The sequence below is a fragment of the Pseudopipra pipra genome, chromosome 1 (assembly GCF_036250125.1).
Source record: "Pseudopipra pipra isolate bDixPip1 chromosome 1, bDixPip1.hap1, whole genome shotgun sequence".
Classification (NCBI taxonomy): domain Eukaryota; kingdom Metazoa; phylum Chordata; class Aves; order Passeriformes; family Pipridae; genus Pseudopipra; species Pseudopipra pipra.
Genome location: NC_087549.1, coordinates 28,443,327 through 28,587,505, shown reverse-complemented (window position 1 = coordinate 28,587,505; position 144,179 = coordinate 28,443,327). Strand labels below are relative to the sequence as shown.

The window sequence follows — 144,179 nt, the reverse complement described above, 5'->3', positions numbered from 1 at the left end:
CTGGCCTGAGGATGTACATGCTGCATGACAGTACACAGCACAGGCATATATCCTTAGTCAGTGTTTAAGCCTGGGACTAGTTGTTACTCTGAGTTGTCAGCTGGTTATTTCTTCGAGAAGCTGTCATGGGGATTGCATGCTGTGGAATTTACATTACTATCTTGAAATACTGTGTGATTTTTTTAGATTAAAGGACCCTGTCAGCTTAAATACACACCACATTTTGAATTTTATATCTTCCCTCTCTCCTTAATGTGTTTTGAATTAAAAATTTTGAATTTGTTTTCCATTTGAATTACTCTCTCTGCCACCACACTTTGCTTTTGTGTTAATCTCTGGTCCTTTGTTGGTAAAAATGTGATTTCTCTTTGTTTAAAATGACTGTGTTTTAAAATTCTGAACAAACAGTTAAACTAAAAACCTATTCAAAGTGTTTGACAGGAAGAATGTAAATTCACTTTAAAATCACTACTTCAGAAAGTCCCATCGCATTTTCTTTTTTCTTAGAAAATCTGACATTGCAACTCAACGTATCTGTAAAAATCCTATGGTCTATTGCTATTATTAATTGTTTTTGGTATGGTAAGAGAACCTGAGCTGCCAATCAGAACTGAGGCACCCATCATGCTACATGCAAGGACTTCGATAGCTTATTTCCAGCCCATGAAGAATACATGAAATGAGCTAGGTACTAAACATCAGATACATGCTAAAGGAGATGATTATTCAGACAGACTATATATGCCCATAAGCAATATCAAACCGTGAAGAGAGGAAAAAGTAACCTTCCTTATGTATGCACACACTTTCAGAGCACGATATGATACTAAAAACAAAGCTGTATTTTAAGGTTCTTTTACCTGAGCTGGGGATCTCATGGAATATGTATGTTTAAGGCACAGCACCATGCAAAGGTATCTGAGAGAGAGTTTGGCACGCTGTAATATCTCCTTGCACCCTGTAACTTGGTTCTAGAGGTGATACAGTCACGTCAGCATTACACCACGGCCAGGTGGATTGGCTGTGCTAGTGTAAAGCTCTTAGAGTCAACTTGGATAAATCCACATGCAGCTGCATTGCAGAGTATACCTAATGCAGACTGTTGTTGTACTTAGTAAAGAATTTAAGAAAATATTAAGGGGGAAATTCCATAATGTGTTTGCAGCAGAATAGAGATTATTTAAATTGCTTTATACTCCTTTTCTGTTGAATAACTCCAACATTTGAAGTTGTAACCAAGTGGAATCCAATGCCAATTGTAAACAAGTGAAATCCAATGCCTCTCTCTTTCCCTTTTAAAGAAACCATGGGATTTCTTTGGTCTATGGTAATTTAAAAATCATTGCTTGTCATCATACATCTGACACTACCTAGAAGTCCTATCCTAATTTTCCTTTGTCTCTAGTCTTTGAAGTTGCTAAACCCAGCCTCAGTGGAGGAATAATCTCTTTTTCATTGTTTCCAAAAGATGGTGTAACTGAAAAGTACTGGAACTCAAGGGGAGAAAAATTGATATCCTCAAAGAAAAAAAAAAGTGCAGCAAAGTCTAAAATTAAAATGTACTGAAGCAGATTTGATATAGTACATAGCAAGCTTGAGCTAAATGGACTGTTGCCAAAACTGGGTATTACTTTCCTTAGGAAAAGGAGAGTTTATTCTGAATTCTATGATCAAGCTGGCAAAAGCATAACTCATCATAATGTTAAAAATAATAACACCTTAGCGCAAGACAACAGTGCAGCAAGTGGTGATTCCTGTTCACATGTTCTCATTGGAGAGATGGTCTGTTTGGTAAACTGGGCATCGCGTAAGAACTTGCAAAACCTAAGATCTGTGGTGAATCCTGCTATTCATTGTCTTTGGGATCCTGAGTGTGTCATTTCTTGGCTGCTCTTCCTGCCTGTTTTTATGTCTTACATAGGTGGTAACAATGCCTATACTGGGAATAACACCCATCTCTTCCAGAAAGCTAAATGAGACACGTGGTTTGTCCTCTGTCAATTCAAATTTCAAAATCCCAGACTGACTTCCCGCTCAGCAAATCTGTTTGTTCTTTCCCTTTTCCAGTTCTTTGAGATTCTGCCTGTTCCTCTCCTCTGCTCTCCCCTGCTTCAAGAGCTGCAGGGATCTTAGAGGACCATGTTTCTGATCTCCAGGAACTAATCTGGCTTCTCTCATTGCAAAAGTACTTTGTTGTTTCAAGCACATATTTTGATGACTCTCTTTAATACATATTTGTTTACAGAGCTGGATAAGTCAGAGCTTTTCTCAGTCACATAAGTCAACAATCAATCAATGAAAGGAAAGTCTGTAAAGAGAACACTCAGGTCTGGCCAGTTTGCTTCTAGTTTTCCTAAAGTGAATATTTTGTAAATATTCACTAAATTGTAAAGCTGAACTGATTTTTGACAGGTCTGAAACAAGACAACCAATTTCCAAGGAACTTTGTAATTAAGGAAAGCTTAATGAAGTGCGGGGCATTCAAATATTTTTAAATTCAATCAGACTCTAATATTTCTATTGCATCACACTGTCACAGAAAGGCTAATGAGTTCTGCTAAATTCTGTAGGACTTTTACATGAAGGGAAGAGTAAATTTCCCATTCTGAGTAAACACCAACTGAAAAATGATGGTTTGTAAGAAGTACTTGGTTTCCTAATGGAAAAAAATCAATCTAATAATAAACTTATTTACAAGGATTTTACTGTCAAGCTTTGGTTTTTGAATTAATGTTAAAAAAATATTTTTTAAAAAACCTCAAAGATACTAGCTCTGCCTTTGGAAATAATGTATTTTTAGAAGGAAATTTGGGATTTAATAACATTTTAAATAAGGCTTATCATATCTTTACCATATCACATTCTATTTAAGTAGAATATAAGCTAGGGGGTTTTGTTTGTTTATTTGTTTGGGGAAAAATGTTATTTTCTGCTGGAATTAATGGTAGATTCTTGGTAAGAGTCGGGGAAGGATAGGGAAAGTATTTACATGAGACCTCTTTATAAGTGCTAGTACTAGAGACCTTATTGTAGGGGATTTATATTAATGGAATGTCATATGCAACAAGGAATAAAACACATACTTAATGTGGGTAAAAGGAGTGAAATAAAATGGAGAGAGGATTAGATCATGCTTGCAATTACTTTTGTCTGACAATAGCTAATTTTGCAAAGTACTTGAGGAAAACAAGATTGGATTGTAAGGATTTAGACTAGCTACTGTTAAATGCTTGCAAATGAACCTTCTCAGTTTCAGTAACTCTTAAGGACTGATTTATATTTAATTGACATATGCATACCTATGTATAAATGTACAGATGCATGCATGATTAAAAACTGAAAATACAGCCAAAAGAAAATGATGGGCCAGTTTGCTTAAATAATACAAACTAAATTCCTTTGAAAAGGGATCAAAACCCTGTTTTGTAAAAAACATTTAAAAAAAGTCTTCTGAGATAATTTAAGTGGGTTTATTTTTCCTGAGCAAATGTAACCAAGTATTTCTCAGTGAAGCTGAGAGGCAAAAAAAGCTTTAGCTAATAATGTCACCCACTGCAGAGAGCTCTTGAATTCTAGATGTGGTTTTAAAACAAAGGTTCAGAAGCTGATTAAGGACCAGAATCCCTGACGGAGTTTCTGATTAACATTTTGAACATGGAGTGAAATATTCAGTCTCTGCATAATTACAAAATATAGGCATCAAAGGAGAAAAATGCCTTTGAGCGATCTATTCTATCTCTTCCTTAGAGTAAGATAATATTTTTAAGCTGACAGTTACAAGGGTTTTTCTGAATGTAATTCTGCAGTTTCCCATTGATAGAATGCAAACTGTTTCTCTTGAAAAAATATTCTATGACCTAATAGAACTTTCTGAAAAATTTTGCTGTCCCATTGACTTCCACAAATCTCTCTTTCTCTCTCAAGTTCACTCTCTTTAAACATGTTTGCCTTTACATTCATATTAAAATATTAAGGTAACAGTGAAAAGAGAAATGACATAAAAACATAGCGAGTTTAAAAATATTTTAAAGGCCCAAACCTGCATACAAAGAAAAAGAAATGCATTCAAAAAGTTTTTGAACATTTGACTCATAGGAAGGGACATATTACACTAGAAGCTATGGTGGGTTAACCTTAGCTGGACGTCAGGTGCTCACCCAACCATCCTATTACTCTCCTTTCCAGATGGAGAGAGACTTCCTTTCCTTTCCTTTCCTTTCCTTTCCTTTCCTTTCCTTTCCTTTCCTTTCCTTTCCTTTCCTTTCCTTTCCTTTCCTTTCCTTTCCTTTCCTTTCCTTTCCTTTCCTTTCCTTTCCTTTCCTTTCCTTCTCTCTTTTTCTCTCTCTCTTTTTCTCTCTCTCTTTTTCTCTCTCTTTCTTTTCTGTCTTTTCTTTCTTTTCTTTTCTTTCTTCAAAGTTCCTACAGGGTTAAAGTTATGTATCCAAATAAAATCTGTGATTGAATTTAAATTATTTAAATTATTGTGAAAACTGTGTCCAATTGCGAAATTTTCTGCTCTGAAATATTTTCTTAAAATTCTGTTAATCAATTTTTTGATACTTCTTGAATTTAAATGTGTCACTTCTTACACAGTGAGTGAATAGTATTTTTGAATTATACAATACTTCACTTTCGTTTATGTAAAGAAAAATGTGTATTCTAACTTGAGCAATTGTATTTGGCCTATCTTTATTTCCTTTGAGTTTAGTAGGCACATTATTGTCTCCCAATTGCTTTAATGTAATGTATGAGGACACACAATATAAAAAGAAACCAAACATACATACACAGTAGCAGCATATTTTTTAACACAGCTGCTCAGTATATATTGCATTTTATTTTTGGGTTCTATAACATTGCAGCCATGATTAGATTGGTTTGTATATTTAGGTATAATAATCCATATATATACTCTCTGTGCATAGATTTCTATTTTTATTCTGGTCTGTCATAAAGGTTTGAGAGACCCCTTTTATCATGAGCTCATTGCTGGTTTGGTTCTTTGATTCGTTCCACTTTTCCGGTTGTCCCCTCAGTCTTCATTAAATTTTCTTTTTTTGGAAATTCAATAGAAAGTACTCTATGAGAACTTCATACTGTGCTATATTTGCAATGTGATGCTAAAGAGCATTAGACCTGCTGTTTGTGTCACAGAGAAGGTGTTGCAAATCTTGTTGTGGGGCTCCTGATGTGTCGACTCCCAGCTATTTTCTCAAACAAATAGTTTTCCTTCTTATTTTTGAGCTGCCAACTTCAAGAATTTCTCAATAGTCTTCTCAAACAGATAGATGAAGGTAAAAACATCACCTGTTTTCCCTGTGTTCTTTTGGCAGAGAGGTTTTGTAAAGTCTGACACTTGGCTATATTTTGTTTTTCGTTCTCTGTGTGTGGTTCTGTAAATTTGTTGACATAGACCAGGCAAAAGTGAGATCCTTTGAGTGCACCTTGAAGATATCAGTTGCTACCCAGTATTTCTGCTGCTTTCCAATGGTGCCAGTGTTCTCTGGGAACATGATGTAAAAACCAGCCCCAAATATAAAAGAGTAGGTGTATGTCATGTATACTTCTCCAAAATTTGAATTGTTTAGTCTTTAGGAAAGCTTACATACAATAAATATGCAAAATTTTTAATGCTTCTCAGGAAGTATTGATTATATTTTATAGGACAATGTGTTAATTAGACATGGGACTGGTGACAGTGCTATACAATGACCAGGCATGTAGACCTGCTCCACATGCAGTATTCTCAGTGCTGATACCAATACAGCATTTCTCCTGTCAAAAATGAGTTTGGAAGCTATATGCTTTACATAGACAAAATCACAGAAGCTCCTGTTTCCCTCTGCTGTACCTGGAGGTCATACAGATGTTAATTGACAGAAGGGAATTCTGCAGCATTAGGCATGAAAGGCTCCTTCAAGAGGAAAGAGACAAATACCAGTACATTTTTTTTCAGCTCCAAGCACAAGTGCAGTCACTTGAAGACACCATCTGCTCCCTGTATCAGTGACTAAAATGACACTTCATTTTCTAATAATTAATGTTATTTCTGTAGAATCGAGTCTAAATTCATCATAAGAACAGCTCCATCCTAAGCAGGTGATAGTCATCCATATTGACTGGAGAATTTTCAGTGATATGAGATTTTCTAAAACTTAAATGAGAGATGTCAAAGCTTTCAAATCAAGGGAAACAAATGCATGTCATCATGGTATAGATTGCTAAACTAATCACTCTAGAGAAAACTTATATCAGCTCCGGATGCTTATCTTCTTCTTGCTTGTATGGGAAAGAGTGATGATATTTTGGAAGCATGGGCAATAATTGTCCAAATTATGAAGCATATTTTTTATAGTCTTTGTTTTCCTAATGGTAATGACAGTAGGGTTCCCTTATTCTGCTCATTGGGGAGTAAATGGAAACAACAATCCAAATGACACTCAAACTTTTATCTTTCTTTGTTCCTCTCAAAATAATCTGTTATGGATATGAAACATAAAACCTGTTGATCTGACTGAGCTAATAGGCATTTTCCTAACAGAATAATTCATTTCTTGAAGCACTTAGATTTCATCCAGGAAAAGAATGCATATCTCAAAATGAAAAAAGCAAAATATTTCCTATACCAGTTTCAGCACCAAGGAATAGATAAGCTGCTTCTGCTACAACCAAATCTAATTTCTAAAAAGCAATGAAAAGAAATTGTCACAAGTAACATCATTGTTAGTATTTTCTAGAACCTTGATGTATTAAACTTCAGCTTTGCTGTGAGTATCTATGATTTGTTACAGAATTTTGGAAATTGGAGAAAAGCATTTGTCTGGACATAGAGGTTGAAGTAGTTCACTCATATAGTATGGAACAGTATTTTTCAGTAGGTATGCTTTGCATTGCTGTTTGTTTTGATTCGCTATGACAATGTGCAAAACAGTAAGGGGATCAAAATTGCTACCTGCCTTTCTAATATCTAAATGTGTATAAATATTTTGACACGAGGAGCTGAGATTTTGAAATGCTAAGCACTACAGCAAAATGGATTAGCCTTTAGTAAGGGGAGTTTCAAATTGCAAGTGCCAGGGGGTTAATAGAAAGCAGTGTGTCATATTTCCTGATTTACCCTTTCACTATCTTGTCCAAAACACCTGGGTAATATACTACTCATAAATTATAATTCAATAAGCATACTTTGAGTTTCAATCCTTATTCTTTTCAAAAGTTTCAAATAAACTGTACTGAAATTCTGGCTATGTGGAAAAGTGCTCTGCTTTGGTTAGTGCTATAGAAATACCCTATGGGCAGAATGAACATAAGGTAGAATTGATCAGCCATTTTGATAACTTCAGAGTAGCTGGAGATTTAGAGATACTCTAGCATTTTCCAGTGAACTCATGGGAACAAATGTAGTAATTTTAAATGAGTTTTTTATCTTTATATCTTTTTTTTTTTTTTTTTTTTTTTTTGCTGAGAACACCAAAACACTTTGTGTGAGACTGTAAGTTCAAAAAATATAGCAGGTTTATTATTTCCATAATCAGAGTTTACAAAAACATGTATGACATAATTCCTAGGTGATGTACATCTAACTTTTCACCTCCCTTCCTGACACTCTCTGACTGCAGTCTTCAGCTCTGACACCTGATGAGCCATGGAAGATGACCAGCTTACAGAGGATTTACCACACTTTTTGTCAGCTTTGCAGCTAACTGTGAATGCTGAACCACTTCAGCCACAACAGCACATTTGTAGCCTTGTGAAACTGGTATATGATGAGCTGGAATCAAAGGGTTTAAACATATACATCTTAAGAAATGTTTATTAGGTTCTACTATCCCTTGGAGAAAGGAAAACCTGTTTGAGAGAGAAGGGGTATTACGTACTGGCTGTGGTAGGTAGCTCTTTACATGGTAAGGCTTTGTCAGCCTTTGAGGGTTGTGTCTCCCTCTCTGTATACCTGAGTCTGACATAAATCAATATGCTAAATGCTGAGGATTCCTAAGGGCCTCATTATTTATAAGGGATAATCAGATGCTACTTTGTGTCAGCTAATGATCTACTCTCATGTCCTGGTTCCGGCCAGGGCAGGGTGAATTTTTTACAGTAGCTGAGAGGGGGCATGGCCAGGACATGGAGATTATGCTGTACCACCTTACATCATTGCTTGGGGTGGGGTTGGGATTCTCTTCCAGGAAGAAGCAGTTCCTTCCAGTTGAGAAAACATGGAGCTGTCCAGTGTCATCTATTATCAGGGAGTTTTTCTGTTTGAGCCATTTCTTTTCTTATACCTTTCATTATTAATATTGCTGCTGTTACTGTTCATTTTCTTGTCTCATTGCTGTTTTCACTAAATTGTTCTTGTTTTGACCCGTGATTTTTGTCTTTTGTGCCTCCAACTGGAGGGGTGAGGGGGAACAATACATGGTTTTAGTGGAAGTACTAAATTTGAGAATACCATTCCTAAACCATGACTCCCCATCTCGTTCCCTGGGAATTTTTCTTCCTCTGCACTCATCCTGTTTCCCTCACCCTTTGTCAAGGGTCATTGTCAATTGTCACTCAAGAGAGTGGTGTATTCTTTCCAGGTATAACACCAAAGAAGGACTAAGGAAATGGAGCAAGGATGTGTTTTGATCTAAGTCCTTAAGATGAGGTTCCCAGGAACGTTCTTATCAGAGAAAGAGATGGTGTTGCTACCACCAAGTGGAGTGTCTTGTATGTCACTGAACAGTTACTGTGACTGAAATCACTTGCATTTCCATCTTCACGTATTATGTTACTCATATCCTTTAATACTAGGTTTTCATCTGGCTATTTGGTACTAATATATATCACACAAAATTTATATATGATGTTTCTGACTGCTTTTTCACTTTGTTGTTTTTTGATAAGATTTTTAAAAGTCAGTCAATGTCGCTTCTTTCTAAAATGAATATCAGGATATTTTTCTTCGATGTTGGACTTTCTACCCTATCTCAATTTTCTTTGCTGGTCTACAAAAAAAAAAAAATCAAACTATTTTCCTGATGATGAATTCACTATATCTGCTCTGCTTCTTCAAAGAGCTTTGTAGTATTGAATGTATCTCTCAAAAGACACACCAAACAGGGTTTTCAGAAGTGAATTTAATAGTAGACATAAAGAATGCTGACAGTCTCAGTCCCCATGAAGTTAATGGGATTTTGGTCATTAATTTTCTGTGAGGACACTATTTTGCCCTGGTAAACAAGAAATTCTGATCCAATACCCATCAATGGACAAAGCTGCATTCAAAATGAAACAGCAGTTCAAGGTTTCAGTTGCTACAGACAAAAATGTCTAAATCCAAAGGTTTGTTTTACCATGAATTTTTTGTTTCACAATGCTCTTTATTTTTGTATTTTATTTTTGTACAAGGGCTATGTTGGTTATTTTTTCTGTTTGGTTTAGTGTTTTTTTTTGTTTCATTATTTTATATTTTTATATATACATATATATATTTGTATATTTTATTATATATGTTAGGAAACATCATGTTATTAATGCATTCCAACAGCATCTATGTCATAATATTAGCTCTTGAACAGTCCTATTTTACGTTTTAGTTCTCCTGTTGTAATGCTTCCTCTTGTACACATCAGTTTGAGAACTCTGCAGCTCAGTTATTCATGAAGATTGCTGAGCTGAGAGAAAAGGGTAAAACCTGGGAACATGGCAGCACGTGTTGAAGGGAAAACTAAAATGCCCTCAGGATCAGTGCCTCTGAACCTCTCCTGACCTGTAATATTTAATAATTTAAAATTTGCATAGTATGATAGCTTTAGTTAGTTTGTTAAATTTAAATGTGTCTTATGACTGGACGTTAATTCTTTCTCAGTATCTTGCAGCAAACCCTTCCCTGTGTATTTGTGTCATACGAATTTGGTGGCTACATGCCATAAGTTTCCACCATTAGGTATACAATAAGAACCCCTCATCAAAAAGCTTTCCCATATCAATTTTTCTGATTGATTTTAGAGATAAATCCTTTATCATTGTGGAAAGTGAGAACATATCACCTTCTTGAAAATAAAGGCTCAGTATACATGGTGAAGATATGTAACTGCACCAGGGAGTCAACCTTGATGATCAGGCAGATACCAGTATGTGCTCTAGACATTAAACACAACTAGACTGGATTTTGAATTATTTCTACTTTTAGTATAGATCTACCTTTTCTGGTATTTAGCTTACAGGAGTGCATAGATCTTATTCCATCTTAGCCTTTACTCTTTCTGTTATATTCATGTTACTGATACTGAAAGCATTATCAGAAACTGCATAAAATCTTTTTGTAGTGTTTCATATTTATTAAAACAGAGATGTTGTTTTTCTCAGGTATCGGAATTTTTGGTACAGCAATCAACTCTAGCATTTTTATTTTGTATTCTTTCTAACTTCAAATTTTATTTTTTCCTTTTCTTTCTTCTTTTTCTTCCTCTGGAAGACTTTGTTACATAAAATGTAAAATATGCACACTGTATTTACTGTACAGTATACATCAACTTTTATTGGGCTTCTTATACTTTACTATGGTTTTTTTGATCCTACATAGGAAATTCTTGTTTATGTTTTCTAAAGCACTTTTAAAGATTTTTCTGCCTCATGCTTCACAGAATTTTAAAGAACATTTTAAATAAAAACAGCAGACCTCATATTTCACTTTTTTCCCCCCTCCAGTTCTGGCCAGCCTGAGGATACTTTTTAGAGACTGGTGAATAGACTGAGGCTATGATTGAGAAGTTTTCATCCTTACTCTGCGGAGACACACAGAACTTCACCAGATCACTGTGATCTTTTTCTGAAGTATTGGAGAAAAGTAATTTTTTTGTAATACAGATATTTCTGATCCCACAGAGACTACGTAACTCAGTATACAGAGGAAAGAGCTGGCCACCACAGCTTTTTTTAGAGCTTCTCAGGAACAAGATATATACCAAGACAACTTTTTGAACTTCAGTGTTAAAAGCAAGAGTACATTATCCTTAAAAGTTTTTTATTTCTTTTCTTTTTGACAAACTGTACTTCCACATTCCTAATGAATAGTAGGTCACTGACTAGATGGAAACCCTTTGGTTTCTGAGGCCTCGTGGAATCCGTGAAGAAGCACGCCAGCCACCATCCCTCCAGATGGGACAGGGCTCTGCTCTGTCCTTGTTGTCTTCCTCAGGTACTTTGCAGTATTCGGGGAGGAAATCAATATTAGAAGAAACCATGACTTTAAGGCTGGAAGACAACATTTCATGTAGATGTTTCTCAGAGCTGAGGATTAGTATGTACTTTGTTTTATCCATTTTGATTAGGGCTTTTCAGAACCTCTGCCTTAGTTAGCTGAGGAAAGACACTTCCTGATCATCACAGTCATCTGAGGCTGGATTCAATGTTCAGCAACAATGAACCCTAAGGCTGATGTAACTAGCAAAGTTCAATAGGCTTAGGATAATATTAAAAATATTTTTAAGCAAAAGCTGATATTTTCAGGACACCATGTGAGACCTGTGTCAGCGTTTAAGGTAAAGTATAGTAGATATTGTGAATAAAGTAAAACAGAAATAGAAATGGAATTATGAAATGGTTTTCATTGTGCTCAGCATGGAGAAAATGATAACTTTTGTAACAGACAGAAAAAGTTATTGTAATTATCTGTCATGATGATGCAAATGGTCTATACTGACCACAGTATTCAGACTCTGAATAACAGTGAATATTCAGACAGGATAACTCAAGTTATTCTGTTCCTCACATTCATGTTCCAACATGATGAAAATCTACATTGTAGGCAGAAATTCAGAAAATGAGACTTTCATTATAACCCCATGGAGATTAAATTTATCCTGAAAAGTAATCACAGACCAGAACATTATTTATAGGTAGCCTGCATGTGACCTTAATAAAAGAAAATTACACTATAGGCAGAAAAAAATTTGCTTTAAATTAGAGCTCGAAAATCAGCATGATGTTCCAGTTTTAAATGGAGGAGATGGGAAACTGTTATCATAATAATTTTGAGGGTTTGAATTAAAGACAAATGAAACCAACACCTCAGGATTTTTACTGAGGCTACTAAATTGCCTTCTACAGTGACAAAGATTATCTAGGACTTGTTGTCTTTGACTTCAACAGTTTTGAGTAGCATTGGGACTGCAGCTGTAGTAATGAAAGACAGCTAAAAGTGAAGTTCAAAATTAGGATTTTTTATGGTAGGTAAGGTGTGTAGCATCTGTTGAGAAGAGTACAGTAAGTAACAAGGTTTTGTAAGTGTTTTAATTCCATGTGTCACCAGATATTACTGAGATTAGGTGGAAAAATCTCTTTTCACATAAATTCAGCATCTGGTCACTAGCAACATTGCTGTGTCTGTTAAGACTTTTTTCCTTATAAACACAGGGAAGCCCTGCTTTAGTCATTGTTATGTTAAATACAACATGCATTGGCTAGCAAAGCATGTAGCTACCTGTTTACCTTTCAAAATTCACAGCTCTATCATGCAGAATCAAGGCCTCAGTGCACATTTATTCAAAACTCCTCTGAAATTGTGTAACACTGGCATCTCGATTTGGGAAAAATTTATACATGTCAAAGCTTCAGAGCTTCAAGGCATAAGTGTATGGCTTTTAAGGTAAAGTCTGCATCACTCTAGCTGTTCACATGAAAAACCATTCTACTGCCATTGGCAAGTGCAAGGTATCAATCATTCTGCTTCACGTGAGGGCACAGGTAGGAATGGGTGTGCAAAGCTCAAATAACAATTCTGCTTTTGACAGCCCTAGTACAAGTACAGCTGGAATACTGTGTTGAGTTTTAACACATTTTTCCACGAGGCATGGGTCATTTAGAAGTCGCAAAAGAATGATCAAAGGTCTCAGAAACACTGTGTAAAGAAATATTAGAAGCAATGGGATTGCTCATTTCAGAGGAAAAATGAGGCAGACAGAGTAACCAATTTTGAAGTGTTGCTGCAGAATAAATTAAGGTGAAAAAAAGTACTTTTCATATGCAGGATGTTGGACATATAATACTCAATTAAAACAAAACAAAATATAGACTATAAACTAAGAAATTATAAAGACAGTTAAATACTAAAATAAATTGACTGGGAAGATTGTGAAATCTTCTGCCATTAAAGGTTTTAAAAGATGAACTGGATAGATGTCCCTCAGGTGTATATCTGGGGGAAGAATTATGAAATACTAATTCATTCCCCAAAAATTACATATAGGTTAAGAAGTAGACCTCGAGCTGAAAAACTGTGTGATTTTGTGCCAGGTCAAATTTCAACAGATGCAGCTTTGTCTGGTTGGGCTTTTAAGTGATCCTAAAGTTTGAAATTAAGTGATTCTGCAGTAATGTATGGGGAGAGAGAGGGAGCACAGAGAACATGATGACCTTAAGGGACAGGTAGAGACTGGCAGTGTGGTACAACAACGGAGATAGGCTTGAGCTAAGAAAAGGAAGCAGCAGAAGTGAGTTTTTGGCTACAGAAAACAAGTGGTACTGAACTAAATTGTGTCTCATGGTCATATCTAATTGTAAGATAACTGAATATTTTCCATTAAAAAAAGGAAAAACTTAGGAAAATTCGTCTGGAACTGTACTAGTAAAACATTGATATAGTAAAATATTGATATTGTGTTTCCTTTCATTTGGAATTGTCAAGAAATGCAACTTTATATAACACTGCTATTTACGATATTTTCTTAAAGTAAATATTTTAGAAGTAAAAAATGGGCTGTTAAGCCTGAAAAAAATACAGATAAAATTTACTAGATTTTCTAGGGTTTTTTTTTCATTCCATGATATCAGAAAATAAATTCTACCAAGAAATAGGCTTGCATAAATAAGGAATTTTGGCAAAAATTGGGTTTGCGTAATTTTAAAATCTAAGCTGTTGATCCCTATAGATATGTCCACAAATATTAATAGCAAGGGCAAAACACATTAAGTAGGTTGTTGGAGCAGTTTCTCAAAGTAATTTTACTGTAGTCTGGCCCAAATCCAAACAGAAATTTATCAAAGAGATTAAGTGGTAAAACTAATAGTAGCATTTCAAATCTCAGTCTTAAAAGGGAAATAAAGGTTCCACAGAAAATTGGAAAGTTCATCTATAAATGATGACTACTTAAACATGTAGTATGCCTACAGGAGCTCTTTAATTTAGCTATAATTAAGAAATGTGGAGGGAAATGTATATTCACTCTTTCAGAAATAATCAAAATAATATTCAGTTGACATTTGCAATAAGTATTATTGGTCAGCATCAAGGAATAAGCAGCAGACAGACCTCTTTAAAAATAAGATAATGTACCAGAAGGTTGTGAGATCAGATAAGCTCACCAAAGTTGATTCCACCCCTCATTTTAATTCACTACTCATTTCTTAACATCTGTCTTCTCAAGGATACCAGGTATTTATTTTCCTTCTGTTTCTGCTCTGCTCTCCATCCTTCTTAGGTGAAGCCATTTAATCAAGTTTGTTGTTTGCTTTGCAGCCACTTCTTTGACCATTAAAAGTTGCCAGCAGAAGGTCTTATTACCTGTGATCATGGACATCTTTTGGGAATTATGCACTTTATGAGTTACTCCCTGGAGCGTCCTTGGGCATAACTCTTCCTCCCTTCCAGATTTGTTTAGACTTTACTTTAGAAGCCCATACTTCCCAAATAGAGGACTCCAATCCTTGTTGGCCTCATATCATCTCCCCGATTGTCTTTTCTCATTCCCAGAACGCAGTGCTACGCTTTCAGCAGTGCTGAAAATCCTGTCAGGTTTCACTCCTGTAACACAAAGACTTAAGATTCATATTTTTTGCATATTCAGGTTCCAGATTTTATCTGCAAACTATCATCTTCATCTTTTTAGATTTCTTTTGCTCTCTACTTTTTTCTCCTTGTTTCTTTCTGATTCTTTATTTGAGCTAAAGTTTTGGCAGCTGATTTCCTTTTATTGCATCCTGTTAATACTCTGACTTTCCCAGCAAGTCTGGGACAGTAAGGATCTTCAAATGGCATCTGACCTTAACAAAGCAGGGAGAAAACAGAATTGATGAAGACAAATCTGGTTGATTGTAGAGATCTTAGTTCCAGGGTGCTGGAAATATAAAGAACTGGTGGAAAATGTTGGAACAATATACTAAAAATATGACTGAGTGATGATGATGTTTGTCAGAACTGTTTTTGGAGCCAAGTTAGCTAGTACTGAAACTAATTTTGCTCTAGTGGAAACCAGAATAGACCACTTTCAATCCTACCATAGAAAATTCATTGGAGGTTTGGCGGAAAACCACATATATTGCAACTCTTTCAGTGCTGATGATGGATTTACACTCATGTCCATTATCAGTTGGGCTATTTTCACAGTGAGGTCAGGAGGAAAAGCAAATCCACAGCTGATGTAACAACGAGCACTTTTCAGGTACCTCCATACTGTTGTGGAACTGTCCTTAGCCAAAACCTCAAAATGGTTATCAACCAAGTTCTAGATATTTCAATCTATGTAAAGATTTATCCTATTGTAATCTATTTCTGACATTAGTGCACCTTTTCCTGTAACCAAATATAAAAGAATATAAGATTTTCTATAAACGATCTCAAGATCAGTTTGTTAAAGAAAGGTTTACACTTAGTTCAGTATTTAGCTTCCAGCCATATTTTAAAGACATTCCCATTTCTATTTAAATTCATTCTAATTAAGTCAATTGAAAACCATAATTTAAAACTTCCTTAAAATGAAATGAAGTATTTAATCCCACACCACAAATACTGTATGTTCTGCTACTTCCTTGTTTTATGTTCAGTTTTTAGAGGCGTAATAAAGGAATTTATCTAAAGAAATGTCACTGTTATTATTATAGTTGCCAACACTCGCCTTTGGACAAGCTTTATCTTGCGTCTCATCTGCACTTGTGTAATAATGTATCATGGAATGTCTGTGATATATGGATATATACCTGTATTGTCTGCTGACAAATGCAATGCACTTGAAATATTTCTTCTCTGTCATAAAGGGGCTGATTTCAAAAACTATAAAAACCTCATCAACATTCCTATGGAATTATCTCTGGGAGACTGCTTTATTTTTATGTTCTGCCTCATATGAGGCAGAAGCTTAGATTTCCTTTGCTCTCTTCTGTTTGTATTGTAATCTGTCACTGCTATTCTGTTGTGAATTAGGATGTCTGCTATATAACACCAGTCAGAATGCAGTGTGTTAATAAAAGAAGTAAAATGCAAGTTTGCTGTTCAGAGGGCAGTACCTCTGAATCAGAGACAAAGGCAGTGAATTCTGAAGGTAAGTTTTGTGTGAAAGTATATGGAGAAATTGTAGGTAATTTGGACATGCTACAAATGCAGACAAATTGCTGCATGGATAGTACATAAAATAAGAGGATCACTAATTATTTGAAAGATGAAAGGTACTTTTATCCATACAAAAAAAGAAAAATGAAAAGAATTGAAATTTCAGTTACTGTGAAATGTCTTTTCTTTACTGATGTTGTTTGAAAGGGTTTCCTTTGAACAATGTGCACTTATAGTTCAGAGAGGTTTTAGTTTCATTCTTAAGGCTTTATGTTGCCATTGTGCATGTGCTTCTGGATCAATACTGGGAATATAAGCATTTGGGAGTGAATAAATGAAAAGTGTATAACCTAAAAGTGTGGAATATAAGAAGTACTGTACCCCATGCAATGGTGTCAGTCACCATGAGAATGCAATACATTTCATGGCAGTCCTGGTTGTCTTTGTATAAAGTGTGAAGATTTATTCAGGCATACTCCCATATTCAGGCATGTCTAGTAGGAGAGCAGTGATGAATAGTTGCAAGTGAGGCATTCAGAGGCTTCTTATCACGGCTGTTGTTTGAACAACATAACTCCACAAAGTTTTGCCACAGGTTGGAATGGAAGGTGCAACAATTGCTCTACCAGTGAAAAAGATCTGGCAATTAATCTGGCCTAGATAATATGATAGGAATAATTTAGATAGAACTTAATGCAGATCAAGATGAAGACAGGCTCAGAAAAGTTTAAACCCTTAGGATTTTTTTCAGGGGGAAAGAGACGTCACTTAGAGCACGTTTTCACGCTTTTGAGTAATACATTGTGTACCTACTGTGCTTGTGGGCAAGTATTAACAGACAGGTGAGGAGTTTTGGAGGATATGTCTAAATTAACATAAACTGAATAGGGAATTAAATACATGCAGAGGATCCAATTACAGTTTTTGATTCCCTAAATATACCATTGCTGTTGCAGAAATACAGAGGAATTGGCAAGGTTAATTGGTTCAGAGATTGAACAAAAAGTTTCTGCTTGAAATATGAGTCTCTGGATCAGATGACTGGATGGCCAGACTGTGAAGCCATAAATTTTAATTACTCTGGCTCCTATGGAGTTTGTGGAAGACGTAATCCCCATTTCTTTATGCATCAAAATATCTAATGACTTCTGTACAAGTAGGTGTGCAGAGAATGAACAATTAGGACCTGAAATGATCATACACTGTTGGATCTTGCTACTGTTTTCAGTGCTATGAACTGGCTGTTGATATAATTTAACCTGGAAAAATCATGCAGCTGCAAGGACTAGCTCTACAATTTTCTGGACTTATACATTGTGTTGTGCTCTTTCTGTTTCTTTCAGCTCTAATACTACAATGTAGTTTTGTCAATGTTTCTTTGGAATGACTTTTCTTGAGGACCAAGTTAATAAGTAATGATAGAAAAAAAAGAAGAGAAAAGAAGAATAACCAAAATTCTGGTCTTTTTACCATTTTTAGATTAAAGTTTTATGTTTTCCCTACACCATCAAAACATTTTATGTTGATGTGACTATGATTGCTTTCATGCTTGTGCTATCACTGCTCCTCCTTGGACTGCTTTATCTAGGAACTTTTGTAATTTATGCAGAAATTCTGTGCAGTTTCTAAGACTAGAACAGATATTGCAGATACACATAATGGAGAGCTGGAGTTAGTGAGCTGTTAGGCTGTGCATCACCACCTTGCATAAAGGGCATGACGTGGTTTTGCTGGACAGGTCATCGGCCAGATGGCAGACAGGACCCTGCCTATTGGTCCCTGAAATGTCTGTTTTGAGTCATCATCTACAATTCCCTGATTTTTGCTTTATTTTTTTTTTTTCATTTTCACATCTCTTTTTTACCTCTTGTTCCCTTGGGCTTGTCATGCTGTTGTGGGGGTCTCACAGCCCCAGTGAAGAGAAAGGCAGCTGTGGGGCTTCCAGGGCAGCCCCAGGCATCAGGTATCTCCACAGTTGTCCCTCACAACTTAGCAGTCTCCTCAGAGGGTAGAGCCAAGGCTGCATAGCAAGGCCACACCAAAACAGGCCTTGTATGACAGAGAGGTGAATGCTGGAAAGGGGGAAATTGCCATGCAAACCCCCAGGTCATCGGCAGGTGACAGTTCTGATCTTCCTTCCTGCCACCTGCCCTTGAAATTTGCTTGTGATAGAACCTATTATTGAAACTGGAGACGGTTTAGGGGGCATTATCTAGAGCTGGATATAGGGTGTCACAACTGACACCCATTGACCTGCAGGCTCCATGCCATCTGCATTAGAACGCACTCACTACAATCACAACAGGTGGGGCTTTTCTTTTGCATATCTGATATTTTAAAAGTGGCTTTTGCTTATTAATGTACAGCAGCTTCCCCTCTGCAATTGTATGACTTCATCCTTAGAATTTCTTGTTTGTCTTTTACATTTTTTTTCTTTTTTTGTCAGGACCATTTGTATTTCAGGCAAAACTAAGTACCATTGCCTGTTCCTGAGGTTGCCAAGCAATCTCGTTCATACATACCTTTTTTCAGTTACTTATAACTCAGCCAGACTCTAGCTGTTTGTGATGAATTTTTCCATGCCAATTTCTGCCTCCAGCTGAATCTTTGCATCATAATGTTTCAAGCTTTTCTGAGAATAATACTAGGGGAAAATAGGTTGTTTTGTCCATATGATTCAGAAGCTTTGCTTTAAAGTACTCAAATATCTTTTATTTGGAGAAATGGGAAGGGATGAGGAAGAAGCAGAAAGACTGCAAAATATAAGATATAACTTCTGCTTTCCAAAAATCCGCTGGACCAAAAATTAAGATAGAGACTCAGATTTTGCTAGGTAGAATCTTGATAAGGTATATAGGGCTGTCAGGAAAATGGCCAAGGAGTGAGTATGTGAATCCTGACCCAGGAATGAGAAGGGGTAAAATGTGACAGAGCAGGGAGAGACCTGGAGCAAATAGATCTGTTGCCCAAGGGAGTATTCGTAGCCAGACATCTGGGAGAAGTAGGGTGTTTAGGCAAGGACATTGAGATGTGAACAGCCTCTGGAGTCCTGGGAAACTCATTGTGGGGGTGGGATCATGGCAGCCAGGGTTCAGGACACACACTATTTTGTGGAGTTTCACTGCATGATCATCTACTACTTTTCCATGGCATCCCAGTGCCATTCATTGTGCAGAAAGCATCTCTCTATGCAATTTTACATTCTGTTAAGTTAAGGAGAGTCTTATTTGCAGGATGCTAATCTCCCTACTTTATTTATGAATTTATTTTGCATAAGCTGGAAATAGTCACAAATGCCACACAAACTGTGCAGAATCTTACAATCCAAATTTTCTACAGTATAAACAAGTTAATGTAACAAACAGTGAAAACAAACTCTGCCTCTCAATGTCATCCAGAGCCTGAGGTAGAATTATAACTGGTGTTCAAAATGAAGGTGGTGCTAGAAATCAATCTAAAGCAATTGTAAGATTCTGATTAGAATTCATTATGAACAACAAGAACGAAAAAGAAAATTTTTTTTCTTCACAATCCTCTCATGCTTCCTTTGCCTTCTCAGGGATGTTTTCTACTTTCCTATGTTGTTCTTTTGCCTCTTATTTAAATAAAGAGATTGATTTAACTAGCTAAGATTTCATCTTTTATAACAGTATTGTGACCCATGACCAGAAGGGCAGCTAACAGCACTGACTTAAAGAACTTGATTCTGGCTTCTGCCAGGTCTTGAAGGGGCTGATAAGAATGTGTGATGTGTTTGTCTTTCTTTAGCAGTGAGTTTGCAAGTAAGAATCTGCAGGTCCAATTAAAAACATTTTTTCCTCTCTTCTTTCCTCTTCAGTGTACATTTTTCTTGTCCTTCCTTCTAGAAATTACAGAATTATTTTAGTTTTGTTCCTCAATAAAGAATAATGTTTCTGTAAATTTATCAAGCAGAAAATTTTCTTTCTAAATACTCTTTACAGTGAAAATAAGGGAATAAAGATATTATTAAAAAGAAAACCCTTGGTAAACAAGTACTCCAAAGCCTCTGTATTCATTACTTGGGCATTATTCAGTAATCTAATGCTGTCCTGTCATATGGTCCTTTGACACCTTTGTCCTTTTAGGGCCATTTAGTCCTTCAAAGAAACACAGGAAGGAATAGCACTCACTTAAATCACTTTGGTGCTCTAAAAATTGAGGTTTTGTTCCTAGCTTTGTCAATTGACGCTTTAAATTAATCAACAGACTAAAAAAAACTTCATTTATTGTGTAGTCTTTGGTTTCTGAATGTGTGACTCTATATCCCAAGGGCTGATCTGCGCAAGGACTCAGTATCTCCAGTGCAATTGAAAGTAATATGAACTGCAGTTTGAACATTTAAACATCCTATGTAATATTAAATTGCTTTGAAAAATCATGACCTAGTTCACAGTTTGCATTCTCTTCTTCTGTTCTGTGTTTTTTCATTTGCGGGAATGAAGCCAATATTATTTCCTCTGTCTCAGATTCATTAATACTGGTAATGACCGGTAACGAAGACAGTAGTTATTCAGAGGCAATTGTAATCTTGTGCAGCAGGCGAGATGGATCAGTGGGCTCTGTCTTTTTCTCAGAGGATGTGTCCTTTTTTCAATAACAGTCATAAGTATCACCTTTCTTGATCATCCTGGCAGGCAAGTGACACGTTAAATTGGTCTACAGCAGATCTTTTATTTTCTGGATTTGCAGATACCCAATCATTTTCCAGCAGAAGTAGAGGTATGTGGACTGAACCAAAGCCTTTTGACAAGAGGAATCTCTCTTCTTTGCTTACCCTTCATGGACTCATTAAAAATAGTTCACAATCTTGCAGAGGTCTCTGGGCCACAAGTTAGAACAATTTTATAGACACCAAACTTTCTGACTCAGCTCTCTGCAGACACGAGGTTTTCACTGCTGTTATCTGCATTGTACAAGTTCTGGAGACAAAAAGGAGATTTATATGTAGAGCTCATCCTCCTGGACATTCAACCTGCTTAAATATCTCCATCTTTAAACCACATTTTCAGTAAGATGGATTACTTTTTACATTCATTTAGCGCATCTGGTTATCCCATTAGAAAGAGAAGCATGTAAAACGAATGGTAGGAATTCTACACAGTATAAAAAATCAACATGATAAATATAGCTTGACGGTGGAACAGCATTCATTCAGATATGGTCCCCAATGACTGTCCTTTGGATTACACATATCAAAAGATAGACTACTAAGAAGAGATCCTAATACCCTATAAGTTGAAATGGTAGTCCCATTTGGGCATCAACTGCAACCTACCTGGAAACCACAAATGTGCTTTAAATAATGCTAGAAGGAAAATAAAAAGAAATAAAAGAGCTATTGGTGCTGCTAATTTGAGTAAGAATTGAAAGGCTAGTTAAACAGCTCTATTTTGCAGTCTCATTTTAAATTATTCATTGTGCTGGACATGCAGAAAGAATGACAAAGCACAGGGGATATGGTTTAATTAGCCTCAAACTTTATTAACTTCATTCATCTGGGAGTTATCTGGCAGTCACTTGTGCGGTATAGGTTATTGTGCCCTTTTCACTCTTTATGACCTTTTTAAAGGGGATTGTCTTCAGCCTCATCCCCACTGGTACTGGCTGATTGCAATTGCAAGCAAGTTAAGTGGTCTCTTAGTTCACACCTTTTACTTTTGTCAGTCATCTCCCTCATCATGCTGTTTGCTGCAACCTTAAAAATTCAGTTTCAGATTCTTTGTTATGCTTTGGGGAAAGGCATAGGACTTTAAAATATGACAGTCACCTCAGTGTTATGCTAACCTGTTCCAAAGTCTCAGCCTAACAAGTTACACAAAATGCAGTGCATTGGACTGTCCTCAGGTGTCAGATTGTAGAAATGGAAAGGACAGTCTCCTGTGCCTCAACTGGAATTGTTCACCAAAATTTCTTATCTGTATCCAGTCACACTTCCACACGTGCCCTTACAATAGGCCCCAGCTGTCTGAAGATAATAAAATTAGTCACTCTGCTCTGTTCTCTTTCCTAATGGTGTCAAGAGTGGACAGGTTCGTATATGCCCTGTGCACACTTGTTTCTCTACTTTATACAGTGCAGCTTTGTCTCAGTCCTAAACCAGACTGCACAAGCAGTACTGTAAGACTGTTCAGAATTAGAATTAACCATAAGGAATGAGATGCCCATTTTCAGTCCTTTTCAGAAAAACATAATCCCCAAATGCCTCAGCTAGCACAAAAACCTGAATGGAAATCTCTTGTAGTATTCAGTCTGCTTTGTATTTCATATCTCAAAGTCAAAAGACCACTCCAATCCTGTACTTTAAGTCTCCAAACCTTCACACGTCCAGTCCTTGCCAAAATGGTTACTTTTTTTCTGTGGTAAGCAGTCCACAAATGTCACCTGGATTGTGATTGAGTGCAGCAAAAACATTGTTACACTGGCATACCTAAACTAACCAGGGACAACAGATGTTTTTTAAAGAATGCTAGGATAATTTTGACTTCACTAATTAACTGGCAATTTAAAATGGTTCTGTTTTCCATTTCCATTTCACTGTGCTCATATGCATTTCTGATTGAACCTTTGCTTCAACTGAAATTTTCTTCTGAGCAAATAATTTAAAGGATCTGCTTAGCCTAACATCTTTTAACAAGTTTTCCCCTGAAGTTCTGACACAGAATTGTGAAAACTTCTATAGCATGCAACAAAGCTCCTCTGGATAGTAAGTGCTGTCCTGAAGGAGGGTTGAGAAAATTCATATTCACTAGGGAGATAGAAAACATTCAAATTGCAGGCAACCTTAAAGCATTAGGCAGCCCAGAAATATTTTTAGTTTTATTCTTAGGTGATAGGTCTCAGATTTTCCTCCAACTCACTGAACTGAAACTCGCAGGCAAACCTGTTAAATATGAGGAAATTTAAACATTCAACTTGCCTCTCTGCCAGCTGTCAGGGAACTAACCATAAGTTGTCTGGATTTCCTCCAAACAGATATTTGCAATATATTGTGTTATTCTGGGCATGGAATGGAACACTTGAAGTGCTTGATACTTTACGTTTGAACTCCATGCTTTTTGCGTGACTATGATGGACTTACCATGAATATTAAGTGTTGTTTTTACTCAGTGTGCAAGCAAGAAAAAAAAAAAGATAAACTGAAGAGATGGCTTCTGACAAAATATTTTATGAATTGGTAGATTTTCACTAAGTATAATAGAATAGACTATGTCAGTTGGAAGGGACCTACAATGATCATCTCATCCAACTGCTAGATTAATTTAGGGCTGACTAAAAGTTCAAACATGTTGTTAAGGGTATTGTCCAAATGCCTGTTGAAAACTGACAAGCTTGGGACATCGACCACCTCTCTAGGAAGCATGTTCCAGTGTTTGACCAACCTCTTGGTAAAAAAATTCTTCCTACTGTTCAGAATAAGTCTCCCCTGGCACAGCTTTGAACCACTGCCATAAGTCCGGTCGCTGGATATCAGGGAGAAGAGCTCAGCGCTTCTGTCCCTATGTCCCCTCCTCAAGAAGTGGTAGAGAGGAATGAGGTCACCCCTCAGCCTCTCTTTCTCCAAACTAGAAAACCCAAAGTTCTTAGGTGCTCCTTATAGGACATTCCTTCCAACCCTATGACCAGCTTTGTTCTCATCTGGAAATATTCAAGGACCTTCACATCCTTCTTAAACTGCACAGAGTGCTCAAGGTGAGGCCGCACCAATAGTGAATACAGTGGGATGATCCCTGTTTGATGCACCCCAGGATGGGATTTGCCCTTTGGGCTGCTCAGGCACACACTGCTGACTTCTACTGAGCCTGCTATCAGCCAGGACCTCCAGATCACTCCAGCTGATCCTCTACGTGTGCCCAGTGTTACTCTGTCTTAGGTACAGGATCCGGCATTTTGTCTTGTTAAATTTTATCCCATTAATCATTGTCCAATGGTCTAGTCTATCTAGATCCCTCTGTATTGCCTCCTGTCCCTCAAGAGAGTCAACAGCCTCTCCAAGTTTGGCATTATCTAAGGACAAAAACATATCTGGTAGGTAAAATTTGAAGAGATAAACCTTGTTACTGCAATAGAACATAAAAAGAGAAGGTATAGGTTGCTTTGGGTATTTTTTGTCCCAGTCAGGAGAATATTAGCAATCCAAAGTTCCTAGGATAGTTGCAGAATCTCCATCTTAATATTGGAGATTCCTTTGAACTAATTGGTTCTAACTACATCAAAAAGTGGCTTGCATCAAATACAATGTTACTGCTCAGTATATCTCTCAATGTCAAAAAGCAAAAGAAGGCATTGTCTCTATATGATGCTTTATAGGAGTTAGCTTCTAGCAAATGAGTACTTTGATAGAGAGAGAATTTAGGGATTTTAGACATTTTCCTTCTTTGGAATAAACAGAATCAATCATCAGTTATACATAGCTGAGCGTTGTACTTTTTCTGGGCAATGGAGACCCTCAAGGGATTACCTGGATTTGTCCTCAAACGTGCACAATTCCATGAAATCTAATTAGAGTCTGGCTACCTTGTTCTGAAATACTGAACACAACTGAGATGAGGAAGCTGCAAAACTGGTGAATACAAAGAGGGAGCAACATTCTACCACCTACTGAGCCTTAAGCATTTGCCTTTAGGCGTTTCAGTATAGTCAATCTGTGTTTATGTAGCCTTTTTGAATACCACCAGGTTTGACTTACAGCTCACATGGACAACAAGTCTATCAAATCTGGTTTCAAAATGTGTTTGTTCTGAGTTTCAAAAAGATTATATGATGCTGAAAATCCAAAACCGTGACTTGGCTGCATAATACAGATGAGGATATGGGATGTCCGTGTCAGTCTCTTTGTTTAGAGCAGCAGAGCCTGATGAAAGTCCTGTTTATGAAATCCTCAGTGCACAGCCACCAGAAAACCAGGTCCTTGAATATATCAGAAGAATTCTGATATAGAAATCTGTGACTGACAGACACTCCCAAGAAGATGTCTTACTTCAAGCATTTGAAGGGAAAAAAAAGGGTAAAATAAAAAGGAAGGTTTAGCACTCAGTATTCATGAGTAGACTTCTGCAAATAATAGATATTTTGGTTCAGTGGCCTTTCAGAAATGTATATACATAACATTTCTTGAGGTCTACTGAACATACTCAATCCCTGTTTTCTTTTTAAAATGCACTTATATATTTCTGTTTGACAAAACTGAAATGAGGTATTTTGTTTTTTCCACTTCTAATCCCTCTATTTTCTGCCTGAGACTATTAATCAAATAAAATCAACCACAGTTTTATTGCTCCAAAACTATGTCATCAGCATTTTTTTCTTCAGAGTACACTTTGAACAGCTCTGCTTATGAATATTGTGTGCATAGGCAAAGAATGAATATTTAAAACTGCTTTAATAAAGAAATATAAACCCCTCAACAATACCTACAGATCCTACAATATATATCCAAACCAAATATGTGCTAAAGCATGGTCCAGATTTAAGCATTCTCTAGCATGTGTGAAAGTCCATAAGCTAGGACAGAATTAAGAGCAACTTTCCAATTAATTAATGGTGCTTGCCTTTGGAAAAAGGCAGGCATAGACTAATGAGGAATTACAAAGAAGTAAAATATTTTGTAATAATTGCTGCTATATGGACTGTAGGGAAGCAGATATAACACGAAAAGTAGATTTTGTAAGTGATTGCTGAAAAATTAGGGGATTTTTTTTCATGGAATACCCAAGATGTTTAGTAACGATAAAGGATGTTATTTATTTTGGCCAGTAAAAATGTGTAAATTCGTAGCATCTGCAGAATTTTAACATATCTCTGCCTTACTTTAACGAAAAGTCAATACTACCTGACACATCTATCAAAACGTTATTAAACAAAGGCTTGAACAGAAATTCTGGGCCATAGAAAAAGCTGACTAATATAGCTACTCATGTAGTAGGGCATATAGAGTCTGTTGTCTGCAACAAATACATGTTTGAAATTATTAACTGAAAAATGAATCAATGGTGGAAGTCATTATGGCAAAAATATAGAGTACTTGAAGCTATGATAATTCGGTCTAAAATTGTCTGAAATAATGATGTTAGAGGTCTTTTCCAATCTTAACAATTCTATCAGATTTGAAGAGAAAGGACATGCTTGCATAAAGTGAACAAAATCCTCTGAAAAACTATTTTTTTGCATAGTATGTTCATCCACACTGGTGACTCACAAACTGATAACATTGATATGGAAAATACACAGGTTCAAAAAGATTGTTTGGAAGGGATCTTTGGTGCATAGCTGTCCTCTAGTACAATCACCTTCTCAAAACAGGACCAGTTTCAATGGGGGATGAGGTTGTTCAGGGCCTTGTCCAGCTAAGTCTTGGATGGAGCATACAACCTTGTGTCATCTTGTTCCAGATAGGACATGAATTTCCCAAGGATGACAAAAGGAAATTACTCAGAATGAAATGACACAAAGTAGAAGAATGAAATTCCCTTTCTTACTCTGAGCATGACTCAGGTAGCTAAAGTGATTTGATTTCTTTTTTTGAGAGGCAAAGTATATCAGTGAGTGCTCTGGGATGGCATGTAAGCAAACAGGTCCCAGCAGGAATGCTGCTGAATGGATGTCTGAGGCTCAATAACAGCACTTGCAGAGCACTAAGAGGACCTCCCTCTAGGTATTTCATGGAACTTTTGTTAACAGTATTGTAGCTCAGGAAAACTGCATTGAATACTTTGGATTTATTAATCTGTAATTCTGTGTCACTGCAGTTACAGACATTTGCACAAAATAGATCATCACTGTAGCTGTAGCTGTTAATTGGACATCGAGATCTCTTGGACAATTGTATCTGTGATAGGGTTTTTGTATAACTAGTAGTTAGAAAAACTGTATTTAGTGGTTAAATTTATTTCATATATCTATACAAGATTTAGTACTTTGGTTGATATAAAGTTGGACTAGTACTGTTATTCTTTCCTTATTTGCCTAAATAATGGTCCTTTTTTGGCTTTAGTTGTATCAATCCACTAGCCTTATTTTGTGACTTTTTTATGTCTCCTACCATTTACATTCATGGTAAGAAGAATAATTAGAAAATTTGAATGAGAAACAGGACTATACAAAGTTTTCAATGGCTAAAAGTCCAGCACTAAAATGGGATATTCACATGGCACCTAAACTTATATACAGATATGAGAAAAAAGATAGAATCCTAAAATCCCTTAAAAAATGATGGGTGGCCATAGATGCATTATGGAAGGTGACTCAGAGCCTGTAAGTGAAATATTAGAGGTTATTCTTTACGCAGTGTTAGAGTATCTTCAAAAGGGAATAGTTGGGACACTTTTCCTGACATAAATCATACATTATCAGTTACTTCATTAACATCCACCGTCAGTTCCTTTGTTAGTATTAATTTGTTCCTATGCTTTAAACTGTACTAATATTTACTAAGGTCTTTTATCTTCCCAGTTCTCTTCACTGGATTCTGTTCTCAGTATCATCATCAGTGATATCAGTGTAGCTCAAACAGTAAGTGTACTTCTGGCCTTAAACATTATTCGTTATTTTTGTAGGCAATTGTTTTTTATTTAATGGCAATCTGAATCCTGTGCGTGTCCTCTTTCTGATTAGTACAGAATAAATGGCAAAGATAAGTGACAGCATTTGACTTTGCCTATTGAAAAAGTGACACAGGGTAGGACACAGGAATGGATAAACAGCTGTTTGAAATTAGACACTCTGCATGTGAAAATGGAGATATGTCAGCTAGGGAATAGAGCACAGTCAGGTCTCAGACCTCTGCTCCCTTTACTGGGGCCAATTTGCTTGTGGGAGGAAACTGGAGGAATATTAAGTGGCTCATGGAACAAATAAAAGTGTTTTGGATAACTGCTTTGAAAAATGAGTGCTCTCTGGCAAATGAAAGTATGCCTCAGTTGCATAATACTGCTATGTCTAGCAGGCTCAAAGCAACACAATAAGAGCAGCAATGGTATTGTACCAGGGACAGAAGATAAATGAAGTATTGATTTCAGAACCAGTAGAATGCCACAAAAGGGACATATAATATTTTCATGGGGCCAGATCCTCACTTGCTGTAATTTGGTATTGCTCCACTGAAGTCAAACTGATTCATGCCAGCTGTAGTTCTGGCCAGGTGTATTTATAACAAACAGGGAGGCATAAATAAAAGTTATGCTCATAGTGCTTGGTAGGAGTTGGTTTCCTAAAACAGAATGATGAATACACAGGCATTACAGTTTGTCTGTTCTTTCGACTTATTGTAGTGCTCATTTTCAGATAATTTCTGGCCTGTTTTTAGCCTTTCTGAATCCTTGTTTCCTGGAGTCCTCTCTCAGCCTGATGTTCTGCAACTGAAGAACTGATTTTTCTGCAGAGGCATAAAGACATTTGCTAACCTGTCCTTTGTAAGGTCTCCCACTTCATGCCAATCTTTTCGTTTAGCCTCATTGTGTTGGGCTCTGCTTTCCAGGGTTCCTTCATACCTGGTGGAAGGTGCCACCACTAGAAGAGTGGCAAGTGTTGCTTGGATCAATGTCTGCCAGCATTATAGGATGTATCAGACCTGTCTGATGCTCAGAAAGAGATGGATCTTGGAAATAAATCACTTCATTCTAGTGGTTTCAAGAAGGCTGTGCTGCAAATGCCAGCAGTGTGCCAACAGAACGTCCCACCACGCATTGCTGCCCCACTGAGACAACGCACTGTGGGATGCTCGTCAGAAACCTACATATTTGTACCACAAAAAAAGTCCATGCACGGTTTGGTCTGTGTGCAGTGTTTCATGTTTGCAGTCCATGGCTTTGCTGAGACAACCTAGACTGCCTGACAGTCTTCTTTGGTCTGAGTAACTTAAACAAGAACAGAGACAACATTCTCAAATACTTTTCTTTGAAATATTTCTATTAATTTTTCACAAAAATTTTGTACTATCAATTTGAGATTTTGGGTTTTTTGTAAGTGACACATAATGTAGTTTTCCATGTAATTTCATTCTGACTATTCTTGATTTTCTCTTCGCTCATCTGCTGTGAGATGAAAATCAAACATCAGCTTACTGAGGATTAAAATGCATTTGTGTCACTATTCAAAATATTCACACATGCTGTGTAGAATTCACTCTATCATATCTGTATAATAATCTTATGTAATTAGTGAATAAAATTTAAAAAAATATTCCCAGTAGATAGAATTACTTTAAAATGAATTACTGAAAGTCCACGAGTTTTGATTTGTTATAACAATTTGTGTTTAACTAATTTGGGCTTAGCTACAAACCAACTTGAATGATATGTTGACATGTTTTACTCAGTCTCTTGTTTAATGCTATTCGCAGTAGTCTTCAAATCAGAGCAGATCAAAGGAAACAAAATCATGAGTCTTTTTATCTATGTATCTGAAAAAACATCTGTCCTGCTGGTTGACTTTAATGTACAATATGGAGAACCAATAGAGGAATCTATGTAACCCAAAAATAAAGATTCTATTACTGTGTAAAACAGACTTATAAGTCCAAACACCTGTATTGATTGGTTAGCAAACATTTCCCCATAAAAACTGCAAGTCTTTTCAAGTGTTTATAATCCATGTAGATATATGTTAGCTATAGGGCCCACTAGGGCATACTGAGAAGAAAAGAGAAAAAAGCTCTCTCTGCTATTTTGAGGGACAAAAAGTCTCTCAACTCTATAGTGGGATTCAGAATAATATGATCAACAATCAGTTACTTGGGAATGGGAAATAAACTCTTGGACAAAACATTTTTTTCTTTTATTTTCCTGTCTATTTTGCACATCCAATGGAAATTTGGCCAGCTAGATTTCCTGATTTTATTCTGCTTAACCAGATAACTGTATGTGGAGGGCTTCTTTTGTCTTTTTTTTAGGGGTGCAAAATACTTACATTCTCACAGCTCCTTTTCATTTTGCTTACAGTATATTTGAAGAAGTTGTGTGGTGCAAGAAGACTGAATACATAAGAGACAACATTTTCCAGTGTTTCTCTAATTCCCTGAACTGTGGAAGAAGGCTCCATATTCACTTGGGCATGATACATATTTTTCTGGGGAAAATAGAAGAGGAAAGATGGATAATCATATATATATATATATATATAGCAAGGCTCAGACTACAGTCGCTCAAATGAAATCTCAGCTTTAAGGAGAGAGCAGGAAAAATAGGCTTGTTGTAGTCATTTACTCCAAATGGTAATGGTTCATTTACTGAAGGAGGAGAAATCCTTCTTGCAGGATGAACTTGTTTAACAACAGAGGTTGTGAATTTCAACAGAACAGAGCTGACCATGAGGAAGCAAAAAATTGGCTCAGCTGCTTTCTGACAAAATCTGTATCTGGCTTTTTGCCATAGTTTACCACTGTCAAAACAAAATCTGTTAAAATGAATCCTGAACTTTGTTGGAAAGTCAGTGACAACAGTTGTCCCTTAAATAATGGAAATATTAAAAACAAGACAAAGAGTTCACTCCTTCAATGAAGGAAAGGTTATTTTTCCATCTAGTTATTCAAAAAAAACCCCAAACCTGCATATATATGTGGAATAAAGAAATTAATTTGGGAGTAGTGTGCTTGTTTTTTTTTTTATTCTTTTTCCTATTAGAAAAATAGGTCCATTTTTAAGAAACATATCTCAGTACCATGAAAACCAGGAAATTTCAGCTTACTGCTTTTAATCATGCTGATAACTTTCTCAACTGAAAATTATTCCAGGTAATATTTTTATTTATTGATTTTCTGTACAATTGTGATTAAGTATTGTGGAATAGAGGTACTTTAAATATGACCTGAAGTGATAAAAAATTTAAACAGGTTGGTATTTTATTAGTATTTATAACTTATATGGCATCAAAGACGTCCATAAAGTTGTACAAACATGTGGAAGGATCTGTAGAAGCTAACAAACTAATTTAAGAAGACACAACAGTATAAGTGAACAAGTGTACAGGCAGGGCTTATGGAGAAGATGCTGTAATACTAGCTGATGGATGTGACATGAATCCTCAAATCAAAAAGCCTTTGTGGCCTATCCACATCCAATCTATCATTTTCTGGGCAGTACTGGGAGGTCAGCCCCTACCTTTCATTGACCTAGGATATAAGCTACTGTCATTGATTAGTTACATTTTCAGGCAAGTATTTTTCTGCTTCCTCTAGTTTACTTGCCATTTGAAAGAATTCCTTATAAACTTAGGTAAAGAAGTTCACTTTTAAATTTATCTTTAAATGTTAGCTGGCAGTGATGTCCAGGAAAACATTGCAAAAAAATATTCCTGCTTCTGTGCTGGGACTTTTGCTTGCAATGTTGACAGCAGATGTCTTGGCTTTTTGGTGTCTGTTGACTTTTTTTCTTTAAAACTCACAGAAGATGACAAGCTTCTGAAGATAGGCACTATAATTTTGTGATGCGTTTGTCCAGCAGTGTTTTGTTCCATGTGTAGTATTTGGTGAAAAGTATTTTGAATTAAAAAATAATATTAAAAAAAAAACCCAAAAAACAACAGTGAGTTTTGAGGATGGAGTAGGAAAAGAAAAAAGAGAGGGGAAAAAAAAGAAGTCAGAAGATACAACAGAGACAGATTTGTGGGCTACTTGGACTCAAGTTACCCAAAAGAGTAGGCAGAGGATGTAGAGGTGGTAAAATAAGGTAGTCAGTGTAAGAGAAAAATGAATGACAATGTTGTGATCCAAAAGACTGTGTGTTTATCTCACTTTAATTGTACTGAGGAGAGAATATTTTGGTACCAAAGAGTTGCTAAGTACTGAGTTACCTGTGAGACCTTTGTATTATATCTGCCCCTTTATAATACTACTTCTAAGAAGCAATCACAGCTAATCCTGGTGTGTGGCTTTTCTTCCAAGGTGCCTCTGAATGCACAAATTCCTGTGGTTGTGTTCCTGGGCCCTTGTCAGTGATGTGGGGATCATGGAATGATAACAGCAGGCAGTGGTGGAGCTCAGATAATGAGGTATTCAGCAAATGAAAAATTCGAAGTAAACTTCTACTTGTCTATACATGCATAATGCTGAACAATAAAAGTGCTTTCTTCTGTTCTAATAGAAAATCTATGAAATGTAATCCTTATGAAAAAGAACCCTTTCTCCTGGGTTACTGAGAGTCCAACTAGCTATTATGTCATTGTAAAATGGCTCGAGAGGTCAAGAAATACTTCGGTGAATCACCAGAACAGAAACTGTTGCAGGAGAAGGACTGAAATGGTAATGTGTTAATTCTTGAACGTGTTCCTGCCTGCAGCTTGCATCTGACATCCCTAAGGCAGTGCTCTGTGAGAGGGACTGCAGAACTGGCAGTGCTGCTTCTGCCTCTGTCAGAAATTTGCCTTCCTTAGTAACAATTATGTGGAAAGCTCATCTATTCTGCTCTGTGATCTTGCCTTTGGGAAAGGTTGTGGTACAGCATGAATCCTGGCCAATATTTAGGTTTGGAGTTAGACTAGGCTAGGCTAGAATGGCAGCACTTCCAGTATTTGTATCCATTCAATTGTGTCACTAGTCTGTCACTGACTCTGTCAGAGTCCAGCAGCATGAGAAGATAGAAGCTGCTTCAATGTTTTTGCAACTTACTATGGGAAAACACATCTTTTCATGTGTCTATTTAAAAATTTTAAAACATATGTATTTCTCTCCATAAGCACAGCTTGGAGTAATATGAGAATTTTTTTCATTTAACTTGCATATTTCTCTCTAATTATTTCTTGTTGATCTGCCAGTACTCTGGGCTTTCTATTGCTCTGGAGTCTCCAGCCTTCTGTCATCCTATATGCACACAACTTCAGTGTGTCATAAAGAAGCATCTCGTTGAGGTTTAAGAGCCTAGCAATCGTTTACCTATATCTTTGCAGCTTTATTCTCCACTGCTCTTTCTTTGTTTGTCATATTGATTTTGTATTTGCAGTCTCCCATTGGCCTTGAGCAGGATGAATGATTGTGTATTGTTTACATTGCAGTAATGCCTCATAGCAATGACAATTCAGTCAGAGAGCTGGACCCTCTACAAATGTCCAGCTGGATGGATAAACCCTGAAAGAACAGTCTGCCAGAAAAGCAACAGTCAGAACAGGTAAATAGGATGAACTATCCCACAGAAAAGAATTGCAGGATAAAGTCCCATTGGTTTTATTATAATAAAGACAAAGTCAGTGCTACCATAGTGAAGTGCCGAGAGGTTGAGAAGATGAGGATTTTAATGAATTTTAGGAAAGAAAATAAGCTAGATTTTAACTTCACCTCAATAAAGGAGCAAAGAACTACTGGCTGTATCACTGAGTCTTGTCCCTGTTAATGTCTTCCTGTTTCTCCAGTCAAGTGAACCATGGCACTGTAGCCCCTTTGACTATGTGAGGTACCTTTCTTTCACAGAATTACAGAATCTACTACCTTGGAAAAGACTTCTGAGATCATTGAGTCCAACCTATGACCTAATACTATCTTTTCAACTAGATCATGGCACTAAGTGCCACATCCAGTGTTTTCTTGCATACATCCACCATCTCCCTGGGCAGCCCATTCCAATGCCAAATCACCCTGGCTTCCTCTGTTGACCAAGTGCATTCCACATCACATCAGTGTGCCTGAAAGCCAGGGACTGTACTGAGATTCTGATGCCATAAATAGTGTTGCTGTGTGGATGTGCATGTGCTCACCAATAGAGAAATGCGTACGTGTATATATTTATTATAATGCCTCAATTCAGGGCACAGCCAAAGGACACATTTGCAGTCTCAGCTGATCAGAAGGATGAATAAACTGTCTAACTGGTCATGACAATTTTTATTGTTGCCCACTACAGCTCCCACAAGACAGCTCGAGAACATGAATAACAGCTAATGGAGGCAATAAGGCTACAGAATTAATTGAATCATAGAATCACTGAGGTTGGAAAAGATCTCTAAGATCATTGAGTCCAACTGCTACCCTGGCACTGTCAAGTCCAACACTAAACCATGCCCCTAAGTGCCATGTCTGCACATCTTTTAAATACCTTCAGGGATGGTAACTCATGGAGTTACCCGGGCAGCCTGTTCCAATGCTTGACAACCCTCATGGTGAAATTTTTTTCCTAATATGCAACCTAAACCTCCCATGTCACAACTTGAGGCCATTTTCCTTTGATCATCCCTTGTTACTTGGAAAAAGAAACTGACACTCACCTCACTACACCTCCTTGTCAGGTAGTTGTAGAGAATGATAAGGTCCCCCGTAAGCCTCCTTCACTCCAAACTAAACACCCCTAGTTCCCCCAGACACTCCTCATAAAGCTAGTGCTTTTGACCCTTCACCAGCTTCTTTGCCCTTCTCTGGACTCGCTCCATCTTCTCAATGTCCTTCTTGTAGTGAGAGGCCCCAAACTGAAAACAGGGTTTGAGGTGTGGCCTCACCAGTGTCAAGAGCAGAGGGCAGTCACTGCCCACCACACACTCAGACTTCAGACAGCCGAAAGAAGCTGTGTCTTGAAGAAACTGGCTCTGCTTTTGTGAGGGTGTTTGCCCTTGGAAGTTAATGGCACCCTGCATTTGGACACTTTCTTGAGGAGTCTTTCCTGATGATCAGAACTACAAGAAGGAAATTTCCTCATAGTGGATCAGTCAGCTTTTTAGGCTACTTTGTGGATGGAAAGCATGGCCTTAAAATGTACTCTGGAACTGCACTGTGTAACCTGCAGTATTTCATTTTTTAAATGTTTTTTGCTTTCTTCATGTGTCACTAATCTTTATCAAGCTGCCCTACTGCTTGTGGCTGAATCATCTGAGATGTAGTTATGAGGCAGAACCCTCATTGAATATTACACTGCATTTTCCCACCAGTTTTGTTAGATTCCAAACTTTAGGACTGCCAGCTGGGGAATCTCAATTTGCCATTTACTTCAGATGTGCCCTTCATAGTTAGTTTAGTTGATAAAGCAGCCAAGCTTGCCCTGGAGAATGAACACACCTAACGAGAAAACAACAGCTTAGAGGCTGCTGGTGATAGCAAACTTGCTGCTTCTTGAATGTTAGCTGTTAGTAACGTAATATTGATACATGTCTACATTTTTGGAGGATGGGAGTTAGTGAGTGAACTTTTGACTCTTTAAGTACAACTACATACATATTCAACAGTGTTATTTTCTAGTTTAGCTGGGCAAATTTTGTGTCTTAAATTGTCAGATTTTTTTATTCATTAGATCAGAGTGTTTTTTTCCAGTGCGAGGATTTCTGAATCTCATGTTCAGGAATCTACCTGAACACCACAACTTAGTGGAAAATCAGTCATCATGTTCAGATTGCTTTTCTGCAACTGTCATTGCAAAGCCATGTTAATTTCCCCAGCTGGTTGAAGTTAAAAAAATAATCTAGTTATTGAAAAGTGGTGGATTTAGAAAAACACGTACATGGTTTCTGTATATTCTGAAATATAAAATGCCTAGAGCTGCCCGGATTTCAAGCTCATGAGTCATCTAAGCTCAAGCTGTAGAAATTCCAGGGGGCATGTTGTTAAATAATTCATAAGTGATGTCATTTAACTGTGTATCTCATTAGCAAAATGCTGCAGGAAAGAATTAGGGAAAAGAACCTAAAGCAATCCTTGTCCTATCTCTCTACTCATTTTTCCCCCCCTAGATTTGTCATATCTAAAGAATTAATTTATAAGTGATAGCATAACGAGCTGGTGTTCAATTACAGCTTGACAATCACTCTGTCAAGTGATGAGAAAAATTATGAGAATCCTTTCTGCTTCAAGTCTCATACCCGAGTATGTCTTGCATGTTCTCCTTTTGTGTGGAGTGTAGTATGTATGTATGAATATGTATATTCACTTACTTTAAAACTATATATGTATAGAGAGACTGGGAGAGATCTCTTTTGCAAGAAACTATATAATGTGCCTTCCACAAAAAAAAAAAAAACAACCAAAAAACAAAAAACACCTCTTGGTCTCAAAGTTATTAAAGCCTTTTTATTAGCTCTAGCACTGTGTAATATTCAAGTAAGCAATCAGGTTATACAAATAATAATCTTCTTTTATCTAGAGGACTGCATCTGTAATTAAGAATGTCAGTCACCTTATCTTGTAAACAGTCTGTTCGTAGTACACAAATATGGGATCTGGTGCAGATGTGTCTGTGTATGCCAGAGCACCAATATATCATTTTTGTTGCATCTAAAGCCTGCAATTTCATGCTTAGCACTTGGCATTGTAACCATGGTTATCTCCAGTTAGATGCAGAATACAGAGGCTTCAGCAGATGGGTTTTACTTTGACCACTGGTAGTCAAAACACAGAAAAAAACCAGAAACCTAAATATATATGCATAGAATATGATAGATATAATAGTATTAATTACCTGACACATGAGGTTTAGACTTTATTGGAGGTGCTTTTCCCTGAAATTTCTTTGCAAGCCAAGCAGACTGCTGTCATATGTAAGAGAATAGACTTCTTTTGCTGTGTTTTCTCTATGCAAAGAATAGAAGCCAAAAGACCGATATTTCACTAAGTGTGAGGTTAAAGAAATGCATTGTCTGTAAGCATGTATATTTTCAAAGGCTTGGTTACTTTATTTTTAATTTTATCTTTAAAGAATCTAGCGTGCTATTTCTAAATTTTTGGAAAGGAATAGAGGTTCACAGCTTTGATATTAGCTTAAAATTTTCCATATTTTTATAGGCCTCCATATGGCATTGTTTGTTGAGTAGAAAGAATTTACAACAGAATAAATGAAGCAGATGACCAGTGCATCTTTACTGGTTGAAATATATTACACAGTTTCTGAGGAGTGTGCATGATTGTGGCTTTTTCTTTCTGAAGACTGAGTGGTTATAGGCATTGTCTTGAAGTTTTGACTTCTCAAATGCATAGAATTTTCTCTGTAAACTTAATGTTTTCTATGAAAAAGTGTAATAATATCAATCCTTATCCTAGAAGAATTTCCTCTAATTTGCAGAAAATTTGTACGGGCTTGAGTGGGTGAGAGTCACCATGTACCATGCTGTAGTTTGCTATGCAGCAGCTAGAGAACATTTCTTGTCAGAAACAGAAAGGAGAAATAGCATCCTTCCAAAGTAAAATTGGATTATACTCTTAAATGACAGTATCTACTGTAAAGAAGAAAGCTGGGGTGAGCATTAGCTCAACCTTTCAAAAAACCTCCATTTATTCTGTAACTGTTATTTTCATTCATTTGTTGGTGCCCTGACCTGGTAAATGGAGGTTACTCTAAAAACTATACTTAATAACTGCTGCCGTTATTCACCATACTCTGTACTGACTGAGTGACCTACTGTGACAGCATACTCAGACTTACATGTTAGAAACACGTCCCTGGAGCCAACAGTAAATTCCAGAAGCACTTGAGACCCTTGGCATCAGTCTGCCACTGAATTTGTGCAGGACGATTCAGAGCGTGTGCAGTTGTCAGTGTTCAAAACAGCTGGCAAAGTAGGATGCATTTAGTTGCTACAGGTCTGAGGAGACAGCATACAGCATGGGGAAGAGCAAAACAAGAGCTGCAGCACTGCAGAAGACATGGAAAGGCATTAGACTAGATGGAGCTGACCCACTTGCAATCATGCATGAAAAGAATCCATAAGTACTTTACGAGGGGACAAAGAGTAATTGTGGTGTCTGGAAGGGAAATGTGGCACTGAGTTAAAAATGCAGCTTAAAGAAATCAAGCAGAGTAATTTTGCTGTTTCAGGCTTTTCCTTAGGGTTGAATAGTGATGGACAGAGTTTGAATTTAATGCAGTGTCAGGAACAACAACTGGAAATGCCAACTACAGAAGAGAGAGAGACAAGTTCTCCCACATCTTAGGTAAGTGCAAAACTCTAGAGGGAAATGGAAAATTCTTTTTAGTTTTGACTACTTTCCTTCTGAATGTGGCACATTCAACATGTCCAACCCCACCAGGTATTTCTGTTGTTTGTGTTATGGTGCAAAAGCTAAAGGCTGCCTTCACATCAATTGCGTTATACTGAACAGATAAACTAGCAAAAATCTGGTCCCTTCTTTAAAAGCTTACAGATTGAAGACAAAATGTAACAATAGATCTGACAAAATAAGGAGAGAACAACAAGGGGAAAGGGAAGGTTTCCATATAGGAAATCTTCAGAATTCCCCAAGGATAACATTTTCATCATTCCTCGAATAAACTGAAAGAGATTTAGTTTAGATATTAGGAAGAAATTTGTTACTGTGACTATGGTGAGCCACTAGAACACGTTGCCTGGAAAAGTTGTGGATGTCCCATCCCTGGAAGTGTTCAAGGCCAGGTTGTAGTTCAAGACCAAGTGTGCTTCTTAGTATATGCTTAACCTTAAAAAGTGCAAACTTTGATGTGTTTCACTTAATTAAAAAAAAATAAATTATGTAGGATTTCCATTATAAAATTCAGTAAGTTTTAAAGCAAGCAAAAAATATTACACATTGTCTCTGAAGTCCAATGGTCAATATGTCCTAGGGCCAAACCCTCAAATTCTACTTTAGGCTAAGGTAACACTTGGTGAAATTTTGTAGTGAACCAGCTCTAGACTATGTTTTTCTGTTCAAATACTGAAATCAGTTACACCTACCTCTTTCATGTGACCTGTCTGCAATGGCAAGAGGGTATTGGCACTTTCAGATGAATTTTGCTTTGAATTTTTGAATTTATCTGAATGTAAATTTCAAAGCAAAACTCTGTGTGTGAGATCAAATAAATCAAAAGCCAAAAGACTGCATGAAACCCTGCAACATGAAATAACAGAGTTCTTGCACAGATCTGCTTACTATCTAAAAATAGTTTATTCTCATCTCTATTCAGAATGTCCTGTGATAGCAGAAGAAGTGATAAAAAACCAAGAGACACATGAGAAACTAAGCCAGTGGCTTGAAAGGAAGGTAAGGAAAAAGAGACACTGTAACTGTGATGTGAACTTTGTCCCTCCTTGAAATGGTGTTTAAGTGCAGTACTTCCTGTAAATCGATTGTCACACACCCTACTAAAGCTGTGTGAATGCCCTCTGTTAGTGATTGAGGTCTATGTGCCATACGGTAGCAGACTAGAGTTTTTTTCCTTTAAAAAAAAAAAAGAAAAAACAGAAAAAATATGTAAATATGGTTGAACAAAAAAGTGAAAGAGAAATGTTTACTAATTTTAATAATAATAACAGTCTTACGTAGACAGTTCAATACCGAAGATTTTTCTATTTGAAATAGCTTTATTTCCCTGTGAATCTGAGGAAACCACCATCAACTTATTTATCTTTTTCTCTGCTGGGTAATCCTTCAGCTGTTATTTACACAGCAACCTAAATTACATTTGTTGCCTTTCAAGTGAGAAGATAGGTCACCTGCCTGAAGGGCTGTGGCCTGAACCCACCATGGATCCAGGAGAGAAAACAGGGGGACAATACTAAAAAAAATAGACTTTGATAACCATGTCCTGATGTCCAAATGCAAGAAATGCTTCCAAGCTGGTTTCTTCCATTCCTTTTATTAGTTCTTTGAATATATTTTAGTTGTGCAAGTAGTCCCTTATTAATTTATTTTTGCTATTTTGCTCCAGATTTGACCAATAGTTAAGCACTTGTTGAACTTTCAACCAGCTGAATATTGTCCTGCTTAAAGCTGGGCTATGTGTAATTATTTGCAGAGCAAGGAACTTTTTACAGACATTCATCTTTTTCATTCTTCTTCTCCAGCCAGTTGAATTGATTTCTCAATAATTGTTGTAAAAAGTTTCTAATATTTTCTGTTTAGAACTATTGACTAATTCCCACTTCTGTTTTGATGGACTTGTCTCCTTAGTTTACAAAACTCCAACCTCTTCATTTATCTTTATTTTGCTATGAGTATACCCTACCGTTTAAAAATTTCTGTAAGTATTATTAAGTTTGTTCTTCTGGACAGACTTTCTGGTGTTTTCATTGTTTAGTTTTTTTAAATTAAAAACAAAATGCCACAAATCATACTCCAAATAAGGTATAAGCCAAATTTTTGTGTTACTTACTTTTGCTGTCTGTTGTGTTTTTAATCTCTCCCATTTCTGTTACTCAGGGAATTTTTTAGTGTTCTGCTACACCTGCAATTCATCAATGGCTTTACTAACTAGCTGGCAGTGACAGGAAAATCTCTGCCACTCAACAAGAGACTATATTTTTAGCTCTTCCACACAAAATTCTGTACAGTACAACCAGACTGTACATATACAATTACTGGTAACTCTAGGATGAGAAATTTGTCATTTATTATCAGTTTGTACATTCAGATGTAAAATATATCAGGGCTTAGGTCTTAACTTGCAATTTAGTTAATAAGATACCTGATTTTTTTGAGGATTCCAAACAGTTATTTAAATGTAGCAAAAATTTATTAAGACCATATGCAACTGTATAATCCCTTGGCAAACATGACAAACAGATTTTCATCCTTAGCTACACAGTCATCTCAAACAAAGTGAGGCAGTTTAATGCTTACCTTATGTTACAACCCATGAGAAATCAAAGCCACAAAGCAATGTGGCGGACAAAGTCTTCAGATAATTTTTTGTTTTACTCTTTGTATTGAAAATCAGCCAAAGACATTTCCTGTGGAAAAGAAGAAATCACAATTTAGGATTTATGGTCTTATAACCAGCTGGAATATTTAGTTAATGTAGCCAAACTTCTAATTACCCAGCAGTTATCTTAGATCCTGACCCTTATTGTTATGGTAATGTTTTAACTGTAATGTTAAATCAGGTTTTATTTTCCCCACACAATTATATTTCTATTAGATTACTAAGGATTTTCAAGGTATTGTTCTAATAACTGCATTTTTGTTTATATTTTAAGAATGCCTTAAATAGAAAATACTGGCCTTAAATACAAAAGACAGTGCCAATGAAACATTAAGGGTACATAATGAAATGCTGTTAACTGTTACAGGACAGGGGGGTTCATAACCCAATGAGCCGCAGCTCATGTGAGGGACAGGTCTGTCTTGGGCCAGGGGGCAGCACTACTGCACTGAGCAATACATCCCTGCAGTTCAGTGGTTCTAAATTTAGTACTCCAATGCTAATAGCAGCCAGCAGCTCTGGCTCCCAGAAAACCCCTTTTTTTTTCTTTTAATGAAAATGGAAAATTTATACCAATTGTTTTGTATTTCTTTTGTTGTTGTTTTGGTTTGGTTTTTTGTTTGTTTTTCTTTGTTTTGTTTGGTTTTGTTTTTTGTTTTTGTTTGTTTCTTTGTTTGTTTTTTTGGGTTTTGGTTTTTTTGCGTGTTTTTTGGGTTTTTTTGCCTTTTTTTTTGTTTTTTTTTTTTTTTTTTTTTTTTTTTTTTTTCTTTTTTGTTTTTTGTTTGTTTTGTTTATTTCTTGGTTCTTTTTGTTTGTTTGTTTGTTTTGGTTTTTTTTTGGTTTCTGTTGTTTTTTGTTTGTTGTTTTTTGTTTATTTTTGGTTTTTTTTTTGGTTTTTTTTGTTGTTGTTTTTTGGGGGTTTTGTTTTTTTCTTTTTTTTGTTTTTTTTGGGTTTCTGTTTTTTTTGTGTTTTTTTGTTGTTTTTGTGGTTTGTTGTTCTTGTTGTTTTTGGGGTTTTTTTGTGGGTTTTTTTGTGTTTTTTTGTGGTTTTTTTTTGGTTTTTTTTGTTTGTTTTTTTTGTTGTTGTTGTTTTTTTGGTTTTTTTTTTGTTTTTGTTTTTGTTTTTGGTTTTTTTTTTGTGTATTCTATGAAATAAAAAATGGAAAATGCTACACTGGTATTGTTCCATCATTATTTTTCTTGGAAAGCCTCACATGTCAAAGTCTGTACTTCCACCTTTAAATTTAAGCAGATTGAAGACCAATGAGTGGTCAATCCTGCACAATCAGATAAAAGAGTAACAGCAGATATAGTACTTATTTCTGTAAGTCTTGACTTGACTAGTCAGCAGTGGAGCGTAATCGGCTGGAGGATGAAAGCTAAATAGTCAGGGCTGAGCAGATTCATCTTGTTTCCCTAACTCAGAATACTTCACACATTAAAATTTTGATTTTTTTGCTCCATTTCTGGAAGCAGCAAAAAAGGCAAATGGGATTCTAGAAGAGGCGAGAGCTGAATAGCTCTGTTGCCTTAGTACAGACAATCCAAAGCTTGAAATCCCTTTGCAGGTGGGCACTCTGCATTTTACCAAATGTATTAACTAACACAAAACTAGTTACACTGAAAACTACGTGAAAATAAAAATTTGAAGCAATGTGATATATAGACAATTTTGACTCCCATTAGCTTGGATTAACTCTCATACCAGTACATTAATCGTTGAACTTGTCAACAGGGCCTAATGAAGGCAAGAAAGTGTTGGGAGAAAAAAGTATTTTTGTCCTATTTTATAGGTGGGAGATTAAACCAGTGGAAAATAACCATCACATCCCCCAGACAGAATAGGTAAAACAGGCCTTGAGGACTGAGATCCTTCCTGGCGACCAGCCTGACCTGTGATTAATCCCAGATGTCAAGAGGTTGGATGTGATGATCCTTGTAGGTCCCTTCCAGCTCAGGATATTCTGATTCTATGTGCGCAGTAGATGATTGAACCGTGTAACGAATGGGGACATAGTACTAAGGTTCACCACTAACCCACAAAATTGATCTGATGGTTTTCTGAAGGTTGTGGGAAACAAAAGAAACAAACTTGGAAACTGGTCTCCAATGTCTCAAGCCTCAGTGTGTCGAGATAAGACCATTTCTTCTTTTTCTTGAAATTTTCAGCTGAATTGACAATTTGATAATTATTTGTTCTTCTTTTTTTTTTTTCTGTGTCTCTATCAAATTTTACTGCTAATTATTAGTTAAGGGCACCTATGCATTTGATGTAGATAACTCTATACGAAATAAGTGCCTGTATGAAAATGAGACGTGGGGCAGCAGCAATGCCAGCACACCTTGAACAAAACAAATGGTGCAAACTAAGATGCTGAGCAGCATATTTGCCTATTGTTGACAGCAGCAAGGGAAGACCTGGAAATACCTATGAGTAAATGAACAACTTCGATAGCTTAGAGAAACAAATTGACTTAAAGATTCATAGATACATTTTTTTTTTTGCTATACTGGACAATGAAAATGAATGTCATATCAAATGATATTTTCTAGTTGAAATATATTTGTACCTATGAACATGTTTTGTATAATAGTAGCACTTTCTCAGTTCTGCAATAGTTAATAAGTTCAGATATTGATGCACAATTCATCGCAAAAAGATTGCACTCCTTAATTACATTCTTTTGGAGGTGTAGATACAAAGGGATAAAGGTCTTATCTTAGTGTATCTATTTCCCCACAGGGAAGAGGATTGTACTGTTCTCCAATACACGTACATTCACAGATGTATTAAAGCTGTATCACACTGAGAAAAGTGTAGCATAAATATTTCAGTAGAAAATTGCATTCATAACAGAAATAATGCCAGTACAACCACTGCATGTGTGCCAGACTCCACTGACAACAGCTTTTTCCTCATTCCCATGATAACCACATCAATAATCATGAAATCCTTTGGAACTAATGTATGAGTGTAATTCTGAAGGACAATCACCTCACTGGCTGAGTGTAGGGGTGGGCCAAAGGTGGCACAGAGGATGTGCCAGGTACAGAGCCCAAGGAGCATGCCCCAGAGTTAGTAAACTGGTTGGTTAAGAAAGTCACATGATCTGTAAAGATAAAAGGGCGCGCGAGTTCGAATAAAACCTCTTTGTCTCACCACCGCACGAGGAGCATCACTTATTCCTTGTTATACAAGGATCACATGCTACATATGGCGCTCGAACGGGACAATTTTAGCTTATATTAAGCGAGATATTTCATCCTGAATCAGGAGATTAGCCGGTGACTCCGGGATCGTCTCGATTTTTCGGAGATGGGAGTCTTTACCGCAAAAAACCTTGACGTCAGTAAACCCCGTGGTCTTAGTGGCATCTAAGAGACGGATAGTTAGTTAGCGAGCTCAAAAAAGATTAGGTAGTGCACGGAAGAAGAGAAGAAAGAGTTAAGGAAGAAGCCGAGAGGTCAGAGCAGGCAGCCGGAGAGAGCGGAGTGGGTCAACGCAACATCAAAGCCGGTGAGTCTGTCTGGAGCGAAACCGCACGTCTAAGACTGATCCCTGGGCGAGACGTGGCTGCAGCTCGGAGCCCCGAGCTGCGGAGCACCTTAAGATCGTCAGGGAAAAGCCTGTTGATTCCCTAAGTGTCGGTCGTTTGGTAAAAGCGGTATTCCGCTACCGACTGCTGCTGGATCACGTGCGAGAAGCTTTCGCTGCCGCCCGTACCATCCCAGCCCCACCGCGCGACCCCCGCATTGCCTTTCTGCCCAGCGGAAAGCGCAGAGCTCCGTGCCCGCTGCACCGCCGGCCGGCACCTAGTGCCTGTTGCCTAGCAACTGCTAAACCCGTAGTTTGAAAGTACCCAAGAAGCGGCCGAGCCAAGCACGTGTGCTGGCCGCCCCCTGCGCGTCTTGCGCACCGGAGGAGACTTGGCCAAACTCCTGCCGGCCCCTGCCTGTTAGTGACGATAGTGTAGACCCTTCAAGTTGAGGAAAAACCTTTCAGAAACCGCGGAAACCCCAAAAGAACTTTCCGCCGCTTTTCGCCGCCGGCCCGGCGCTAGGACCGCCGCGGCCCCGCGCCTCGCGGCGCCCGCCGAGCCGCGCGCGCCGGGGACGCCCCGCGTCTGCGGACGCCGCCCCGCGCGGCCCCGGCCCGGGCGCTAGGACCGCGCGGCCCCGAGCACGCCGCCGGAGCCGCCCGCGCGGATCCTGGCCCCGCCGCCGCCGCCGCCGCCGCTGTCCCGAGCTTGCAGTCTGCGCCGGGACACCAGCCACCAGCGCCGGAACCCCACGGCCTGCCATCGCCGAACCAGCATCTGCCGAGCCTGCCCCCGCGCCGGGACCTGCCCCGAGCTGCAGCCGCCTCCAGCCGTGCGCAGAACCGCCCACGCCGCCGGAGCAGCACCCCCCTCGCCGCAGCCGACACAACCCAGACCTCCCAAAAGCCGCAGAAAAAAGACTGCAGTTAACCCAATCTGCTACAAAGGGACTCAAAACGTGTGCTCCCAGCCCCTCGAAATAAGGTAACATAAGACACCTGTTTCCATAGAAACCTCTGATACATTGAAACAAAACTCAGACTCTAGAGTTTTGCTAAACTTTGCAACATAAAGCAGTTTTACTCTGATAAACTCTGCCTGCACGAGGCACACAGAGAAAGACAAACAACCCACACCACACCCCCCCCGCACACACTGCTGAAAGCAAGCACAGCACAACATGATAACACAAACTCAGGAATCATACCGGGAGACACGTGAGCCACGTAAAACAAGTCGCTGGGAAGAGACAGACACTGCCATGCGAACTTCTGACCCCCGGGTCCACACAAGGCAGTCCTGTTACAGTGATGGGGAGAGTAATTTAAAGTATTCATCCCCTTTCGCTGCAAATGATCAGCGACCGCGTGCACAGCCATGGCCGCAGCCATTTTCCTCCCCCACTCAAACTGTACTCCAACCTTTCTTTTCCGGCCGAGAGCCCAGCCCCGCCCCCCACTCGCCACCTGCACCGACCACCATCCCCCCACAAGGAACCGGTTTTGCCGAAACCGAAAGGGGGGAGGGATGGGAGGAATGGAGGGAGGGGGAGGGGGAGAGGGAGATGGAGGGGGAGAAGGAGGGAGAGGAAGAGCTAAACATAGTTCCAACGGGAGGGATCAATAGGGCACAGGAGGAGAATTCAGCTAACATGTGGGAACAATGTCTGGACGAGGCAATACGAAAGGAAAACCTGAATATTATTCAGGCTTGCCCAGGCGATATGAGCCTAAGCCAGCCCCCTCAGAGTCGAGCCTTCTATGAGGCCGCAGAAATCCTGAGGCAATTGGTAAGTGGTTCTGGTCTGTCCTTAACCAATATATTTAAATATTTGGAGGCATTGAGTTACACCTACCCACTCACTACATCTGACTGGAAAGAACTGATAAAACTAGTTCTCAGTAACACCCAATATACAGTCTGGTTAGCTGATTTCCAGAAAAATTGTTCTATTCATAGGAAATACCTACAGGCAGACACCACGGCACACCAGTCAAGCGGGAAAGCAAATTATAATTTAGATTCACAATCAAAATACCATAAAGAGATAGCCAGACAAGCCCTAAAGGCTATGAAAAACATTATCACTGCAGATCAAAATGATTATCTATCCAACAGTGAAGGGTTACAAAGTTATACTGAGTTGAATTTAAGATGTTTGGACCAGCTACAGTCGACTTTAAATAAGCAAATTGAATACAATGAAGCCAGAGAGATGCTGTACAAGCAATTGGCTTTTGAAAGAGAAAATGCAAAAGCTTTGCAGAGCTCTCCTGCAAGGGAGAACTGTGACTTTACTGAGCTAGTGCAACCCTATCAAAAAGCTAGCTCTGAGAAGCAGCTACCTGCCTCTCTAGCTGCAGCTTTAGATGCCCAGGTGAGAACACACAAGGAAGTCAGACACACAACTAGTTGTTTGAGTTGTGGAGAAATAAATCACTATCAGGAGAGTTGTCCCTGGAAACCCCTAATTACAACATTCCATAAACACCCTAGCAGCAGAGAAATGACTCAGTTGTACCAAGGGTGCCATACGCAAAACAAAAGATATGCTACAAGTATTGTATTGCTTGTAATAGCATTGCTAGCTGTACTCTTTTTTAGCACTACTGTTCATGTGCAAAAGAGAAAACTACTTAAGGCAAGCCACACACCAATAACCAGCCCCCAAAATAACCATGTACCCTGTACCCCAAAGAAGGGTGACAGGTGGAAAACATTACAGATGCTAACAGCAGAACACGCAGTCAAAACACATGCAGAAGCCTTGCAGATTGGACTGCCTCTATTTAAAGGGTTTCTAGCAAATTTGTCACAAGTGGTAACTGATTCAAAAAACAATTCCTTTACCATTCTCTGTCACCCTGAGGATGCCCAGAAACCCCTCTTTCCCATTATGGTTTTAAGCAGTGCACAAACTATTCAAACTCACTGCTGGGCTGTACCTCCTCAGGAGATGCAAAATACCTCGATGAAGTATCAAACAGCCATAATACATCATTATGCAAAAGACACATTAATAACCAGTGCCACAAGAAATGAACTGCTATTTGTTCCTGCTGTTTTAACCAAAACTGCCCAAGGTGCAGATCTTCAGTTTGTTTCAGGAAGGATCCAACGACCACAATTCTGGACTTGCCATGGAAAAGACAACACAGCAAAAAAGTTCTACACAAGTGACGCAGCTCGAGGTAAAAAACATTTGTATTTACAGGAGTTGCAGAAACCTCAAAGGACTACCAGTTGCTTAAAACCGGTTTTAGCCATAAACAGAGGGAACCTACAACCTCTCTTTGTGTTGCTAGGGGAGAACTCCAACTTAAAGTCTGACAAATTGTTGATTACAGAGGCAAACCAAAAATTAGAGAATCATACCAAGGTAACAAAGAACAAACAAAACAGGGGAGATCCTGAAAAGCAAATCTACCTAGTTTTTGTTTCCAGCAGGTATGAAGCATTGCAGCTTTGTTTCAGTGGGATCAAACTGAGAGAAGCCGCTGTTAGTTCTAAAACAGCTCTCTCAGTCATACCCCACCACCTAAATCTGTGTAAGTTGCTATTGAGTTTGTAAGCTTGTCATTTAGGGCAGAGCACAACTGAGGATCTGGACGGAAGAAATCCTGCCTTTACCAACATTCCAGCCTTGAAAGGACAATTTGGATAGGATGACAGCTGAGGACGCTGGATTTCAAGATGCCCTGGCAAGTTTTGGTGGTAATATTTTAATCCATCTCCTTAAGCACAGATTGTGGCAGAAATCAACAGTTTACCTTTAAAGGCCACACCAGATGCAAAACTGAACCAATGAAAGGCCTCAGGGCCTTCACATATGCATCTAAGAAAACACAATATGCTGCAATAGACTTAAAATAAATCCTGCCACGGAACAGTGAGAAAACTACAAGCCATGAACTAAGCTTCTGTATAGTTCTGGACTGATTGTCATTACCTTGGAAAATTTTAAAACAATCCTTTGATGTTATAATTGTGCTTATTATGCTATGAGGTTGATAATCTGTTTTGAAAGTTAATTTCCTTGAAATATTGTTAACCCTTACCTGTTTTTTGAAATGCGTTCTGATTGGTTCCTGTGAGTTACAAAAAATATGATTTGTATACAAATGCACGCAAAATCACATCCTGACCTGCCACAGCCAATGACTGACAGAAACTGAAAAGCTGCTAAAGCAGCAATGTTTAACACTATACCCAGAGTTTAAGGCAAGCAATTGCTTCATTCATTCTCCATCAAAATACAGGTTCTCTAAGAGACCATTCAAATAACAATCAATAAAGCTACATCATCAAAGTATGCCACACTGTCAGGAAACCACCCTAGAAAGTTAAATGCAAATGAGGCTTGGCAATCAGAGATATACATTTTGAATTAGACATATTGAAATTGTACATGCAAATAGATATACATTCACAAAACATAACTGCCACTACATTCACTAGACAAAACACAAAAGTGTAAAACACATGAGTTAGTTGCTTAGCAAACCTTTGGTACTCTAAAATGGATTAACATTTATAATAAGCTGTTATCTTCCTATGAAATAGGAAAATTCTCATGTCAAGCATTTCACACTGATCCATAAAACAGTAAAAACACATATTGAAAAACGTGCTAAGTTTAAACAAAAGGGGGGAGAACTGGTGTAACCTGTAAGAACATCTGGAAAAAGCTATGTATGTTATCAATTTTTGAGTTGTGACAGTGCTGAAAGAAGCAGGTCTGAAAAGCAGCACGCACCTCAGGCGTTTGTTTCTCCAAAGTTGCTAATCATAGTAAGATTTGATTTCAGGACGATGGATGAGATACCTAGGTTTGTGACATGGAGAGAAAGCTATGCCTAAAAGTTATAGAAAAGAACTCAAGCAAGTTTCTTCCAGGTGTGTAAAACCCTATTCAAATATGTGACCACAGCAACAGGAACCAGAGCAACGCAGAAGTTTGGAAAAGAGTTATGTTATGTTTTCAAGTTTACATTAGGAAATGACCAATGTGGTGAAAAGCAATCTCTGGAATGTGTGTGTGTGTGTGTTCATGTGTGTGTTCAGTGCGGTGGCCACCGATGTATGATATGAGTGTGTGAATGAAAATAGTTGTGTGATTGGTCAAATAATAAAAACCAAACACCTCACAAATAACACTACCTCAGCCACAGGTCGCTTTTGAGAAATTGTAGTTTGCTAAGATTACCCTGTTCTTAAATAAAGTTTGAAATCCCCAGTTATAAAAACCCTCAGATTAAAAAAGTTATAAGTTTATAGACAGTTAAGATAAGCCCCAAGTTAATAAAGTAATTATCCAAGTTGCACTACCCTATAGGAATATAAGAAGGTTTTAAAAAAGTTTACATTAGAATTAAGAAGCTGAGCAAAGCAATGTGCCGGATCACTGCGAAGCTTAGTAGTTTTATAATGTTTTGATTGTTAAAATTGTTGTTTGCATTGTTGTTTGCATTTTGTTCATACTGTTTTTGTGACTTCTTAATATAATTAAAAGAGGGGATGTGTAGGGGTGGGCCAAAGGTGGCACAGAGGATGTGCCAGGTACAGAGCCCAAGGAGCATGCCCCAGAGTTAGTAAACTGGTTGGTTAAGAAAGTCACATGATCTGTAAAGATAAAAGGGCGCGCGAGTTCGAATAAAACCTCTTTGTCTCACCACCGCACGAGGAGCATCACTTATTCCTTGTTATACAAGGATCACATGCTACAGCTGAGAATAATCTGCAACAAGGTGATCAGGGCAAATGGCTGCATTAACAGTTATGCAAGTAAATGCTGTGAATAAAAATGGATATATCATCCCAGCTTCTGATTATTATGTCACTCAGACATATACTGAAGTTCAGTATCAATGGGCTATTTCAAAGGTTATCAAAACTTCATCGTGAATGTAAGTGTTCTGCTGAATCCCTAATCTTTTTTAGAAAAAAGACATTATCTGTAAAGGCTTCCAAGTTTTCAATCGTGCTCTATTTCTTGTTCTGAAACTCCAGACAAATGGTCTAGAGTATATTTACTCTATTTTAGTGATGGGGAAAAGAATTAGAGACAGAGACCTTCCAACACGCTTTTACTATTTTAGGTATTTCTATTCATTACTTCTTATACTCCTATTTTCAAAGAATAAAAAATTCCAGTCTTTTCAATTCTTCTTCTGAGAAGTTGCTTATATGTTTTTGTGCTCATTACTATAATTCCTCTCTGAGTCCAGTTTTATTTCATATTATTCCATCTTTTTGGACAAGGTAAGAGCAAGGTGTTTCTGATAGTGCAACTCTGAAACACCTCCTGGTACTGTGACTTTGCCTGCAATGTTTTCTATCTACTCCATTTGTCTGAGAACTCACCTTTTTGAAATGTGATTACCTATTAAATGGACATCTCTAGTGGTCTAGAAACTGAGTCCATCATTTCCTAAACTGCTCCTGCTAATATAAAACAGTAAGTGCAAAAGTAATTCAAGTATCCTCTCCAACCGTCGAGAGTGTCTATGTCTCTGGAAATCACTCTTCTGAGAAGACTCCTTGAATTTGAAAGGATAGCAGATAGGCTGTTTATGACAATTGCATATTATCTTTTAAGGTACAGTAACCTTAAACTGTACTTACACTTTGGAGCAATTTCTGTTAACCACACTTTCTGTGTGCAAAATGCTCCACTGTGGTCAGAGAAGACCCTGGTGACACACACATCTCCTGACAAAAGTGTTTGGGATTGACTTGAGATTGAACAAATGTAAATTCTGTGTCATCAGAAGGATCCTTTGAATTTACACTGAGAGACAGGAAATGCCTCACGTATTCTATTGCTCAATTCTTTTGTATGTTGTTCCATGAATTACTTCCTCAGAGAGTAAATACTGGTAGGAATCTAACTCCAAATTCCCATTATTATTTGAATGATGGCTATGGGTCGTACATTGTTCTGTACAAGGCTAAGAAATTTCCCCAAAAGTTTCCTTTGTAGTATGTTTAGCTAAAAAGTGTGACACAGGTGGACATGAGTTATGTGCTGCAATCTTGACTAAGTCAAAATTAAGCAAAATGAATCGTTGTCCCTGGACTAAGAGAGAGAGACAGGAGGCTTGAAATATTGAGCCAAACTTGAGTTTGGTGGCAATATTAGTGAACCGCTATCCATACATGTTAGACATTTTGGTTGACTACAGAATAAGCCTAAGCAATGATTACATTAGTTTCTCTAGCTTTTAGGCAGATACTTTCAACAGAAATGGAAATCCATGGAAGCATATCTAACAATTTCTAAGTATATCACTGGAATTTAGGTCATACCTAAAGACAAATATTCAACAAGAAAAGGAATGGATGATAGTTCACTAACTTCTTCATTTGAAATTCCTGAAGTCATGGAGTTGTTCTCCAGATGAGATACAATGAAAACATGCCAAATTCCTGAAAAAAATTAATCTTTTTCATACTTGCTCTGCCAAAGCTGGAACTGAAAGATGACTGAAACTAAAAGCACACTGATATGTATTAGGAAGTGCAGCAGTTCAGCTTTACTGAGGTCATACTTAGTGCATATAGGACACATCCTAGAGGACTTCTTGCCATCCCAGTACTATAACTTACCTGCAAGGTGTCCTTGCTAAACACCACCAGTTTTTCGAGTATCAGAGAGTAAAGATGGGTAAGATGAGACAAGCTTTGCCCATTGTAGCTCAGGCAGATCAGCACACGCGTAGCAGCTGATGAACTGCAAAGAATCTTACCTGGCCTCGCCTGAGAACAGGGATGACTTCACTTACATTTTATTCTGAAGTGTACATATTATATTGAAGGGCAGAGTGGCATGGTTCATAAAGGAACAAATGGAAGGAGAACTAAATTGAAAGTTTTTGGGGGTTGGAGTTTGGATATAGATTTCAGTGGAGTTAGAAAATATCAAAGACGTGGGTACGTGGCTATTAGTGATGGTGGGAAGACAGTATTCCCTTTCCAATGACAGCTGTTGCATAGAAATATTCTTTCCATGGGAGTCTGATTCCTGGAAATGGGAAGAGAGAGGAAGATCCTGAAGAAGTTGGTAATGAGATGGGGAATCTTAAATCTAGTGCTGTAAAGCAACAGCCTGCCTTCCTTAGGCTCTACAGGTGGTGGGAAAATGGCATTGCAGCAAAACCATGGCAAGGAGGCAGAATATTAAGGACAATCCTTCAAGAGAAAGCAATTAAGGAAGGACTTGTGAGAAGGATTTTTCAAATAATCTATGATCTAAGTGTCTTAGGTTAGCAAAATCTGATTAAACTGGAAATCTTTCACTGTTGTATCACCCTGTATATCCAGAACATTTGTTATACTTTCCCTTGCTATCTCCTGTGAGTTTACAACTGCAGACACATATAAGAAAAATTGGAGAATATTAATTCCTTTATGTGTTTAGACCTGTAAAAACATTTGCTTACAGCCATTAGCCTTTCAGTTTGTCTTTTGTTCTTCCTCCCTTTTTTACAATTTCTCCCAGAAACATTGCCTGATTTTTACTGCTTTGCTGTGATCTCATAAATCTGATTGTTCTTTATTTTCTACGTTTCTGCTCTAGCAATAGCATATTTTTTCCTGATGTGAGGTGTGCAACAATGTTTCTTTTTTTTTTTTTCTCTGGCATTACTCCTTCTTTGGTAAATGGATTGTAAAAAACCTAACATTTTCATTTCAGATGCCAGGAGTGAGTTGACAAAGACTTTCTGCATACCCTGCTGCTCTGCCTGGAAGGTAAAGAAAAAATAATCTTTTTGTACACCACATGAAGCAGGTGAAAGTCTTTGCAATCAGAAGGATGTGAAAACTTTGTGAAAATGGTTCTGTTTAATACTTTCCCATGGCAAAGGTTAGCTCCCACATATGCGTGCTGGTTGAATTATACATTTTCCTATTAAAGTGATATGCTTCAGAATGATTTTGTAGCTGATGATACCCGAGGAAATGTACAGTTTGTCACTGAATTTATTAGTGACGCATGCCCTGGGCCTAGGCTGGGTGCTGCATATCACAAAGTACAGAAAGCCACGCAGAGTCTATTTGGAGGCTGTTTATTTCTAAGATGCAGGCATTTAAAAGAGTAGTAAAGGGCATATTATTATGCAGACTTTCAGGCATATTAAGTCTGGAGAAATATGATACAGATATATCGGTAGCAATCCACAAAGAGGCTATAGACAAGCCTTGTGCTAGACAATGTGGATTTTACAATATGGAAATAAAAATTGAATCTGTGAATGCTTAGAAGTAATATATGGAGTCTAGGAGGAAAGCTTGCTAAGTTGAAGTAAAAAAACAAAGAAATTGTTGCAACCATTTTGAATTTGGGGAGATAACGTGACCTTGTCATTCCTATACCTCTCTTACATCTGTCTGATAGGAACATGGAATTTCTCATTTAGTTCAGGAGCAGTCACTTATGTTTTCTTCCTGACAAAACTGAAATGGAAGAAACCTTTTACCCATGGGCACCTCATTCTTATTAATTCTTGCTGTTTTGTGTCGGCATCAGAAAATATATTGTCAACAATATCACCAAAAATAAATTCATGTAAAAGGTATTTAATTTCCCCCACCATATCGATGACTTCATGTGTGGTCTTTATGAATCAGAAAAGAAATCTAAATTCTTTATAAAGCAGAAGGGACCTCAGTTTTTTTTTTGTTTTGTTTGTTTGCTTTTTTGTTTGTTTTAGATCAAATATATTGGGGTTTGGGTTTTTTTTAAAGGGTTTTCATTGTGAGGCCCCCCAAGGGAATGGCATGAAGTTGTGTCAGGGGAGGTTTAGGTTGGATATTAGAAAAATGTTGTTCACCCAGGGGGTGGTTGGGCACTGGAACAGTTTCCCCAGGGAAATGGTCACAACAACAAGCCTAACAGAATTCAAGAAGCATTAGGACAATACTCTCAGGCACATGGTGATTTCTGGGCTGTCATGTGCAGGGCCAGGAGGTGGACTTTGATGATCTTAGTGGGTCCTTTCCAACTCAGAATGTTCTGTGATTCTGTGATATTCAAAATTACAGATTGGATAAGTTAATTAAAACAATTCTCAAAACCCATCACTTTAAAAATATTGTCAAAGCTGAGTTCTTTCATATGAAAAATAGTTTATATATTGATTAGCTACTTTCTCACTGACTTGGGTAATTTCACTGAAATAAAACTCAGAGTAGGAGGGTAATACCTGCCATGAAACAAATTTGTATGTGAGGTGAATGAAGGTGAGAACTGCCCTTAAATCACACACATACACACTCACACACACACACACATACACAAAAAAGGTGAGACAGAGTTGGCAAGAACCAAATGAGCTAGGAAATCAAAAGACAACATGAGCTTCACAAGGGCTCTTCAGATTTCACAGTGACCCAGGCTTTGAATGCCTCATAACCTATAAACAGAGGAATGTGAGAACAAGAAGAGTTATCTCCCTCCTTTAGTCTCCTACATAAACTACTTGAATTACATAAAAAATACCTAATATATTTATTGCATAATAAAAATACTTAATCTCACCATTTGAACAAAAGCTAATTGAACAAAAAAAAAATCTACTTGACAAAAACCAATACTACCTACTTAGCAACAAATGGAATAAAAACAAAGGAACTGAACATGAGAGTTACTGCCTCAGACCTGTTTCTTGAGATGGGGGTTGGATTATGACTGTTTCCTGGAACAGAACACATAGCAGGCTTGACTCAAAAGTGCCTTCCCAGCTCTGGAATGATTTCTGACATTTTGAAATAGCTATCACAGCGTATCATAAGCAACGGTTTATTGCTGTCAGAATCCACACTGGAAAAATAGATGCTTTATAGCTTCTGCTGCTCCATAAAGAGAAGCATCTGAGTAGGGATGTAATTAAATGTTTGGCATCTCAAGCGCTATGTGCAATGTTAATCTGAGCAGGTAAATCAGCTCAGCGTCAATAATAGTGTAGAGGGCATGCACTACAAGAATTTACACAAAAAACTACAAAAACAAGAAAGCGCATCCTTTTGCAAGCACTGAATAATAATCATCAAAATGGACTCTACAAGGACAGGTTACTGACACAAAATGAAAGCAACCGTAAAGCACACACTCCCCCAGAAAACCAGCAGAATGGAGATTAGAGAAATTGTTTCTACTTTCCTATTCCCAAACTTCTTAGGTATTAGTATTTCATAAAACAGTTCCTTAGCTCTTTCCACATGATTAAATTCCGGTTATCTCAGTGCAGCAGGATAATTGTATGCAGATCTGCAAGAATTTAACATTGTTATCTCCTTTTAAATCTTTAATACCGCTAAACTACTTTCCTTTAAAAAAACCAAAAAATTGTAATGAAATTGTTTAGTTGGGTCTTCATATTTAAGTTGTGTTATTGCTTGCTTTGGCAACAGAAATGAAATGTTTTGCTGGAAACATTGACAGATTACCAAAATAAAGGCCCTTATGGCTTTTAAAAATTTCCAGAGAGCTGAAAAATTCAATTAAAACTTTATGATATCATTTGTTTATACAATATATATGGCAGTATCAAAGCCTTAGATCTGGTCTTTCTAGTATAAGATTTAAACTTACATAAATGATTATTTAATATATTTTCTTCATATATCTATCTGATCTGTTGACTTGGTTTGTGCATTACCCGGGGGAGGAATAGGAAGTCAGGACATGAACTCCACATTTTAGGGTATCAGGAACTGTATCCAGGAACTATAATTGATTCTATGAGATCTCAATGAAACTAAAGCTGAGCTTCAGGTATTCCCCTCATATGTATCCAGATATTTATCCCTTTCCAGATATCTAGCTCACTCTGATTTCTACGACATCAAAAAGGAAAGGTGACAAGGATGTTGCATCATGACCTGCAACATCCCATGGGATGGGATGCCACATCTTATTTACTCACAAAGTATTCTGGGACCCACAAGGATCATCAAATCCAGCTCTTAAGTGAATGGCCTCTATGGGGATCAAACCCATAATCCTGGCATTATTAGCACCATTATTAGCTCTAACCAACTGAGCTAATCTCACTCTTTCCAGTCAGGAAGACATAGATGAGGCACCAACTCCTTTGGTATCATGTATTTAAGAACTTAAGGTCCTCACTCAACTAACACAGAAAGGTAGGTACCCCCTTCACTCACCTGCAGGTATGATCCAGAGGGTATCTACTTTAGAAACTCAGAGGAAAATCTCTGCACACAAGTGGAGATGCTGAGCTGAATCCATGGATGTACTCCATCTTGTGAAGTCAAGCCACAGAGATGCTCACGTTTACCTGCAGGATCTATTGCTTTAAGTAAATTTCCCTGTTGTCACAGCTGGGCAAGTCTTGAAGTGATGTTTCCTTGCAGTTTGATATTGGGTACAAAATCAAGAGAAAGAAACCTCAACTTCTCATTCCGAAGATCTGTACAACTGACTGCTTGTCAGATGACATTCTGGGTCCATTCAGCTTCTCAATTCTTCTGATCTGCCCCTTCTTCCAAGGCAGCAAAATATGCAATAATTTGTGCAAGTTTAATTTTTTTTCCTGATTATTTTTATGGTAAGATATTTCCCTAAGTTTTGTATTTTCTTAGCAAACATTCAATATTTTTAAGTAAAATTTACTGGGAAAAATGCTGTACTTTCTTTTCAGCTACATTTCTTACCTTTTCTTGTGCATTACTACTCTACAAGATTCTACTTCCTTGCACATAGAAACACAAATACTTGTGTAGTCTCGATGACAAAGTATTTGGAAGATGGCAAGGTGTTTAAAAAGTGAAATGTGAACACTTTGGGAAAAGAGTTTTCTGTTTTATCAACCTGAAAGTGAAGATTGCTGCTTGAATCATGAAGCTCTACAAAAACATGAAAAACAACCCCCCAAATCTTTACAGATAGTCAAGCATATGCACAAAGAGCAAGCATAGATTTCAAATTCACAACTTCTTTAGTATTTTTTACATTATTTTGACTAATAAAATAGCTCTCTCAAAAGAGATTGAAGCTTTCTGCCATATCTAATCCATGTTTTATCCAAGAAACCGCTATCCTAAGCATATTTGAGTAAAACTTTTTATACCTGTCACCTGCTTTTAAACTCACAAGTTTTTTTAAATTACATGAGCGCAATAATTACCTCAGTCCTTAGCCACAATCTGTTTCCACCCTCAAAAGGTCTTCTGATGGTGTATTTGTACTGCAGCTATAGTGTTGTCTTCAGCTATTTTGAGGTTTTATGTGACCACACATCACTTCTGTTGCTCAGCACATTTTCCCTAACATGGATAACCATCCATGGTAAAAAAGAATTATTTTGGCAGTGTTAATTTATAGGACTACCAATATTCTATGATCTAAGTTTTTCTGGAGCAGTAGGGCCCTACATGGCAGGAGTCTCTTTTATATATGATGAATAGACATGGTATAAGGAAAAGTATCAGCTTCTCGTGGTTAACACTAGGCACACTCACCTGTTTTCTACTATGATGCATTTTCCCTCTATGTGTTTTTAGCTTCCAAGTGTTCATTTTGCCTCACAGCTGAAAATTAGATACTGCAGGTCTCAGATGATGTACTAATTGATCACTAATTGGAAGTATGAAATTAATAATATTCACAATCGTAGTCAGAAAAGGGGACCAATTTTGGAATATACCTATTGTTTTTCAGATAGGATTTAGTTAGAATGACAGAAATTATCAATAATTATTTATACTCCATGATCATAGCAATTTAAATAAATAGGTTATGGTCTTCACATTTTTCCAGGCAGTATGTATGCATTTTGCAATATGACATTCTTGTACTGAATGGTAACCAAAGGGAGAAGTTTTTTTTCCCAGTGTATTCCTTGAAATGAAGAAAGGAGGACACTAAAGTAAATAATTTTCTGGCTGGTTTCACTCAAAAGCTCCTATGGAATCTGCTGATAGCTTGAAAATAGCTTAATAAAAAGTTGGAAAAGGAGAGATTGAATAGGATAAGTAATAAGAACCAAGGTGAAGAGAAACCCTGAAAGATCAATCTACTGAAGTACACTGAGTTTCAACAGAATCCTTTCAATTAGATGGCTCTCAAACCACTTCAGCTGAATGTGGACCCTGGAGTGCAATTTGCAGAGGTACCAAATTGATAGAAATTGTTTTTCTATAAAGCACCTTGGTGTGTTAGCTTTGATTAATCAGAGGCAATTATCACAGCTAACAGAGCATAGCTACACAGAGAAACTGCATTCACGGCAAAGTTCACAAACCTCTTGCATCTAGACACACGAAGTTCCACAGTAATGTTGCCCATATGCAGGCCAATTTGTGCATACTATTGCAAGTATCTTTTCTAAACACCACAGTTGTCATGTGTTGGCTTCAATACCAGATGAGCTCTGTCACAAACACCTCTGTACTTGGGAATTTTGAAATAACTAGACTATCAAAAATTGAAACAGGCTGCCCAGGGAAGTGGTTGAGTCACCATCTCTGGAGCTATATAAAAGATGTTTATATGTGACCTTAGTGACATAGTGTAGTGGCAGACTTGGCAGTGTTGTGTTAACGGTTGGATTTGATGACCTTAGAGGTCTTTTCCAACCTAAACAGTTCTGTGATTCTGTGATTTTTGTGACTAATTTTCTGTAAACATTCAAGCAACAAGATGTATAGGTTTCATAGTGCACTTGGACCATTGCTAGAGTCCTAATCTGGTTTATATGCTTGGGGTAAATCAGTGCCAAACTGAATTAAAAATGAAATCTTCTTTTGGATGTAATAGTTGCTAGTATTCCAGGGGCCAAACTTTCAATGACCTATTTAATCCTTTTGCTCATTTTGCTAATTTAAAGTATTTCAGGCTAAATACCACATAATATGGAGAAGTAGGTTGGATTTATAATCTCTACTGAGTTTACTTGCAATGCACTTCAGTTTTTGCTGTCCCCATCTCGGTGGGAAGTAATCCCTTCAACTGCGTCGTATAACTCCATCATGGAACTGTGAATCAAGGTCCTTCCCCCCCTGTGCTAAACTTAGAGGTGCTTGCAAACAAACTGAACTGCTTGATGGGCTCTATAAATACAGAAAGTTATGATTGTGGCAAGTCAGGGTTGAATAGGAGGTTTATTCAGCCAGCTCTGCAAAGGGAACTGTGATACCTGACAATAGGATCAGTGGTCAGATGGAGGCAGCAAATTCTTATAGTTCCTTGCTTGGTCTGACTGTGAGCCAAACTCTACATTAGCTGTCTCAGGGCCAGAAGGGTGACCTGAATTCTTATTGCCTGTGTTCAAGAGAACAATTACATCACTTGAAATGCAGGCTGACAAAGTTCCCCTGAGATGCGCTTGCAAAGACTCCCTGCATGTTCAAGACCAGTGGTTGAAATGAAGGATGTAATATAATCCCTGTTTTTGGAAGTATTATTGTCTGTATTTCATCTTTTCCCAGGTAACATCATAAACATTTAATTTCATGGGCAGTAGCAGTGGAGTTTCTTATAGAGTTTTACCATATATTACAGCTAGACCCTCCAAAAACAAATAAAAGAGTAATTATTTCCTTATAAATGCTATCACAGCAGCTCACCCAGAAGAACTATTTCTTTCTTTTCCTAAGTGCTGTTGGAAGTAATCCAAATATACTGGAAATTAAACTTTCAATTTTGCAGTGAGGAAATGGGGACTGGGGACATTAACACTGTAGCTCAGAAAATACTTTGAGAGCTGCAGAAATGGTCACTGGTTTACATGGCTGTCACACTGCAATCCAGAAACCTAGGCAAGGATCCTGTGTGCCCTGTGCTCATCACAGGGTGGTCTGAGCTCCTCCAAAGGGTGACACAATTACAGCAGCTACTTAGAGGACATACTTATCCTGGGGGTTGAATCTCAAACTCTGACACTGAGCATCAAGGTAACTTGCCGTCCGCTGCAGGAAGGAAGCCCCGCTCAATGATGAGCACATGTTTAAGAGCAACCAGTGTCATGTGGTGATGCCACTACTTGCCTTTTGCATAACAGAGACAGGGAAAGGAGGGGGCATAGCTTCACTTCCTCTCAGCCTGAGGATGTCCTTTGCCTCTTCAAATCTGCTTGTTTGTTTCCCCTCTCCCCCCCCCATCCTCCCCCACTGCTTCATCTCTGTAATTAGGATCTGGATTTAGATTAGAGACTGCAACCTTCTTGCCTGTGGTGCTGTCCTTCCATCTGTCCAGCAGCAAGCCATAAACCAGTCTGCACTGTCCCCTATGGAGAAGATTTCAAGAGAAAAGGAAAGCCTCATGCCTTCCAGCTCTGCTGGGGCAAACAGTGAGACAGGGGTTTTAAGGCAAAATGAGTAGGATGATTTTTTGTTTTGTTTTTCTGTGTGGTGGTAATGCTCTAAGGCTAATCTCTATTGTATTATGAATTGTACATACTTGTAGCAGTGATGGCCAAGACTGTCACAGCAAACTGTGCAAAATAAAGTAGTATGAAGCAACTGCTGAGCAAAAAGATGTAGAGGTTTCATTTCTTATTGAAAGGTATTGCCATTTCTGTAGAAAATTGATTCCTTCAACAGCAAAATCTACAAAAATGCATTAGGAATACATTATTTAAAAGTAAAAGCATCAAAATATAGTTATTTTGTCAGGTTTGCAAGTTTCATTTTTCTTTAAAAAGCAGTTGTAAATCAGTGTATTTTTAAAACTGCACAGAGGGCAAAAATGGGAAAAGTTTGGGATCCAAAAAAACCCTGGGGTCTCTAGCTCAGCCTGCCACATTAGCTATGGCTTAGTAGCGTGCATTATGCAAATATAGCAAAGAGCCTTTTAGAACACGATTAAAGACCTGACCTACAGATTAAGTAGGGCCATCTTAATATTGTGCATGAAAGGAATGTCCTGTGTTGCAGACTAAGATAGCGAGGAATAGGAGAAGCTACTCTGGGTTTAATTTTCCAATGCTAATTCCAAAAATAAATAGATTTGTGGGAAAAAATAAAGAAAAATGAAATTCAAGACTGATGACCTATACAGTCTTTGATTTAAACTACAATGGTCCCTTATCTGCTGTTCTCTAAATAGCATATTAAAATATTATATAATATGTTAATGAAAAATGACAGATTTTAAATTTTTTTTCTATCTTCCTTCTTTATACCAAAATTTTATCTACAAGGAAGCTTTAGTATTTCTTTCTAGATAGGGAGACAAAGCATTTTCTATTTTTTTAAATATTGCTTTTCATTCCATGTATCTTCTACAAGAGAAAGAATGAAGTACATTTATGGTATGATGAGATAAGAAAATGCAGACAATATGAAAATATATGTGCTCAATATTATAAGAATATTTTTACAGGTAACTTTTTCCTCTTTAGAAAACTTGCTGCTGCTATATTGCTCTGTTTGTGATGTAGGATGAGAATTGGTTGGGATGAAATGCTGCTTGCAGCTCAGGCTGTTGGGTTAGGTGCCCTAATTTAATTTGCTTGTATAAGCTTTCATATCTGAAACTAGGCTGCTGGCATAAACAGTTGATCAAATTAAAATGCCTTCTTGGACAATAGGGAAACAAGAAAAATAGCTTTATCTGCTTATTATTTTTAAAACATCCTTTTGCTAAAAGAAAAAACAACAGAAAAAAGACAGGAAAGATAAGAAAGGTGAAGGCACTCCTGAGAAGGGAATTTTCTCATCATAAAATTGTTGTCAGCTAATAGAAGAATAGGTCAGACGAACCAACTCTTTAAAAATCCCTGTGACACTGGTTACAGAGTGAAAGTGGATAAGCAATTTACAGAGTGTAATTTACTCTTTGAACATTAGTTTTACATTGAGGCAATATCCATGATCAGACTACAAATACTTTGGTTAGAGTTACTGCATTTGGAGATAGATCTTTTATAGGCTGATCACAAATAATCCTGCTGCAGTGTATGTATCTCCTAGCTTTGAAATAGGATCTTTAGTGCTTGGTTCACATCACAGCTTGTGAATATCCTAAGTATAGCGCCCCCCCCCAAAAAAAAAATAAGAACTCAAAGCCAAAAGAATCTTAATTCTGTGGTTTAAATCTGTTTAGGAATGGTACTCCACAAAAAGGATTAAAGATTTCTGTCAAATTTATATCTCTTTTCCTTTTCTGATCCCTCTTAACTTTTTCCTCTGTGGTACCATTAGCCAAAGTGTAACCCAAAAAGATTTAGGTTTGATTTACTTCTAGAGTTTTAGACAAGGTTTCTGTGCTATGTTTTAAAGGCTTGGAAGGTTAAAAAAAATTATAGAATGAGTTTCCAATAACAAGAGATTGGAAAGCGGCTAAGGCAAATTTGAGTAATGACAACAAAGTAACCCACTGAATATCCACTGTCAGGCACTGGCAGCTGATGCATGTTCAAAACATGTTGAGTGCTGCCAGTTCCATCAGACTATCTCCATAATGGCATTGCTCCTAATGCTATATGCTGTCATTTTGGTCTGAGGCATGAACAATATTTTTGTTCTACAAAAAACAAATATTCTCTCTGCTTTGTGTCTTCAGAATAACAGGAGACACAGGTCAAAATAAGGATGGTCTAAGTGAAAAGTGAAATAAATTGTCTATCATTTTATTTTGCTAAGCTTCAAGAAAAATAATGATTAGCCAATTCGTGTGTGGTCACCCCCTTCTTCCTACTGCTAATAATCATACTTGTGGCACTAAACTATTTATATAGCCAGTAATATATCATCCCAGTAAACAAATATGAATCAGTGAACCAGCTGAAAATTCTGTCTGAAATGCCCTTCCTCCACAAAGTCAGCAGAGCATAACATATCAAAATAAAGGTCAGCACAACCCCAATTTGAACATCAGTAGTCATCTTTGATTGGGTTTGACTCTGAGTCTCATTTATCAGTGTTAGCCACTGAAACAATCTCTGTATTTTCAAATTGTTTTTAATTTGTTCCACTGCAGTCCTTAAAAAGGAAGACCATAATTTCTTCCCTTCACTTTGTTCAAAATCTTTTGCTTCCTCCAAATACATTGACCAAATTTACTTTTCAGTTTTCCAAAAAACAGACAAAACTTCATTAGCATTACTACTACTACTATGGCTGTTATTATTTTTGATATTACTATTACTACTGTTTCTGAATTTTTAATTCACCAAATACACCAGCTTCATCAGATAAACCACAACAGAGGTGAGGAAAATAACAGGGAATCCAAAAGATCATTGCTCCCAAATACTAGGTTTTTCTTAACTGGAACCATCAGCAAAGGTTAGAATTGGAAAGTTTATAAAGTTTTTTTGCCATTTTCCTGGCAGGCAACTAAGGAAAATGAGACAGAACATCTACAGTATATGCTTTTAGCTTAAGGGCTAGTAAAACTGATGAAAAGGGTAAGAGTAGGAAATGACATGAGCTGAAGAGAAAGACAATAAAAAGAAATAGATTTGATAGGAAACTCCTTTTGCTAGTTCACAGAAAATGGAAGCTACCTTTAACTGAAGATCTTTCCTGAGTGGATGTCAGGGCACAAAGGTGTTCACTGTGGTCCAATTTGTTTGATTAAATATTCATAGCCCAGCTAAGGGCAATATTTTCCACTGGTTTAATCAATGGGAACATTGCCATTGTCTCCAATAGGAACACTTTTGCCTAAATGAATACAATGTATATTCCTCTATGCAACATGAATATTTTCAGGCTTGAAGCTCATTTGCAGCTCTGTTTTCCATCAATTTGATGATTCAATTGCCTACACATTGTCATCTAGTGACATTTAAAATCATGTGTGGTATCTGAGGCAACCAAACAAAGCTCATACATATGTTACAGGACTTAGTGGGAGCAGTGCCTCCTGAACTGGCAAAAGCTGGCCAGGTGTTTTGCCCTAGGGCAGCTCAAATGACACTGGATGGCTATATTTGGGCAAATGTTTCATCTCAGATTTTCTGACCAGGTACTTCCAGTCTTCTTCCTCTGCTAAGGTTGAGTGCTGCTTAAGTCACAGAAATTAGTGAGGAGTTAATTTTGTTCACAAGGAAATGTGCAAGGCAAAGTACTGCTCTAAGCACTTGATGGTGATGGATCCATCTGCTTTTACCATCACTCTGCCGAAGTGAGCAGATTCTAAAGCTCATGAGTCTGACTCTTCTAGTACTAAATGACAAGATGTTTGAACCACCTTATGGTGCAAACTCAGAGGGGATACACTTGCTCTCTTGACATTCATTCTCTAACCCAAATTACCTTTTCTTTCTCTTGCAGGGCCCACATAATGGTCATTCAGTTATGAATGCATTTTGGCAATAGTGTGAGAGCTCTTCCTTTGATGTCTGTCAAGGGACTGTGTCAGTAGCAAGAAGGACACATCCTTTGCTGGTGTAACTTGACATATACCCAAAGAAATCACCTAGTACATTAGCTCATCACTTTTACCAAAAGAAACAGAAAAAAAATGAATTTTTGCTTTTAGTGGGTAGCTGAAGCAGATAGTATCCTTGGAAAGGAAACATAAACCTCTGTTTTTGTGCTTCTTGGAATTCTGTTTTTTCCTTAGCATCTCAGATTAAAGAAAAGAGCATGTTAGTAAACATCACTTGCATAGTTTGGTAAGGTCAACAGCAATTAAAACATGAAGTCATAGATTACCAGAGAATTAGTGTGTCTTTCTTCCCACCTGAATTATAATGTGATTTGACAGTTAAAGACAGATTTGTTGTTAAGTCTGAAATTCATGGTTGAATAAAGATTGAATATAAAGACGGAACATGTTTTCAAGCATGTATAAAAGCAAACCTTTGAATTCCTACTCTGTGCTCTCAGATGCCTAACAAAGAGTAGGAGCTGGAAAGAATATAGAGAGGTAGAGTGATTGACTTAGAGGGATTTGTTCAAGGAGAATGTTGATAACTTAGCCTGACAACTTAGCAGGATAAAGTAACAGTCTTCGAATACTTGAACAAGATAGACATGAAAATATGCAAGGGATTATTAAGGCTGACAAAAAGGATATCAAAATCACCATGACAGACAGTAGACAATAGCACTGCATTTTGTACACAAACACCTTCATAATGAATTAAATCTTATGATATCAACACGAGAAGCAAAAATAGAAAGATGCCCCTCTTTCTGTGTGAGGGCAGCTTAAAAAGTTACATGCAATTCCATAATTATTTAAGATCATTCAGCATATCTTTAGACAATTCAGGTTGAATTTAGTTTTTGTTGTTGTTGTTGTTTGTTGGGTTTTTTCTTTTTTTTTTTTTTTTTAAGAGTACCATACCTGAAGTAACAGAAAGAAAACAGTCAAAAGAATTCCAGGAAATATTTTTCTAATATAACATCTATTATTCTGAGCAATAATCTTTACAGGGAAAGGGTATGAATCCCAGCATTGAAGGATATATTGCAGAAAGCCATCTTGTGCTGACATTGGCGTTGACTACCTGATTTACTGTAGGGCTTCTTTTTTTCTCCTATCTCAAATATCTATTATTTTAAATTAAACAATCTTACAAGATTCATGAAATTTACCTTGTAAAAAGAGAAACTTTGAGCAAGACTATAAATGTACCTTAGTTTTTACAACATCAAGATGCCTTGATTTACTGCAGCATCTCTGCAACCCTATACAGTTGTGCTTGTCATTCAAGTCTGTCCATTGTAATACATAAAAACCATTTTATTTTTCTTCCTTCGGTGTGTATGAAATGAATAATTTATAATAACCCAAGATGAATCCTGGAATTTTTTAATGTATATTTTGTTATTTTTGTTAAGCTTGGCTTAAGTCCTGTAGTGTCCAGTCTCAGGGCTGTGTAGAGAATTTTCCCAAAGTCTGGTTTGTCTGCATGAGTACTATGCATGAGTGCATTTGTGTGACAAAGTTCTGGTAGTGGGTGGGCTGCATGGGTGGCTTCTGTGAAAAGCTGCTAGAAGCTTCTCCCATGTTAGATTGGGGTGGTTCCAGGCATCTCTAAGATGGACCAGCCCCTGGCCAAGGCTGAGCCCATCACTGACAGTGGTAGCATCTCTGAGAAAGGGGGCAATACTTCTGCACAACAGCAGCTGGATGAGAGGAGTGAGAATATGTGAGAGAAGCAGCTCTGCAGATACCAAGGGTTGGACTAGATGACCTTTAAAAGGTCTCTTCCAACTCAAACTATTTTATGACTCTATGATTCTATGAGCTGCAGCTCAGGGGAAGGACTCCCATTGGAAAAATTAGTGGAGGACTGTCTCCTGTAGGTGGTACACCAAAGTGGAGCAGGGGAAGTGCATGAGGAGTAAGGAGCAGCAGAGACAACCTGTGATGAACTGACTGACCCCATTCTCCATCCTCTGTTGCCTGGGGGAGGAGGCAGAGAAATCTGGAGTGAAATTGAGCCCAGGAAGAAGGGAGAGGTCAGGGGAAGATGTTTTAGGGTTTCTTATCCTACTCTAATTTGATTGGCAACTGTTGACTGATCTCTCTATCCTAATCTTGACCTATGGGCTTTTTGTCATATTTTCTCCCCATGACTGATTGAGGAGTGGAGTGATAGAGTGGCTTGGTGGGGCACCTGTCAGCTGGGCAGGGTCAAACCAAACACCACAGCTTCCTTTAAGTATTGAAAAGCCACAGTAACTCTCAGTCTTTCTAGTCAGAGGGTGTTCCATCCCTCTGATCATTTTTGTGGCTTTTCCCTGGACCTGGTCTAACAGATCAATGTCTTTCTTGTGTTGGGGGCCCCAGAGCTGGATTCAGTACTCCAGCTGAGGTCTCATGAGGACAGAGTAGAGGGGCAGAATCACCCCCCTTGGCCTGCTATTTGTGTTTCTTTTTATGCAGCCCATGATCTGGTTGGCTTTCTAGGCTGCAAGTGCACATTGCTGGTTTGTATCTAGTATTTCATCCCCAGTATCTGGCAGACCTGGGCTGAAGATCTCCTGGGGGACCCCTGAAAGGGCCCAGCAGGGTGTTCATTCCTTGTTGAGGATTCCCACCTGCCATTGTTCCCCTGTGCTTGTCTTGGCTTGTTGAAATGGATTGTTTCTGGGTTGATGGCTCCTGTGGTGGACCTGGAAGTAGCTGGGGCAGGATATTGTTTAGGCTCTCCCCACCTTTCCCACTGCCTCTTTGTGCTCATTTGTGAATGTGCAGATGAGCTTTTATCACCTCACCATCTCATTTTACACCATGAGTATACCCATAAAAGTGTTTTTGTTTAGTCATTTGGATGGATAGCAGAAAGAAGAAGGAATTTAAGGACTGTCTGGACAAGCACAACCTAAGGTCTAATTCTGCTTTCCTCAGTGATCTTGGAATATTGAATCAGTCTTCAATAATCAGAGTTCTCAGTTTAAAAAAGAATTATGAGAAGACATACTGGAATCCCAGTTTGATTCTGAAGATAAGCACATACAAATCTGGATGATATTCAAATATCAGAACAATAGAGTCAAGGTAAGTTCCAACTGTCAAAGTACTGGTCAAGTCAAGATCGAGTTCCAACACCAAATACTCTGAAGATTGTTATTGATATTGTGATAGCCTTCAGAATTTCATATTTTCTGGTACTTGCTAGGGTTTTTTTTCCAGTATTTTTAGCTAACAAGGAGTTTTAGCTATGTCTCAGAAAACTATTCATAGCAATAGAGAAACACACTCAATAATAAAAAAACACTGTCTTTTCCCATAGCATGCCTTGCAACTATAAATATTCTCTCTTTCTTACAAATTTCTGCAAGCTAAAAGTGTGCAACACAAAGAGCCAAGGGACCTGCAAGATACTATTAATTGAGGTGTATAACCTCACTGTTCCTTTGTCCATTTATTTCCTTAAATAACAGGCTTGACTTACAAGGAAACGAAAAAAGATGCCACAGCTAACCCCAACAACACATCTTGTTCTGTAGCTAAGTTACTGAACATCAATCATTTAACAACCTACTGTAAAATTCAGTCTAGGTATAATTGTGTTTTTTCACTTGCTTTCAGTTAAAAAATATTCCATTGTTTGGTTAATGCATGACCACTCAAATAAAAAAAACCAAACAACTCTCCACTATTTAAATCTACTATGAAGCAACATAGTCTCTGGACATGAAATAACCATCCATAATGATTTACCCTTGAAGATACATTTCTCGGTAGATACCCTAATGCTTTTAAAATGTACTTTACCTATTAATAGTACAGAAGTATTTAAATGTACTTTACCTATTAATTGTACAGAAGTATTTTATTCCAAATGATCCTTTTGCTCTTCCTTGCCCCAGAGAAGGGACTGCTGTTAGTTTCAAACATGCTTTTCCCTCATGCAAAACATTCAAACAATTCTATAATTTATTATTAGTTTCAATTTTTTTTTTTTTAATTTCAGTTTAAATAGAATGTTGGTATCGAGTTTAAAGTTTTAGGTAAAAAAAAAAAATATATATAAAAAAAATATATATATTATTATATATTACACTTCCATCAGTCCCCTTGAAGCTTCTCCTTTTAACTTTAGACCAGGAAAAGCCTTTTTAGGCTGATAAATAACCAGTCTCTCTCTCTTGTGGGAGTTTTCGGGGCTCCTGAACACTCCCTACCAACCTTCAGCTGTTTGTGGAAGTCCTTCCTTCCTCACAAAGTCCGAGAAGGTAGCTCTGAGTCCCTTTCTCCTTTGTCCTGTGTCATTTCTGCTGTGTGATCTCTCCCTCTCGGTCTCATACCTTGGTTCTCTAGGCTGCTGTAGTATAGCTTATCAACGTACGTGTCCTCCAAGTCAGTTTTCGGCTGCCCCTGGTCATACCTTGGCAGGGCAACTCCTGAGCCCTTCTCTTGTGACCCGTCTCCAATTTCGCCTGGGATTCCTTTCCCTGGCTCCGAGCTGTTTTGTTACCAGCCTGTCCACTTGGCTTTGCTTCAATGCTGAGCCTTGCACCACTCACTCCCCCTAAACAGCGAGAGGGAAAAACAGCCCCCTTCTGCAGCCTGGCTGCAAAGGGGGGTGAAGAAGAGGGCCAGGCCACAAGGCCTGCCTCTCTCTCTCTCTCCCCCACTTACCAGTTGTTTGTGAGTCGTCCCTCACAAGCATACGCTCACTCCAAGGCTGTTTCTAACTCTGGCCTAGGCAGAGTTAGGGGGGCCGCAGGGCTCCCCTCTCCCCTCCAGACAGGGGAAGAAGGAGCCCAGCCACCCCCTGGCCTTCTCCACCTACACGCAGCAGACACCAACAGAAACTGCCAACAGCTTCTGGTGCTGTGTATATATGATTTTGAGCAGAAGTGAACAAGACGAGTGGTGACTGGCTCTCCAGGGAACACTGCCCTGGCACCCAATCACCTCTGAGCCCCCGACTCTCAGGGGGGGCCAATCTTAAACCATGACAACTCTCATCAAAGGCAACCTCCAGTCGAACTTCCTCCACCATTTTTTCAACAGTAGAACTCTAAAAATGCATTGTTAAAAAGAGAGGGGGAAAAAAGGAGAAAAATATTTCTTCTTTGTAGCTTACAGCTTTTAATGCTCTGTGTTTAGACTGCTGGCAAAAAAGACAGTGTTATAAGCTCTGGAGGATGTATTTGCTGTCCATGTGCACATTTGTTCATTAAAGATGAAACTGAAATAACATATCACGAGATGTACTTAATTTGATAGTGTAAACCAGTTGAGAAACCACTTTAAGATCTCCATTATACATATATCTCAATTGTAAAGTCTCTATCCAATCCCAACTCATCCTGGGAAATGCATATAATAAATGTTAATTATAACAGGATGGTTAAACTTCCACAGTGAGGAGATACCCGTTATTCCCAAAGTGACAATCAGCTGTAGTTATCTTTAATCACAAACAGGAGAGGTTTTTATCTGCTTCTTGTACAAATGTACCGGCTAGCTCTAGCAATGGGCCAAAGATTCTATTTCCTGTGTGCCCATCTCATTGTATTGGACACACCTCTTAAAATTACACAGTATTAAAAGCTGAAGGCCTCATTGAGGTCTTAGATCTAAACTGAGAGAGAGTAGGTTTTGATTATATATTAGGAAGAAATTCATTACTGTGAGAGTAGTGGGGCACTGGAACAGGATGCCAGAGAAGTTGTGGATGTCCTATCCCTGGAATCATTCAAGGCCAGGGTGGACAGGGCTTGGACCAACCTGGTCTAGTGGAAGGTGTCTGTGCCCATAGCAAGGGGTTGGAACTAGATGATATTTAAGGTCCCTTCCAATGTAAGACATTCTGTGATTCTATGATAATACAAGTTAAAGTGACATCAGATACCCAGATAAGAATTTTGTTATCTCTTAAATGTGCACAATCTTTCCAGAAGACATCTTTAGGTATTACTTGTGGAGACTCGTTTATGCCTTTCTCTTTCTGTGGTATAAAGGAGAGAATAGAGGAGATCAGGAACAGGTAAATCTAAAATCCTTTAGCTTGGTATATCAGCCCTCATTAATTAGAATACTGCTTTTATAAGCCGTTCTACTGAGACATTTTTTCACTTTGAAGCCAAATGAAACATTCCACACATTTTTTTGAACCAGCTAAGATAAAAGAAATATATTCTAAGTCTATCACTATCCAGCTCAGGACACCTCCATCTCAGCTAAACTTTGAATGTTATCACTGAAAAGCTTATTCTTCTAAGAGTTACATCTTTTTAATTGATTTTACTGTATTTCACATCTATGTATTTTTCAGTTCTTTTCAAGCTCCCTCATTTTCTTTTCCTATTATCCCTTCATTCTTTAGGTCTCTTTGTTACCCCACATATAGTTGAGAATAGTAAAGACACTTATCTCCAAATTTTTGCTCTTCCATTGGTATGTAATCAAATGGTACTGAGAGATCTTCTTATTACTATTTCATACTGCTCGTTGCTTTGAGACTAATTTCTTCTCTCATGGAACTTCAATCAATCCATCAGCAATCCCATCTCTTTAGATTTAGATCAAATGTTGAGGATTTGTTATAAACAAGAATTAAAATCTGGAAGTATTCATTACAAAGATCATTTTGTGAAAATTGTACTGGGACTTTTAGGTAGTATGTAACCTCAAATGACACAACAGACCACATTCAAAGCTGATCTTATTTTGGGTACAATTCTGCTAAACTAAATTTAGCTGAACCTGTTTATACAAGAACTCAATCTAATCTGAAGCTGAAATGTGAACATGAAAATGTATCGGATAAAGCACTGCTGTCCTGTTAACGAAGTTTGATGGCAACAATTCATTTAATGTTCTAGATACACACCACAGATGTTGCCAAAGGCAAATCTAATTAGCTATGTGAAGAATTCCTATAGATCTATTCTGTTACTGAAATGTAATAAATGAGAGTAGATCTATGTCAATTTGTTATATTAACTTTTAAGTTGGCTACAGAATGTTGCATTCAGAAGTAAAAAAAATCCAACAGCTGTGGATGTCTGTAGAATAATAAATGCCTCATTTTCTGTACCAGGTCATTACTGACATCTTTATTAGCTATTCTGTATATTTGAATTGAGTTATCTTCTGTGTATTTTATGCATATTTTAGTCTGAAAAATGCAAAAAAGAATAGAGACATATATAAGCTTTGTAGACACCACACAGTCATTTGACCATATCTGATTACCCCATGCAATTAATTAAAACTAAATACTGGCTCATATTTGTCACTTATCAGAAGTTCGTTTGAATAACAAAGGGGATGAAATACAAAACTGCATCATGACATAGAATGGGCATAGAATGGGCATTAGGGCCATATTAGGTCATGGCTGCTTGAAGGGTATTTAAAATGCAGAAGAATTTGAATGAATAATAAAGTATTTTTGGAAGCTGATGTTACAAATGAAGATAATTGTTCTAAAAAAGCAAACCCACAAATTCCATAGACATTAGTGTAAAACTCGAGCTTCAGAAAATTTGAATTTGTTTCTGGGGATAACATTTTTTAATGAATGAATACTTTCCAAATAGTTTTTAAGAAGCAGGCACACAACAAACAGTGGCAGACCTCCAACAAGGCATGAAATGTGTGTGTCTCTGTTGACTTAAAAAATGAATGGGCTTACAGCATTGCTTGAAGCATATTATGGACAAATTCAGCTTTTGAGGTCAAAACCTGAAGTATTCTGGCCAAAAAGAAAATCAATCTATTCTGTAGAAATGGCTCGTGACTACGTGTATACTGCAAAGATGTTTAGAAAAAGAGAAAAACAAGACATACAGCTTGTATGTCATTTTATCCTCTGCCTGTCTGAAAAAATGGTACCTCTCTGGTTGTAAATGTTGGGAATTTTGTGGAAGTAGAGAAATGATAACTGCACTATTTGAGCTTCTTGAATGTTCCTCTAAAGAAATACTAGATTTTTTATTTCATAGAATAATAGAATGGCTTGGGTTGGAAGGGACCTTAAAGATCATCTAGTTACAATTTGCCTTCCAGGGAGGCCATGATCAGGTTGTTCAGGGCCTCATCCAACCTGGCCTTGAACACTTCCAGGGATGGGGCATTCACCGCTTCTCTGGGCAACCTATTGCATTGCCTCACCACCCTCTGAGTAAAGGATGTCTTCCTAACATCATCTAATCAAAATCTTCCCCCTTTTAATTTAAAACCATTGTCCCTTGCCCTGTCACTCTCTGCCTGTATAAAACATAACTCTCCATTCTTTCTATAAGTGCCCTTAAGGCACTGGAAGGCCTCATTGAGGTCTACCTGAAGCCTTCTCTTCTCAGTTTCCATTGTCAGTTGTTTGAATGACAAACATAAATACAGATCAGGCATGTTGTGATAGCTATAAGGGTAAGTGGTACCAATATATTGTCCAAACCAGATAATTTTGGTGTCTCTTTGTCTGTATAAATACACATGTATGTACATGTCTGTCTATCTCTTTATCTATCTATCTACCTACCTATCTATCTATCTTTCTTGTTTCATTATAGGTACCGCAGAAGAGTTATGCCTAATTACTTTGTCCAAACTAAAGCAGAAGATTGGTATTTATCTTTCCTTATGTAGTTTTCAGAAGCAGGAAACAATGTGTTTCTGTAAATTGTTGTGTCCACAGTGGTCCAGGGTTGAAGTTACCTTTTTATATTTGGCTGGTACAACTCTTTAGATAAAATGGAATCTTTTCTCCTCTAAAATGGTCTCAGCTGACTCCTCCACTCGGTCTACTAGACAGAGCAAAGAGTACTCTTTCTTTCATCTCTGCTGGAATCACTAAAATTCTTTTAACTTATTTAGTGTACAGAGATGCCTCTTGTTCATAGGGTTCTGTTACTCTGGAAAACTGTAGGTGTATAGGTATTTACTGCTCCTTTTCTTAAAAGATTCTTAAATAAAATTACTGGTTTTATAGATATACTTCTTCTTGTCTTGAACTGCCTCACATTGCAGGTCTACTCCTTCCCCAGTGTTTTTGTTTTATCTCAGTAGAATGTTTCATATATCTGAACTGTGTGTTTGTGCACATGAATTTTCTCAGAATTTCTAACTAATTTAGTGAAAAGAAATGATATTTTGAATTGTATGTATTTCAAAACAGAGATTTATAATCACCTTATTATACATATGCATTCATCCTTCTTTACTCAAACAACACACAACAGTTAAATTGTGAAAGGAAGAGTTTAAAACCATTTAACACAATTCTGCCTTCTGTTAGACATAAAAAAGCAGTTTTCATATGAGACATAGCACACTATTGCAGTTATTTGATTTATGAGCTTCTTTGTCTTAGACCTTTCTTCCATGGTAACAAAAGTAAATGAGTTTATGTTTATTTTGAATGTATTAATCTGCTTTAATTACTTGAAATAAAATAATAATGGCAATTTGCACCGAATAATACTGCAGGCATTAGTTGCCACTTTGATTTCGGTTGAGAAATTAATGTTGCATATGAAGTCTGGGAGGAACCATATTTGAGAATTCAGTTTTTTCAATCCACTTGTTTCATGAACACAAACACACACATATGATCCCCTTAGACATCAATAATTTTAAATTAAATGTTTTCCTTATTGGCACCCTGCTGACTTTTAGTCTCCGCTACCCCTAAATGAAATGTCAAAATATAGCTAAGTCTCTGTAGTTTAATCAGGTACCAAATAATCAAAATTTAAAGATTATATTAAAAAAGTTATAAAATTTTATTTAAATCTTATCATTCAAAGACATTTAACAAAGTACTGAAAAGAATTTCACATGCTGCCACAGACATTATAATTATCTAGGGTTTCTGTATAAAATGTCAGTAGATGACCATTTCTTGTAATTCAGAAAGATTCTAATTTGTGAATTAAAATAATGTTTTTCATCTGTGTCATGGTTTGAGATAGTCCCCAAATCCAATTCCCTAGTTCCATCCCCCCTCCCACATCTCAACCTAATGTGAGATGGGCTTTTCCAGACAAAACACACCAGACTCAAAGTGGGGGAAAGGGAATATATTACAATGACTGTACAAATAAATACCATATCACATTATACACACGATCACAAACTATCTCTACCATGACATATAGTATTTACAGTGGATCAGGTCTCCTCTCCCCTCCAAATAAAAGTCCAGGAGGGAAAGAAGGACAGATCCCTTCCAGTCCTTAAGCAGCAGCTCCTCTTCTGTCCTCCATGCAGCAGTAACTGGGTTGTTGTAGCTGGATCTCTGTTCAACATACACAAGGGGGTCTCCAAGCCCCTCGGCTCTCCTTCGGTCCAAGCGAAGGCCTCACCTGTGGACTGCCAGCAGGGACAAGACTCGCATCACCACAGGCATATCACGAAATGCAGGGGCATCTTCGTGAAAGTCCCTTCCTCAGGGGATTCAAGTTCCCGTTTGCAGAGCTCCGTGCTCTGTCTCTCAGGCTGCCACCGCGGCAGCAGTGCAAGGGGGGGGAGCCAAGGTCAACTCCCCCCGCATTCCATCTGGCCATCCCGGTCCAGCTCCGGGACGCCCTGAGCTTCTCAGCTCCTCTCTCTCTCGTGCTGCATACTCCAAGGCTCCTCTAAAATAGGAGTCCATGTCCCTCTTCTCCAAGAGGGTCTCCAAGGGAGTTTTGGGGGATCTGGTACAGTCTCACCCCAAACTCTGTCAATCAGCTGCTCTCTTCTTCTCCTCCCTTTCCAGGAGTCTTCTCTCCGGTGCTGCATGTTGTTTCTGCTGCTCCTTCAGTTCAAGTCCTTATGTCTGGCTCTCTGCCACCGTTTCTCTGGTCAGTCCCGGCTGCTGCTCTGTGCCCATGGAGAAAAAACATTCTCCCGGCATAACTACAGGCACCCAGCCCAGCTTTATGCTGTTCCAGGTCCCTGCAGCCCCCCAGCCAGGGGCTGGGAGGGGGCCAGAGGCCCCAAGGGGCACAGAGCCCCTTCCTCGTGGCTCACAACATGGCCACCACTTCTACAACCCAAAACTACAACTCTTCTCTTCCGGTCTGGTTGTGATATGTTTACATTTCTGCAGGAGCGCCCATTGGGCAGAACTTCAAAACTTCTAGGGGTTTCCACCCCTTGGGGTCTACCACTTCTCTTAGCCTCTGGGGGAAAACAAGGTCCAAACCATGACAATCTGGAATGATCTATCTAGTATTTTTTGTCCTTGAAATTATAAATCACATTTTATGAATAATTGACTGAAATGGTATATTGAAGTAGGCAAGTGACTTTATAGAGGAAATTTTGGTGAATTGTATTATTTTTCCAATGCATTCCAGTCTTGTTAAATGCTGAAAAATCTTACTTATGAAGAAATAACAGTGAAAGCACTAAATAAATTTAGTGAAGTTTTTCTGGTCTAATTATTTTTCAAAGTCTCTACCTGTAGCAAATTAAGCTATGAACAGGCTTAATATGCACTTCAAGGGCCTGTAAGACGCAGCATTTTCCCATCCTTCACAGAAAGTGTATGTGAAGTTTAGGAATCAAAATTTCAAAAAAAATTTGTTCAGCACACAAAGATTAAAAAGTTTCTGCATATTCGTCATGGTTGGTGAATTGTTCTCTTGAGAGGTGATGTGTTATTCCAAGTGCTAACTTAACTAATAAATGTATCACATACATTTCACACATATTTTAGTGATTGTGCTGAGAAGTGGTGAGGCTAGTTAAAATTCTACTGCACCTCACAGAGAAGAAATAACTTTAGTATTACTCAGTCCTCCCACTTCTTGCAATAAATGGATTAAAAGCATTGAGAAACTGTAAATTAGTCACACAGTCACATGATATTGCTAAAGTATATTATTAATTTCAGAAAAACTATTTTCAAAATGAAATATTGGAATCTCTTGTTTATCCTGATTTTGTATCAATATAAAAGAGGAAGCTAGTAGATAATTTAGTGATATCCACCATTTAATTTAGAAAGAAGGTTCAACACTCATGCCAAGAACTACCCTCGTGCAGACAGATATATAAAGAAGGAGAGTCATATATTTTGAACACTTTCTTTAAGATGTGATTTTCTTTTCAGTAAGAAATCAGATATTACTTGTCTGAAAGTATTATAAATATGCAATAGTTTGCAGTAATCTGCTCTGCCTACTTTGAAGCTTTCTTCCCGCACCATTCTGACAAACATTAAAATTGGCAGTCTTGCCAGTTTGGACTTAGCACAGTAGAAAAATACTCTTTGTGATCATTATGTTCTGAACTGTCTGAACTACATTCTTAACAACAGTTTACAGACTCAGACTATTTGATTTTCTTCCAGATCTGTGACTAATAGATTTTTGATTTTGGGCAGTATATGGTTAGTATTCCTGTTCAATCTCCTCTATAGCCTCAGTTTATGTGTCTTATTTAAATTATATTTAACAAAATTGATCATTCAGAAGATTGATTATGGTGATTCTTTGATTTTAGAATGAAAATACCAGTGACATCTCTGCGCTGTAAAGGAACCTACAGTGTGCTGAGAACACACCCAACAGATACCACTTGGACTTTGAGCAGGGTCGAGCCTTGTCTCCTTTCTGCATATGAATTGCTACAGATTTATTAAGGTATTATTTATAAATCTCTCAATGAGTGTCATTTCTTAGGGATCTTTCAGATCTAGTGAGATTTGGAGCCTCTACTATTTAGTAGCAGCAGAGAGGGAAGAAGGGCTGTGAGTGACTGAGTAAGCTGCTCCTTATGCTTGAACCTACAAATTACACAGAATTCTCCTTTTAGGCATTAAAAGAGATTTTGTGCATCTTGCCCTTAGTGACATTCCCAAGGCTGTGAAGAACGTGTGGTGAGGAAAAGCTCAACCCAGCTCAGCTAATTCCTTCTCCTCAGGCCAGATCCTTTCTTCATGTTTCCAGTGTTAATGCAACAGTAATTGCCTGCTGGAGGATGTTTGCACTGATGCAAATATCTTTATCTCTTTCCCCCCCTCTGTTCTTTGTATTAGTCAAAAAGACTGAAAATGACTGTACCAGTTAAACTCATCTATGTTGAGATGGAAAGACTAATGTTTGCTGGCTACTGGATGCACGCCATTAGCAAATAGAGCTCCATCCTCTAATATCTCAGTATCAAACATATATGGCTTCAGCAAGCATAAGTTTTCATTAGTAACCCTATATGCCTTCTCTTTGCAACACTTTCACTCTTATCGCTCTTATCCATGCTTTTCTTGCCCCCCTCCCTGATGTATATATGCACATTCCTAGGAACATCCCGGAATTTTGACTGAGGCAGTTTTAAATTTATCTGGACCTAAGCAGTGTCAACAATTTGAAATAAGAAAAACAGAGAAAGTATGCATCAAGAAACACACTTCTGAATTGCATACAGTTTTCAACAGATGGGAAAATGGACAGAAAAATGAAGCATGAAATTTGATGACACTGAGTGGAAGGAAATATTTTGGTTTTATTGTCAGTTCCTCATGGTACTTAACAGAAGAGGAAGAGGTCTAAAAATAAACTATAGAAAATTTGTAAGAAAGAATGACTTGAATCAGGCTTGTTCTAGAAAAATAAATAAATAAGACCATTAAAGAAGATGGGTGCAGTCATCAGAAAAACTCTGACATTAACTTTTATGAAGCAGTTAAAATTCTCACTGCAGCTCCAGATTTGCATGTGAACTATGACCAATCATTCACTCTGAAAACAGTATGAGATAAATTTACAATTTATCTTGTGTTCTGTATGGCTCAATACAAATGAATCAAACAATATGTAATAAATTTCATGGACTGTTAAGTTTTAGGGCTGGTGGTGTAAATCACAGGTGGGATCGTGTCACAGAGAGTGTGCTATTGGGTTGATGAAGCAGTAAAGTACAGAGCCAGATCTTGTTCTGAGAAGCCAGGCTTCAGTGTAGTGAAAAACACAACAGAGGTATAAAGAATTGTGGAAAAAATAAAAGCTTATTGTCTTAAAGAAACACATAAATAACAGCCATGAAACCACCTGCTTAACCCACCTGGAGAGAGACTGAAGAGCTTCATCAGTGAGCTCCATTCAGTGACTAAAAAGGCTGAGAGACAATTTCTCCAGTAACAGTCCAGAAGTATAGCTATTATGATTTCTTCCAAGCTCAACTAGTTCTGTCAGCTGAAAGCAGAAGTATTTTATTCTCTGGTTTTGAAACAGTTATAGATTTTGATTTCATGGCAATATTTGCTCTGTATTTTACTCACGATCAGAAGATTAGGCTTATGATGAAGCAGAATGAGTCTCCTGTTTGCTTATATTTACATGAGGTTCTGAAATAATGCACATTCCACAGTAAACTTCGAGTTTCTAATTGGATACTGATTCTGTGGATATCATTTGCGTGAATTTCATTATGATTTTTCTTCTTAACATAATCTTTTCTGTACACATATACATAAAGTATCCACCTTAATTTCTTGTTTTGGATTTACTCAGTTTTCTTTCCACTTTAGATGTGCCTTCTAGAAATCATCTGTTTGTGGAAGAGTCTATCCTTGACACATATGTGTTTTTAGATGCTGAAAATAAAGTAAACATCATTATAATAAACATCATATAAAAAGCCTTTGCACATAACACCTTCCAAATATTCACTTCAGACAAAGTATGTGAGGGATTTGGTGATTTTTTGGGGGGATGGGGCAAGGTAGTAGAGAGAGTTGGATTAAAATGAGAGAGTAGTAAAATTTTAAATTTTACATGAGTAATTTTGACATGTAATGAAGAATATTTCTGTTTCAAGATACAGCTGTGGGATGTACGTCATTAATAATCTGTTTATGCTGCACTATGAGATTTGTTGTACAGTACTGAATGAGTACTGCTTTATAAGATTAAGCTTTTGAGAGAGAGAGGACAAATGACTCCTTAGATCTAACTAGTGACATGAGACCTGTGTAGACCAATCATGAAAGACTGTTGGTAGCCTTCAAAAGCAAAAAGTTCACAATCACCCAGCCCTTGCACAGAAACAGTGGCTCATAGAAGAAGGTGGTGTTTGTGAAACACCTTGACCCAAATGTTAAATTTTGGTCTTTTTCTGCATATCTCTAAGGAAAGTAACTTCACCTGGAGGACTAATGGCCCCATAAGCACAGTAAAAACCAAGTGCAACATTGGAAAGAAGGGACTCGAGATGATAACTAAGTTTCAAAAGCTCACTTCTGATTACGCTGGACCAGTAGTTGTTAAGAATTAAGTTCAAACACTTCAGAAAGAGTGAATAAAATTAATTCTATGGAACAAAACCCAAGAAAAATCATGAACAATGAAAGAGGACGGAAAAGAGCATTAAAAAAAAGTAAAAAGAGAGGAGATGAAATAGGTATTTTAATATTTATACCCAAAGTCTTACCAAATATCTTTCTTTGGTCACCCAGCAATAAATCCACTGACCACTGTCTTTGTATAAAAACAAATCAGCGGCTGTGCTTCTCTATCATTAGAGAGCTCTCTCTGATGTTCTCAGAAGCAACTCATTTAGCCTGCCTTGAGTAAATGTCTTATTAATAATCTTCTTTGTTTTTGTGGGTTGGTTCATTAAGTTCATGCATGCATAAAGTTGCTGTTGCTGCAGATAAGTGCAAAGCCTTTATAAACCTAGGCTTTTCAAATTCTTAAAACATTTAATAATTCTGGAAAATGCTACATGTTTCTAAAATCTTACCTCAACCAAGGCATTTTATTAGTCTTTTGGTTTTTTCTCTTTCAGAACATGCATTTAGACTTTTCAAATTTTTCTGTTTGAAATTAACTCTTTCCTGTGAAGACATCTTTTCTAGTAAATGTCTCTCTCTGCTCTTTCCCCACCTATTTTTATTTGCACCATATGTCCTTGCAGATGGAAGCTAGGATACCAGGGTTCTGGGCATGGCTGTGCAAGTCTCTGTTTGCTTTCTTTGAACAGCATGCAGAAAATAAAGCAGCTGTAATTATATAACCAAAAAAAATTTAAAAGGCTTTATTATTTTCTGCATTGCAAAATTGAATCAAAATGTTTTTTTTCTCTTCAGAAATGTTCCATCTGACACAATAAAACACTTCTGAAAAGAAAACAAGGACTGTGAGAAAATTACTCTCCTGAGAGAGGGCTCTATCTGTAGGGACATCCTGGGAAAGTGCTTTCAGTCCCTCCTGCAGAGTCTGTCAGACTCCAGATAAATTGTTAGATATTTGCTAGTGCATCGGCTGGAATCCATCAACAAGGCAAATGGCCTAACTGCCAGGCTGGAATAATTTTTGCAGTCTGTCATAATGACTATTTAAGTATTTTTATCAAAGAGGAAACCTACAAGCAGAAACTGTGAAAGCTCTGCATCAGAATAGCTAAGTAGTTAGCAATTAAGATATTCATGCAAAAAGTTAAGTGCATGCGTTCAAATTCTGGTCCTGTATCAAGCAGAGGCTTTGAACTTTTTTATCCCCCATGTGAATTTCTATTCAACAAACTATCCCATTTTTATAATGAGACTACATACTTTCCATTTGCTCCATTCCAGTCTCTACAAAGTTGAAGTATTGGCTTGTATGTGCTCATGGTCGGGGTGGAATTTGGTACAAGTCCAGGTAACTAGAAAAAACCCCCTTCATATTATAGCTATAGTTATACTATCTGGCATTTATGAATTTAACTGATTGTGTATGCTTTGAAGAGAAGACAGTTATTACCAACTCACACTCTTAGATAGATATGCTCTGGTAATTTTAGCTGAACAAGAGATGGTTAATTTATTTCTGCTGGAAGAAATTGTTATTTCATTGTGTTCCTGGCAGATTACATCTGAGTTCTTCCTCAGCAACATATAAGAGGAAGACTAGCAACAACTTATCCCTCTCACTCTGCCCACAGAAAGAGCATGAAGACTGTGATAGCCCATTTTATTCAATATGTAGATTGTTCAATTATTAAAATATTATTTTATTCAATTCATAATATATCATTCCATTATTCAATTTTTATCATATTCAATTTCCCACTGTATTTCTAATATGAGTCTGAAGAGACCAAGCCACACAGAAATCCCAATATTGGACTGGAACTCATTAAATATATTATTTGAAATATATATAAATATACATAGCAGAGATTACTTTCAAACTTCACATTACTTTTCTGTATAGCAATTCATCCTCTTATCCCTTCTGAATGGGAATTTTTCGTAAAAGTTTCAAAACTGTCTGAGGTATGTGAAGATTTAAATTGCATTGCTACTGATTTTAAATGCAATTTCAGCTCGTAATTCACTGAAATGATATTCATAAAAAAGCTACAATTTTTTCCATGTATTTGTGACTTGTATTTTACTACAAAAAGAAAAAGAAATTTAATGAGGCTTGTAGTTTAAAATAAAAAAATAAAGTCCTTTAGCACCTGAGAATTTGTATGACAGTGCTGGATATCATTATTTCAGCCATTCTTGCTATTTTTGCTTTTCAATCCTCATGTTCATTTAATGCAGTAGGAGTATGAGAAAAAAAGTTGTGTTCTGATTTTCTAATTTACCAGTTCACCAGTGCAGACTTCATAGACTGACTGCCTTCAAAGTAATGGAGTGGAATTCAATATATATTGTATCTTCTTTTAAAAGGAATATAAATAGCATGAAAACTGTATTTTGCTGTTTTCTGATCCTTGGATTTCAAAATCCTGCACACTAGGATAGATGGCATCAATTCACACAAGTAATGTAGCTCCTTATGTACTGTTTCAGAAGAAATATACAGCTGGCATCCATCTCCTTCTGAATTTAAAACTAGGTAAAGTGATTTTTACAAAGAGTATGAACAAATGTAGGGTAAACAAGTACAGAGAAGCACCTTGCAACAGTGCACAGTGAGGTGACCAAGCTGGCTCTGCATAACTACATGGCCAGCTCACCTGAATTGTCTGTGCCTTCTTGCAGGTCTTTTGTTTTAGTTTTAGGTTTTTTTTATGGTTGGACTCAAGGGTCTGAAAGGTCTTTTCCAACCTAAATGATTCTATGATACAAGAGGTATATGCCATCTCCATTTTGTCTCAGGGGAGAAAAGACTCAGGCTTGGTTGATGTCTGTCTTGTAACACTTTTTTGTTTCAGTGTTTCTGGAAACTAGATGTGCTTATTTTATACAAGTACTTTTCTCTTGCCCAGATGACTTTGTTTCTTCATTATTTCCAAAGGTTCTAATACTGTGAAGTTCAGTTTTTTGTCTTCCTGCACCTTTACTTCTCAGAAAACAATGGGATTTTTTAAGAGAATCTTCTGGTTTTAGGATGGAATGAAGGATGCTTACCGGATTGAAGCATCCACTTTGAAGAAAAAAACAATCAAAATAAATACATTTGGTGGTAAATTTCCTCCTTATTTTCCAAAACTTTGGATGAGCATTCTTTACCTCTGATTCACAAAATGGCAATGAATGCTGTGAGTAGTGATGTTTTTCAAGTGTCTGTTGTCTTCTGAAAAAGTTTTTGGGTTTCTGAAATAGTAAGGTGTAGGTACTTGTAGTAAGTTTGTGATCAGAATTCCCCAAAGGAACACACATCCAAGTACTGTACTGTGAAGCAAGAAAGTTGTTAAATGTACATTTGAGGTTCTTAATCATCTGCAGTGACCTTGGCAATAATCACAATTCGTTGTAAATTTTTAATTCATTTGTAGTCTGGGATAAAGCTTTAATTAAAAGATGCAAGAAGAAGACTGATATAATTAGAAAAAATATTTTCAGGGTGATGGTGGGGTGGGAATAAGGGTATTTCTAAAAAGAGCAATATCATATGAAAAAAATGGAAACTCATCATTCATAATGGAGAAGAGTGAGGTCTAATACACTGAGACATGATTTATTTAATGGAATCTCCATTCCTTCAGTGATTTTAAATCAGATTTACCAGGAGAAGAAATATTATACTATAACACTGAAGTAACAAGTAAGAGATAATATTACACAGATTTCTATATCTCTATTGCCTTTCTAATGAGTAACCAAAGAAACAATGCTATTATTTTCAAAACACCATAGAAAAGAAAATGGAAAAACTTCACATTCTCCTTTTCTTACCCACATAAGAATCATAATTGCATCATCAGAAAAAATAAAATAAGGAGTGCTTTGTTTGCTTAGAAACTTGCTCTGTCTTCAGGAAATGATTCCATTAATTCAAGTGCCTACTAATTGCAGTAGGAGTGGCTTGTATTAACAGATCAGGATGATTTAGTCCTGCTTATTGAAATCTTCCCTATGACCTCTGATCCCACTCTTTTAAGCCTCAAAAATGTTTGTTTTAAAACTCTTCAGGTACAGAAAAAGCTTTTTCTGCTCAATAGCATCACTTTCAATGATGGTTGCAGTAGCAGAGGGTTAATAATAATCCCGTGTTACTCTGCAGTTCACTGGTTTGGCCTTCCTTCTCCTGGTTTATCTACCCTAAGACCAAATTATTACCTTGTAATGAAATGAAAAGCCACTATTATTGCTTAATGTAAGTACACTTGAAATTATCATTACTAGTGTGCTTGGTAAGGTTAAATCATGAGGTCTTTGATGCTAACTTCAAAAATTACATCTCTTATTTAACTAGAATAAATGAGATGGTTGCTTCTCTCTAATTAAAGACAAAATGTATCTATAGTACTTAGCAATTATCTGTCACTTAACACTGTATTACAGAAACATTTATTGTGCTCATTATATTATAATTACAATTACCTTACATTTACTGAGGGTCCAATCCTCAGAAACCTAAGCAGTCTGAACAAATGAATCATGTTTGTTTGAAACCTAAAGGGAACCTAAGTACCAAACTGAAGGTGAAGTTCATGTGTCTGTTAGATATTTCATCAACAGAGCCATTTAGTTCTTTGTCTATGTGGAGAATTAGGGTGATATTGTCAGCAGCTATAAGCATCCCCTAAGGCCCTGTTTGCAGGAACAGGTGCTTCCCCAAAAGTGAAGTGATCCCTGAATTTTGGGCTGTCAGTGTAGCAGAAAAACTGTATTTCCATTTCTTACCTCTTTTTCAGGAGTGGCAAGCAGTAACTGGTGAGCGGTGAAGAGAAAGGGAACTGCAGCTGGTTTTACTCTTGCAGGGAGCGAAAGCAGCACAGCATGGATGGGGCACCAGCTGAGCTGAAAGCTTAAGAGAAAGGAGAAGGGTTACCTTGGAGTGAACAGTGAGTGCTATTCTGACTAAAGAGAACATTTTCTAAAATGATCTCTCCTTTTTATTTTTTTTTTTTGTGTGAGAAAAGTGTTATTTCTTCTTCCTTCTTTCCTGACTTGTCTGTATTCACGTTCTTTCAATTTTGGCTCTAAACATTAGCACAATCATGCTTTGCTCACATGAATACTTCCTGGAAAACAGATTTAAAACTTAAAAGCCTGAATAATTACTATAAGATTTTTTTTTTATTTTATTTAATGGGGCATTTGATTGCACAATGTGGAGTTCATGCTGTGTTAGTTAGTTTCCTAACTCAGTGGAGAGAAAAAATTTAAGGCAAGCTAACTATCACTGTGCAAATTGTGAATATTCACAATCTACAAAACAAGAGCTTTAGTTTTTTAGTTCTTCAAGAAACCTGTGAAAAATTCAATGTCCTTATTCCCCAACACATACAGAAAAAAGATAATTGCTATGAATTATTATGTTCTTGTTTGCAATGGGAAGGCAATGTTTATAAAAGGTGAAGTGACTACTTCTGTTTGTAGATTGAATACAGACAGAAACAGTGAATACAAACTACCGAATGAATGAGCAATATAATTCTATTTAGAGAAAATAATTCAGAAAAGAATTTTTCTACTGTTTAAACAAAACAGTGGGTCAATTTATCTGTGTAAGGTCATTATATTTTGTGAATAATATACTTTCAAAACTTTCAGAGCACAGTACAGTAGACATTTGTAGTCTCACAAATGTGTCCCTACTTGTTATTGTTGTAATTTATCAGACAGATCCTGCTGTTTTGCTAAGATCTCTGCCTTTGCCATTGAAATCAAAGGAAGCTTTGATTTTAATGGGAACAGGATCAAGGTTTAGCCACTCAACATGTCCTTGAGCCAAAACAAAACTTCCAACGAGGTTAATGTTGAGAGCATTGTTTTGATTGCATAACAATTCCAACAGACAAGATAGAAAAAATCTTTGGCTGCACTGAAATTGAAAGTGTCAAAAAGTTTTAAAAATATGAGGATCTCCTAAACAATTTGAAGGTGTTGACAAAATACATTTTCTTTTTAAACTATACTTTCTTAATTCTACTCTTGAGAAAACATGATGCTCATTTTAAAACAAGTTTGGGTTAAACATTTCCAGTAATACATACCAATTTTAGGACTGACCTTGGAATATGTTGCTTTTCTCCCACCTTGTGCTATAACTGAGGATGAGGAGAGACTGTCCTTACAAAACAGTGAATGTGATTCTCTGTACTGTCACATTGCACATTATATTAGGAAAAAATTTTTTACAGGGAGAGTAATCAGACATTGGAATGGGCTGCCCAGGGAGGTAGTGGATTCACTGTCCCTGGAGGTTTTTAAGGTGAGTCTGGATGTGGCACTTAGTACCACGGTCTAGTAACCACGGTGGTAGTGGACTAAGGGTTGGACTTGATGATCTCAGAGGTCTTTTTCAACCCAGTTGATTTTATGATTCTGTGATTCTGTGGAATTCAAGAAAAAAAAATCAGAATTTAGTTTTTGATTCAGGACTGAATTTTTAAACTTAATCTATCAATATTTTGAACCAAACTCTCATATTCATTATGATGAGTTAATCTGTATAATTACTGGTCAGCTGGAAATTATACTAAATGTATTTTTAAGCACAGTTTTCACTTCACTTGTAAAATTTGTCTTCATATGCTATATAGTAGCCTCACTGGAATTATTTCCTGATATTCTGTTAACTATTATTATTTATCTATTTTAATTTTATTCTACAGTTTCAAAGCTGCTTTCATGATCTTGCTGAAATACTTCATCCATCAACAGTAAATTTTTCTTACTGAGAAAGATAATAAGGATAGATAGGAAGATATAAAAATTTAATAGTCTTTTCAAGACTTAATGATGCAAATCAGCCAATGCATCTGTGCATATTAATTCCAAGCAATCCTACAGTTATGAAAACAAAAACCTGTTTTCTGAAACAATGGTAAATGCAATTAACAGAATGTTTTAAGGGAAATTGCACTCTTACTTATTTTATTAAGCAATTCATAAAGCAATGCTAAGGTATTCAATGGGTGTACACATCTGGTGTTTATGCTTCTACACTACCATAGGTGACTGATTATTTTCCAGGTGTCATGGAGAAAAAAATTGGTTAATCACCCAGTCAATTTAGCCTAATGTTCTACAACTGAGAGCTGCTGCTGCAAGTTTTGTTTGTGTATGTATATACACATGAGCCTGCACCTGTGTGTTACCATATTCTGGACCTTATTTCACTTCTTTTACAAGGTGGAGAGGTCCAGGTTTTGGCAATGAAGTTACACCTACACAGATCCAGATCAAAGACTGTGTGGCACAGAGATGAATTTAGAATCACGGAATCATTTAAGTTTTAAAAAACCTATAGGAGTCTAATCATTAATTTGGCACTAGCAAGTTCACCACTAAACCGTTTCCCTAAGCATCACATCTTCATGTCTCCTAAATTCCTCCAGGGCTGGTGACTCAACCACTTCCCTGGGTAGCCTGTTCCAATGCTTGATGACCCCTTTGGTGAGCAACTTTTTCCTACCCGCCAAGCTAAACCTCCCCTCATCCAACTTGTGGCCATTGCCTCTTGTCCTAACTTGAGGATATAGGAGATAAAAGCAAATATAAGTTCTTTACTGACACAGATCAGAGAAACAAAAAAAGATTGAACCACAATGAATCTCTTCTGTAATTCATAATTGCCAAAATATGCTGAAATGAAGACCTAGGAGAAGTGGATGATCTTGCCTAATACTGTTTATTACAAGCAAGATCATTGCTGCAACTTACCCTTATAATTAATGTGTCCTCACTGCTGTATGTGGGGAGAGCAGTGGCAATCTGAAGCACTTCTCAGTGCCTTTTTCTCAGTATTTGACTTTTTGCACAGTTCAGTTACTCAGTGTCCCATGGACACCTACCATTCTGCTGTTTTACAGAGCAGGTAGATTCATGGAGATACCTTATGGAGGGCTTAGAAACTGGATTTTCTCAGGCTGATCTCCAAAGGAGAGTTATTCTTCTGAAGTGAAGCCTTCTTTTCATCACATGTGGCTGTGACCCAGAATTCATGATCCCACATATCATCTACACAGATATATGTTACACGTGTATAGTTTGAGAAGAATCTTTGGAACTTTTTCTGAGACACAGCCCCACAAAAAACCTTGAACTACAGAGTAACATTTAAAAAAACTGTACAGAAAAAACCAAGTTCCCTAAAGTTCCAAGTTAATAAAGGATATGGGAAAAAAAAATGGAAAACTGGTCATAAACCAGAGAGCAGAAGCAGGTGGAGTAGAGTGATATGGAGTAGAAAGACAGTTGCAGTGTGTGAGTTGGCTTGGCACTGAGCTTCATCCCCAAGAAACGAAAATTCCTCAACTTCCTCCTCAGTCTGTTCCCTATTGCCTCTGTTTCTCTTGTCCCCCTATTTCTGCAACCCCACATCTGAGCCCTTTCACTCAGATGTTGTGCATCCATGTTGCGTTTATTTAATGGTTCTTCTCTGACTTCAGAGCATGTACAATGTAATCACACGTGAACACAGAAACTTCAGACAGAAAAACTGGGTGAAATTTTTCTATGCAGGATGATAAGTGGGATGACATTGAAGAATTTCTCCCATCCATTCCTTTATTTTAATATCTGGAATCTGTGCCTTCCTTTTTTTCACACTGAAGTTGTCTTCAGTCAGACCAGTTTAGTTCCGTGTGATAAGTACTACAGTCATTCAGCTACCCACCAATTTTAATTTTTTTAATTTTTTTTTTATTTTATATAATCTCCATGTGTTATTACAGTGTAGTTTTTGTTGTTGTTATATAACACATCTTACCTACATTGCTTTGTTTTTGCAGTATGTGTGTTTGCTTCTTTTTTTTTTCATTGATTACCTTTTTCTTTTCTATTTTTTCTTTCCCCTGTCTTCTAAATAATTCTGTGAAAAATATGTCTTGGCAGGTACTTTGCTTGCACAGGAAATACACAGTCATCTGAATTCCTTACAGATAATCATGATCTAGATTCTTTACAGATAATTAATGGATCAAATTGTAAAGATAGGTGAGGGGGGGGGAGGTAGGTAACCATAGCAGAAGGAGGAGAAGTAACACACCATCTGGGGACAGCTTGTCACAACTTAGGTGATATTTCTGATGGCCCTCAAGCAGGTAATCTCTGTAACTGTTTCTTGATACTATGTTAACAGCAATGTTCCAAATACAGGTTTTTAGGCTCAGTTGGTATGTTGATTACTAAAAATACTCATTCAAGGGATCTGAATTGGATGAGGGGATGGAGTGCCTCCTCAACAAGTTCACTGATGATACAAAACTGGGAGGAGCGGCAATACCCCAGAGGGCTGTCAGGCCTTTCAGGAAGGAAAGATAGACAGAGAAGAACTGTCTGAAATTGAACAAGGGCAAATTCAGGGTCCTGCACCTGGGATGGAATAACCCCGGGAATGGGCAGAAACTGCACAGGAAGTTCCACCTGAACACGAGGAAGAACTTCTTTACTGTGTGAATAATCTCACACTGGAACAGATTGCCCAGAGAGGTTGTGGAGTCTCCCTCACTGGAGATATTCAAGAACTATCTGGATGCAAACCTGCGCTATGTGCTCTAGGGTGATTCTGCTTGAGCAGGGAGGTTGGATCAGATGACCCACTGTGTTTCCTTCCATTCTGTGATTCTGTGATCTTCAGGTCCAACTAAATTATTGGGATCATAGTAGCCAAATCATGGTCCAATTGGATGAACATAGCAAAGCTACTATACTAGCTCAACTTGAAATATAGACAGAAGTCAGCAGAAAACTTGTAATAGAGTGTATTTCCACACAGCCCCTGGGAGAAGGAGAAGCACCATGTTAATCCTGGGCCTGAACCTGTGGTCATGACCAGGCTCTTCCCACAGTATTTATTAATGGTCTGGAGAGCAGACAGAGGGATGAAACAGATGCAAGAGTAGCTGTGCTGATTAAACAAGGTGCCAGTGGCAGGCAGTCTCAGTGGAAACCTTAGCAGATGGGTTTTAGTGCCATCCTTCTCTCACCACCACACTACATGGACAACATCTGTCCTGTGCTCTGTAAGGTCAAGCCAGAGGGAAAAGTCAGCTTGGTCCTGAGTCATCTTCCTTCAGTTGCATTGCCCAATGCAGAGAGCAGTCACAGGTTGCTTCCAAAACTGATGCAGCATGTGAAACTTGGACCATTCTGGAAAGCATCCCACAGATGACCTATACACCTGCCTTTGGTCTTGGGACAGCACTATGAGAGAGTATAACATCCAGCTATTCATTATCAGCAGCCTATTTGCTATTAAATTAATTTCCCTTTAGCTACTTATAGGAGGGGTGTGATGGACACACTCAACCCCTTAACCAAACTCGTGACAGTTTGGTTTAGGCTTCAAAGGAGGTAAAGGCTTGAGACATAGCCCAGCCAAGGCAGGCAAGCAGATCTTGGTGTCCTGGACAGTTAGAGGCAGGAAACCACAGCCTTAAACTACTTAGTCCTCTAGAGGTAAGCATCTACTTTAGACATCATTACAACATTGCTTCAGCAATAACATGAACATGAGACGTCTGTCTGTCCAGTATAGTAGAAATTCTGAATAGAGAACCCTGTTTAAACAGGACAAGGCAGAAATCAAATTTGCAATGCCTTTAAATGAAAATAATATTAACAAACCTGATTCTTGTTCATAGTCTGACATTAATGGTCTTAGCATGTTGAAATTCAAGACGTATTATGACATTGCACTTTTCTTTTTGCTCCCTCAAAAACACTTTAATGGCCTCTAAAACCAACATTATCAAGACATGATTTTATTGTCAACAGTCTAGCATAAAACTTGCTCTTTCGCATTTAGTTATTAGGTAGCACAGTCACGTTTCTTTCAACTGTGCTGTGAACACAGAATAAATGACTTGTGATGTTTAGCACTCTTGGTTAAAATCCCATTTTTACAGTTCAAGAAAAGTGCTATGACCCATGCACTGCAACTACTGATTTATCTGCATGGCAGCTTGGGTACCAAACTAGTTTTAAAATGCTTCTGAAAATATCAAATGTGTTAGGACTTAAAACCAAACAGCAGTAAAATAACATTGTTGAGTTTCTGGCAAGTGTAAAAATTCAGAGAAATTTCTTAGTAAAAACTGAATGAAAAAAACCCAGTGTATGTTGTCTTAAAGGCACCTTGCTTGAGAGAGAATTTGTAAGCAGTACGGAAGAACTATCATACAGTCAGGTCAGGGAGCAAGTTTAGACACTCAGAGATGAAAATGTCAAAGATAATTACATATATTAATTATCTTTTGCCCTAAAACATTCTGAAAAGCTTCCCTAGTGAATTCACACTATGGAAAGGGATAGGAACAGACTGACGCTGTTGGCTATATCACTACAACCGGTTCAACCAACATCAGGCTGGCTGCAAATGCTGGCATGTGATCCTACTGGATCACTGATTCCTAGTTCCAGATTGGTTTTGGATGTCCGTGCAACTGTTGTTTTGATATTTTTTCCCAAATTACAGAGTACATGAAGCTAAGCTGTTGCACCTGGAGAGCTGGTACTCTGAAAATTTTTTATGTGTCACTCAAAGGAGTGCTACTCTTCATCCTGCACTCCTAAACTTTTCTGCTGTATGAAGTTTACCTAGTTAGGTTTGAATATTTTTTCATGACTAACTATTAAATTAAAGCAGATATGAGCCCTCCATCACTAGTCCCAGCACAGGACTATACCGTTCTGTGGTACAGCCAAATTCATAGATTTTCCTTTGCTCCACCACCTTCTATGTCTGTCTTTATGCAGGGGGGAATACATTGCTAAAGAAATATATTTCATTAGAGAAAGCTAGTTTGCAAAGTGAAAACTGTCTGCTGTTAGATACGTGGAAAAGGTAATTTAGGTAATAACAGGACAGAATTTTACCAAACTTCCAGAAAATTTTACCTAGATCCAAGAAACCAAGAAGTACCAGAAACCAAGGTTTCTGGAGTCCAAATCCAAGTATGTGAGTTAGAAGAACTTTTCTCTAAAGCTACGCTTTCCAGCAAAGTCCAAACAACAACTTTCTGTTGCTAGGGTAGTCATTCCTTTCTCTTTTCCATACCTCCCCTGATGAGCTAGAGGGTTCACCCTCCTCAACAGCAATTCAAAGCGGATGGTGTGGTCTGCTGTGCTTAAACCTGTGGCTAGTCCCTGACTGCAGTATGAGAACACAGAGGAGCTGCTCTGTCTCTGATCCTGTACCCAAGAGGCTTCAAAGGAGATGAGGCTTTGACCTTGCCCATGTGCTGGCCAGCAGACCTGGCTGGCTGAGCTGGCATTCTTCCAGGAACAGAGGGATTCTGCACTGCCCAGATTCAAGGTCATGTCCAGTAAGTTAAAACTATCCTTCAGTGTTTATAGACACACAAAAAAAGCTCACTCACAATGAGTATTGCAAAACTCTCCTTAAAAACATCATAGAGCTGTTAAATCAAAAGCATTTAATTCTACTGTGTTGTTTTGAGGAGGAATTTTGATAGCCAAAATACTACTGAAATAAGGTGAGAAACCTGAACAATTATATTTGAAGGCTTTATTTACAAATAGAAATTTCCTGTTTAACCTTTTTTTTCCCCACCAGCTTTGTTAAAATATTATCAATAATCAGTTACAAATATTTATACAATATATTCTATGTAATTCTAGGACCATTGAATCAAGTAGCTTCGAAGGGACTTCCAGAGGTCATCTAGTTCACCCTTCTGCTCACAAAAATTCTAGTTGTGACAAATTGCACAGTGAAATATTTCATGACTCCAAGAATGGAGGTTTCACATGTTTCCGAACAACTAGTCCAGTGTTTTACTATGCTCATTGTGAATGCTTTGTTTCCTTATCAAGTCAGAGTCTCCCATATTCCATATTCCAAACTGTGCCCATTGTCTCACATACTTCTGAAGTACACTTCTGACCTCTATCTTCTCCATACATTCTCTCGGGGAACTGTTAATTATATAATATATTATATATTTATGTATATATATATATAAATATATATAGATTCCCTGACTCTTCTGTTTTTAAGACTGCACTGAACAGATTCTGTTCTCTCAGTTGTGTTTGTATGCCACAAGCTCCAGCCCTCTAACCATCTTAATGCCCTTCTGCTAGACTTTCTCCAATCTATCCATGCCCCTCTTGTACTGTGGAGCCCAAGAATCAACACAGTACTTGATGAGGTCTCATGAGAGCTAAATAGAGAGGAATAAACAGTTTCCTTGGACTGATAGCTATACTCTTGCTAATACACAGATAGGCTTTGCTGCTGGAGCATATCACTGTTGAAAATATGAATTGAACCTATGCTTCAAAACTGAATTATCTCGATAATTCCAGACAGACGTTTAAAACATTTCTGTTGAATTTTCAGATTATTTTTTCTTCTTCAGAAAGCAAGAATAACAAATCTTTTTTGAAATTCCTTGAGATTTCCCCTAAAATCTATTAAGTAGACTTTTCAAAGATTCCAGTCTATGATAATTAAAGTGCTGTAAATGGGAAAATAGGGCAAATAGATACAACTGCAGAGACCCGTTTAAATTTTTATGTACCATCATATATGTCTCTTCTTGAATACTTAAGGAGATATCATTTCTTCTAAACAGAAGGATGTCTTTCCAGATCTTCTACTTCAAGCATATCCACTTGTAGATTTAGGTCAAAAGGATTTTTATACAACAAAAATATATACATTCTGTTGTAACATTTTGATGGAAATATTTCCTTGCTACTATACTTTTAGTTTTGATAACTCAGTCAAGCCTTCTATTCACCCAGAATGATGTGCAGCATATTTTATTAAATCAGCTACCAGGACTGATCTGTACAGGACAGGAGCATATAAACAGAACACGCAGTAGACAAATTGTTTTAAGAAATTTGTAACTACACATACAAGCCCCACCACTGGATTAGACATAGGCCAAAAAGTCATATAGGAATAGGTCACAGATATTCCCTTCTCTTTCTTGAGTATCTATGCAAGTGGGAAGCATAATGTCAAACCAAGTGCTTTGGTGCTGCAAGAGTACTGTCAAAGCTCTGTTGATCTCCCATGACTCTAAATAAGCAGTTCTGGGATTACCCAAGATTGTCTAATTCTTCATGTGTTGCTACTTGAAGTATGAAGCTGAAGCAAAACTTTGTCCCTCACATGCAATGACTGATGTTTATTTGTTGGCTTTACATCACTATTGTCACCATAATTTGAAAATAGAGGAATATTTTTCTGAGTCTCAGTTTCTTAGGTATGTAAAACAATTATTCAAATAACAGATATAAGTCTTTTTAGACTATGCAATTGTGTTGATACTGAAGTTCTGAATGAAAGTGACACTTGTTAGAGCAGACAATTCTGTAGTGTTTACTGTCCTCATTCACTTTTTTCATGGCAGTGTCTGTCCATAAGAGTGAATATTACTGATGCTGGACTGTTTGCAAATCTTAAGGAAGTATTTCTCAGTGTATGCTATTGTGAGAATTGTGTCCAAGGAGGAAAAACTAGTAGGAGGATGAAACAAAGCAAGCCCCTGGTGAAAACAAAGATTTATTTGTCTACACAATAGTAATATTAAAGTTATTTTTGCTAACCAGCTATGACTTTCTTTCTGGTCAGCAATCTTGGTGAGGCAATTGGTTTATAGAAACTTTGATTTGAAGTGAATCAGATTTAAAGGGACAAAGACATGTATACCCAATCCCATTCTACATCTTCCTTACTCTTCAAGGAACCTGATGAACCATTCCCTAGTTCTTTACCATTAAAGAGTTTCACAGATCCGTCACCAGGTGATCTTTGGGTCCCTTAGTGTGACATCTGAGCAGTCTCTTCTCAGGCAAAGAGGTTGAATTGAACTCATGAGATGGTGAATTTGTGACTGAGATTTTCAGCCTGCTGAGAGGTTTTGATGAACCTTCCCTCCCTTTCAGAAGCACAGTAGTTCTCAAAGTACTGAAAGTCAGCACCAGTCTTTGTCAGCTCATTTTTCTTCTGTTCTTTTCCTAATTACTTCATCTACACTTGGCATATTTGGCAGGTATCTCAGGAGGAAGCCTACATGGGTCAGACCATCAGGCTCTTTTAAACTGTGGCCTGAGGTAGGGTTGAGACACCTTATATCACTCATGTTTGTTTTCTTTCAGATTGTAGGAAGGTCACCTGTACATTAAGTTCTCAATGAACTGAAAATAAGGAGGAAAAATCCCCACACTAGAATATTACCTTATGTTTCTTTCTCAGTGTTCCCAAGAAAAAAGAAATCTTATATTTTCATTAGATTTGTTTAGCTCATGGGAATAAAACTGATTTTCTGAAAAAGCACTGGTAGAGTAATTGCAAATAATTTTATAGAAGTGCACTCTTCTCCACTGAGGTTCTAAATAATATTTTGATAATCACATATTTTCCTTTGCTATCACAACTTCTTGAAAAGAAGATAATTTTATAGGAAGAAAATTTCAGAGACTCTCAGTTCGTCTCAGATGTCATGAGATTCTCTTTTATTCATTTGAATTTGTCAGACCAACACAGTTATCTTATTAACTGCATGTGCTGCCTGTACAACACCCACACTGTGACTTGACAAAAGGCCCACAAATATACTCAAATTATTTTCAGATATTTACTTCCTTCCAGACATACAAAAGTCTTGCAAGCTGGTCTCATTTTTTTTACTTTGTTTTGCTTTTTGTTTTTGTTTTTTTTTTTTGTTTGTTTGTTTGTTTTTGTGGGGGTTTTGTTTGTTTGTTTTTGCCTTAACTTCACAAAAATCAAAGAACAAACTTTGGGAAAAATTGCTATTGCAACCTTTAATTGTTCAGATGCCTCTTTAGTCAGGTAATTAACACTTTGGATATTGAATGTCATCATGTATATAATCCTTTGTGAATCTTGTCAGATTGTCTTCTTGTCACAGATCTTGTGTTCTGGTGAAGATTTTCAAACTATCAAAGCAGTATTCCTCTGGTTTTAACAGGAATTCAGCTCCTTTCGTCTCCAGGGATTTGAATCTCAGTCCTCCATCTGTTAAGTGTGGTGAAGGCATTGCTTTCTCATATAGAAAAGTTTCTGAAGGCAGTGACACTAATTTTTAGGTGTTTTCAGATTCTTATGGCAATAGGAGCTACATATGCAAATAAGATAATTAATTGTTTATATTGTAAAAAGCAACATCTTATACCAGGAAGGTGTCAATACATCCTTAAGCATTAAAATAAAATGCTTGTTGTGGAGCTTATGTACATTATAGCACACACTTCAAATAGATCTAGTGTTTCTTACACTAGGGCCAAAGTAGATGTGTAATGTTAAAGAAAATCAGGTGTACACTGAAAATGTCAAGTGGAAATCTTACAGAATCCTACATGTGAGATTGTGCCTTTAGGGCACCAGAGTAGTAAAACTCATCTTTAGTTTCGAAGAATACAGGTATCTGTTGCATCTTCAACAAAAACAGGTAGTTACATTAAATCACAGTAAATTTAAAGATATATGAGCTAGTCTAATTAATTACATGAAAAAAAGAAAAAGAACTGTAATTGAGAGATTAGTAAAGGGAATTTGGGTTATGCCAACTTTGCCTTTGCTTTTTTTACTCACAAAGTATCATGTACATTTTAGTGATGTTTCCCTTTTCTTGTTTTATCCTAACACAAAAAATAGTGTCTTCTTCCCCCCCATAACAATTTTTATTATGGTTTAGGCTTTTTTCCTACTTAAGGTCTCTTGGTTGTCACAGAAGTAGGATATAAAGGCCATTAGGCCAGTAAGGTACACTTCAGATGAGTCTCTTAATTAGCTGTTAAGGGTTGCTTGCAAGTTGCTTTAAGGATGTTTCTTCCAATCTCAAATGGAATGTGTTGGCACACATCCCTCTTAGTTCCTCTTGAGAATGAAATCAAGACAAGAAACAAATTCGTCCCGGTCCTATCAGTAGCGAAGGGATCTGGCATAGCATACCTCTGGATTTGCCTCTAGTTTTGGAAGTAAGTTTCTTTAGAGCATCTTTTCTCAAAGATCACATGACTTTCTGTAGTGGGTTGACCCTTACCAACTGGACAGAGGAGAGAAAAAAAACCAGCTAAGGATTCATGAGTTGAGATAACAGCTGGGAGAGGTCACTTACTGATTACCTCCATGGGCAAAACAGACTTAAAGTGGGGATAGTACTTAAATTTATTATTAACAAGATAAGAGCCAAGGAGTGAGAAATAATCTTAAAAAACCTTCCCCCCACCCCTCCTTCCTTCTATGTTCTCCCTCTTCCCCCCCAGTTGTGCAGGGGGATGGGGAATGGGGTTGGTCAGTTGTTGAGCCACTGCTCAGGGAGAGGAGTCCTTCCCCTACTCCCGTGGGGTCCCTCCCACAGGAGACAGTCCTTGATGGACCTCTCCAGTGTGAGTCCATCCCTCGGGCAGCAGCTCTTCCCAAACTGCTGTTCTGTGGGTCACTCCTCCATGGGGTGCAGTCCTTCATGAATGAGCTGTACCGACGTGGGTCTCCCACAGGGGCCACAAGTCCTACCTGGGAAAAACCTGCTCCAGCGTGGGCTTATCTTTCCACGGGCTGCAGATGTCTGGCAGGACCCCGCTCCATCTTGGTCCTCCCACATGGTCACTCTCATGGTTTGAGAGCCCCAAAAATCCAATTCCCTAGTCCTAGCCCCCTCTCACATCTCAACCCAACGTGAGATGGGTTTTCCAGACAACCACACGAGACTCAAAATGGGGGAAAGGAAATACATATTACAATGACTGTACAAATAAATACTACAATACATTATATACAATCTTAGCTATCTCTACCATGACATAAGTATTTACAATGGATCAAATCTCTTCTCCCTTCCTAATAAAAGTCCAGGAGGGAAGAAGGAAAGATCTCTTCTTCAGAGTGGCAATGTCTCTAAGGCAGCAGGTCTTCTTCTCATGCAGCAGCATCTGTATCTGGATCTCTGCCAGTACACATGAGGGTATCCAAGCCCTCGTGGCCCATTGTCTTCAAGCGAGGGTCTTCTCTTCTGTGGACTGCATAGCAGGGACAAGACTCGCTTCACCACAGTCATATCATGGGGTGTAAGACCCCCATGAAGGTCCCTTCCTCAGGGGATTCATCCCTGAGTCAGAACATTTCGTGCAGCTTTCAGTTGGAAGCCTTTGCCTCAAGAGTTCTACCAGAGCTCCTGTGCTCTGTCTCAAGCAGCGGGAGGGGGCCAAGGTCACCCTCTCCACATTCCTTTGGTCGTCCTGGTCCAGGTTTCCAGGACGCTTTGAGCTTCTCAGCTCTTCTCTGCAGTGCATGTTGCACTTCACCCTTCCCTTCCAGGAGGTGAGGGGTCTCCAGGGAGTTTGGGGGGTTTTTGGTTTCAGTTCTTACCCCAAAAACTCTGTCTGCAGAGCTTAGGTTTACTCTCTCTGCTGCTGGCTCTCGTTCTCTTTCTCCCTCTCCTTCCAGGAGTTCTCTCTGTGTTGCTGCCTGCCTGTTGTTGCTGCTTGGTGTTATCTCTTCTGGCTCTCTGCCACCATTTCTTCGGTCAGTGCAGTTCTGCCGCCGCTTTTCCGTATCTCTTGCTGTGGCTCACAGTGGAGAAACACCCCTCGGCTTATAGCTACAGGTACATAGTCCAGCTTAACACTGTTCCAAGTCTCTGCAGCCCCAGCTGGGGGCTGGGGGGGCCAGAGCCCCCCAGGGGGGCTCCTGCACTCACTCCTCGTGGCTTTACAACATGGCTACTTCTTCTACAACCAAACTACAACTACCTTCTCTTCCGTTCTGAGTGTGGTATGTTTATATTTTGCAGAAGTGCTCATTGGGTAAAACTTCAAAACTTCAAGGGTCACCACCCCCTGGGGTTTTATCATTTTATAACTTCAGGGGGGAAAACTGTTTCCCCCCACCACAGTCACAGCCTCTTTCATGCATCCACCTGCTCCAGCATGGGCTCCTCCATGGGCTGCTGGTGGGTCTCTGCACTCCGATGGTCCTTCATGGGCTGCAGGGGCACAGCTGCTCCACCATGGTCTGCACCACGGGCTGTAGGGCCTCAGCTCTGGCACCTGGAGCACCTCCTGCCCCTCCTTCTGCACTGACCTTGGCGTCTGCATTGTTGTTCCCATGTTCTCACTCATATTTCCATGTTCTTCCCTGGCTGGAATTCTTTCTGCACCACAACCTTCTGTTCTTAAATATGTTATCACAGAGGTGTTACCATTAATCCTGATTGGCTTGGCCTTGGCCAGCAGCAGGAAACCCATCCTGGAGCTGGCTGGCATTGGCTCCATGGGAGAGGGGAAACTTCCAGCAGCTTCTAACAAAAGCCACCCCTGTAGCCCACCCCCCCCTTCCCCCCCAAACCCCAGCCACAGAAACCCACTACGCTTTCATATAAATGGTTTACTTGTTCTTCTTCAGACAGGGACCTGAAATGTAAGTTGTACTCTCAGCACACTGACCTTGCTACTGCAATACCTTGTCTAAAATGGATTCCATACCAAAATATTTTGGAATTATGTACCTCAGAAGAATTTTTTTCTCACTATTCTTGTAGAAGTTGCTAGACAGAGTCTGATATGTCTTTGAGTTTTTCAGCAACCACGGTGTATCTACTAGTTTGTGATAACCAAGCAGTTGCCAGGTGTTTGTTATTTTGAGGTCTGCTCTGTAGGGGTACTTACCATGAGGTGAAACAGGCATTTATCTTCAGGGCATGTAGCATTTTGTAACTTTTGTTTTTCTGCATCCTAACAGCAAAGCAGCTCTCATAGCCTTTGTGTACTAAGCCAGTGCTATGGGATACTGTATGCATTTGTTTTACAGGTGACCATTTTATGGCAGAAATCAAGCAGATATTAGAACTCCAAATATTGAATCTGTGGTAATCGGTTTCAAAAATAGATAGGACAGAAAGGCTATAACCCAAAGCAGGCATTGCTTAAGGGCTAAGACACAATTTGTGATTAAAGCACTCAGAAAACAAAAAGTATTTTGCTTATATTATAAACTGGTTATGGGAGAAAACCACCTTAGAGCAAATGTGGTGTTTGTTGTCTACTTATATTTTATATCGGTCATTCGCATTCTCTTTTTCTTTGCATTTAAACTTCTAGATAAGCTTTGATTTTCTTGAAAGTGTCATTAAACTCTTTGTTGGAGGTTCACACTTGCATTTCTACGGTGAACAGATCTTCTCATCTCATAAAGAAACAAGCAAGGCTTGAGTATAAAGGCTTAGTTCACTGGATATAGGAATATTTCAGTCTGATCACTGATTTAGACTTCTTTATAATTATCATCATGTGAACTTCTGTTTCATGTGGGTAATAATAGCAACAAATCTTTATTCCCTTTCATTTAGACAAGTTGTTAATAAAAAACCCTCTTTCTTATCAGAAAGGTACTAAAAAAAAAACCTGTTGGGTTTTTAGTGGTTTTTTTTTTTTCAATTTGTATTAATTTCCTTTCTCTTTCCAAAGCAAGAATGAAATTAGCATCGGTTCTTGACTGGTATTGTTCTTGTTGCTTAGCAGCAGTAATGCAGGCGCATGGGTGGGTCTGCTTCCAGGACACTTCTACCAGGATTTGAGCTCTTTGGGGCACTTTTCACATTAACAAGATAATGTCGAATTTGATGTTCTTTAAAAAAAGCACAACAAACCACGACCCTGAAGCTCAGTCTCTGTTACTTATTTTAACTGTAATGTGGTTAAAGGGAAGGACAGACAATACCCATAACGTGATGCCTGTCTTGCAGGATGAATGCATATCCTTTGGTGGCAGTGCATTTTTTTATTCATTATTTGTATATCACTTCTTCTGTGCCTTGTTTTATACAAAACCCACAAATTCTATAAACTGAAATTATTTGAGTATTTTAGAGGATTAGGAATTAAATAAGTAACCTTTTTTTTTTTTAATAGCTACCATTAAGTGGTTGATGTTGTAAGTGATTAGCAGTTCTATTTGCTATTAAAAAGTCTAAACTCCTGGAAGAGTGGAGAATTCAGACCTGCTATCTGGTCTTTTCATGTCTGCTATAAAGGTATGCCTGCAAAGATGACATGAAATCAATATCCTTTCTCTATGATTTCTGGAGTTTGAGCCATATTGATACGCAACATCTGGCTATCACAGATCACAGAAGATTTGCTCACACCCCTTTTGCTACAGATCAATTTCTTCAGTGGATTTAGTAGAGGAAGAAACTTCAGATTTGCTATATGTGTGTATTGCATATACAGTTGTGTGTCCTTTGGAAAAGAGGAATATGCAGGAAAAGATACTTAGGTAACTAACCAAATGAGTTTGTTGCAGTAGTAATGGTTGTATGCAGGCTTGTGAACAGCAGTATATTAATGTTGGATATAATGTACAACTATTTTGGTCCCTGTAGGGACATAGATATTTAAACTATTTTAATGGACCATTAAGTTAAATAGACCATTTTTGTCCATTTAAAATTAATTTAAATTATTATAAATTTTTTACGTTCTTCTAAACTTTATTTAAACCCACTTATTTTAAAGATTAAAAAAAAATTGTTGTCATAGAGATACTTTTCCAGTAATATCAATTGTGATCCTTCAAGAGCCAAAAGTTTGGCTACTTTTAGAGGATAGCTAGTATAGGAAGTAGCTAGTGAAATGATCTGCTCAGTTCTACAATTTTTAAAATGCATATCTTTCTCAGACCTTCTAAACCACTCCTGTTTTTCCCAAGATTTAAGTGTGAGTTTGAATTCTACTGACTGAGCTAGTTTTCAGATTTTTATGGACAAAAGACTCCCTATTGCCAGCCCTATGTATATAAAATTCTACATCAGTAACCATCTGTCAAAATGGACTCACTTTTTTAGTGTAAATATTTAAGTTGCTAGGAAAAATATTTCAGACTCTTGTAAATGAAAAAAGGTAGTATACTGGAGAGTGATATTATGCAGTGGTTATTACTTTGTCTGGAAAAAAAATCAATACAAATGGCATGAACCTGTAGGAATTAGAATAAGAAATACATTTAAGGCCAGATAATGTTTATTTACCTGTCAGTCCTGTATATTCATTGGATTCTCTGGTATGCTAAGGACTTTATGGAGTAGCTCAGGTCCACACTAATGGATGATCTGTGGCAGGGGGAGGAAACAAATGTACTTTATTTACCATTAGTGCCATTATAAATATTTAAGAAGGCTGAATACTTCTTACTTCTTTGGTAATTTTCTTAACTTTATTTCAGCCTTTTTTTAATCCCTGCAAAACTACTTCTTTGCCTAGCTCTGGTAAAGAAATGTTTTTGTGAGTAAAACATTTGTTATTTGTAACTTTTCTACATAAAAGTCAAACTTGTTACCCGGACCTGACTTTTGCAAAGATGGTCTGTAAGTGAAAGTCAATTACGTTGCTAAGACAGAAAGCACTGATCCATGCCAAATTTTTCTGTCCATTAATTAATTTTTTTCTTGATTGCTAGACCAATATGTTATGTATTGTTTCTGCATTTCTGTTTCTAATAAAAATTAGAACCAGAGTTGCTGTGAGCTGTTTTTAAAAGTTATGAACTTTCCCAACTGGTAACTTTCTTAGCTGAGCTTGCTTGGAATAATGTATAAGTATTCAATTCTAATTGACCTTCTGCACAAAGTTACCTTCCTTTCCATATCAAAAGATGACATGCTGATCACTGCAGTATTTGGTTAGATCAAGGAAAAGGCCTTTATAGTCACTTTTAATCAGAATGTATAATGAAGGCTTCCTTCAGCTCCACAAGACAAACTGAATGCTTCCCAGTGTCAAGGCTCCTGCATTGCAAAAGTCAGTCCTGGATGTGAGGTGAGGATTCAGAGAAATTCACAGATCTGGCCAATTAGTCTGGCAAGAGTAATCACTGACATCAGCCATACAAAATCTCTGCTTTCATGACTCATTCTTTTAGCCTCCAATCTACCAGGTGCCATGCTGAGTCCTGCTATCACATCATTATTTTTGTGAAAAGAGGAAATCAGGAGAAAAAAAGTAAGTGAGGTAAGGAGTTTGTATCAGAAAAAGCAATTGTTTTGGGTTAAAATGAAATGCTCTATTCTGAGTTAGTTGACTTTCTTATTAAACATTAATTGACTAAAAATTACTTGTCATTGTTCTGGTTACTCAAACAAGTATTTTATACAGTCAATCCCTTTGTTAGATGGCTATATAAGGACTGCAGGCTGAATAATTTTTTTACAGCAATATATTACTGAATTTCAGTCTGTGGTATAAACATTTTGTTTCTCACCAGTCTTTAGGGGAATTCCACCTTGAGAGAGAGAAATTCGCTCTCCACACATGCCCACCAAAATAAAGTCTATATCCAGAATTCATGGATATAGACATATATGGGGGATACACATATCCCCCACAAAATGACTATTTCTTAAAGTTTGTTTTTATCTTTTTATTCTTCTCTAATTCATAGCATGGGAGATTCTCAGCAGCCATGTTCAAAGCATATTCTTTTGAATGGGATGTTGTAAAGATGCAGGAGAATTCTTATTCCATTTTAACCAAAATATAGCTGTGTCAAAAATAATTTCCAAATGCAAAAAAGTAATTGGAAAGCAAAGATAAACAATTTGGGACAATATCTTTAGGTATGGAATGAGTACTGAAGCATGGAAACGAATGGTTTCTATGGTAAGATCTTGTGTTTTGGGTTTTTTTGAGATGTCACAGCAGCATAGTCACCTTAACAAGAGTAATATCACTTTAATTCAGAAAAACTGAATAATAACAACTCATTTTTATTCAATGGCAACACGAGAAATTTCTTTTGGTTCAACAGTGACAGTTACCAGTCTCGTAAATTGCTGTCTTACAGACAGATAGATCCAAGAGTGTTTCATTTTTAACAGAATACTTAGTACTGTCCTAGTGTCTATAACAGAAATTACAGTAATGATTTCATTATCAAGCCCTATGTCTCCTTTATTTTCTCAAAGAGAATACTTTGTAGGTTTCCTGAAATGTGTTATAGCTTGTAATAAGCTTTTATGGGCAACAGTTGCTGAATCATTCAATATCTTCAGTTACACAGTGTCTACTTATCTCCTTTGACAACTCTTCATTGTGATAAAATGTATGAGAATAAACATATACGGTGAATGCCTATCCTAATTTGTCAGCCTTAAATGAATCTTATTCACTATCAGGTTTTTTGTAATTAAAGTGGGCACACTGTTATTGGAAATAATGGCTTAGTTGGTAATTTTTATTGATTACCAACATACATTAGAAAGAGATAAATGACCAGTCTAATTGTTTGTGGATTATTGTTTCCTGTGCACTCGTTGCACTGGGTCACACTGAAATAAGAGATAAATTTCTCAAAGAGAAGGAGATAACTATTTTGCTGTATCTACTGCCCTACTGTTACTAATGTTTGTTCTTTTCACTTTACATGTACTTGTTTTTGCAAATGATAAGCTTATTATGCGTCTTTTTTACATGATAATGGTGAACACAGGCTGTCTGTGCTGGTTTTGACTGGAATAGAGTTAGTTTTCTTCACAGTAGCTTTTATGGGGCTATTTTTTGCATTTGTGCTGGAAATTGTTGATAACACAGAGATGTTTTAGTTATTACTGAGCAGTGCTTACACAGCACCTTTTCTTCTCCTCACCCTGTCCCACTGGTGAGCGGGCTGGGGTGCACAAGAAGTTCCCATATTTCATTTTATATGTGAGTGTACATGGTATTTTCTTTGGGTTAAATGTCATGAAATTAAGGTCTATTTTAAGTTTTGATAGTTGTGTTAAATAAAAGTAATTTAAAATATTGAAATATATCCACACCCACTGCAAATTTACCTGCAAATTCTCTTTATTTTTTGTCTTCAATGACATGAAAATTAACTTTTTTAAAGGTTTTTTTTTATGTCTATGAAGTATTAATCTATTTAATCCCTTATCTTTCAGGTTTCTTTGAAATAAATTTGTACATCTTTTTTTTAATTGAAACCAATACAGAAGAATTTAGTTTATATTACTTATACGATAATTAATGACTTTTTACTGATAATGGTAAAAATTACAGTATATCTGATCACTTCTCTGGCTTTCTTTTATGAGTTTCATTATGCTTTAGATTTTTTCTCTTTTATAGTGGAGAATTAAAGTGAAAGAAAAGGTAAATCTAAATTCAGACACTCCGAATATGCAGCCACTACCTTTTTTACCTAGCATACTATGTCAGGAATATGCTATATATTGCATTACATGTATGACCTAACTCTTCTGTCTTCTCTGTTATTGTGTTGTTCGGCCAAGCAAAACCAAGTAGAACAAAATAATCTGAATCGGTATTTTACAGTCATCAAAATATGAATTGGAAGGGACTTATGTAGGTCACATATTACTGCCTCCTATTTTAAGGACTGTTGCTCACTCTAGATCAGTTTAGCAGTGGTTTTGTCTAACCAAATCTCAAAAAATTTTCCTAATATCCATATAGAAACTCCCAAGCTGGAATTTGTTACTGCTGCCCTTATTATTCCTCCTGATACTATGAAGATAGACCAAAATTCCAGGTTCAGTCTCACTAATGCTAAGTAGACTTCTACCCAGACTTTGGTCACACTATGATCCCATATCTGACATATATCTTACAATAAGCAAGCACTGCTAGCTTAAACTCCACTTAATGTCAGCTGTGATTCCTGAGTTCTGCAGAGCTTCTACTAAGTCTTAAGTCTAAGTCTTTTTCAACCTAAACCTCTGAACTGTAGCTCTGTCAAATTGCATGTCAACCACTCCTTTCAATTTAGTATCACAAGCAAATTTTGTGAGTGCACTCTGCCTCATTTCTAGACCATCAACTGAAAAAAAGTGCACATACAGCATGGCCTGTGCTCACACTTCTGATTTCTTTCAACTAATTGTAATCATTATAATTTTTATTTCCAGTCCATAAAGTAACAACAAAGTCAGATCCAGAGTAATTGACATGCTCACTTCTGGTCATCCAAACCAGTGACTTTTTTCCATGTGTTTTTCAGCTACCTTTGTCTGATGTCTAAATTTTATGAACATCCTCTCAGCTTCTCATATGTTCACTAGTCCTTGGTGGGAATGAATAAAGTTTCCAATATCAATACATCTCAGAGTATTTTCACATTTTATAGATAATTAAAAGGTTTCCCAAACTGAGCAGCAGTGTGAAAAGCAGAGAGTTTTCCCAGACCAATGCCAGTGTTGGCACTCTTCATAGAGTCATAGAATAGTTTGGGTTGGAAGGAACCTTTAAAGATCCCCTAGTCCAACACCCCTTTGCTGTATCAGTTTAATGCATTTAGAAAAAAGAAGTATCTAGAAAACAAGTAACTTTATGCCTTGAACCTATGATAAATGGAAGTGCAGCAAATCCGAAGTAAAATAAAGAGTTTTATGGCAGCAAACTCTGGGAAGGACTTAAGATACTTTATTTTCCATAATTTACACGCACATCCATTGTATATATATATATGTATATTGTATATATATACATAGATATTTTGTACCTTATAAATGACTGTATATTCTGGTAGCATAAAGAGTACTTAGATGTCTTCTTCTGCAACTTGGAGCATTGCTATTCACAATACTTTCATGGATCCAACCCCTAGAAGAGGGCCACTGAAATCAGCGAAAGCACTTTTCTGGAAATCCTTAAAATTGGATGAAAAGAAAAGGTTTATTATTTAACATTTAGTCCTTTTGTAAAATGTATATTTCTCATGTAAAATCATATCTGTTCCTGAGCTGAATGTTTCCCCAGGGATGTGGTAAGAAACCAGTTCTTCTGGGGTTTCCTCTGAGGACAGATTGTTCTCTTTAAAACAAGATAGGAGTGAATACCAACTATGCACTTTAGTACAACAGCATATGCTGATCAGTGGAGCTCAGGATGTAATCACATATGTTCTTTCATCCCATATTATGCCCCTCTAGGTTCTTACATTTTGTATTTCAGTTAAAACTCAAAATCAAACATATAAATCAAATTTTTGGCATTCCCTGTTGGCATTTTATTCTTACTATTCCAAATCAACTGTATTACCTGATTATTATATTTCTCTATGTTATCCTTAAATGATGGCTCTCAAATACTGGCTTTATTAACAAGTACTTCACAAAATCTTTTTTTTTTTCTTAACCCCTTAGCTTAATTTGAAACATGAACAGAATTTGATCTAATATGGAATCTAATAAACTATTTGGGAACACCCTGACTCATAACTGAGTTATGTCATCAATAAGATAAGGCGTGCCTGGTCTAGGAATGAGAATGAATAGTGCTTGCTGTACTCAATGGAGGATGTGTTTGACCCACTGTGGAGTTGCAGAGAAACTGAGGTTGAATGGCATCTGAGGATGATCTGGTCTAATCTCTATTTAGAGCAGGATCAGCTAGAGCAGGTTGTCTAGGACTGTGTCCTGCTGGAGTTTAACTGTCTCCAAGGATGGAGAGTCTACTATTGGACTGGGCAGCCTCTTGCAGAGTTTAACTACCATCACACTGAAAAATCTCTTATTTTAAAATGGAATTTCCCATAATTCAATTTGTGCCTGTTGCCACTTACCCTGTCATTGAGTACCACTGAGAAGAGTTTGTCTCTGTCTTCTAGACTCCTTTGCACCTGCTTTTTTTATAGACATTGATAAAATCTCCCCTGTGCCTTCTCCATTTTTTTATATGGTGAAAATCAAGTGGTTGTGCAATTGGCTGAACAGAGGAACAAGATAAATAATGTTCCATACAGCAAATAAAATATTTAATTTACAAGTGTCTTGCCTACAATACACATTCACTTACACAAACAACACCTTGGAAGTGCTGATAGCCAAAGCAGAAGATATTTCCATTTTAAAACTGAGACTTGCTATATGGACCTCATGACTCTGTCTTTTCCTCCCTCATTTACTTCTACCTCTATCACTTCTATCACTCATACCTTTCCTGTAACTCCACAGGCATATGGCACTGCTTGTTTCAGAAAATGACACGAGACCTCAGGCCTGGAGTGACCATGACTTTCTCCTCTATTCAGCTTCTTAGTACCACGCTACTGACATGTGGCATTGCTCTCATCTTTCTGCACCCTACATTTATTTAATAACTGGCAGCACTGCAGGCCCAGTACAGCAGCTGAGCAGCCCTGTGTGTTGTAGTCAATACCAGCCCATAAAAGACACCTTAGCTTGTTATGTGGTGCTATTATAATGATAATAGTAACAGGGTTCAGAAGTTTCAATACCTGAAAAGATAAGGCTATGCCAGTGAAGAGTTGCTCCCAAGCTAATTACCTCCTCTTTTTAGTAACAGTTAATTAGCTTTGATAGACAACTGTTCAGGAGACTCCAGTAATTCAAGTTTTGGAGCTCTCTGAGGAATCTGTACATGATACAGACATACTCTATATACATATATTCTATGTATATTGTTTCAGCACTCTCTATAAAAAAAATAAATTTTTCCACTTGCAGAATAGACTTATGCTGCATGCCTAGTGTGGAAGAACACTGGAAGTCCTGAGGTGTGGATGATGACAAATGCATATCCTTTACAGGTTGTTTTGGGTCACTAGACAGGTTCTGCAGTTATGTGCTCTGTAGCATCTCCAGAATGTCTTTGCTTTCCTCCCTCTGGCTCTGCTTCTTGCAACCGGTGATGTCCGTTTGCTGGTATTATACACAAATTCTATATTACACATTAGATAAACCTTAAGAAATTGAGAGGATGCTTGTACATATCATTATGAACAATTCTCAGAGATGGTTCCTATACTTACAGAATCGTCTCCCACTCCATTACTGGAGATAAATGGAAGAAATGGCATCAGCTTCAGGGGCTCTTTGTTTCTAGAAACATTTTAAGCCTCAGAATCCCATATGTTTTGAAGCAGATTTTTTTTTTTAATTACAGTATAATTGAAAACAAAACAACAAAAGAATTGCAAGGCATCAATACACTAGGCATTGTTCAAATTTTTTGGGAAGTGAGAGTCCTTGTCCCACAAGATTATTGTGCCTGATGCTGATCTGGCAGAAGGAGCCATCTCTCTCAGCCCTTAATGTGAAATGTTGATACTTCAGCTTTCTGTCACAGTCAATTCAAGTGGAGCCCAATACAGATACACACATCTGTGTAAACTGTTCTTTGTTTCCCTTTCTAGGATAATTAAGTAAAAGCCTACTAGATGAGCACAATTAGTCAAAATTAATCACTTTCAGGGTAGCTAAATCATGACAGATTAATTGCTGGTATCTATGCCTGCATTAGGATTTGTTTTACCAGCAGAAATACCTAAGTAGCTCTCCTGTTCTAGTAAATCATTGCTCTTTATATTAAAAGATTGTAAATATTTATTATAATCAATTATACTTTTAATTAACCTTCAAAAATAAGGTGGTTTTAACTACATTTTATATGGTCGATATTTGGCTGTGCTTATGCCAAGCAAATTATTAAACCTGCAAGTGTTCAAGGCTAGGTTGGATGGGGCTTTGAGCACACTGGTCTAGTGGGAGGTGCCCCTGCCCATGATCTTTACAGTCCCTTCCAACTCAAACCACTATATGATTCTGTGATTATTCTGATGTCACTTAGTTTCTTTCTGAAAGTCCACGGTATGGAATGCCACTCTGAGCAAAACAGTCTGACATTAGTACTGAATGCACTTTGTCACAAAGGCTAGGACTCCATTTGTAGAGGCAGTTCAAGAATTTAAATACATTATGATGTTATATAACATAAGGAAGAAATTTTTCATAAAGAGGGTGGTGAAAACTGCAGCAGGTTGCCCAGAGAGATGGTGGATACCCCAGCTCTGGAAACATTCAAGGTGAGGTTGGACTCTGAGCAATCTGATCTAGTTAAAAATACTTTTGCTCATTGCAGGGAACTTTGTACTAGATTACCTTTATAGGCACCCTCCAATCCAAACTGGTTTATGATTCAATTTCAAGCCTCTGGTGATAAGATTTCACATTAATTTTTTGGACAGTCAGGAACGCAGTTTCTGTGTATTGCTAACACATGAGAGATCCATTACCTATTTGCTTTAATCCATGCAAAGTTTGCTCTATAGAAAGGGCACTTAGAAAGTTGGGCACTATAGAAAGTTGCCCAAGCTTTGACGTCACCTTCATTTTAGCCATCCAAACATTAAGCTTATAAATTATTCTGGTTATCTGATTCTGTAATGACTGGAAAGGAAACGAGAGAGGTATTGTCAAAGGATGATCAATTCCACACAGAAATCTGTACTGTGAGCGCATTAATTAATTATTCTTAGTGGCTAAAGTTATACAAGATGAATCCAAGCACTTACTGCTGGTAACAAAGAAGAAAAAAGAAAGACTACCATCTGCTGAGCAGATTTCTTAAGGTTGGATAAGAAATCTGATATTCTGTCAAACTGGCTTTAAATGGTAGTTTTTTGGATATTCAGCTTAGTAAGGGAGGCCCTATCCTCTGCAGGCAGATCTCTCCCTGTTGACTTCAAATACACCCAGAACTTTTTAGTTTTGATGTCTGACTTTAACATAGCTTAGGTTAAATAAATGCCATTCACAAGGTCTTACAAGTCTGATGGTTATTTAGGTATTACTGTTGGTTTTGTGTTCAAGGTAATTCCTTATTGGTAGAAAACAACTAAGAGCAAAAACAGATTCGTGAACCTGTATTTTTTAAGATATTACTTTAAAGTTTATGATTTCCATTTATGATTTTCTGTATTTTAATATTAAGAATTTTGACAACTCTCTAATACATGGAATTAGAAAACATAATTCAAATCAATGACAGACCCTCTGTATTTTACTGCTATTGTGCCAAGAACATACCTGCAGTGTTGAAAATGGATTTTTTAAAAGAAAGGAGCCAAAACCTTGACAATCTCGAATTTTATTTTGGGGTTCAAGTAGAAATCACCAGAAAAAAGCTTAGCTCCCTTGTTAGGGGATGAGTGGGAAAAGTACAATGACAAAGAAGAAGAAGAAAAGGATATCTTAAATATAGATTAAAAACTCTCAGTAAAAGGTAACAAGGTACTGACCTAGAACAGATTGAGATTAATGACAAGTGGTTCTGCTATTGTATTGATCAGTGCCTGTGGCTATTTAGTAGATGATAAAAGACACTACATTGATTAAGGCTACTGGCAAAATGTTTTAGATGTCAAAGCTGCAGTACTTTTCCTAAAGCTCAAAAAAAAGCCTTTAATTAGGTGCATGCAATGGAGTATATGTATAAACACATACATACACATACCTAAAATACTTAAGAACTGCTGGCAAAGGCATTGCTTTAGTAGTACAAACTCATTCAGGTTTGCTGAAAGAAAGGATATTGAAATGTCTGTTACCTGAGAGATCTGTTTCACAGTTAGAATCTTCATGGGGGGAGAAGTATAGATCTGAACTAATTAGTGACACAGTAGAAATTGCTGAAATGTTGGTAATATTAAAGAGAAAATGAGTAAAAATAGGAAGAAGGCATAAAAAAAAAATCTTCACCATGTAAAGAACTAATTATAATAACATTGTACACTCTTTGGTAAAATACTGTTGGGATTATAAAACATAATTGAAGTTCCAGAAAGCACAGCAATTACCTCAGAAATGAATGTTGACTTTGTAGAATCAACCAGGAAGCAAAAATAGTTCTGGTGCAAGTATACAAACGTGTTGTGAATTTCCTTGGGTTCGTTTTTATCTGGTTTTCAGAGTTCCAGAAATATCTATTCTATTTCTTCTTGGAACAAATAGACTCTTGATGTGGTCATGGTCAGAACACTAATCTACCATACACTGAGTTAATTCACAGACTGTATCAAAGCATGCAAGTAAATCAAAAGCTCAGGAGAAGTATATTCCACATGCAGAAGCAGTCCCCCAGTGTAAAATGGGGAACTGCAACCTCCTTAACTGGGTGACTTATGTTCAGGTATCTTTTACCATTCACAGAGATTCTACAAGCAGGATATACAGCTTAAATGTTCAAAGCAATTATTTATTGTCTCATATATGCAGCTGATAGCAAAGTCATGCTGCTATGATTAGTATTAATTTGCTCACCAGCCCTGAGGAGACACCAGATGAGTCTCTGCTGGCCAGGCAGTCATCAGTCAGCTGTAGAAGTGCTGCCTCTGCTCCTTGCAAAGGGCTGATCCTCAATCTTACTAAATGCCCATTCACTGATTCTCTGTGTTTTTGTCTTAGGGCTGTATTCCTCAAGAAACCTTGTCAGTTGTTTTTCTGGTTTTGTGTTTGGGGTTTTTTTGTTTGTTTGTTTTTGTTTTGTGTGTTTTTTTTTTTTTTTAAATTTTCCTTGAATCTTTGAATTGGTGGCTATTATTGTCTCAATAATTTTACTTCTGTCTGTGTTTTTGTTTTTCTTATTTTGCCTGGATTTAATTTTTGTACTTTGTTACACCTCAGCAGCAATTTTCTCTGACATAAAGCTGCCCAGCTGTGCTATACAAAACTGGGCTTTTGATCACAGAGAGATGAATCTCTTGGCCATGGGTTACAGTGTATTATAAATTTTTCCTTACCTATCTGGTATACTTGATCAAGCTTGTGTGCAAAGGTCCATCTGTAAATATGCATACGTAGTTGCGTGTAAAGATACATAAATATTCCTGAAATTATCTTAGTGCCTTTCCAGCTCCCTGATCCTAAATTCACTGTCTTACAGTCAGCCTGGCAAAACTCCAGACAAATATCTACATAATATTTTATAATAAGTGTAATCTAAATAATAGATGGATGAATAAAAATTTGATAAATAGATCAATAAAAATTTGATAAAAGATGTTATTTCCTTTGTATGATTTTTATTTTTTGTTCCATGCAGGACATAGAAATGATACATGTCAAAATGAAAATGTCAACATCTGCTCCTCCTATATGATTTTACTTCTTCTATGTATACTCACTAATTGAATCTGTCTGCAAAAGCATTAGAAATTTTTTAGGTTGGTCAGTTCTGTCCGGTGAAGGGGATAGAAGTAAGAATGTTCTTGTTTCTGCTGTGGAATGATAACTGGACTGTTTGACTAGTTCTCAAAATTTGAATGCCAATAAGAGGAAAGAAATAATTAAAAAATAAAACTTGCTACTTTTTGACTGTGAAAGATAGTGGTAAGGACAAGGGAAAAAACCAGTTAATTTATGTGTTTATGTTATAATATCTATATCTGAATTGTCACCCTACAGTCCCTAGTTATTCTGTGCAAGAAATTGTTTCATATAGGAGAGATTACTTGTGCCCTATGGCAGATGTTTAAACTAAATCAGATGAATTGCACCCCACACTGGCAGATGTAATTATTACGCTATACTACATCATTTTTAAAAGCCATGGCATTCAGGTGAGGGCCCTAGTGACTGGAAAAAGGGAAAAATCACACACATTTTAAAAAGGGGGTCCTGTAAACTATGAAATGGTCTGCCTCTCCTCTGCACTCTGTGAGATCATGGACCCTACTACTTGAAATTATTTCAAGGCAAATGGAAGATAGAGTTTAGAGACATTTTCACTGTCTTCATCAAGGGCAAGTCATTCCTGACTAATCCTGCAATAGAGTGACTGTGTTGGTGGATAAGAGCAGAGCAACTGATGCCATATGCTTTGACTTCTGTAAGGCCTTTGACATGGTCCCATACAACATTATTACTTGTGAATTGGAGAGATATGGGTTTGATGGATAAGGAATTGACTGGATGACCACATCTAAAGTTGCAGTCAGTAACTCAGTGTTCAAGTGGAAACCGGTAACCTTCAGAGGTCCATACTGGAATCAATACTGTTCAATATCTTTGTTAATGACATAGACAGTGGGGCTGAGTGCACCTGCAACAAGTTTATGGATAACACCAAGCTGAGTGGTGCAGTTGATACACTTGAGGGAAGGGATGCCATCCGGAGGGTCCTGGACAGGTTTAAGAAGTGGTCCCATGAGAACCTTTTGAAGTTCTACAAGATGAGTCCTGCACTTGGCTTGAGACAATCCCCAGTATCAGCACTGATGGTGGGATGAATGGATATAGAGCAGTCCTGAAGAGAAGGACTTGGGGATATGGGTGAATGAAAAATTGGACTTGAATTAGGAATGTGTACTTACTGCCCAGAAAGACAAGCCTATCTTGGGCTGTGTACAAAGAAGTGTGGCCAACATGTCAAAAGAGGTGATTCTTCCACTTTATTTCACTCTCTTGAGAGTCCACCTGGAGGACTGAATCCAGCTCTGGGGCTGGCTGGCATAAGAAAGACATGGAACTGTCAGAGTGGGTCCAGGGGAGGGCCATGAAAATGATCAGAGGTCTGAAATACTACTGCTATGATGAAAGGCCGAGGCGGTTGTTCTCCAGGTTGTTCAGCTTGGAGAAGAGAAGGCTCCAGGGAGACCTTACTGTGGCTTTTTAGTACTTGGACTTATAAGAAAGATGAAGAGAGCCTTTTTACCAGGGCCTTCAGTGACAGGAAAAGTAGCAATGGTTTTAAACTGAAAGAGGGTAGGTTTATATTGGATATATAGAAAAATGTTTTTAATTATGAGGGTAGTGAAACAATGGAACAGGTTACCCAGAGAAGTTGTGCAAGCACAGCTTCCCCATCTTTGGAAGTGTTCAAGGCCAGATTGGATAGGACTTTGAACAACCTGATTTAGTGGAAGAGGTTTCTGTGCATTACAATGGGGGCTGAACTAGGCGATCTTTAAAGGTCCCTTCCAATCCAAACATTTCTGTGATTTTATTATGCTGCTTTGTCTTTGCCTAATGTAATTGAACTAAGTACTTCACATGAAGTTCTTCAATATAGATGTCTAAAGTTAGGTGAATTGGATCCTATCCATGGTATTTTTAATGACTAAATTAATAGGTTTGATGTTGAAAAAAGAGAGATTAACAAGGGAATAGAAGAAATAATTAACTGTGGAATTCCTTTCAATACTTGAAAACACTGTTCAGGGAAGTAGAGACTTGGCATGCGTAATTGTTTTATTATTTCAATTTTGTTTCAAAGGAACTTTTGGGAAAAGTGTTCTTTTTAAATATAAAAATGCTGCTGAAGCAATATGGCAAGACCATAATGTTTTTATTATAAAAAATTGAAACATGGGAGACTGAGTATCACTTTGTTAACATTTGAAAATATGACAGTAAATATTAAACAGATTTTGAGTTGTTGTGGTTTTTTTTTTTCCCCTGAAGGTTAAAATATCACATAATACTTTAAAATGGAATAGCATAAGTAGTGCTTTATCCCAGTTGAAGAATTTAGAAACTGTTTTCACTAAATGAAGAAACTTTCACCAAAAAAATATTAATGGCACCAAAACTGATTGGGAACTCTGGAAATGATACTCAATGTTAGAAGCTTGAAGTTGCAGAAATATGTATTACTCCCTTTGTCAGACTAAAGAAGATATATCTGGGAGACTATATGATTGGTAGATGAGATCAGTAGATATTATCACACCTTCTGTTTGTAAATCTGAGACATATCTTCAACTAAAAAAAAGTAATTTAAAAATAGTGATAATAAGAGGATACAGGAAAAAGCACCCTCCAAAAATTTATTTTAAATGATTAAACATCTAACAATGGAAGGTGAAATCACAGAAAGAGTGATGTTGATTTATGCAAAGATGTGGGCATAACCTCCTTGTTAAATGCAAGTAATATGTTGAGCTATGGATATTCTTTAAGGAAATTCACAGGATTTCCTGTCTTTACTAAAATATGTCAAAAATTTGCACCTGTCTTTTCATTGTCATTGTCTTAGATTCTGTGTATGCATCTGAATACAGGATATGAATTTTTAGCTTTTATTAAAAAGAACCATTTGTCAGAACTTTTACTTCAGTGTTTTCAACTGTTTGAAGATCTCACTTTTCTGAAGGAAATTCTGATGAGTTCCTCTGCATTTCAGTGTGTCCCTTGAGAGACCTTTCAGAATTTATCTGAAATTCAGCAATTTCTGATGATGTTGTTGATGGCCAGTTTCCACAAAGAATCTGACTTTGGTGACTGATCTATTTATTTTGCAACTGTTACACTGAATCTGCCAAGCAGCTGTATAGTTTCCTCCAGTAAAGAGAGAATATGCCATATCTATGCCACATCATAGAATCATAGAATGGTTTGGGTGTGGATAGGACGTTAAAGATCATCTAGTTTCAAACCTGCTATCATGAGCACAGACAACTTCCACTAGACCAGGTTGCTCAAAGCTCCATCCAAACTGGCCTTGAACACTTCCAGGAATAGGGTGTATTCCACAGCTTCTCTGGGTATCCTGTGCCAGTGCCTCAGCATCGTCACAGAAAAGAATTTCTTTCTAATAACTAACCTAAACCTATTTTGTTTCAATTTAAATCCATTAACCCTTGTCCTCTCACTACATACCCTTATGTCTGGGGCTAGGGCATAAAGTCCAATGAAGGGACTGTGTTAATGTGGGACAGCAATGATTAAGGACTCCTAAAGTCAAGAGTCAGTTTAAAGCTGACATACTCTCCATACCAGGGTAACTATCATAAGGTTCACTTTTTTCCTGTTCTATAGGTTAGTTTCTTCATCCCAAATGGAGAAACAGTGAGTAAAATGCCAATTTCAACCTTAAACTCATGTTATTTATCAATTAAGCAAATATAAACAAATTGGTTAGCTTTCTTGGAATCTCATAATTTTCTAAATCAATTAGCAATCCTGGGGATTAGAAAAGCGCATGTAATTAGTTTCAGTTATCCTGCCCAATACACAAGCTACTGATATTCTATTTCACCAATCCTTTACTTTTTAACCAAAACTTGCAAGGAAACACTAAAAAATAAAATATTGAAATATTGAATTTTCATTTTTTTCCCTTTAAATCTTATTCTATGTATTCTTGAAGTTCCTTAAGTACATTATGAGAATTTTCAGGTCTTGGTTGCACAACATAGGTATTAGTCTCTTCTGTTCAGTTTGTATTTCAATACGATTACTCTAAACATAATTCCAGACAGTGAATTTTTCTTGATTTTTTTTCATTTCAATGGAATTTTTTTTAGAGAAAACAAAACAAAAAAATACAAATAAAAATATTGCCATATGGAGCAAGAAAAAGAGATAACAAGTTACTAGAAACCTTGATTGCTGAACTGGAATTAAAAAACTAATGTGGCCTGTTTATAATATGACATCAATGTAGTGTTAACCAATGAAAAAGGAAACATGATTCCTAAACATATCAGAACCTTTCAGATCTATATAATGAAAAAAATTCATACATCTCTAAAGCTTACTGTTGGTTTAGTTTTGTATCTGTCAAAGTATTCTGTATTGTTTAAGATAGCATACAAGATTTTGTGCAGATAAACATCAAATTGATGAAAATATATTGTTCCTAGTTTTGTCTAGCCTTACATTTCCTGGGCTGAGAACTGAAGCAGAAAAATCAAATACTGTAAAACTCATTCCTGATAAAACTATTTCTTGTGTTTGTCTTGTATGGTCTTTAGAATATCTGGAAATGTAGCAACTGTCCTGTTCTATCTTGACTCCACAAGGGGAGAGTGAAATAATTTTTCTCCTGCTCATATTAGCATGCCTTATCTTTATTTACTGTCTTTATTTACTTATCTTTATTTACTGGGACTGGGGTTGGAGTTGGAATCACATACAAAAATGGCAAGAGGTGCTTCTCTTCCATAGCTGTGGAAGAACAAGGGGTCCTATATATCCCAAAGAGAAAGATTTTGAAAACAGTTTTGACTAATTAGCAACAATGTCTTTTTCCAGAATTTGTACATCTTGTCTCCTCACATTGTTCCTCAGTTAGAACCAGGACAGTAAATTCACATCAGATATATTGTTTGCCTTTTAAAGTACAGTAAAACAATTTTTATGGAAAGAGGAGAATTCAGATAGGAGACTTTTTAGTTGTCTGTCAGAGAAAAGTTCTCAGACATGGAAACCGTACTGAACTACACTGAACCATATGTAATTAAAAATAATTTAGTTCTCCTGCTTTTACTTTTGTGATTTCAAGTGGGGTACTTTTTCTCCAATAATTCATTTTTTAAAATTCCCATAGCACATCTATCCATCAACGTATTTACCTAATGTAATATAGCAAGTGCTGTATGATAGAAAAGTGAAAGAATCAAGTTAGGATTTCAGCTTTTGAACAGCTCTAAATATAGTTTCTATATTTATATAAGAAAATATATTTCTTATATTTTTACATTGATTTTATATAGTAATTGAATTATCTGTGAACATTCTTTGTTAAACCATGGGGTATTTACATAAATATTTGCTTTGAAGACTCATAAGAAAGAAATACAGGGGCTGCCAGTGTGTGATAATGTGACCATTTCAAGATCCTCATAGCAGTGGCACTTTTTCTTAGGAACTTTTTATCATAGAATTACAGAATCATTTAGGTCAGAAAAGACCTCTAACACCATCAAGTCCAAGCAGTAACCCAGCACTGCCAAGTCCACCACTAAACCTAATCATCACATCAACATGTCTTTAAAATATTTCCAGGGATGGTGACTCTGATATTTAGAAATATCTTGACTGATATCCACAGGTTGCTTCATTATTTTATTAACTTCCAGATGACAACATAGGTTACCTATGTATTTCAGGATTTGTTGAATTGAGGCCATGAGAATGAGAGTACAGGAATCTAGATCTATGACAAAATGCTATATTTAAAATGGGAGCCAATATAAGATGGCACAACAATTTTGTTCGTTCAAATCACTACTGTCTGTTCAATTTATTAGGAATGAGCCAGTTAGTTTGTTATCTGTTTAGAATACTTTTAAGTATCTAAACACATCACTTATCTTCTCAAATCCTTGTTTGCTTTCCTCGAGAGTCTTTTCTTGCGTGGGAGAAATATACTAAAATTAAACAAATATATGACCTTACAGCGACTCCAAAAAAGCAATTTTTCTTCATTTCAATGCTAGTTTTTTATGAAATATGCATGAGACACAAAACTGACATCTGCAGATGTACACACATTTCTGATCCTACATCTGTTGGTTAAAATCAAAACAAAACAACCCTAACAAGAATTATTAAAAACAACAGAGGAAAAACTTTCACTTTGGAAGCTCTTCAGTTAAATCTTGCGGGAATATTCAAAGCAATATGCTCTTTGAGTTCTGGTTGTTTTATTTGTTTTTATTTTCTTTTCCAAGTCTTTCTGGACCAGCTACTGGAAAGGAAGCTTTAGTAGCATCCTGTGACTACCTCCTGTGTTCACTGTGTGTTGAAACATTACCTAATTGTCTCATCACCGTGACTTCAACTGCTTCAGTGGCTTTGTGGCTTCAAAGGCTTTGGTTGCTGACACAAGCAGAGTTGCTCAGTCTCTGATATAGGTTTGTGATGCACTGCTTCCTAATTTTATGAAGTTTGCAGAAAAAAACCAAACAAGGATATTTATAATCAAAACATGCAGACGCATCTCTCCACATTTGCCGCAACCTATGGCTTTCTTTGTTTGCTAGTATAATTCCATGATTAACCTGGTACTGAATGTCAAGTTACACAAGAAGGGCACTTCTCACTGCGACATCCTGGCTACTCTGTGCTGGGAGTCTGTCAGGTAAGAAGAAATGAAGGGGCTGTGCCGTATAAACATCTAGGGCATGCTGCATTGTAAAATTTTATTGATAATTAAAGTAGTAATAGAGCTTAATGAGACAATATAAAAATTGTGTGGCTATTTTTCAGAGTTGAGTTTTTAAACCTAATATAGCAAACTGAGATTGAAAATGTATTTTGCACATTTAATTACATAATTTGTTTAAGCAATTTACAGGGTGCCTAGAGGTTTTCATAAGGATGTTTTCTACTTCTGCACAAATTCAATTTCCTTTCTGTTGCTCAAGAAATTCTAATAAGATTAAGATGAGTTTAACTAGAGCCTGAACATTTCAGATCTTATTTCTCTGTCCTTTTTACAAAAGGAATCAGAAAGAACAGAAGGCAACCGCTCTTTTCAACTTTTGCTGTATCGTACAACTTTTTCTTTGACTCCTCTTGTTCATTTTTCACTGATTCTGAACATATTCAAATAGATGCCACTAGAGACACAGACCACAATGATTGTGGCTTTGGTGTGATGGTATGGATTTAAGAGGATGTTAGTGTTTCTAAAAAAAAGCAGAAGCAAGTTGTTTCTATATTTAATTATTGCAATGTCAGTACTCGGGCCTTGGTCTTTTTTTGCTTTGTAAACTTCGGGTAATGTAAGTTGGCTATGGTGACATCTTGGAGGATGCACGCAGGCCTCTGTATTTAGGCAAAGTGTATGAAACAGTTAAAAGTATCTAATGCTACTGTGGAAATCTAAGTGTGATGTAGCCAGCTCTTTTTGCACTGTGATTAAAAATCCCAACAAAACATTGTGACTTGTTGCATTTAATTTTATATGGGAAAGAATATCAGAAGTTAGACAACTCAATTGTAACCACCATTTTTTTCTCTTCCAAAACCTCAGGTTGTCATATGGGTTAAGATTTGCAGTAGCTTGAGTTTCCAAAAAAAGCCTGTAGGAAACATATGCCCACTACCCACTGAAGCATGAGAGCACCTAGCAGCAGCTAAAGCCTCCATGGAGGACTGGGAAGACCCAAAGGCATTTTATTTCTCTTTTGCTATATAAGAATTCTAATTTCACATCAGAATTAAAAGGTCAAAGAGTTTCTGCCTTTATTTCGTTTTAATATAATAGAAGTAAGTTGACAAGGTCTAGGAGCTCTACTAAGCTGAGCAAGTTTAAGATGGAACTTATGGTTCTGTCCAAACTCATCATCACATCTTAAACAAACAAGAACATAAATCCTGACAAAGTTATAGTGCATCAGATTTTCTTCACAATTTGCCAAGTCTTTGGTATCTTCAATTGGCTGAAATAGTTTCACACAACTAGAAGGGTCTATTTAAACAAGTAACTATTGTAGAAGCCCAAAAGATAAGGGGCTAATGTGTATGTCTCAAATACCGATAGGCAGATAGCCATGGCACCAACTGAGGTCTCTTGATAAGTACATGCTGTGCGAACAAGCAAGAATATGACCAGAGGTTGGGGAGCACTCCAGAAGGCAGGGCAGCACTTTTCTAGGCAAACAATTTGGGCTCTTGGAGATAAGCACAACATGGTGCAGTACTATTGCAGGAATGAGATAAAGAAGCAGGCATGGACTGATGACGAAAGGTTGGTCCAGTAGGGAGGAGTCAAGACCACCAAAGACCCCTGAAGCCCTTCAACTGATTTCCAGAAAGGTCTAGAAAAACAAACTACACATGACAATTAATTATCATAGAAAGTGAGAAACTTAGCCCCGGGGCGGGGAAGACTTATTTGTAAAAAGGTACATCCACAAAGCCTAGGTGGTGGGAGGACTGATGATCTTCCTTTCTTCCTTTCTTCTTTCCTCTCTTCCTTTCTTCCTCTCTTCCTTTCTTCCTCTCTTCCTTTCTTCCTCTCTTTAATCTCTGTGTGTTTAGAAGGGACTAACCTATACCAATGGTTGGAATGGACCTTGAAGATCATCTAGTCCCAAGAACCCCTGCCATGTGCAAGGACACCTCCCACTGGAACAGGTTGCTCAAGGCCTTATCCAACCTGGCTTTGAACACTGCCAGGGCTGGGACACCCACAGCCTCCCTGGGCAACCTGTTTCAGTGTCTGACCACCCTCACAGTAAAACATTTCTTCCTAATATCTAGCCTAAATAGATATTTAGGAACCCTCAGACTTCCATGCGTGCTCCCATCAGATACTGCAATGTTGCTATAAGGTCTCCACACAATGTTCCCTTCTCTGGGCTGAACAGCCCCAACTTTCTCAGCCTTCATAGAGGAGTTGTTTCAGTCATCTTATCGACTTCGTGGCCCTCCTCTGGACTTGCTCCAACAGTTCAATGTCGCTAAATTACAAATTGTATCTATCAAATATATATGCAAATGTCTGTGTATATGAAATAAAAATATTTATTAAAACGGAGGAAAGAAAAAGGAATTAAAAATACCATAAATTTTTCAGTCCTGTAAAGGACTAATTATATACCCATTTCCAACTGTAATGAATCATGCTTAGCTCACTGATGCAATTTGTTCTGTTGAAGTTAAGAAAAAGCATCCTTACATTTTAGTGATAACATTTATTGAAAGCTTGTCTTTCTCTAATCATCTTTCTTCTGTTGTTTAAGATCCCAGCCATCTGGACTCACCTGTTACCACTCCTTTGGCTCTGGATATCAATAGTTTCTGATCCTTCACTTCTGATAAATTTATCTCGAGCATGTTAATATTTCTCAGTGATAACTTGACTGAGTTGTTTAGTAGGTCTTCTGTTAGATCATTTTGTTTACCTACAGCAAAAACTTATGACTTAAGTGAATTAATTTCCTGGCCAAATCCTTGTCTTAAATTATTTCCTTAAAAATAGAAGTGTGGCTCTATAAACTATTACAGAAAAAACAAAGCACACGTTTAGCTCTGGTAGTATATTGGGGTTTTCAAATGTTAAGGAAGAAAATTTTGTAGTTTCTTTTTCTTGTGCATGATCTTTGTTACTGTAGATTTGACAGCTATGCGTTAACAACCAGAACATAAGATCAGAACAAGGCCTCGAGGAGAGTAAATAAAAGGTCTCAATATCTTCCTTTAGTTCTCTGATACCTATCCATCAGTTCAGGGAAGATGCAATCACTGCTTACTTGCTAAATTTTCAAAAATCATTGCAGTCCTGAGAAGATTAGCATAGAGTCCAGACATATAGATTCTTCCTGTGGAGTTTTAGTTAACCTCCTATGGCACATTGTTTGTTATTCATCTTGTGTATGCTTTTTGAAAAGGAACTAGATAAATTAATATTTTCAGGAAATGCTAAATTTCAAAGTTTATTATTAAATTTCAAAGCTATTACCATCTATTACATTTTTCTAATTTCATTTAATAGCATACACCTAGTTGTCACAAGGACAGGCCATAGATAATAGACACAAAGAAATGAGGGGGTTTGGTGTTGAATGACATGCAGAAAAAAGGATTTAGTAAAGATTCTGTAAGCAAAGATCTTCTCCCTAATGTGAACTCAATCTCCTTACAAATCAACTTTAAAATATTTATTCAGCCAAGAAAAAGTGGATTGACAGATCACTTCAGCACTGTTTTTGTGACAGTTTAAAACCTTTTAAAGGACTTCCCTTCTGTATGCAGCTGAATTCCCAGTCCAACCCACATCTACATTAATGCAATGGCAAGGATGCAAAACAAATAGGGACAAAAGGTGAGGAAATGTGAAAGCAGGGTTTACAGTAGGACTTTGATGAGCATCCTGTGGTAACTGAATGATACAAAAGACGACTTGTACATATGGGTATTTGTCATATGTTAGATAATGCTGCTAGAATGGCAGGGAGACATTTTTGGCTCTCTGAGGCATTTTTAACTCTCCCCTTTCCTTCAGGCACCTTCTAACTCCTGCCTTCTAACTTTCTGCCTCCTACTCGCCATACCTGTGCAAGTGTTCTCCCTGGCCTGCAACAGCAGCTATCAACATGGATTAGGCATAATTGCTTCAATATGATGCCACTTTCTTACCCTGAGTTTGCTACAGGTCACAGAAAATAAGATGGACTCACAACAGAACACAACCTTTCTGCTTGCCCTAAGCTAGTTCAGTCCCCTGGGCATCATACTTCTTGAACTTGATGTAGACTCTGTTAAGCATCCATTGACGTTTGCATAATTCTGCAGTTCAAGAATCTGACCATTTACAGTCTTTATCAATAGCACGAACTAAAGTTTCAGCAGGAAGAAGCTATCCAAATTCCAGAGAATTAACGCGCTATCCGTGGAATTAACAGGAAAAGTTTATGGGTAAAAGTAACGTATCTCACTTAATTTTAATAAAGGCTACTCTTTCTGCTTACATTTTTTGCCCTATTTTTACCCCCAGACCATATACAATTCAGGATCTATTTTTCAAGTCAGATAGGAATCATAAGATCCAATCAGGTCCTTGGCATCCATTTAGGAAATTGTTGTCTTTATAACAATTGCTTTCCTTTCTTAGTAGCACATGAATTTCACTTAAATAGGGAAGAGTGTTGCTCGAATTTGGCCTGTCTTTGTTCAACCTACAGCCCATTATTCAAGATTTTGTCATTTGATTAACTTGATCGAGGTGATTTAGGGCTTTATGTTTTGCCTGTCCAGTTTTACTGTCCTTGTGAACCCTGGCATGGAACAATAAATAACAGAGAACTTGAAAGCAATTCCCACAACCCAAATTCAAACTTCTAGTAACACCACAGGGCAGAAAAAGCATGACAGTGAGACTGAGTATTTCTGAGTCTTTTCAGGCTTTCTTTCAGTGCTTCCCAGAAATGTGGGTATTTTCACAGTACAAATGGAGGAAGCTAGTTTTCTTTGGCTTTGCTCATTCAATATCCAGTTCTTTATGAAGAAAGAGATTATTGAAGAAGGATGTGATATGTCAATGCAGAGCAAAATTGCACTGAAGTCAAGGATGAATGTGCACAAACCATGCACCCCCTTTTTCTATTGTAGCATTTATATATTATTTATGTCTGCACTGAGAAAATGAGAAAGATATTAATACAGTCTTTTTAATGTCACTTAGCAGTATTTCAGCATTTGCCTTCCTGCTGCAGGCCACTAACAGCAAGTTTTTATATATTCTCATTCAGAAGAAAACAATAAATAGATGACTTTCTGATCTTACCATATTGTTATTATGGTGTCTTGTGACCAAATATAAAAATTTAAATGTGAAGCAGCCTTGGACTTTCCTAAGGAGAAATAACAACAGAAACCATATTTAGGTGTCTGTTCTCACATTTTTGTCTTTTGGGGAGAGCAAGAATATAAGAAAGAAAGCATGTCTCCCTTTTAATTTATTTCACTTTAAAAATCACTTTCCATTTTGTAGTCCTCTATAAGCAAATTCAAAATATTTTTCTTAGGAAACAGTAGTGTGCTAGGCCACATATGATCCCATGCTGAAATATTTTCTTTTTTTCCAGATATGATTATGATCAATCACAAGGTTTTCCATTTTTGCTATACAAAAATGGCCCACAAGATGCAAGATCATGAATTTAAGCCCTGCACAAAGCATGAAATTTTCATCCTCGGGGAGGAGAATTGGAATTGAGTAGTTTGGATCAGCTGTAATGGCTGCGCCCCCTCACAGCCTTTTGTGCATTTCCTCACTGGCAGATCATGAGACGCTGAAAAGTCCTTGACTTAGGGTAAGCACTATTTTGTGACAAATAGAACATCAATGTGTTATCAACATTATTCTCATACTCAATCCAAAACATAGCACTGTGGCAGCTATTAAGAAGAAAATGAATACTATCCCATCTGAAACCAGGACAATCAGATGTTTTAGATGAAAAAAATGAAATATCTTAACTCTCAAAGCAATTTCCTTAAACTGCTTAAACTTCACTAAATTCAGCATGCTTCTGGACATGCATTCAAATCAGCTTTAAAGGAAAATTTTCAAATCCTGAATTTACTTTTTTACTAACTATCATTCATAATCCTTTATGCAACACTCCGAGGATTGTAAAGCTTTTGAAAGATATGTTTAGGTGTAAATCACCTGACTACAGGATGGAGTATTAGCTGATCAGAATTGGCATATAGAGCACAGTGCATGAGAATCTAAAATGAGCACCTTAGACTGAGAAAAAGGCAGCACTGAAGGGTTCCTCATCAAGCAATACTTTCTTCAGTTGAAGAAAGCAAAATGAAGTCCAGGAAGGCATTTTACCACATAATCAGAGTTCAAAATTAAAGTTCTATAAATTATTTAGTTTTGATTTTAATTTTGTTACTTTTGTGAAAGCCATCTTTGCAAACGTTGTCCAGTAATCACACTCATATCTCTCATGGAAACATTTCCCTTGGTCAGTCATTTCTTTGCATGCTCTCTAGATCCACTTTTCAGTAGAACAGACAACAAGTGAATTTTACCAGTAACTCCTTTGTCTCTCCTACTACTTTATTAAGCAAATTTCTCTCTGTCCCAGTCTGTACTAGCCTTCTAACTTTGACCTTCATAGTATTGACCCAACTCCCTAATGCATTTCTTAACAGACCTACTTCCTTTAGAGAGCTCCTGCACACATTGAAATTTTACATCTGATGCCACTGTCCATTTGTCAGTCTAATATGTAGATAATTTGGACTTGTCCTATCAGACATCTTATTTTAAATAAAAGAGCCAGATATAGGAAAGTGTATAATGTCAAAGACGTGCTTTAAAGAGCGCGACAAAATAGATTTAAACTAAGTGTAAAGAAGGCTGGATTTAAAAAAAAGTAAGTGTTAAAGCTAATGATGTATTAAATGGGGAATACAACATTTAGCTCTCTAAAAGAAGCATATAGAATCATAGAATCATAGAATGATTTGGGCTAAAGATCATCTAGTTTCAACCCCCCAGCCATATAGAGCAACTATTTTTTTTCTTTGTTTTTGTTTCAATCGTAGTGTTTTCTGAGAACATCAGGAAACATAACTGTGCAGGTCAGCTGTTTGTGACCAGATCTCCTTCTTTTCTCTTTCCATTTGAATTGCTAGATCATTTATTTCATGCTAATTTTAGCTACTTTGTAATTTTTTTATTGTTACTGAAAATATAAGTGCATTCAACACCTCTGAGAATTTCTTCCTGGTAGGCATTGTCACATATGACATAGTCCATTACACTTCATAAAGCTGACATAAAACTCCCTAGTGTCTGTTTAGATGATGTAATTGAATTAATCACTTATAGCAAGTTGCCCATGAGAGGGATATAAAGGAACAAATGTCAAACTTTTGCCAGGACAGAGTAAGACATTATTGGGAAAGAGAGCAAAAGAATTATACAGAGCAACAAATTTTGGAATAATCTTCATATTTCACTGAGATAAATTTCAAAGGTTATTAGTGATAATGCCAACTGTAAAGACATGAGTTAACAGGTAATTTTCAAATATTCATATGTGTTTCTCTTTTGCTTGATTATCCTCTTTTCCCTCTCAGTTCTTGTAATCCACAAGGTGAATAAGCATTGGAACATCCACCAGGATAATTCCATCAAATGTCTTAAGACATTGCATACCCAAAGCTATTTTGATATTGCAAAAATACTAGGAAAATCTTTCTCTCAAAATAGTCAAGTGTCTCAGCTGAACCCTTATCACACCAATGTACAAAGTGAGGCTTACAGAGGAAGTAGAGGGAGAATAGCTAATTTCAGTTTGCATTACAATACTGTGTTACGTAAATTGAGAGAGAACTGTGTATTCAAGTAGTTGAAATGTGTAGCCAACTACTTTCAGAGATATTTTAATTATTTTACTAAGAAAGCTTCATAGTCTTTAGTACATGTCAGAGCAATGAACTGGTTAAATCATTTTGCTAGATGATTTGCATCAGGTCTCTGGATTTTAAACTTTTTATGAATGTAGCCAATTTTATGGAAGAATTCCCTCAGGAAGCCCCTGATGGCACTTAATTTGGCCTTCTGCAATGTCAAATATGCTATGAACAAGCTTTTTCATGGTAGAAGATGAGAAATACCTAATATGCTGTGAAATATTTGATACACGCACAGTAGCATGAATTTGCCATCTTTAAGAGTCAAATTCTAGTCTCAGCATTCTTTCCTCATTTTTAATTCTTCTGTAACTGTAGAAAGCATTTCTGAACAAAGACAATAGTTCTTACTTTACTACTCAGTGCTTATTATGTAAGCACAGTAGATAAAACTAACAGATTGTATAAAACATAAATAATAAAATAATTTCCTAGAAGTTGCACAATCTGGTCTTTATTTCTTGTTATAAACTACTCTATACAAAATAAAAGTGTATCTGCAATAATGTTAACACTCTCCCACATATGCCAAGTTGTGGAAGTTTCCTACACACTATTAAAATACTAAAACCTCAATCTATCAGACTTCTCATCAGATCCCATCCTTCCTAGATCAGTCACCACCATGATATGTGTGTCATTCTCTTTCTCCTCTACCTGTGTATCTGTCTCACTTTTTTTCTCAATAAAATAAGTTCGAGAAGAGATTTCCCCTTTATCCCTATTTTGTCTAGTATTCTACAGGTTCCTGAGGTTCTGTTCTGGTGTCTTTAAAGGCTATTTATCATAAAGGAACCTGTTTGTTTTGAGTGACTGAGCTATTAAAACCTTTCTTATTAGTTCTGCAGACATAACATCTTTAATTTAAAGCTGTCTAAATGGATTTGTGGCTGGTTTTGATGCCATGGTATAAATTTGATTTTTCACATCATAGCTTAGGTCTATGCAATGCACGTGCTAGAATATATGACTAAAAGTCCCAGGAACTGACTGCAGAGGACAAAGAGTCAAGTGAAATATCCTGCATCGATCTCCATTTCATCTCTTCTTTGGAAGTGTGATTCTTAAAGACAACTATTTTTCTCAGCTTCAACTTTCCAAGGAAGCATGCATCAAACTCCTGCCCCAATATCATGTCAATTGTTTTTTATTCTTATGCAATTCTCCATGACAGCAGAATGCTCTTCCTGGGGCAGAATGATTTATTCTCTTCTTCTCAAGTAACATGACCAATCTTTTGGCAGTCCAACACTTTGATGACTTCTATCAAAATCATCTATTCCTATCATGAAAGTAAAATATCTTCCCTGATAGTGGCAAGTAATGTTCCTGCATTTTCACAGGTAACCTTTGAGTAATGTGTTCCTTCATTTTTCAAATGCAGACTTTGAGGAAGCTCTAAAGGTCTGGTTTTCAGAGAGCAGATACTCAGTATTTCACTCTAAACTGTTTCACTTCAAGTACTTCAAACCACCACCACTTTTGAAAACGTAGACTGGAGTCTCTAGAATATCACATCAGAAAATGCAAAGATAGCTAATTATTACCTCCCTGGAAAGAGTTCATTGCAAAGCAGATCTCTACTACTCTGTGATAATGAGCACAAAAAAATGGAACATAGCTGTGACAGCCACACACTGCTAGGAATCTTCTATCAAGATGTTATACTAGTTGAATTCTTGTATTTTTCCACATACTGCTTTAGGGAGTACCTCTATGCTTTAGTTGCTGAACAGCTGCAGCTGAATCCCAAAAAGATTTTAACAATCCTGTGCAGCAGTTTTCTGCTGAGTTTAATTGCACTGACTATGACAATTTTCAGGTACCAGTACTTACACGGTACAGAACAATGCACATAGAAAACAGCAGGACAACTGAAAAAATAAGGTTGTTGATGACTCTGATAAGCCTAGTTGTCTCTTCTATTTTGCTTCAATCATTAAAGGAACAAATTCCTAGAGTAGTGTGATTGTTTCTGATGAGAAAGAGTTGTACTATCTGAAGTTCAAACCACTACATAGATAGGTAGATAGATAGATAGATAGATAGAAAGATAAATAAAATCATAGGATATTAAAAAATATTCTAGTCCTGGTCCTTGAAATTCCCTCTGCTCTTCAGATCAAATATGTCTTCATTAATGTTGTGAAAGAGGAGAGATAATTGTCAAATGGGAAAAGATACATATAAATATATACATCTATGTTTATAGAGGCCCATAATTACATACATCAGCCAAGGGTTTCAACAATAAATGATTCTGCAAAATGCCAGGAACTTTAAAATTTAAACTATAAAGAGACATATTCACACCCATCTTCTGATGGACTGGAGAAGAAATACATGTTTATCAATGTTGACAGCAATTATCCAGAAAAAAAAGTTATGACCTTTATTATGTCAATCTGCTTAAACTTAAAATATACAGTTTCTGAGGTGCTGTCAAGTACAGTTAACTAATAAGAGCTCTGCTGGAATGCAGTGACAGTGTCCTGACAAGCTCCAAGTCTGTGCAAGATCAAGGCGACTTGGAACCTTGTACCAATTATCTGTTGGATATATAACAGTCTCCTACAACTGTCATGTTTGCAGACAGAGAAGTGAGAATGAGGAGAGATACCTTAATGAGACATATGGTACTGTGGTCTTTGGTGTTCTGAATTAGGAATGTATCATAGATAGTGCTGAGGACAGAGAATCACTTCTACCTTCATCTTTCATATGGTGCCGTATATTTGATCGGCCGAAGAGGTTGTCTCTAGGTGTGCTAGCTCAGACCAGTTATAGAGCTGACAGAAAACAGAGTGATGTTACTTGGCGCAGAAGAATCTGTCACCAAGCTGAGTATGAATGTCGACTGGCATGGCATGAATCATTCTTTACACAGCAAACAAATAACAAGAGCAAAAAACGAACCCAGCGTGTTGCCTAGCAGTCATCTGGCGGCATGATAGGAAACTGTTGTAAATATTTAGAGTTATACTCTTTGGCACTGAAATCACAGTACGTACTGCTAGCAATACTCAATTTTTCAGGTCAACCAGTTGCAGTTATTAATCTGGAAATATTGACAAAAATGATAAAAGAAAAAAGTGCCCATGAAAAACTAGAAAGTTTGGTATTATCTTATATTCTGAAGTTTTAAGTCTTGGTTTGGACTTTTTATTAATTTCATTTTTCACCAAAACAACTGAATTTTTTTCAGGGTTGAAATATTAAACTTCCAGGTATTTCAAAGGAAATATTAAAGTTAAAAAGTTATTTAAATATCAAGGAACTCTTTTGAAAATAAATGGTGTGACTAATGATACAACTAATAATTTGTATTGCCAAAGTTCTTCTGGATTAAATACACATAAATCCTCAAAGAAATGGATAGACTAAGCATCTGGATAGCTTATTTAACACGATAAAATTGAAATAAAGAGAAGGAAAAAGAATTCAGGATATTACTCCTGTTGGTCAACTCCCAAAATCAAACTAACCAGAAAATGAAATACTTTCTAATTCCAAGCAGAAATTCAAGGAGGCAAATGGTCTCCTTTTCTTCATCTAAGAATTAATCTCCCTCCCCTTCTCCACAGTTTCTTAATTGCAGTCAAGAGCTGACATTTAAAAATAGCATGAGACAATCTCAGTCCCCAAAAAAAGCTGATTAAAAATTATCTCTCAAATCAAAACACAACTCTTTAAGAAATTTACAACCCAAGAATGTTTCTTATATTCTTTTCCCCATTGTTATTTCTTCTACCTTGTTTTCTAGAAAAGACTCAGAAGAAAAAATTATTTATCAACTGAAATATAAAAATAGACATTAGAAATATAGGGGAAAATATATTTTCCCTCTCAGAGCCCATTAACAGACAAATTATACTGTAATTTGATAATACCAATATAAATATGAATTTACATGAAATTTTCTTGAACAACCCGAATTAAAAATTGCCCAGGCACAAATACTTTTTTGCTATTCTATTTCTAGAGTTATCTTAAATGATTCTAAAATTTATTCTAAAATGCTGAAAATACTATAAGAAATTCTTTTTCACTGGCCAGGTACAATAACTTGGGAAGACTAAGAATTTTGAATGAGTTCAACCTGACAGAGAAAATTACCTTAGTGGTGGTTTACAGTATTAATGAAACCAATCCCTGTTGAAAAGTCAGAGCAAAATTCTCCTTTGTTTCTTTTTTATCAAATCCATTCCTGGAAAGTTTCCTAATCTATCTTGTTTCTTTGTCTCTTTTTTAAGCCTGGATATTGATCAGAATTATATTCACTGAGGAAGAAGATAAGATGGAAGTTGAACACACTGCAATATTGTGTTACAAGTGCTAACTTAAAACAAGAACAGGGTATTTCTTCTTGACAATAGCATAGCAAAGATAAAGCAGCCCGCTGGAGAAAGCCCATCCTTGGACTTCTCTCTCATATCTGGGAGTACAAAAGAGCAAGCATCTGAAAGTGTAATAAAGTTCTGTCTTAACTCTGTGGGAGAATTTGATGCAAACACTTATAGGGCTGAGCAGTGAGCCTAAAGAGTATAAAAGCTTGAGTTGTTTGGCTTTTACATTCTTTGTGATAGGTGAAAAATATTGGGACAGAGATTCTGAGTAGACAAAAATCAACTGATTAAGAAAATCAGCTTATTAACTAAATTTGATAAATCAGGCTATGTCTAAATTTTAGATTCTCAACTTTCATGCTTTTTGCTCAAGCTTAGTACCAGACTGAGATCTCAGAATGGATCTGGTCACCGTAATAACTTTTTCCAGAAGAAAACTCCAAAACAATATACCCCAAAACCCATCACCAAAAAAGCCCCAACAGAGAGGAATAAATTAAAAATGAGTATTACTATGATATACAGAACTTGGAGTCCAGAAAATTCACCAGAGACATGGTGCTTTCTGCATTTTGTCTGGACTGATGGTAATCAAAGTTTCTGCATGACAACTGGTTCAGCTTGGGTACTGAAAGTGAAACCTTCCAGAAAGGCAGACTATGCCAGCTCAGAAGATTCAATCTTTTACTTTATCTTAGATAGTCCACTTTTTAATTCTTCTCATAGTATAGCCCTGGTTGCATTTTATGTCAAAGATTGCCTTTACTAATGAATTGAGCTTTGAATATGACTCATCTCAACTACAGAGTACTTGAGGCATCCTAATGTTAGATTATTAAAATTAAAAAGTTTATTGCAAATGATTGCATGTCTGCTCTTCCTTGATACTCTTCTGTGATATATAGGTGTGGCTTCATTGAGAGGTGTCTGCATTTAAACATTTTTCCATTTTATGTGGTAAAACAGGAATCAGGCCCAAGAAAACTAACAGACACACTCAGGGGTGAAAATCAATGTAAAAATTTTGACCTGGGATGTAATTTTTAATAGGAAATAAAGTTCATGATCTTGACATGACTGAAAATAGTATTTGACAGTAATTTTTGTGTATCTGAAGAGGACTTAAGCATCACCATGCCTAACTTAGAGATGCTGTTTCAGAAGGTAGAATTTAAACTCGCGTCCATGAGGAGAGACAAGAAAATGAACAGAATTCAGGTAAGTGCTGACCTGATACATGTCAGTGGGTGGCTGATAACCCCTGGGAAATGCTGAAGTGAGGGGACAGACATACATGTCTTGGTTGAAACGATATTTGGAGCATAACTTTGTCACAAAAGACTGGAGGAGAAAGAAATGGTTGTGGTGATCTTAGAATTTTGTGGGGTGCTGACACTTCTCTTTACCTTGTGTAATGGAATGGAGATCATTTATTTGGGAATCTCTAGTCTGAGAGACTGTTTTCCAAAACAGAATCTAAACCGAAGTCTCCTATATCGCAGGCTGTAGTAGGATATAAAAATCAGTTGCTGTCACAGATTTTCTTCTTGTCTATGTCTATGTGGAAGCAGGTATGCTCAGAGTTTACTTGTTTACTTCTTAGTTCAGATATTAGAAGTGAGTTTGACAGACAGGATTGATATATGTGTTGGGTGCTGAATTTTTCAGGCTTAGGAAGAAGCATCACACAATTGAGAGGAGGGATCTAGTGAAAATGTAGGTGATAGTGAATCAGAAGCTTATAACGTTAAACATATCAATGAGGATATGGTCATTTCTAATGTCTACACTTAGCATGTACAAGCCTGTAATGCAGTTGGAGACACAAATATTTCATAGAATCATAGAATAGTTTGGGTTAGAAGGCACCTCCAAAGGTCATCTAGTCCAGCTCCCTTGCAATGAACAGGGACATCCTCAATGACATGATTGTTGGAGCCTCATCCAACATGATTCTTTCCAAGGGTGGGATATATATACCACCTCTCTGGGCAATTAAGAAACCAAACAGGTAAAACCTATTGTTTTACCACCCTCATTGTAAAAAACTTCCTTAAATCTAATCTGAATTGACTCTCGGTTTAAAACTGTTACTACTTATCTTATCGAACAGGCCCAGTTAAAACGTTTGTCCCCATCTTTCTTACAAGCCTCCTTTAGGTCCTGAAAAGCCACAGTAAGTTCTTCCCAGAATCTTCTTTTCACCAGGCTGAACAATCCCAGTTTTCTCTCTGCTTTTCCTCACAGGATAGGTGCTCCAGCTCTCTAATCATCTTCATGGCCCTCCTCTGGACCCACTCCAATATGTCTTTCCTCTTGTGCTGAGGACCCCAGAGCTGGACACAGTACTCAAGGTGGGATCTTACAAGAGTGGAGTAGAGGGGAAGAATCACCTTCCCTGATCTGCTTTTCACCCTTCTTTTGATGCATCCCAAGAATTTCAATAAAATTTATATTAATTCTTAACCTTTAACTAAAACAATAAAGTCATTGAAAAAATCATGTCTTAATACAGTCGTTTACATAGAAGACAGACATTCCAGTTACAGAAACTTTGCAGACGAAGGCTTTAATGATGTTTTTGTTCTGCTAACTTTGTTGTGACTGTTATTGTTACTTGTTAAATGTGTTAATGTCTTTTGCACAGACATGAATGTTCTGTGGAATGATGCAGTTAGAAGAGAAGCAAACCTACAGCTCCATTGCTGTGAGAAAAACAGAAAGACACATCTGAAGTGAGAAAACAAGAAAGTTAAAATGGAGGGACAAAAATCAAATGGGCAAAAATAATTCCTCAGCCATCTACCTGTAAATGAAAACTTAGTGACAATGTATTTAAAGGACATTCATGTATCTGACATCTTGACTTCAAGTAATGTAAAAAAATTTTTGCATTTAGATAACGTTGACTTATTCTGTTTTTCTGTAGTCTTAAGTAAATAGAAGTAAAACTAGAACTATAGGTGCCAGGTGGTATTGTTGATACATAAGAAGCCCAAAATGGGCTCTTATCTACACTAAAACTTCATTTAGTTCAGTATCATGACTCTCTGACAATGGTCCACAGCAGAGGTTTAGGAAAAAATACAAGAACAGTAATAGCTGTAATAGCTCCTGAGACTATCTGTCTAGTCTTAAAAAAATTGCAGTTCTGGGACTTTCTTACTCAATGGGGATCTTTTCATAGTTAATAGACCACCACAGATCTTCTTCCATGATTTAAGTAAGGCACTTCTTTAGCCTCTGTGTATTTTTAACATGCACTCTTTGGCAAGCAGCTCCACAGCTTAATTTCATGAAGAATAGTTTCCTTCTCTTTCTTTTGAAACAGCACCTTAAGCTTATTTTCCCACCCCTTAGTTCTTGTACTTAATAAGCCTGTGAACATTCTTGTACTTAATAAGCCTGTGAACCATTATCAACTATTTACATTTTTTATATCACTTGGGATATTTATAGATTAAGTCCAGCAGGTGAAAATATAATACTTACTTTACATGACTAGAACAATTCAGATGCCAGCCTATAGAGCAATGGGTCTTGATGTCAAACACTTCATGATAATGTAGAAATATAGAGAGAAAGTATGTGCAAGAGAAGTCAATTGGAAAAACTAGTTGGTCTATCTGGTCTAAATAAATTAGTAGTTTTTAAATAATGGTTTTATAAATAACTAATAATCTAATATTACAATGAAACATCACAAGTAATACCCTGTTGAGATCAACGAATATTTGCTGTTGCTTTCAGTGTCTTGTTTCATCATGGATTTTCAAATTTATTTCTAATGATGAAAATGTGCTACAATTATGATGATGTGACAAACTAGCACTACATAGCACATTGTGCAAAAAAATTTTTTTGGCACATTGTGCAAAAAAATTTCACACCAGTATTTTGATTTGTATTTATTAGTGGCTCTACATGTCTATTGTGTCCACAGAATCTTAATTTGTGCTACTATACTTTTTGAAGTCTTCTGGTGAAATTTATGACCAGAGTGAACATGGCCGGCATCACAGCATCACGATGAGTATACCTTAATGGATATTTTTACAGGTTTGAGAGTTGTATTAAACATTTTTATGTTGCCTCACTACTCACAAATAGTAGGAACTAAGATTCTAATGAATCTTTGAAGATTATTGGAAAGAGATGTGGACTTAAGACCTAACCCAATAATTTTACAAGGTAATAGAATGTATTAATGTTAGTGTTACTCTGGTAAACATTTCTGGTATTGACTGCATTATGCCTAACAGATCGATATTTTTCAGCTACTTAATTATCTGGGTGACTGCATTTGCCAATTCAGACATAAATAAATGTCTTACCTGATCAAATACTTTACAGAGGTTAAGAGAATTCTTTAAAAAAATAAAGTGCTGTAGTCTTAAGAACTCACAATATTTCCCACAACACTGATAACTTGACATTTTTTTGTGTAAACCAATTTAATTTTTTAAGAATTTCTATTTCAGAAGTGACATTAAGGAACAGTTAGCTGTGTCACAAGAGAATCATGCAAAATGGTGTTATGTCTGGGCTTATTTACAAATTCTCTTGGAGTGATTTTAAACACACAGCAAAAATGTAGAAGCTGGATAAACATAAAAGTCAGGGCTGTCTCTGCAGGTGACTTCATTCTAAAGAAACTGGAATATGATAAATTAACCAACCAAATGGGTAAAAAAAAATAAAAAACAAAACAAAAAACCAGATCTGTGTTTTCAGCAATGCAAAGAAATTTTAGCAAAACACTTGCTATTGTCTACAGCTAAGTAAAGTAAATTACATATCTCTAGAAAAGAAGAAAACTTGCTTTAGGGATGTTTAAAATCTTATTACAGGTCTAGATCTTCATTTTATAACTGATTCTATGAAAAAATAATCCCAAACTCAGGGAGTTCCTACATTTTTTAGTGTTTAAACAGAGAAGAAGACTACTGAGACTGCATCACTATAATGCTGTAAAAAGCAAGACTGTCCTAGAACTCAGAAGTAACTGGTTTCCATCCTAGCCTAATTAGGTTTCTACAAGAATCCATTTCACATTCAAATCTTACGGTAAAGCCTAACAAGGCAGTACATTGTTAACAGAAACACAGAATGCACAGGAGTAATTTGCGAGGTCCTTTCAGAAAATGAAAATCAACAAAATCTCACGAGGAGATGTTATTTTTATGCAAAATTACAAAGACTAGAGAAATTCCCCTGATGTGCCTTGACATATTTGTAAAAATGGAATGATACTTTGTACTGCAGGCATTCCTTTCTTCCAGATGTGTGCTAAACTTGGTGGAAATACCAGGCACAAGGTGCACATAGAAAAGAGTGACATTTTCAGATTTGTGAATCTCTACACCATATCTGAAAGAAGAACTGCAAGACCACTGCTGCTACATAACCATCATACCATAGCTCTTGTTCCACTAGAAATGCTTACATTTTGATGCACTGTGTGCAATTTGTTAAATCATGATGTGCAGGAATTATTTTTTTTCTGTTTACTGTATCTGAGATCGTGATCAGACTCCTCTGCCTATTTTGCAGTCTGTTTTAAAAGGACGAAGATTGGAAACTGTTCAGAGGAGAGTTAGTGGAATAATCTGTAGTCTGCTCTGGGAGACATGTTAACATCTAAGAACAGTCAGCTAATAGATTTATCAAAGAATGTGGTTGCAAATTAAACTATAATAAGAACCAATGCCTAGAAGATGAACCTCTGTACATTGAGGGCTAAAAAGATTGAAGGAGTGTTTCAAAGAGACTGAATACTTTTTCTAAAGGCAATGCCTCACCTGACTACACAAAGACAAGAAAAAAAGCCTTTTGTACAATATTTAAAGCCAAGGTGAAAAGCCTAAGCTGAAAATGTTTGCTTGACTTACATCCTATAATAGCAAAATTCAGACTGGTATGGAAAAAAAATATCTTAATCTTGTACTGAAATATTTTAATATAATCCTAATATGCAGCAAAACTGGTCCTATGAGGAAAGCAGAATAATTTTAACACATCCTTGCACCTTTTAGAATTAGAAAGCCCAGAGTTCTTTATAAGGACTGAAGAGTTTTACTGGGGTGTTTTGTACCAACCACCACTTTTGAAATCTCCCATTCTTCACTTCCCTTTCCTCTCACCTTCAGGAAATAGAGACTGAAATTGCTTAGTTAGGTTGAATATGAAATAGGTTTGGCTTTTTTTTTTTTTTCCTACTGGGAATTTCCACAGACAGGAAATTTTCCTGTTCTGCCATATAACCCAACATAGAGAATTTTGAAAGATTGCATGATATGAACACAAACCAATGTTTATTTCACTCAACCAAGATAAAATTAAAACATCTGTTTCAGTATTTGGTTTTAAATTAAAAAACCCCAAATATTAAAATTAATTTAAGTCAAAAAAACTATTTATGAAAAGATAAAATGTAAAATTTATTTAAAAATGTCTCATCTAGCTATTTCTCTGAACTGACATATAAATTCAAGATTAAACACTTGTTTGAAGTATATGGCAAATTTTGTTCCAGAAATAGCTGTGTAGGATTCTTCTGACTTGCTTAACAATCTTTCCACTGGCTGAAGATTTGCTGGCAGGGAGCTATGACAGCTGAGAATCAATGATTCTTTTCAAAATACTCATGGTTTTGAATTTGTTTTATAGGAACCCAATAGGCATTAGTATAACATCACTTCTGACATTTTTTTCTTACTCATTTCCCAGTGCTTGACAAGGGTAACTTTGTAAATTAAATAAGAAAAGGAGAAAATTATTATGTTTCTCTTTGTGAAAGTCCAGTGGTTCAGTATATCTTATATATTGCTTCTTTTTAGAAAAAGGACCTGTATTTTTGGATGTTATATACAGAGTTGAAAGTTTTTCCTTCCTTTAGTCTCTTCACTACATATGGAATTGAGATCTGTGGAGCATTATTTACAGTTGCAATTGTAAGGAGCCATTTTTTTTTTTGTATTGTAAGAGAGGTATCCAAGAGGATCCCTTAAAAAGTTGTAACTACAGATATTTCACACTTTGCTTTGCTTCATTTGATCTGATGCACCTGCCCTCAATAGCCAAGCACCACTAAGGATAAGGAAACAAGAACCTTCTTTAAATAAAAAGACATTATCAGTCTTTTAAAATTAAATTTATTCTACTGTTTCATATTTCACTATCAACTGACTCATTGATTTATGATTGGTTTTACTACAAATTGTGATTCTTAACAGTCGCCTGAGATGTTGCACTCGCTCTCTCTCTCTCTCTCTGTCTCTCTCTCTCTCTCTCTCATGCTCTCCCTACCTATCTGTATGTCTATTTGTTAAAGTATCTGATGGTATTGAGTATTGCTAAGGACTATCAGTTTTCTTTGAGTGTAAAATTCAAATGCAAATGGATTGTTTGCTAGTGCCAGTACTTATAGAACTCAAAATTACTCTGCCTATTAAAATATAGCAGTAGCTACTGTGTCAGGTAAGCAAAGATATGAATAAATTTTGAAAACCATGAACTGAGAGAATGTGGAATGTTTAATCATATCTATGCTACTGGGGGAGTAGTGCTCTATATATTCTTTCATAGTAAGCCTAAGCTTACAGCACTGAAATAGAGTGCAGGGGAAAAAATAGTTATGATTGATATGGAAGGCTTCAGCTTAGGACACTGTGCCCCAGACAACTGAAAAGACAGTCATGTTACTCAGTGCATAACAATCCACCTTTTTATTACAGGAGGGGACAGAGACATAACAAGTTATCACATTGCTCAATATAAGTTATCCAGACACAACTGCTTTGTTCGTTTCTGAATGGAATTTTGGAATCACTGCATAATTTTATGTTTGTGCCTTCTTCTGGAGTTTTGAATAATGAATAGCTTTGCTACTATAATGGCTTGTGTAGGAGTGTGAAACAGCTTCAACTAAAATGTATTTATAGTGAAATGAAAACAGAAGAGCAGACAATTGGATGGACTTTACTGTTAGGTGCAACCCAGATTTATGAGTAGATAGTCTGGAAGGAGACCATGAGGTGCTATGGCTCTTATGCTCTTCCCAAAAGTAGTATTAGCTGCCCTAACAGCTTATATTCTCACTGTAAAATAAAAATCCACAATATGAATGTTGTGCATCCAGTCCAATACATTTAATTTAAAATATTTTGTGAGTCAAGGTGGGTGAAATTTATGAAAATAGATGTTAAAAAGGTTCTAAAGTCTCATAAAGAGTCTAGCCTTTGAACATCCGAATGTTTGAAAATTCACACAAAGATGCACCCAAATTCCATATGTGTGCATACATGCCAATTCAGCATCTTCTTCTTGGGCAAACTGAGGTTGGTAAGTACATTTTGCAAAATTTAGTTTGGTTCTTTTTTCATTTTTTTAAACTTCAGCTTCCCAGAAGTGAGTGTATGTTCCTTGACAGAAAGTCAGCAAGCTGTCATACAGAGTTCATTTTATGAGAGCTATATGGTTTCATTTTGTAAAAACATTCCTGAGAATTTTAAAGAGCTGTCAAAAGGAATTCACTTTATTACTGATTAACATTAAAGTCAGAACTGAAGTCATATAAAATAAGTCCTGGAAATAAAAAAACCCAACAGTACTCCTGTCTTTCATTTTGACAACATTGTGGAAACACACTGTATTGCTTCTCTTTTGCTGTTGCAGTTTAGACTCAGAGGAAACCTGTGAATTTTTGTGTAGACTGATTGTAGTGCTTGAAATTTAGTAATTCAGAAAGGGAAATTTAGATAATATCAGTTGTTGATTATAAGAAATGCATGATCATAAAAATTAATACTATGTGATAGTTTAAGTACATATGCGCTTTGTTACCTACATTTATATATAATATAAATACACATATGTATGAGTGAAAAAGTAAATCCTGAAATAAGTGCAGGAACTTATTCATAATGCTTTAATTAATGATGCATATAAGATGAATGAACAAATAAATAAATAGTTACATTTTCTTTTTATGTGAGTATCTGATATTATTAAAAAGATCTGTGGTGAATATAAACTAAGTAAGAGGATGAAGCTGACTCCATTTAAATTCCATGAAGTCGATATCAGACCTATGAGAAGTATATTTAATAATGTTGATAATATTTATTAATATTATTGTAGTAACATGTACAAGTCCTAGCACACATTAAAGAAAAAAGCAAGTGCATAGGAGAAATATATCAACAAGTAATTGAAGGCTCAGTTTTAGGTCAGATGATAATTTCTTTGTAATTATATTTTTATAGGTAATGTTCAACAAATTTTTTTGTTTTGGTATGTTTTGGTCTGTTTTGGTTTGTTTTAATTAATACTCCTGTGCATTTATAGAAGTTTAAGTTAAATAGATTCTGCCATTTCTAATAATCAGTTTAAAAATAATCGATATATATTTTTTTCTTAGAAATGTGTTTGTGATATATTTATGAAGACAAGGAACTTCTTTTTAAAATTAAACAGCAAATACTAATGCAAATCTCTTTTTTTTTTTTTTTAAATTCACAGTGAACTTGGAGAGGAAGTGATGGTTTGAAGCAACAGAACAGAACTATACAAAATGCAAATGGAACTGCATTGGAAATTTTTCTTGCTATGATAGTAGCCTAGTTATATGTTCATGCCTGTAAAGTTGACACCAAATAGAAGCAATAACATCAGGGATGGTCCATACAGCTACCATTTAGATCACATTATCCCTGAATCAAAGTATTTTTCAGCACTGAGATTGTACTTTTTATTTATTTATTTTTTTTTAACATACATTTGGTTTTAAAAGACAAATATTATGTTGTGTTATTTTGGCCACAAAGAAGGTAGTAAGATTAATTGACTGCATCATGTGATCCATATCTTCTTAGTAACAGACATTTCAGTGAAGACTAGAGCTTCAAACCATCTACAGAATTCAGTAATTTTATGTTCTATTTAATGTATTTGCATAGGATTATAATAAAAATAAGGACAAAAATCATATCTAAAATGTACTGAAGTATTGCATCAAGAAAGACATTTTTAGATATTAAAAACTAATTATGTTAATATAGAAATATTATATACACAAACATCTTATTTATAAAATATATATTTATATATTATAAATTTATATCTTTAAATATATATAAAAATAAAATAAAAAGTTGCATCTATGTGTAAAAGGAAGTAAATGGCTGATCTCATCTAGGAGACAAAGAGTTTGTATTTCTGCCTTGGCAAAGACAAACATGTGACAGTCTACAGCTTCCTCATGAGGGGAAAAGGAGGGGCAGGAACTGATCTCTCCTCTGTGGTGACCAGTGACAGGACCTGAGGGAATGGCCTGAAGTTGTGTCGGGGGAGGTTTAGGTTGGATATTAGAAAAATGTTCTTCACCCAGAGGGTGGTTGGGCACTGGAACAGGCTCCCCAGGGAAGTGGTGGAGCTCCAAGCCTGACAGAATTCAAGAAGCATTTGGACAGTGCACTCAGGCACATGGTGTGACCCTTGGGGATGGTCCTGTGCAAGGGTAAGAGTTGGACTCAATGATGCCTGTGGGTCCCTTCCAACTCAGTATGTTTTGTGGTTCTGTGAATTAAAAAAATGCAGTAACAGTTCTGTACATTATTTGTGCCTGTCTTACAGAAGTCCACACAGACCATAACATCCCTGCTGTTTCAGACATGAAGACAGGCAATCAATTCCTCGTCTCAGACCCAGCCAGAAGTGTCTGGGACCACGGGTGCTCCTGGTGTTCAGCACTACGGACAGCGCTGCGCATTCCTTATCTGAGACACGAGAATCCGTGTAGTATGCGGGAGTCACACACCGGAGCCCGTACAACAGGAGACATGATTTGTTGTTGCTGGCATATTAACTCTTTGTTTCCAGCAGGTGGAGAGGCTTCAAACGCCAAAGAACACGCCAGGCTATTTTTCCATGCTTGCCAAGGAAATGCATCTACTTTGTCTCTAGGCAAAATGTAAAACCAACAAATAACTTTTCAGCAACTAATTTTGTTTGAGTAATAGTGGTTTCTGGCTTGGCTAGTTTCTGATGCATAATGATCAGGTGGGTTAAGACCTTGAGGCATTTCCTGAGTCTTTGCATTCAGCCTTGACTGCTTGTTAAAAAATGAAAAATGTAGCTAGACTCAAACCTTCAAGCCAGTGGAACACTGTCCTCAGGCTGAAGCCTAATGTGAAGCTGATAATTTATTTTAATCCACTCATATGCTAGTCTTATTAACAAGAAGACAGATTTACTGCATTGTTTATTACTCAGGAAGTTGATCACTGGCAGATGTTTTTCTGAACTGGTACTTTATTAGATGAGGAAAAGTGCTGTTTAAGACTGTGTTTCACTATTGTCATAGCTATCAAAATATATTATGCTACAAAACAGTGATCTAGAAATAAAAAATATGAATGCAATTACATACATATCAGAAATATCTCCTCAAATTCAAATGCTTTCTATTATTACAAAAACTGAAAATAAACCAAAGAGTGTACGGGAAAAGGTATAAATGATTATTCTCTTTTAAATTTTATAAAGCAAGAGAATCCGATAAATATCTATTTACTACTGTTAAATTCTACACATCTCGCCCCATGGGATATTCCAGAAGATTTCTTTCTAGTCTGAATATCATACTGATCCACAGTGATCCCAACTGTTTCATGTGATCAATCACACATCCTGAGGATAAGGGCAGAAATGAGCTTTAATGTGAAAGCTACCTGAAGACAATAGCGTGTTTCTTAACAACAAAAATGTATCTGTTCCAGATGAAGGCTATCTTGCTGCTCTTGGTAAGGTGCTTTTCCATGTCAAAACTAACATGCTAGCCCTAGTGATAAAGCAGTTCAAAATTCTGGCAGTTCACTGGACCTGATTATGTGTATTTAAGCTTCGTTAATTATAAATTAACTTGAATAGCCAAATGCAAAGAATCTCTTCTGACACAGTGTCATGAAAAACAACCACAAGCATTTGGAAAAACAAATTAATATTAATAAACTGATTTAAATTTCATCTTGCAAAATGGTAAAATTATTGGGTAAGTACAGTATGTTTCCTTAAACCATCTTGTCCAGGAGCTGCTTTATGCTGATGATGCCGCCCTTGTTGCCCACACAGAAGCAGCTCTGCAGCATTTAACATCCTGCTTTGCAGATGCTGCTGAGCTCTTTGGGCTGGAAGTCAGTCTAAAGAAGACAGAAGTTCTCCATCAACCTGCACCTCAGGAAGTCTTCCATCATCCCCACATCACCATTGGCCAACCAGAACTCAAATCAGTCCAACAGTTTAATTACCTAGGTAGCCTCATCTCCTCGG

General features: G+C 37.0%; 2 long non-coding RNA genes across 3 annotated transcripts; both read left to right on the top strand.

The window, feature by feature from the left end:
- The first annotated feature begins 37,783 nt into the window (after positions 1–37,783).
- LOC135416459 (uncharacterized) lies at positions 37,784–120,724 on the top strand. The gene is made up of 4 exons (XR_010431590.1): positions 37,784–38,153; positions 39,142–39,218; positions 53,113–53,168; positions 120,593–120,724. It is a non-coding gene; the product is annotated as an uncharacterized LOC135416459 (long non-coding RNA).
- Positions 120,725–132,223: 11,499 nt separating this feature from the next.
- LOC135411818 (uncharacterized) lies at positions 132,224–136,196 on the top strand. 2 transcript variants are annotated; one of them, XR_010429334.1, is made up of 4 exons: positions 132,224–134,203; positions 134,497–134,721; positions 135,309–135,433; positions 135,793–136,196. It is a non-coding gene; the product is annotated as an uncharacterized LOC135411818 (long non-coding RNA). The 2 variants fall into 2 exon arrangements; XR_010429332.1 differs by having other exon boundaries at positions 134,497–135,433.
- The last annotated feature ends 7,983 nt before the right edge of the window (positions 136,197–144,179 follow it).